We start from the raw sequence: 137,340 nt of genomic DNA, 5'->3' as shown, positions 1-137,340 counted from the left end.
GTAATTTATTAATCCGATCGGTAATTACTATTGGAAAGACCGTCCTCCACCCTCGTTCCGGGTTTATTAATCCCTAAAAATAATATCCGAAGAATAATTCTAAAGGGGATTTTCCGATAGTAATATAAAAATAATTATTATATATCTACTATATTAACATAATTTTTTTAATTTAATTAACTTACTCTATATTATAAAAGATTCGAAAGTATAATTCTAAATTCTAATTTTACTTTTCTATTTATCCGTCTATTTAGGGGTATTAAATTATACTAAAGCGTCTACGGATATTTAAGAATTCGTAATAAATTTTTTAAAATTAATTTATAAAAAGGTTACTTTTATTTAATATAATAAAATCCGGAAGGCTAAATTATTAGAAGACGTTTCGCTAGAAGAGGAATATAAATTACCAAACGTCGATTATTTTCTATGTAAGGATATATAAAGTGTATTTAATAAAGTAGTTAATAATAATAAAAATTATATTATAAATCTAATTAAATATAGAATCGAATAATTTTAGTACTCCGGTAATAAAATCGTACGAAATATCTTACTAAGGGATAATAAGGATAAATAACAACCCTAATAATTTATATAATTAGTAATTATAAAATTTACCCTTCTAATACACTAAATATTCACAGACGTATAATTTAATATTAATTATAATAGTAGGTTAATAATAGAATGAATTAATATACTTCAATATCTTCTTTTAATTTAAGTATCCGATTATTATTATATTATAGTAGGTATAAAATAGTTCAGTCCGTATCCGTTCTAAAATATAAACCTAATATTAATATTATAGAATTCTATTTTCCCTTATCTTTTAATTCTTCGCCCGTCTCCTCCTTTTACTATTCTTTTATATTTTTTCGATAATAAATAAATCTTCCTTCTACATTTCTAATAATTATTATCCTAATAATAGTAATTATTTTTTATTCTTCTATACCTTCGCTACTACTATATATTTATTTATATTTCTTATAATAATACTTTCGTCCTCCCTCCCCAATTTAATAGCGGCCTCACTTGCAAACTTTATCCTCTTTTTTACTATTCTATCCTCTCTACTATTACTTTCAATTTCTTTTTATTTCCTTTCTTCCCTATTTAATTTACCCTCCCCTTACAAATTCTACCTTCCTTCCCATAATTTAACCCCTTCGTCCTCCGACGCCCAACCTTCTTCTATTTTATTTATATCCTATTATTATTTCCTCTTTTTTATTACCGTCCTTCAAACCTCTTTTCCAATTAAAATTACCTATTTTATTAATATTTTCACTATTCGATTTTCCTTTATTATCCAACCCTTTTCTTTACCCCTTTTAATAATTTTTACTAATAAGTAATCGCCCTCTATTTCCTATTTTTCTCTTTATAATTATAGTTTTTTTAATAACTTATCTATTAGATTCAATTCTTCTAGACGATATTTAATCCTAAAATTATATACTGCTAATTCTAATACCTACCAGTTCTATTTCGTACTAACCCGCTCCTTTTTTCGAAAATACTATAAATTTAAATAATTTATAATTATTAAGAACGGTTTATTTATATATAATAAATATTATTTCTATATTTTCAATAGTCCTACGATTATTAATAATTCTCTATCCCCAACCCTATACTTAATCTTTTCTAGCAATTTCTTTTTCGAAAAGAAAATTATTAAGTACTATTTATTATTATATAATTATATAAAAACCGTCCTAATTGTAAAGTCTAATGTGTTTATCTCTATTCGGATCTATAATACTGGGTTGAAGTAGCGTAATTATTAGGAACGTAGGCGAAAGGTAGGCTGAGGTGACTACGGTCGTGGCCACACGTAGGGGACGGCAAGTTAGGGGTCAATCTAAAAATGTATTAATAGCTACCAACTATAATAAACTACGCTCCGTTAAGCCTTTTTTATACCTATACAAACTCTATTTATCCGCTAACGAGTATTATAGAACCCTATACTAATTTAGCGCTTCAGCATAGTACCGGATTATCCTTCCTATAAGCCCGACCTAATATAGGCATTATCGTTAGTAATCCCCCGTATTAGTTAACGAAGGGGAGTAGCAGCCGTTGAGGTACTTTTATATACGAATTCTAAATTTTCTAATATAACCCTCCCCCTTATAAATTCCGTCTTCGGAACCTTTATAATTTATAGTAAATTCCGGTTAAATAGTAAAGGGCATTAGTATTATATTATTGTAGCGTTGTTGGATTATATTACTAGTAAGGGTATAATGTCCTTGCCCCTTGGTTTAGACGAGCCGTTATTTATAATAACCGCCGACGCTATATTCCGGATATTGTAGCCGCTTTACTACCAGCGAGCCGCCTACTAGAATATTAACTTTATAATATCCCTTCTCCTAAATTCTAAATACAAATACGAAGCCGCCCGCTAGAATATCGGTATTGTAATATCTATTCTCCCGAACTCCAAATACGGATACGAAACTGGCCGCTAAAATATTAATATTGTAATATCCATTCTTATAAGCCCCTAATATAGTAAACCGCCCGCTAGAATATCGGCATTATAGTATCTATTCTTACGAATTCTAAATATAGATACGAAGCCGGCCGCTAGAATATTAGCATTATAATATCCATTCTTATAAACTCTAAATATAGTAAACCGCTTATTAAAATATTAGTATTATAATATCTATTTTTATAAATTTTAAATGCGGATACGAAGCTACCCGCTAGAATATTAATATTATAATACCTATTTTTATAAATTCTAATACGGATATAAAACTAGTATTAGATTTAAAGTGCTAGTATACCGCCCGCCAGAATATCGGCATTGTAATGTCCATTCTTATAAACTCTAATATGGATACGAAACCGGCATTAGATTCAAAGCGCTAGCGTGCTATCCGCTAGAATATCGGTATTGTAATGTCTATTCTTATAAACTCTAACGTAAATATAAAACCGGTATTAAATTTAAAAAATTAGCCGGGTTCCCGATTATTATTAAGATTGTTATTTTGTAAGCGTATAAGGTAGTAAACTTCGTTTTACTTACTAAGGAGTATTACGCCGAATTTAAAAGTATTAATAAGTAGTTACAACCTACTACGATGTTTGAATGCGATCCCCCTCCCTATAGGTTCTATCCTTAGGACCTTCGTTTCCTTCCTCCGCCTTCTAACTCTATATATTACTTCCTCTACGAACCTCCTTTACTTGCGTTATTCCTTCCTAATTACCCTTTTATTACCCTCGCCTTATTTTTTATATTATTCCCTCTATTCTAATAGTACGATTCCTAACCACTTTCCCCTACTTTCCCTACTATTATCCAAATTACATACTTTTCTATTTTCTACCTTTCTTTCTTACCTTTTTATAACCGCCCTACTACCTATTTATCCTATCCTTCCCCTTCTAATTATTACTTTTATTTTATCCTTCTATTTACCCCCTCTTACTATTTATATAATTATTTAATATTCTATTTACTCTATATCACTTTATATTCGCCTACTTTAAATTATATTTGCCTATTTTAATTTATATTTATATAAGGACCTCCTCCCTCGTTTATATAACGTCCTTTTTACCTACCCTTTTTACCTCTCCTCTCTTCTTCCTCCTATCTTTACCTTTATAATTATATCTATTACCCCCTCCTTTAATTCTATAATCGCTTTATTTACCCCTTTATTTAAGCTACCCTCTATTATAGATATACGTATTTCTATTATATATTTATATACTAATCCCTATTTCCTTTATAAATTTAATTAATATATTCGCTTATTTTCCCTATTTTTTTCCTTTTTACTCCGTCCTCTCCTTCCTCTTATTTTACGCTTATAACTAACCTTTAATTAATTATTCCTTTCCTATCCTCTAATAATATCCGCCCCCTCGTTTATTTAGGATATAGTATTGCTTTAGCCTAAGCGTTCGTTAACACCCTAATCTTAAATTTATATAAAATACTCTATCTAATTAATATATATATTTGCTAAATTAAAGGTACGTTATCTTCCCCTTATTACCTCTCTTATTTTTTTTTTTTTTTTTTTTTTTTTTTTTTTTTTTACTAACGTCTCCTCCTTCCAGAATTCAACGAAAGATCGTAGTATTCGCTATCGCTGCGCCGCTATATATTTGAGGTCCCCCGTAGTATTTATAACCTCCGGAATAATATATAGGATATAGCAGTTAAAATTGTACGTTTTATTAATATTAGTAGCCCCCTACTTACCCCCCTCTTATAGCGGTTATAATAATCCGCGGCGGCGTTTTAGGCCGTAATATAAGTACGCCTTATTAATAATAATCTCCTTATAACGTTACTTAATATATTCCGAATTAAGAACTTTAATTATAAGGGCTATTTAAGATTTAACTACCGCAATATCGGCGATACTAATATTAATATTAATCTAATAGCCCCTACTAATAGTCTTATTACTAGTAATAGCGGTTCTCTTATAAATATTTCTATATTAAATTCTTTTATTTACATTACCCCCTCCCTTAATTATAGTTAAGGTCCCTAGTATTAAACGGTTAATAGGAGGTTAGTATTTATAAATAGGAAATTAAATAAATTATTAGAATTCGTAAGGGAAGATTATAAATAAATAATATAAAGTAGTATCTATAAATATTATCGATAGGCGCAGTAATACATAGGAGTATCCCTTTTAAAATTGTAAATTTTAATCCTATATCGACAATAACGGACGCCGCTAAGGATTTTTTTATTTAGAGCGATAATGGAAAATACAGGCTATACTCTATTTAATACCTTATTAATATCCTACGTTAAATTAAATTACTTTCCCTTCCTATCTCTCGTCCTATTTAACGTTTCTACTTTATATTTTTATATTTACATCTTACATTTACATTTTACATCTACGTTTTACGTCTACATTTTACGTCTACGTCTTACGTCTTACGTCTATATCTTACGTCTACGTTTTATGTCTACGTCTTATATCTACGTTTTATATTTATATTTTGCGTTTTACGTCTATATTTTGCATTTACATTTTACGTTTTATATTTATATTTTACGTTTTATATCTTGTGTTTTACATTTTACATTTACATTTTACATCTATATTTTACGTTTTACGTCTTACATCTATATTTTACATCTACGTTTTACATTTTACATCTACGTTTTACATTTCTATTCTAGATTTTCTAATAATTACTATTCTCCTCCCGCTACTTAATTAACCTTTATCAATTTAGTAGTTAGCCCGCTGCTAATACGCCGCTATTGTATTTCTTTAACTTTATATTCTTTAAAAAGGTTTAAATAATTTATATCCTTTTATAAAACCTATAAATTCTTATCGTCCGGATACCCCTTCTATTTAACTTAAAATTAACGTTAATAGCTAAATTTATAATATTTTATAATCGTTTCAATTTCGTATTAAATATTACCCTCCTCGATATTTACAATTTCCCCTTACGGCGCCGTTATAGCAGGATTCCTATAGTATAGTTCTAGTAAAATAATAGGGAATATTAGGTAGATCTAATAATACGTAGGGAATACGAATTGGTATACTATTTTTTTTTCTCCGACGACTTTAGTAATTTAGAAGGGTTTTAAAAATTTATTTATTAATTTAGCATTTGGACGGTATTATTTAATATACTTCGTATTAAATAAAACCTAATTTTTAATATCGAACTCCTTTAACTTCCGAATTTTATTATACTATTTCGTATACCCTTAATTAATAACTTCTAAGGCTACTACAACTTCTAACCGTTTACAAAATAATTTATCGATCTAATTAGTAGTTATTATTGGAAGGACTATCCTCTACCCTCGCTCTAGGTCCGTTAATCCCTAAAAATAATATCCGAAGAGTAGTTCCGAGGGGGACTTTCTAATAATAGTATAGAAATAATTATTATACATTTATTATATTAGTATAATTTTTTCGGTCTAATCGACCTACTCTATATTATAGAAGATTTAAAAGTATAATTCTAAGTTTTAATTTTGCCTTTCTATTTATCCGTCCGTTTAAGGGTATTAAATTATATTAAGGTATTTGTAAATATCTAGGAGTTCGTAGTAAATCTTCTAAAATTAATTTGTAAAAAGATTGCCTCAATCTAATATAATAGAATCCGGGAGGTTAAATTATTAGAAAACGTTTCGTTAAAAGAGGAATATAAATTGCCGAACGTTAATTATCTTTTATATAAGGATATATAAAGTATATTTAGTAAAATAATTAATAATAATAAGGATTATATTATAAGTCCGATTAAATACAGAGTCGAATAATTTTAATATTCCGGTAATAAAATTGTATAAAATATTTTACTAAGGGATAATAGGGATAGGTAATAACCCTAATAGCCTATATAGTTAGTAATTACAAAGTTTAACCTTTTAGTACGCTAAATATTCGTAGATGTATAATTTAATATTAATTATAATAATAAGCTAGTAATAGAATTAATTAATATATTTTAATATTTTCCTCTAGCCCGGGTATCTAATTATTATTATATTATAGTAAGTATAGAATAGTTCGGCCCGTATCCGTTCTAGGATATAGACTTAGTATTAATACTATAGAATTCCATCTTTCCCTATCTTTTAATTCTTTATCCGTTTCCTCCCTTCGCCGTTTTTCTATATTTCTTTAATAATAAATAAGTCTTCCTTCTATACCTCTAATAATTACTATCCTAATAATAATAATTATTCTTTATCTTTTTATACCCTTACTACTATTATATACCTATTTATATTTCCTATAGCAATACTTTCGTCTTCTTTCCCTAATTTAGTAGTAATTTCGCTTATAAATTTTACCCTCTTCCTCGCTATTCTATCCCCTCTACTATTGCTCTTAATTTCCTTTTACTTTTTCTTTTCCCTATTTAATTCGCCTTCCCCCTACAAATTCTACCTTTCCTCCCGTAATTCAACCCCTTTATCCTCCAATGCCCAACCCTCTTCTATTTCGCCTATATCCTATTACTATTCCTTTTCTTCTACTACCGTCTTTTAAATCTCCTTTTTAATTAAAATTATTTATTATACTAACACCCTTATTATTTAATTTTCCTTTATTACCCAACCCTTTTTTTTATTCCCTTTAATAATTTTTATTAATAAGTAATTACCCCTTACTTCCTATTCTTCTCCTTACAATTACAGCTTCCTTAATAACCTATCCGCCGGATTTAATTTTTTCGAATAATATTTAATTCTAAAATTATATACTATTAATTCTAATATTTACTAATTTTATTTCGCGTTAGCCTATTCCTTTTTTTAAAAATATTATAAGTTTAAATAATTTATAATTATTAGGAATAGTTCATTTATATATAATAAATATTACCTCTATACCTTTAATACTTTTATAATTATTAATAACTCTCTATCCCTAACCCTATACCTAATTTCTTTTAGCGATTTCTTTTTTAAAAAGAAAATTACTGGGTATTATTTATTATTATATAATTATATAAAAACCGCCCCGATTATAAAGTCCGACGCGTCCGTCTCTATTTGGATTTATAATACCGGGTTAAAATAATATAATATAGGAACCTCCTAGAATAGCTTTTTAAATTCTGCGAATGCTTCTTCTACTTCCTTTATAAATTCGAATAGCCTCCGTTTATCCCCCTTCAATAACTCTATTAGGGGCGTAATTATTTTGGAATATAACATTACGAAGCATTAATAGAATTTTATAAACTTTAGGAAGATTTAAATATTATAAATATTCGCCGGAGCCTCCTATTCTACGATTACTGCTACTTTCTTTAGATCTATCGCTACGCCTTCTAGGGAAATAATATATTTTAAGAATAATATTTACTTTATATAAAATTTATATTTACTTAAATTTATATAGAGGTTATAATTTTATAATTATTGAAGGACTTCCTTAATATAATTAATGTAGTTTTTTTCGTTTTTACTATAAATTAAGATATTATTAAGGTAAGTAATATATATAGTATTTATTAATCCTACTAATATATTATTAATATACATTTAAAATATTACCGGCGTATTCGCTAATTCTATTAATATAATTAAAAATTTATAGTGTTTATACTTTGTACGAAACGCTATCTTTTTTTTATTTCCCTCTTAAATCCGAATCCTATAGTATATATCCTTTAAATCTAATTTTATAAAGACTTTAACCGACGATAACCGATTTAAAATTTCCTAAATAAGGGGTAACGCTATCCAATTCTTCTTTATAACTTTATTTAACGCTTTAAAATTAATATAGAATTTTAATTTTCTACCCTTTTTTAATATAAAAATAATAAAAATACCCATTAAATTAATAGAGGGATGAATCTACCCCTTTTAGAGTGTTTCTATTAGTTATTCGTGTAATACTTTTAGTTCCTTAATGTTTAATATATAAATTAGTCTCTAAAGTGCCGATTCCCCTTCGATTAAATTAATATAATACTTTAACCAATTATATTAGAGTAAGGGTATAATTAAGGTTTTAAATATTAATTAAAATTCTTTATATTTTAATAAAATAATTAGTTTAGGGATGGCGGGTTCGTTTTCTATTTCTTTTAGTAATTCTAAGGGTTATAATAATACTAATTCCGTAAAGGGTATTAAAATAGGATAAATACTATTAAATACTATTTGAAAAATTTTAATCGGAGGAGTAGGGGCCGGAAATAATTCGGTCGATTTTATTACAATAAGTAAGATTATAAATTTTAACACTAAGGAAAGGGGGATTTCGAATAGGATATTCGTATATATAGGAGGGCGGAAACCCTCCTTTACTTTTACTATTTCTTAAAGGTCTAATAGTAGAATTAAATCCTACTATAGTCCCGCTAGGACGGTTATAGTATTATATATTTCCTTTATTAATATTATACTCAATACGAAATCGCCAGCCTCAATACGAAACTAAAACGACTATTATTACTAATTAATATCGGGGTTCTATTTATAAAACTAGGGGTAATTAAAGATAATTTCTACGGCTAGGGATTTAACTATAATAAAAGTAATTCACTTTATTTATTTAATATTATAGGAATTATATATTCTAATAAAATAGGTAATTATACTATATATAGGAATAAATTGAAGGGAGAAATTAATAAAATAATAGAATATTAAATTAATTTTCGTATTTGACGGGAATAAATACCTATTAATTAAATTTAATTCTATATTCGAATTTATTAACCTTTATATATTTTATTAATTTTTATAAATCCTTACTAATAACTTCATTTCTAAATATATTTATAATTTACTTATATTATTTTAAATAATTATAACTACTATTTTAATTACAATTAATTTAGCGTTCGTTCTATATAAAGGGGTACCTATAGGGATAGGGCAATTCTATATTAAATAGCCGACCTAATTATAATTATAATAGGTTCGGTTTGGGTATATTACTACGAAATAGCCCGTTATACTATATTTGTAGTAAATATTCGGTAATTTCGGTTAGGTATATTAATTATACGTATAGCCTTTCTAACGATAAAGGGAATAAATAAGATTAGAATTTATTTAAAAAGTAGTAGGGGGGCAACGGGGAAAATTGGAAGGGTTATTACTATAAAACGATTGAGAAGGGATATTCGAAGAGGAGGTAGGAGGGTGCGAAAATAAAGAAAATAATAGATTATACCCTAAAGATACTTAATATTAGTAATGCGATACGGACAGTTCAATACTCTTTAAACCTTTTAACCGTTCTATATACGCTATTACTTTATTTATTATATTAATATTGGCCGTTAAGAGGATACTTTATTTAAAAAGGGGGTATAACCGGTTAATCTAAGTAACGACCCGAGTATATTCCGGTTAATCGTACAATAGATTGAATTCTTTAGTATAATAGCGGTTATAGAAGGTACAAACGGTCTTTAAAGTATTTTATTATATATATTCGAATTTATTAAAAGTAGATTATTTAATAACTTAAATATTACTATTATATTCAGTCTTTAAGAAGGTACGGAGGTCGCTCTACGTAGGTATATTATAAATAGTATTATATTTAGATTTATTATAGAGAATTAATATATATTTAATTTATATATTTTTAGAATTACCTTTAATATAATTAATAGCGAATAAGAGGGAAGTATAGGGGTATTTCTAAAAATATATATTGATATTATAGAAGTAATTCTATAGTTATAAGAAACTTTCGCCGGTAAATTTAATAATATTATATTTGGAATAGTACTCAATATAGGCCGGCGTAGCTACAGTTAGTAAAGGGGTAGTTATAGTAACGGCCGCTAATGAAGGGGTAGTAAGGGGGAATATAGTAGAAATATAAATTTAATTATAAAAGAAGTAATTTTAATAATAAAACCCGGTAAGGATAGGGGGGTAATTTCCTACTAAATTTTATTCGATAAGGCCTACGAATATAAACTATTCCTACTAGGATATATACGAAGGGAGGTAATTGAGGAGGAGTTTAATTATAGCGAATTGAAATTCGAATAATTATTATTTATGTACGAATTTATTAGCTTCCGAAATTTAAGAATATAAATAGGGAGTCTAAGGTAGCGTAGGGGGGTAATTTTTATTATTATCTTCTTTAATAAACTTTATAGTAGGTTAGCGTTATTGTAATAAAAGTAGAGGAGGTTGGGTTATTTTAATTATAATAATTATAAGGGTAGTAATACGAAAGGGATAAGGGGTAGCTTCGGCGGTATAAGAGATAGACCGGCCGCTACGTATGTGTATTTTAATAGTGTTAGTTTAATTCCCGGAGGAAGAACTATTAATTTATTAGGAACGTAGGCGAAAGGTAGGCTGAGGTGACTATAGTCGTAGCTATACGTAGGGGACGGCAAATTAGGGGTTAATCTAAAAATATATTAATAACTACCGATTATAATAAATTATATTCCGTTAAACTTCTTTTATATTTATATAAACTCTATTTATCCGTTAACGAATATTATAGAGCCCCGTACTAGTCTAATGCTTTAGCGCAGTACTAGATTATCCTTCCCGTGAGTCCGACCTGATATAGGCGTTATCGTTAGTAATCCCCCGTATCGGTTAACGAAGGGGAGTAGCAGCCGCTAAGGTGCTTCTGTGCACGAGCTTTGAGCCTCCTGATAGTAATATAGGAATTTCCTAGAATAACTTTTTAAATTCCGTAGATACTTTTTCCGCTTCCTCTATAAATTCGAACAGCCTCTATTTATCCCTCTTTAATAATTCTATTAAGAATATAATTATTTTAAAGTATAATATTATAAAGTATTAATAGAATTTTATAAACCCTAGGAAGACTTGGATATTGTAAATATTCGTTGGAACTTCCTATTTTACAATTATTATTACCCTCTCTAAATCTATCGTTATACCTTCCGGGGAAATAATATATTTTAAGAATAATACTTACTTTATATAAAATTCGTATTTACTTAAATTTATATAAAGGTTATAATTTTATAATTGTTAAAGGACTTCTTTAATATAATTAATATAATTTTCTTCGTTCTTATTATAAATTAGGATATTATTAAAGTAAGTAATATATATTGTATTTATTAGCCCCGCTATTATATTATTAATATATATTTGAAATATTACCAGCGTATTCGCCAATCCTATTAGTATAATTAAAATTTTATAGTACTTGTACTTTATACGAAACGCCGTCTTCTCATTATTTCCCTCTCAAATCCGAATTCATAATATACGTCCTTTAAATTTAATTTTATAAAGACTTTAACCGATAATAACCGATTCAAAATCTCTTAAATAAGGGGTAATACTATTCGATTCTTTTTTATAATTTTATTTAACGTTCCAAGATTAATATAGAATTTTAATTTTCTACCCTTCTTTAGAATAAAAATAATAAGAGTACTTATTAAATTAATAGAGGGATAAATTTATCCTTTTTAAAGTATTTCTATTAATTATTCGCATAATATTTTTAATTTTTTAATATTTAATGTATAAATTAATCCCTAAAGCGTTGATTCCCCTTTGATTAAATTAATATAATATTTTAATTGATTGTATTAGAGTAGAGGTATAATTGAAGTTTCGAATATTAATTGGAATTTTTTATATTCTAGTAGAATAGTCGGTTTAAAAACGGTAAGTTCGCCTTCTATTTCTTTTAATAATTTGAAGGGTTATAATAGTACTAGTTCTATAAAGGGTATTAGAATAAAGTAAATATTATTAAATATTATTCGAAAAACCTTTATTGGGGGGGTAGGGATTAAAAGTAATTCGGCCGATTTTATTATAACGAGTAGGGTTATAAATTCTAATATTAAGGAAGAAGGGATTTTAAATAGGATATTCGTATATATGGGAGGGTAGAAACCCTCTTTTATCCTTATTATTTCCCGAGGGTCTAATAATAGAATTAAATCCTATTATAGTTCTATTAGGACGGTTATAGCGTTGTATATTTCCTTCGCCGGTATTATATTTAATATAAAATTGCTGGCTTTAATACGAAATTGAAACGACTATTACTATTAATCAATATTAGGGTTTTATTTATAAAGTTAGGGGTAACCGAGGATAATTTTTATAATTGGGGATTTAATTATAATAAAAATAATTCGCTTTGTCTATTTAGTATTATAGGAATTATATATTCTAATAAAATAGGTAATTGTATTGTATATAGGAATAAATTGAAAGGAGAAATTAATAAAATAATAGGGTATTGGATTAATTTTCGTATTTAATGGGAATAAATACCTACTAATTAAATTTAATTCCGCGCCCGCATTTATTAACCTTCGCGTACTCTGCTAATTTCTATAAATTCTTACTAATAACTTTATTTCTAAGTATATTTACAATTTGTTTATATTATTTTAAATAATTATAATTACTGTTTTAATTGTAATTGATTTAATATTCGTTCTGTATAAAGGAGTACTTATAGGAATAGGGCAATTCCATACTGAATAATAGATTTAATTATAATTATAATAAGTTTAATTCGGATATATTGCTACAAAATAGCCTATTATACTATATTCGTAGTAAGTATTTAATAATTTTAGCCAAGTATACTAGTTATATATATAATTTTTTTAACAATAAAGGGAATAAATAAAATTAGGGTTTTTTCAAAAGGTAGTAGGGGGGCGACGGGGAAAATCGGAGGAATTATTACTATAAGACGATTAAGAAGGAATATTCGAAAAGGAAATAGGAAGGTGTAAAAATAAAAAAGACGACGGATTATACCTTAAAGATATTTAGTTTTAGTAATATAATACAGATAGTTCGATATTCTTTAAACCTTCCAATTGTTTTATATACGCTACTATTTTATTTATTGTATTAATATTAGCCGTCGAAAAGATATTTTATTTGAAAAAAAAGCGCAATCGGTTGGTTTAAATAATAATCCGAATATATTTTGGTTAATTGTATAATAGATTGAATTCTTTAATATAATAACGGTTATGAAAGTTACGAATAGTTTCCAAGGCGTTTTATTATATACGTTTGAGTTTATTGAGAATAAATTGTTTAATAGCCTAAGTATTATTATTATATTCGGTTTTTAAGAAAGTATAGAGGTTGCTCTATATAAGTATATTATAAATAGTATTGTATTTGGGTTTACTACGGAGAATTAATATATATTTAATTTATATATTCTTAGGATTACTTTTAATATAATTAATAGCGAACGAAAAGGAAATACGGGGGTATTCTTAAAAATATATATCGATATTGTAGAAGTAATTTTGTAATTATAAGAAATTTTTATTAATAAATTTAGTAATATTATATTTAGGATAGTATTTAATACGGACTAATATAGCCGTAGTTAGTAAAGGGGTAATTATAGCGATAGCCGCCGATAAAGGGGTAATAAGGGGAAATATAGTAGAAATACGAATTTAATTGAAACGCCCATTCCTTCATAGATTCGTTGTCGGGCCCAAAACTCGTAGTAGAAATCCACACCAGAGGTCGTAGTGCTATAGGCCTACTTCGAAGCGAGGAAGAAGCGGCGGTTCTATCTATAGCGGTTTAAATACTATTAATTGCGGAGCCCTCTGTCTTAAAGAGGAAATTCGGATATTGAATTAAATTCGAGGCCCGTACTTTCAATTACAAAAAGCTACTTTTTCCTTTACAATTGAAATTGCTCATCAACCGTCGCGTACATCAAAGTATAGGGGGTATCAAAATAACGAGAAAAATAAGGCGGTCATTTTGGTACCGGTTGTATTATAGTATACGCTCTAATTGTCGAAAAAAGGTAAAAGAAGATAAAAAGAAGGATTTTGGTTATAATAATACCTTTAACTCTGATTTCTAGAGAGAGGGTTAGGGTTAGGGTTGAAAATGAAATATTGAAAATTCTATAAAAGAAAAAAAAATTTTCCAATTTTTTTATTTAAAGTTTCTTTTTTCTTTTAACCTTTTAATAATATAAACAAAGAAAAAAATATCCCTTTTCAATAATCTAAGTTAGTCACCCAATAAACTTAGTAGCTTAATAGTTATTATATTACTCCAACATTATAGAGGTCGTCTATTCAATCCAACTTAGAATTAAATTTTTATTTTATAAAAGAATAAAAAAGTTATTTAAAAATGAAAAGTCAATATAAATATAAAAAAAAAATTTATATAAATATATAAGTATTAGAATAATAATAGTATCGAATTCTTTTTATTACTTTACTATTTATTAAATTAAGATAATAGGCGTTTCACTATCTTCGTTGGCCACATCTAGCTCCGGCTAAGGAATAACTATTTTTATAGAAGAGGTAATTTTAATAATAAAACCCAGTAGGAATAGAGGAGTAATTTCCTACTAAATTTTATTCGGCGAGGCCTACGAAAGTGAACTATTCCTACTAAGATATATACGAAGGGAGGTAATTAAGGAAAAATTTAATTATAGCGAATTGAAATTCGAATAATTATTATTTATACGCGAATTTATTAGTTTTTGAAATTTAAAGGTATAAATAGGGAGTCCGGGGCGGTGTAGGGGCGTAATCTTCGTTACTATTTTCTTTAACAAATTCTATAGTAGGTTAGTATTATTATAATAAAGGCGGAGGAGGTTGGGTTGTTTTAATTATAATAATTATAAGGGTAGTAATATAAGAGGGACAAGGAGTAGCTTCGGCGGTATAAGAAATAGACCGGCCGCTACGTATATATATTTTAATAATATTAGTTTAATTTTTGGAGGAAAAGCTATTAATTTGTTAGGAACGTAGGCGAAAGGTAGGTTGAAGTAACTATAATTGTAGCTATACGTAGGGGATAGTAAATTAGGGGTTAATTTAAAAATATAGTAATAATTACCGACTATAATAAAGTATACTCCGTTAAACCTCTTTTATACTTATATAAATTCTATTTATCTGCTAACGAGCATTATAGAGCCTTATATTAGTCTAGCGCCTCGGCGTAGTGTTGGATTATCCTTCCCGCGAGCCCGACCCGATATAGGCGTTGTTGTAAATAATCCTACGCTTTAGTTGACGAAGGGGAGTAGTAGCCGCTGAGGTGCTTCTGTGCACGAGCTCTTAGCCTCCTGACAGGTATACTATAAATCCGGGGACCGCAACATGCGTATACATAACTACTGTACTAATATATATACGTAACTACTATACTATACTTAAGTAATTATATAATTAATTATACTAATATAATATAATACCCTCTATCTATATATAGGAATATAATAGTAATACTTATAATACTACCCCCTTCTCAAACTAATACTCCCGCTCGAAAATCTAATATTTTATTTATTATTAATAAAGTAGGGCTCCTCCGGTCTCCCCGTAATTATAGCTAATTAAATATTGGTAAAAATTTTATTAAAGCGGGAAACTATTTAATATTCGTCGGTACCTCAATTCTTATTCAAAAGTAGAATTCTAACTAAAATATCGCCAAATCTAACCCTTCTACTGTAAAAACTATTATTACCCTCAATAATCCATCTACACACTGCAAACCAGCCCGATTATTGTATATAAAGAACTTTAACGACCCTTACTATTATTAGCCCCCCGGGGGTACTATAGGGACGCCTATAGTATAGTAATTTATATAGGACGTTTATAACTATTATTAATATAAATAGTATAGAAATTCCTAATTTGAATTTCGTTAATAATTATTTATAGCTGTTTTTACTAACTTTCCCCCCTCTAACTGCCCTAATTATTATTTCTACTAACTCTAATTTATCTAATTTTTATTTATAGTAAGAATAGACTATTTAAGGGTATAATAGATGTAAAACCGTTGTAAAACGTACTATCCTTTAATACCGTTGACGGTTACCCTATAAAAGAGTATATTATAAGGTACTCGATTAGGGTGTACGGAATACGTCGAATTGAACTCCTCTTTTTTATTAATCTCGTTATCCGATTATTACTTATTATTCAATCTTATACTCCTTCTTACTTACTAGTAATCTATTATTAATACCACTATAAAGGATTACTTATTATTCAATCTTATACTTCTTTTTACTTATTGGTTATCTACTACTAGGGCTACCGTAGTAGGGACAATATTAGGGTTCTTATCTTTTGTAAATTTTATTATTTTTTACTATATTTTCTATCCTTTTCTAAAATTTAGGTATAGAGGGCCGAATTCTAAATATTAGTCGTAAAATTCCTAAATTAACTCTTAATAACTATCGAAATTCTTACCGGGCTACTAATCTAGTAAGTAATATAATTATTTTATTAAATACTTCTAAAAACTATTAATTTTTTAATAGTCTAATAACCCTTCGAATTCCTATCGTTTATCTTCCTCGAAATTATTTATTTTTGTAACAACTATACCCTTATTTACCTTAATATTTATTATTAATTCACTTTAACCGGTGAATCCCTTAATATAGGGTTTAATATAAAATATATTAACTATGTAAGTAATTTTTATATTTTAAGGTAGAATTGATTCTACTATATACAAATTAGCCTTTATAATACAAAAAAACCCTTTAAACTAGGGCGCCAATTTATTATATAATTATTCAATAACGTAATTACTTATATTAAATATTATTTTATTACTAATCTTATACTTAGGGGCATCCGTACGTTTTTTATTTACTGCGGCTTCGTAGTATTTTTAAATTTATAAAAAGGATATTTTAATAAAATTCCAAATTTCTTTAAAATGTACTACTAACTAATTAGTATTAAATATTTATTTCCTCTATATATTTATAATATTTAAGGGTAATAATAAAGTCGGCTCTATACCTATCCGGGAATAAAACCTATAGTTAATAAAGAATTAAATAATACCGATAAATATAAATTTAAAGTTATTCCTTTAAAACTCAATTAAAAGTAGTTAATTTACCCAATTATCCTGTACCTAATTAATAAATATTAATAAATATTATTCCATCTTTACATTAATCCTTTTAGTTTAATTATTTATTTCTTTATAGTAAGGGGTAGAAAACTTTAGTTTAATACCTAACTTTTATAATAATTATTTCCAAAAAACGGATATAAATTAAATACCTCTATTAAATATAATAGTATTTAATAGGCTGTAAAGCGTATAAATACGGTTAATAAACTTTTCAACTAACTCTTCTATTAATAGTCCTTCTATAGGGATAAAATATTGTATTTTTATAAGTTTATTTACTACGACTAATATATATTCGTATTCGACGCTTCTACCCTCCCTCTTTAATTTGGGGAATAAAATTACGTAATCGATTAAAATATTCCTTTAAAGGGTATATAATATTAGTAGGGGCTTTAAAAATCCTACTAGTAATATTTTAATAGCCTTAATTTTACTATAAGGAATATATAACCTATAATAAATATTTATTATAACAATTATTCCTAACTAGAAACATCGATATATTAGTACCACTATCTTATCCCTACCTAGGTAGCCTCCTTATATTAATAAATAAATACGGTAGATTAATTCTAATTAAACCTTCTCGTTATTAAGAGGAATTACCAATCTATCCTAGAATATAACTCTATTATTAACTATATAATATTCAATAAAGGGGATTTTTAACTTTTTTCTAAAGTATTTTAACTAACAAATCCCAAACTAAATAACTTCGCAAATATTACCTATTATTAGGGAATTAATATAAGCCCAATTTACTAAATTATTTATATAAATACCTAACCCGTCGTTATCTTCCTCAAAGCTATCTTCTAACGTACAAATTACTAGGGGTACTCCTTTATCTAACGTTATATTTATTATAAAACCCTCGCCGTTAATATTTATTAGATAGTCGTCTCCAAATAATTCTCTATTAAAGTAATTAAAATCTATAAATAGTTTCTACCTAACTTTCAATCTATTATCTATCTCGTCCCTAAAGATATACTTAAATTTATAATTAAGGGCATCCGGCCTTATATTCATTAATCCCAGGCGGTACTTAATTGTAAAATCAAATTTTAATAGAAATTCTAATTATTTTATATACCTAAGGGTAAGCTTTTTTATAGTATTAGACGTTTTTAAATTCTTATAGTTTATAATAATTTCAAATAATTAAATAGTTTCCTCTAATTTAAATCTCTATTCCTCCAGCGCTTTAATAATTAGCAGCAATTCTTTATTATATATATTATGATTATATTCGGCCGCCGAATACTTCGTAAAAAATAAACTACTAAATAAAGTTCACTATCGTATATTTAGGAAAAAATACCCCCTAACAACCAATTTAAAACTTTAATTTCTATAATCGTAGGTTTCTCCCAATCGTAAATTTTCAAAACTAGTACTATTATAAACACTATCTTTAAAGCTTTAAAAGTATTATTATATTCTCTATCCTACCTCCATTCACTTATTCTCTTCATAAATTCGTATAGTAATTTACCCATATAAGAAAAACCAATAATAAACCATCTATGGAAATTCGCAAATCCCAAGAACCATTGCAATTAATATCTACTTATTAATACTTCCCATTTCGTAACTACAACCACCTTCTCGGGGTCCATCTTAATACCGCCTAAAATAATAATTAAACCCAAATATTTAATTCTTTATATATAGAATTCGCATTTATTAATATTAATTTACAAACCCGCATCAATCAAATATTAGAGCACCTCTTATATATACTTAATATAATCTTTATAAATTTCCGAAAATATAAATACATTATTAAAACAGGCCATTATATAAATATTAAAAATATTATATAGTATATTATAAATAAAATTCTAAAAGGATACCAATACTCCCAATAATCCGAATAAGCACACCAATAACTCGTAAAACCCAAAACGTATAATAAATACTATTAACCACTCATATCCTTCCGCTATACATAATTAATTAAAAACTATAATTATATTAACCTTTATAAACTATTTTACTCTACAAATAGCGTCCAACGTTTCTTTAATTAATAGTAACAGATATTTATTCTGAAAAAAATATTATTAATACCCTAATAATTAATACAAATTCTTACACCGCCGCCTAACTTTCTTACTAACAATACCGGAGAAACTATATCCGAAATTATTAATCAAATAAATCATTTTACTAAATTATCGTCCAACTATTATTTAAAAATTTTTAATTCCTAAAGTAACATTAGTCTTACCTTAAAATAAAATAATAATTCTACCCTAAACTTCAATTCTATTTTATAATTATATAACTAATACTTCGGAATTACCTTAACATCCATTAAATTTATAATATAAAATAAATCCTTATATTTATTAGAAAAACGTACTTTCACTTATTCCGGTATATATTTTAATTTTATAGATTTTTCCATAAATTTCTACACATCCTCCTTTATAATACTATAAATTCTATCAATTTTAATTAATAATATAAATTATCTAACTTTTCTTTCTTTCTACCCCTCCTCCTTTAACCCTATTTTATAAATATAATTAATAAAATCTTAGGCCGCCTTGCCAGATTAGAGGGATTATTCGCCTATACTTTCACCTATAAATTTTTTTTTTATATAAGTTAATAAATTCGTAAATTCTAATATCCTCAAAATAATACTTATAAAATTTGCCCTTACCTTATATAATATCCTTCCAAATATTTTCTAATAGAATTAATATCAAAATAATTATTTTCTTCTCCTTTTATACTTTTTAAAATTCTACCCAAATAATTAAACTTACTTAAACCCCCCTCAACCTTATATTAAATATAAATATTCTCGTATTAATAATTTTAAAATCTAAAAAGTCTAATATTACTATATTAATTATAAATTAAAAAAGGTAAAATATCGTACGTTTTATTCTTTCTAATTATAATATCATCCAAATCCTCTGTCTGCTAATAATTCTAACTTACATCCTTATTTTCTTCAATACAAACTTCCTTTCTAAACCCAATAATTCTTCAAATTTATCTATATATACTAACAGGAATAAAAACTCCATTATTATAACTTAATTTCCTTTAAGGGCCTTTATAATATTAGCTATCTAATTAGGGAGATCCTCCGTATTAAATCCTTCTATAAACCCATTTTTATCTTCAAACTCGTCTCTAAAACTATAGAATTCATCTTCGGATTCTTCAAATTCTTCCATCTTTTAAATCTCTTAGAGCACCGCCACTTCCGAAAATTAACTTATACATATCCCCATACATCCAACATTCCAAACAACTCTATTAACTACCCAATTGATATTTAAATTATAAAACTACAACTATAACCATCCTAGAATAACCGGGTAATCTACTACCAAATTAACTACAAAAAATTAAATAACCTCTTTATAATTATTAATACGTATTATAATTTCAATATACTAATTTACCTATTCTTTAAAAATACTATCTACTAAATATAATAATTGTAATTTCTCTAAAGGTTTAAATTCTAAATATACTTTTTTAATAAATAACTAATCAATAAAAGCCTTACCCAAACATCCTAAATCTACTAATAATACGCATTCTACTTTATTATTATATTTGGGATATTAAAAGTATATAGAAAAAAGGGTTGTATTCTATTTATAGAATTCTAAATTACTTAATTTAAATAATTCTATTCTTTAATAATTAAAAATGTAAATATTAAATTTATTTATTCCTATCTTTCTTCTTTATATCCTTAAATACCCTAAAGTACAATTTAACTTTAAAGTTCGCTATTTCCCTATTAAATAGGGGCTACAACCGCAATAATTACTAAAACTTAAATTAGGGCTACTAGGGCTACTAGGGCCGGATTAGCCGTATTTACTATCATACAATTAGTAACGGGGGCGCCGTCCGCGCTAAACCTTTAATATATAGTAATACCCAAACTTAAATAATTAGATTATTTACCTTAATTACTATAATTAAAATTACTTTTACAATCCTTAACTATATATTTTCCTCTACCGCAATTTATATAATTACCCTTATTATTATACTCTTAAAGGACGTCCTTATAAATTTCTATAAACTTCGCATAATCAATATATATGAAATCAAAATCCTTCTACTTATTACTATTACTATAGCCGCCCCTATTATTATTACTATTATTACTACTACTATTTATAGTAATTTAAATAGTATTATTATAAAATAACGCTCTAGTATAAATTTTTACAATACTAAAAAATAGAATAGACTATCCCTTCCAATTATTATATTTAAATTAAATAAAATAATAAGAAATTAAATTCGTTAAAGGTTTAAATACCGTCTAATATAAAAAATAAACTTTAGTAACTATATTATAATTATAATAAGGGGGATAGCTCAGTTGGGAAGATCTGAGCTTGGCCCCCTTTCGGTTTCATCCGAAAGGTCGTGGGTTCGAATCCCGCTCCCCCCCCTTTCATCCGGTTTTTCGCCGCCGGATCGGATGAAAGATCTTCCCCGCTGTCGCTCCACTAAGCGCTCTTAGAAGAAGAAGAGTATTTACAGCGAAATCAAATGTGGGGGCCCACCCTGGTCCAAAACCCTGGGTGCACGTGACTGGGCACGTGTTAAAAATCTCATCCCAATCGAAGACGCGCCGGCCTCCCCGTTCCGCCAATAGGGTTTTAGGAATTGGAACCCTACCTCCGAAATCCATTCCAGAGCCACGGTTCCGCTCGGATAGAACCCGTCTAGTCCTACGACATTGGACTAACCAACGTCATCTCACCAAAATCCCGGCCAATTAAAAATAAGACGAAGATTTCGATTAAAGAAAGTAAGACCCTACTTCCCTACCCCTACCCTGAAGATAGGATGAAAGAAGAATACCCGCTTCCGGAATGAAGAAAAACGCTACCGAAGCGTTGGGTAGGGAAGTAGGGCTTTAAGGAACCGACCAATTAGAAGCCGCGAAGTCTACCGGGACTAAAGAGATAACGTACCGAGAGAAGAGACGAAAGAAGCGACCAAGGCTCCCCGGGCCCCCTACGGTGAGGTGGGATGAAGGGTTCGGGTTAGGGTTAGGGTTGGATATAGAGAAGCTGAGGGTTTTCATCCGGATTTCAACAACACGGTTTTTCCCTTAGACTACGAACGAAGCAGCACCGCATACCCCCCTGGGTAGACTAGTATAGCTAGTTAGCGTGTATAAGACCAATATATATAATTATAATAATTCATTAACGAAACGAACCAAACTTTAAAATTCTTATAATTTAACTACTTTCTAATTTATTTAAAATTTAGTAATTCCTTTTCTATAATAGTTACTAAATTTCCTTACTTATAACATTCGTTTAAATATATTAAAAACTCCTCGCCTATTTTCTACTTCTAATAAATAGAATAATCAAAGTTATCCAAAATAAATTAATAATAATCGTTAATATTAATTTTAACTTCGCTACTAAGGTAACCCATAGTATAAAAGAATTTAGACAGTTCGTCGGGGAATTCGTATCTATCTATCAACTAATAATTATAAATAATTAAATTCTAAATGTTATAAGCATTATGGTATTTAATTATATCTATCTCTTCGCTATTAAAATATTTAAAGTTCTTATAAAATACTTTATAATAATAATTACCCGAGGGATTAAATTAGAAAAGGGCGCTGTTAAGATTTCTAAGTCCGCTGGGGCCTTTATTACCGGGGCCTTTAAAATTACTAAAGAATCTTCCGCCTCCGCTACTAAAACCACCGCCTACCACTCTAAAATTAAAGTTAATTCTCTTACTTAATCCTCTAAGGCCGCTATTGCTAAGACTATTACCTACACTATTAAAACTAAAGCCGGTTCCCTTACTTAATCCTTTAAGGTTACTATTACTAAAGATACCGCCTACCTTACGAATAACTTCTTTAATTTTATCTTCGATTATAATTTAAAATTTAGCTTTACCTCTAGCCTTAACCTTCTTTAAATCACTTTTAATAATAAAAATTATTTCTTCTATAAAGCGAAAGTCTTTACGGAAGGTTTTATTTTCCTTTTATACCTTAATTAATTCCTCCTATATAATTTTAATTATAATATGGACGTTATTATATTCCTTTCTAACTTTATTAAATATAGCGTTAACTGTATCGAATAAATTAAAAATATTTGAATAATCTATCTCCTTACCCTTAATAACTTACTATATTATTTTTATAAGCAACCTTTTCCTTCTCGGCAATTACTAATTTATATTCTAAAGAAGTATTATCTTTAAGAATTTAATTATACTAGCCCTAAAGGACCTTCAATTAATCTACGAACTATTTTTTAATATTCTCGAATTTATTAATATAATTAATAATTACTTCTATATTTTAATTAGTCCTCTTAATATATACCTTAGCATCGCACTCGTAGTCTCTAAACTTCTCCTACTCAACTATAATATTCTTATTAAATAGCTTAATCTTTTTATTAAAATAGTATAAGAATTTTATAACTTCCTCGTACCCCCTAACTTATTCTACAAATTTAAATAAAACCCGAAGGCTAATATTAAAATCATTACCGTATACTATAAATAATGTATCGAAGCCTTTAAATAATGAAAGAAATACTATAGCAAAGTCAATTTAATTATCGCTATTATAGTCTAGGTTATTAAACATTTTATTAATATAACAATTAAATTAATAGTTTATTAATAATTAGAATAGAAAAAGAGATATTCTTTATTATGTTATATAATATAATAAATATACCTTTATTATTCTAAATATTTACTTATTATTCTAAGCCGATAATATTAATATTACTAAAATCTCTAATTTACTATTAATAATTATATAATTCGCTAAAGGATAAATTTCGCAAAAACTATTTTACTATATTAGCCTCTACTAAGCTTAATTTAACCGAAATTACTTATTACACTTTAACGCAAAGGTTAGGTATAATAAAGTATTATAGGGCGTAAACAAATATTAAAGTAAGATTTTAATTATTGTACGAGGAATAAGAAGAGAATCCTATATGTGTATAAGAACTATATAGGGTATATTATAGGTCCAGGGACCGCAGCATACGTATATGTAACTACTACACTAATACATACACGTAATTACTATACTACACTTAAGTAGCTACACAGCTGACTGTACTAATATAGTATAGCACCCTCTATCTATATATAGAAATATAGCAGCAATGCTTGTAACAAAAGGATTATTTAATAATATTTTTGGCGTTGTTTATATATTTTATTACCCTTTTTTAATTAGCCCGGACGTTCTATATATTATTTTATTTTAATATATTTACTACTATCTATAGCCTTACTATATTAATATAGAAAGTACGTTTATATTTTATATTTAATAGTAGGTTGAATATAATTCAATAGTTATTGGTTATAATTACTTCAAAAAGCCCTTCCTATAAGGGCAATAATTTTATTTAGGGGCGGCTAGTAGCGAGGTTTATAATATTAAGAAGTATTTTATTTCCAGGATAGTACTATAGGGCGTTAGAGCGGTAATTATTAACGCTCTCCTTGTAATATATTTATATATATTTCGCCATTATTGTAATTTTATTGAAGATTCCTTTAAATTGTTTAGTAATTTTGCCGGTTTTGAAATATTTTGTATATTATAAATCCGAGAGGTTAGGGGGGTAGGGTTATATTAATTCGACGCTTATTTGTAAATAAAAATTATAATTAGTAAAGAAAAGGAATATACCTATTAAATCTAATTTCGTATTATTATTTACGAATTTAATAAGAGGTAGTTAATCGATTTAATTATTCTAAGTTTAATTTACGTAAGTACGAAGGTAGCGTTCTATTTTTATATTAATATATTCCGTTTATCCGTTAGTTTACTACTAAAAAATCAAGGAGGGTTGTAATATGATACTTAATTTTACGAATAATATTCTCTAAAATTATAATACGAATTAGGAACCTTTATTTAATATAATAATATCAGGTAGGCTGTAGAGAATAAGGACTTTATTTATGAAGTATTCGATAAATTCGTCGGTTATTAGTAGTTTTACTAGGATATAGTACTATATTTTAATTAATTTATCGAAAACGATAGTAATGTATTTAAATTCCTAGCCCCCTCTTTTATATAGGGTTATAAGTGTAATATAGCCTATAGCAATATTCTTTTATAGCGCGAATAATATTAATAACGGTTTTAGGAAACCTACTGGGGAAAAATAAGAATATTTCGTCTTTGTATACTATAAATATACTTTGTAATATAATTGTACTGCCTTATTTATATTTAATTAGTAAAACAATTTATTTAATATTATATATATTTTATTTTATTTTTAGTAGCCTACTAATATAGATTTGTAATAGTATCGGATTAATTGTAATTGAAGGGCGGCGTCGGAGGGGTTTAGGATTACCGTTAAGTATTTATACGCCTACGTATTAATAATATAGTATTCGGCGAATATCATTTTTTTCATTTTATACCGGATAGTTTTAAGTTACTTATAGTAATTTAGATTATTAATAGTAGTAATAACGTCCTAATAGAATATAAAACTATAGTAGTTAATTTTGATTAAATTGTCGGAGGACATTTCTTTAATATTAAGTTTATAAGAGGCAATATAATTTATAAATATAGATAGATCGAAGAGCGTTTTACTCTTAATTAATAATTGGTTATTATTTATATTGTTAAATATATCCTCCGGCTTCCGGCTAAATGTATTGGGTTGTATTTAAAAGGTATTTAATTAATATTTAATAATAAAATTAAATTAGGAAGGAAAATACAATTAATATATATATTGGCGCGTAAACTTTTTATTTATTATAAAAATTTATAAACCTTGATAATTTATCAAAATTTTAAAATTATTTTAAACGCTTTAGAGTTCCAGGGATTACTCTTCGAATATTTTAATAATAGTTAGTAATTCTTTATTGTAAATATTATAGTTATATTCGGCTATAAAATATCTTTAAGAGAAATAGGCTACTAGATAGAGGACCCCCTCGTTATTGTACTATAATAGTATATTGCTTAATATTCAATTCGAAGTATTTATTTCTACGATTGTTGGCCTTGACCAATCGAAAATCTTAAGAACCGGCCCTATAGTAAACACCTTCTTTATTTCTTCGAAGGCCGTCTATTAAGCGTCGCCCTAAAATTACGCAGTTAATCTCTTAATTAAATCGTATAAGGGGGCTATAATAATAAAGAAATAATTAATAAAATGCCTATAGGAATTTATGAAGCCTAAAAAACGCTAGAGTTACTACTTCGATTACGGTGCTTCCTATTTAGCAACGGCCTTTACTTTCTCTAGGTCTATTTCGATACTACTTAGCGTAATAATTAGCCCGAGGTATTTAGTATATTTTACATCGAATTTGTATTTATCAATATTTAATTCAAGGCCTATATTGATTATATACCTAAATATCTCCTTTATATATATCATATATTCAATTTCGTCCTTAGAATATATTAAAATATCATTAAAGCAGACAGTAGCGTAGACGTCCAAGATATTGTATAATATATTGTTAATATAATTCTAAAAAATACTTGGGGCGTCCTAAAGACCGAAAGGTAAAATAAAGAATTTGTAAAGGCCAAACTTCGTAATGAAAGCAGTAAGCTATTCGTAGCCCTCCTAAATATAAATATAATTGAATATTATAATATCATTGAGCTTTAAAAAGACCTTTGTGTAATAAATTGTATTTAATATTTCTTTAATCAGTAGGAGAGGGTAGTAAATTTAGAAAATTATATTATTAATACCGTAATAATTAATATAAATATAGATTCCGCTTTCTAACTTCTTAATTAATAATAATAGTAAAGCTACTATGGATTTGGAGGGTTGGATAAACTCTTTTTAGAGTTAATTAACGACTTATCTTTTAATAATAGAGGTTTTTATTAGGAATATTATTCGGTAATAGATATTAAGGGGCCGTTCCCTTAAAATAAATTTAATTTTATAGTTATAAATATATAAAGAAGGAAATTCTCCGGCGTCCTAATTATAGAAAGTCTTAATCCTATTCCAATATTTCTATAGGAATTTAGCTTTAATCTCCTCGTTAGTTTTAGCCGGATAATCCGCCTTTTTGTAGAATTTCTATACATCCTCCTCCGTAATTTTAATTAGGATAGCTTTGTAAATTGTTATATCTTTATCTAAATACCCTAAAAGAATTATAATAGTAGTTATAACTACGGGTCGTAATTCGTCAAACTCTATATTTCCCGTATAAATATTAATAAACCTATAAAAGTATTCGGGGAATTTAATTTTATATTATTATCCCTACCTAATATAGATGTTTTTTATTATACGTTTTATAGAATTATTGGCTGGCTTGTTTTTATAGAAGGTTAAAAGCTTTTTAAATTCTATATAAATTATAAAGTATAATTATAAATTCTTTTACTTATATAATTAATTGAATATTACGGTATTAATACTTACAATATCCGTAGGGTCGATTTACTTCATATTTACTAATAGGCGGACCTTTGTAAGTATTTTTATAGATAGAGAACCGCCCTCGTACTATAATTTCAATTTAGGTAATAAGGGGTTAATAGGGTTATTATTTTTAAATAGTAAGGTAACTATCCTTAAAAAACTAGTTACTAATTATCGTACTAATAGGAAAATAGTGTCCGGAGGGCCGGTAAAGGGTTTTTCGTTCTTCCTAAGCAATTGGAAAATACTATTATTATTTTTTTAATATTAGTAGCCGGTCGAATTATATAATTCTTAATTCTAATTAGGGGCGAGAGGCCTATTATATTCTTCTAATTTGGCTTCCTAGGCTCGGTAGCCTTATTAGGCCTATAATAAAGTACAGTAGTAATAATTATATACTTTTTATCTGGCTCCCCCGGCCTAGTAACTTTACCTGACTTGTAATAGGGTATCTTATTCGGCTCCTCTAATTTATTAGCTTTATTAAATTTGTAATAGGGTATTTTATATATCGTAGCCTCGGCTTCGTTGTTCTAAATTCCTCCTAATCGGCTTTTTATACTTTTTATAGCCTTGTTGGATTTATAATTGAATCTCTAATATTATCCGAATTTCCCGGCCCCGTCGGTAAAATTAATAGGAATTTTATATATCTTCTCAATATAATTTACTATCCCCATTTAAAGTCTTAGAGGATTTATAGGGGGAATAGCCTATTAGAATTAAATTTAAATAGTAAATTGTGATAGGTTATTTAAGGGGGTCAAAATTAAATTAAATAATATAGTATATGAAATACCCTTAAATAATAATTATTTTCGGAAATTAAAGGCTAAAGGGGAGGTCTTTATCCCTATAATATAACTATCCGTCTTTATTTAAAATTTTAAAGAGGTAGGATTCTTATTATTTATTATATTATTTCGTGTATTATTAGTCTAATAATATTAGGGAAAGAAGGAGTAGTAGTTAATATTTAGTATTATTTTTAAAATAGCCGGTAGGTTAGTAAGGAGGTATTTAGTATTATATTTACTAAAGAACATAACTTTTCTATTAGTTTATAAAATAAATAATTCGTAGCGCTTTAACTAAAGTAAGCCCAAAATTACCAAATAGGTTAGAGAAAGGTTATATACTAGGAAGGTAACGTTTTCTATATAATACTTAATAAGGAAGTTCATAGTTAGCCCTTCGATAATAAGGCCCTTTATAATATTGTCGGCTAATATAAATTTTTGAGGCCGAACGAACTTAAAAGTAGCAAAGCAGTTTTATTTTATAAAAATATAATTTTGAAAAGTAAGGGCTAAATAGCTATTATCTATAAATATAATATATAATATTTTATATGATTTAAGTAAGAGATAAAAAAAGGAATATTAATTCTAAATAAAATTATTCAATAAATCAATAATTGTTATTTTTAGTCGTTTAGTATTACCCTAGGGTTTCTCCTATATGGGATTTTATTACCTCTATAGGCGATTATCTATAAAGTTTAACAATTTCCCTAACTATTAGCGTTTAGTATATTATACTTATCTTTATTACCTTCGCCTCCCTTAGCGCTAGTAATACGGAGGTTAGTATTATTATAACTTCGCTAGCCGGAGGAGGGTCGGCTAGCCTTAAAATAGGAATTATACCCTCTATAGCCGCCGCGGCCTCTATAGCTTCAGTAATTATAGTTATTATAAGAATTGGTAAATTATGGGGATTTACCGCTATAATCAATATTATTCTTATAATCGCGTATAATATAATTATCCTAGCTATACTTTCTATAAAAACCTTCCTTTATCCGTTAGTTAATAATATTAGAATGAATAGCCTAGAATATATAAATCGTATTAAAATTTATAGTATCGCCGCTTTAATTAATAATATAATCCTTAGAATTATTTCCTCCTTCAACGGAATCATTATTATTATTATTCCTACTCAACTTATTAATTTATAATTAGTTTATTTTAGTATAATATTTATTGTTTTCTAAATAATGTATTAAATCCCTATAAAGAGATAGCTACCCTTCGAAATTATTATTTCCCGGATACTAGTATTAATTAAAAATTATAATATAAAGTTTAATTGAAATCTTATTCCGGAAGTAATAAATCTTTATGGCTTTATTAAATTAATAACAATTAACTATTTTAATAAATTCCGTTTCGAAATCGGAGAAATATCTATTACTTTACTTAAATTTATTAAAGCACTACGTAATATCGAATTTCAAGTCGATATTATCGTAATAAGAATTTAGGAATTTAATGAATTTCCTATTAATTTACTATTTTTATTTATTAAATATATTGAATCTAAATAAAATAATTATTAAATCCTTCTTAAGGGTAACGGTTACTTTAGAGCCTAGTAGATAATTAGTGTAAAGAATCTTAGTACGCTCGTTAGAGAAATAGAAATAGTCTAGCTTCTATATTATAAAAATCCTACTTTCCTAAATAATATACGCCTTATTATATAGAATAGGGTTCTTTTAATTAACTGAAATAGGTTTAAATTGGAGAATGACGCCTTCCTAAAAATAATTATAATTTCGAAAGGAACCTTAATAGTATTAACCGTATAAATAACCTCCGGGTTATTTTTCTAACGAATTTCTACCTTCCGCGTTTAATCTTCCGCTAGTACAATTATTTTCGTTTCTATTTATACCCTAATTAATTATAGTAATATTTAATTTTATTAAAATATTATTGAAATTCGTCTTAAACTCTTTACTTTTAGTTCTTTCAATATAGAATAAATTTTCGAATTCTGTAAATTAATTTGTAAAACTATTATTAAAGAAATTGAATATTTAGATTGTTTGAATAATTAGGGAAATAACGGAACGGAAAGTATTATTGTTCGTTAAAATAATAGTATCGATAAGGGATCCTCCAAGAGTTTAAAGAGGTTTAGATTTATTCTTTATAATAATATTAATAAAGTATTTAATAATATAATTACATAATATACTTTCTAATATAATTAAATAAATATCTTAATTTATTAGTAGGTTAGAATTCCCGGGCTTGCTATTTTAAAGAGTATTTAGAATATTAGTATCTTTGTTTAATACTTCTAAGAGGGTACCTTCGTTAGTAATAATAATATTATTATTAAGAATTATAGGCTCTATTAAATTCGGTGGGTTATAAGATTTTTTAGCAATTAATAGTATTGTAGGATAGTACTAAAATATATATTTCCTCCTTGTAGTGAAGTACGCTTATAGTATAATAATAAGGTATAATTAATTATTATAGAGTAAGGCGTTATTGAATATATAGCGTAGAATATAATTTGTGTAATTGTATAAGGAAGAAGGGAAATTATAGAATTTGTATATAGCGGCTTATCCTATATAGGCGAGGATGAGCCGTATTTTTAGCATACGTGACCGGAGCCTCCGGGAGCGTATAGCCAATTAGGGGGCCCGCGTAGGCCCAATAGCCACTATAGCGGTAGTAAGGCTGAATGGATTAGCTAATTAGAGAGCGTGTATTAACTAGCAATTATAATTATAGTAATGCCGTGACCAAATGACAGTCACAGGCTAGCCTTGTAATACAATATAATAATATCCCCTACTTATTATTATAACATAATTTCTATATAATTTTTATTATAATAAGTAGAGTATTTGCAAAATAGGAGGCTAATGTGTAGACTAGTAGCAGACATTTAAGATACTAGAAGATACTGAGGGGCTAGAAAAGTAAGTTGCCGAGTCCTGATATGGAGGTATAAGTGTTCACTCCTCCAAAATTTAACACTTGTTAATGTAAAAACTTAACTATTATTATTGCAATTAGCAGTTAGCAGTCCTAGTATAGATTGGTAAGTCTTGCACTCAACTAGTTGTGCAATAAGTAGGGTGCTAGTATTGAAAAAAAGGGAAGAGTTACAAAAGGAGGGACAATACCTTGAAGATGGTTGTAAGGCAGGACACGACTATTTACACGATCTAATAGGCTGAAACTGCCTACTTTCAAGGAGAGAAGAGCTAGCAGAAGAGATCTAAACACCCGCACACATCAAAAACCTCTTATAAAAGCTCAAAACCACCAGAATCACTTAAAGCCTCCCCTACCTTCCCCACTGTCTAATACCCTCGTTTGAGTACCACGCTAACGAACTTACCAGGACTGATGTGTACGGTAGGTAGATGCAAGAGTCGTCCTTGTGCGTGATCTGTGTAGACACCGAGTCCAATGCCGCCGTTCAAAGCTCCGGATCCCGACTGGCGTTCACACTCGCATTAAACAAGCTTTTGCGGGATATCCTGATGAGGAGAAACAGGGCGTATCTACCTGGCTCGTCTAGGACAAATAACCGTGGACTCCAGAGCATAATGTCATCGGCAACTTGACAAGACACCAACGAGAATGTATGGCTTTAATGACTATTGGGGACCATGACCAATGACCCAAGAGGACGAATGAAAGGAATAAGAGTAATTGGAGGAATCATGCAACTCGTCTTAGTGTTCAAGGCAATGACATGGTCTTGGTAGTCTGGCCCGGCTGCAGTCTATGTTAATTTGTCCTGGACGAATTCAGTCTCACTTCTGACTCCAGAGGCTGCGCAAAATTCCACCGAGCTTATCGTGGTGTGTCAAGGATCTGCTGTCCTGGACTCCCGGTAGGGCTCATAATCGCGAGACGGCCCGCAGCCCTACCTACCTAGTGTGCATGTCTACTTCCATGTGTAGCGGCGCCCAGCCGAGCTTCTAAGATCGGGGTTGAGAGAGCAGAATGATACGTAGATCTTCCGGTTCGCATAGCTTGCATGTAAAAGTGCAGTACGCCGCCCATGTAAGCCGCCCTTCCCTTCTGCTTCTGTGGTCGGTCCCGGGTCTCACGAAGCCGAAGCTTGACACTTTGCAGCCGTCTCAGCGGTGCTTATTACGGGCCGTGTTTCTTGGAAGGCCGTACGCAGAAGTAGCGTACAAATAGGTAGCGCTCCCTGACCCTATGATGTTAAATGGTCCCTTGCGATGCCGATTGATGGCGGCTGGACCAGGGTGCTTCTCCAGAAACAACCCCGACGTCGGCCGAGGAGTACCTACCTTAGGTAAGGTAGGTACCTTACCTACCTATCCTAATCCCCGCCATATCCAGGCAGAGCAATTGGGAAGGCGCGCTGTGCGCTTAGTAGAGAAGCTATAAGAACTTGGAATTTTGGGGCTTCTGGTAGCTACCTACTACCTACATAGTAGATAGTAGCTTTTTTCCTAATCAACCGCCACCTGATTCCCAAAAGAACCCCTTATCCTGCATGAAGCAATTCACAAACGTCGGGCCTTCCCCTGCGTACCCGTGCCTCGCCTCCACTTTTCCTGGATCTCGCCAGCTCTCCGCCAGCACGCTCCATTGGGCGTTTGCTGCACAATGGCCGGGCTTGTCGGCGATTGGCTGGCGTGTTGCAGAGAGACAAGATGCCAAAACACGATCCATAAATCCCCACGGATGAATGATATAGTTCAAGATTGTGCAGTCCATTTGAAAGAATCATTAGCCCGTAAGTTTCCATGTTACTTCAGTAGGTACTGCGTGATATATGCGTAGTATGGAAATCAACCTAGAAGAGCCACAGGCATAGTCGGACACAAGGCATTGGGTAAGGCGTGAGAGGTGTGTTGTTCTGTGCAATATGTGCAATTATCTTGTCCCTTCGCGTTACTGGTGGTTGCGAACGTGGGCGCAGGATATTGAAACGACCATCTGTCTGGAACCCTGAAGTGCAACGCCTTACTCGGATTCCTGGGGGGTCACCGCCGACCATCAGGGGCGGATAAACCGACTGTAACTCTATTCCAACCCGCCTGTGTGGGGCCAAGGTCTCCACGTATAAATCATCTGCCAGCAACCCAGATCATGCAAACGGTGATTTTGAGCTCTCGTTGTCGTTGTTCCAAACGATGCTTTCTCGTGAGGACTGATGGTTGCCGGCGCGCGATATTAATGCCAAGCTTGGGGTAGGGGCTGACTGCTCTCAGTTCGTATGGCCCCACACAGTCGGTTTATACAGGTCGTGTTATCGGGCTTCGTGAACATATAAAAGGGCACGTGCGCCCGCGCACCCGCGCTCTGGGCTCTCGTCTCGTTCTTCCTTCAACTTTTCCGCTTCAATCTTGCCATCAAGGGTCCATTTGGTTTTCCATCGTTGTCTTTGCTCCGTGCTCCCCTGCCACCATGTCGTCCGGATCATCTTCCCCAGAACACCCCCGTGCTGGCAAGCGGCCTCGTAAGTACCCTCCTCGACCTCTTCATCTCTTCTATGTCAGATAATCACATTGGTTTGGGCCCTGAATGCGAGGGGTTGCGACGCTCGAGGTATAAGTTTTTCGGAGGTTTGAAAGGCGGGCTTGAGTGTTCCCAAGCTGTATTGCTGCGTTGCGTCCCGGTTCCGTTGTTGCCAAGCATCATAGCGCATGCGCAGCGCAGAGGACCAAAAAAATCAAACGAAAAAAAATCGACGGGAACACCATGACGGGAAATACGCTGCAAAGACGTACTACTGTACACGGAAAGAGGGGCCCGGGAAGCCTGGAACTTTGGTACCCCACTCTCTTTTGACTGATCGCCAATGGTGGCCAATGCCATTTCGTTTTTTTCGCTCGAAAACTCGAAAGGCCGTCCCGTCCCTAGCACCATCACGACGACCATATCAGCAACTATCATCAAACCTACTGTTTCTACCAGCGCCGTCGCCCTACCATTCCTCCTCTACCTGCCGTTGCCCCCGGACATTTGGTTATCCGATTATTGAGTGAGCTTCAGGTTTTCAACATGTCTAACCACGACGTGACCATGGCAGGCACCCAGTCGCTCCCTCCTCCGGCACTGCCCCAACTCGTCGCTGAGCAGCACATGCCCATCCCACCTACCGACAAGGATACTAAGAGGCTCATTGTGGTACTCTCCAACGCCAGCCTCGAGACCTACAAGGCGTCCCACGGCGGCTCTGGCCGCATGGGCATGCAGCGAGAGGAAAAATACTCGCTCCTCAATAGCGATGAGCACATTGGTGTCATGCGCAAGATGAACAGAGATATCAGTGACGCTCGCCCCGACATTACTCACCAGGTTGGAAAAACTCCCAGTCTGCATTCAACATGCGGATACTGCTACTGACACTCGCCATTTTTGTTCCCTAGTGCCTCCTCACGCTTCTCGATTCGCCCGTCAACAAGGCCGGAAGGCTGCAGATCTATATCCAGACCGCCAAAGGGGTCTTGATCGAGGTCTCGCCTGCTGTCCGTATACCCCGCACTTTCAAGCGCTTCGCTGGTCTCATGGTCCAGCTTCTCCATCGTCTGTCCATCAAGGGAACCAACTCACAGGAAAAGCTCTTGAAGGTGATTCAGAACCCTATTACGGACCACCTGCCTCCCAACTGCCGCAAGATTACGCTCAGCTTCGACGCCCCCGTTGTGCGCGTCCGCGAGTACATCGACACATTGGGCGAGAATGAGAGCATTTGCGTCTTTGTAGGCGCCATGGCGAAGGGTGCCGATAACTTTGCGGATGAGTATGTCGATGAGAAGATTTCCATCAGCAATTATAGCTTGTCAGCCAGCGTAGCGTGCAGCAAGTTCTGTCACGCCGCTGAGGATGCGTGGGACATCATCTAATCGACAACCAAACCGTGGTGGGAAATATGGAGGGATGGGTGAAAGGTCTGTTTGCCTTTCTCACGCGTGAGAGAGGCTGCGGGGGCTTTGGCCAGCTTCGTGATACAACATCGCGATTTTGCGGGCTAGAGCTTCCGGAACTTGGGTCGCCTGTGATTGCGCTGTCGCTGTTTTTGCAACCAAAACATGGGGCGTTCAACAACGGACTCAAGACGCTTTCATCGTCTACGCAAGACCATTCAACCTGGCTTGCCTTCCCTCCTCTCCTTTCGTCATATACTCTTCTTCACCTCTTCCTGGCTCTTTCATACGTCCATTCTTAGGCTAGTCAATAATATCTTCTTGCGGATACTAAGTTCTCGGGTCAAGTGAAACGCAATTTTTTGTCGAGCGAACGCTTGTCATGTGCCATATCAACTCAGACATTGCCATGACGGAAAGCAGGGCAAGTAGCGACTTGCCCAGTTAGTATCAGTGGTGGAGAATGGGAAGTGACGCACGGGAACCATGTTTTGTCATCCTTCTTTTTTCCTTACACGACATCAGCACTACTACCTAGTAGCCATCTACTATCAGGTCAGTGTTTTCGTGGGTCGCTCGTTTTTCGGACTGCGACGCCTCACTACCCTCCTCTCCTTCCCAACGCCTTTCTTCTCCCAAATTCAGCATTTGCAAAACAATGTGTCTCCCTTGCTGCGTAAGCTCGTTTGATTTCATTTTCACGTGCCTGTATCTCTTTCCATGGCCATTTGAAAGCCTGACGAATAGTGCCGTGTACTCGCAATGTACAAGAAGCGTACAGGCCTTGATGTATCTCACATAGCAGTCTACATTCGGCCAATAAACCGCGGAAAGTAACACCCTGGGCATTGGCATTTGGCCACTGGGTCTTCAGACCGATTGGATCATGGGCTGCAGGACCATGTACCTGTGGATATGAAATGATTATCCCAGTTGCCGTCAGCCTGGTATTTACTCCCGAGACTGTTCATATGAACGCGCACTGGAGCATTCCTCGCCTTTGCTGTGTCTTGCAAATTTGTGAATTGGATCTTTTGGTTTTGAATGATCTACAATGCTTGTGCGCCAGGAACACACAACCCAGTGGTAACAAGAAAGTTGTGTAAAATGTAGTGTTGCTATCACTTTCTGCAAAAAAAAAAAAAAAAAAAAAAATCTTAATATTTTGATATTCTTCATTCAAGAAAACCCAAAAACTTTTTGTAAGACTTAAGACCGAGCACGTCGTTCAGTTTCCGGTGTAGTTGGGTTTGGGTGTTGGGACATTTTTTTTTGCATCGTTTGACATGCTAATCTTACACTCACCACGGTACGCTCACCACAAAACGGCCAGGCTGATTCGGGTACGAGAAGCCTTACATTACACTACATACAAGCCTTCGACTTGGGCACCCCGGCACCCAGGCACCGAAGCGTTTACCGCAACCGTGGCGATGCATACCAGACCATAAGGATGGCTTGTCAGGCGGCGGCACAGTCGTGACCGTCAGTGAGCGGCAACGGCCAGCAGTTGTCCACGGACAATCCTGCAGTGCGAGTGCAAATCAGTTCCCATCAGATCATCAAAGGGGAGAAGCTGGAAAAAGTAGGAATGTTCTTGCAAGGTTGCATTTGCCTAAAAGGGCGGAGATGGGTTTTCGCCAATGGAGATTCTCCCGCCCTCGATCGCCAGTCAGCCAAGTCAGGCCGGATGGCCGGGTCGCGTTAGGTTCGCTGTCTTGCCTCCCATCACCACCAACCACAGGACTGCATACTTTGGCAGTTCGGGATGCTCTTTTCCACTATACGCTGCAGTGACTTGATATCTCCACGGATGAGCCCGAAAATAGGCGCCTGGGACCCACAATTACCATGAAACTGCCATTACCGCCTCATGAGAGGGGAGTTGAAGCGCATCAGCCCCAAAGGGGATATGCCTTTCCACTTACCTACATTTGCGACCTGCTCTGCCACTCTTCCTCCAACTTGCTACCAACATGACTAACTGCTGAACATACGTGGACGAATCCAACCGCTATCCGACCGTCAAGTCATTTCGCCAAGCAGCAATTGCTATCTGGCCGCCCTTCTGCCCACCACTGGACGTCGCTTATCCCGCCCTACACCATCTGTTTATGACAAAACCCGGACCGGTGAGAAGGGTCTCTGCTTCACAAGTCACCTCCTCCAACACGTCTTCGATCTCCTCGCTTTTTCCATAACGTACCCTTGCGGCGGTACTTGAGAGTACAACTAGACCTAACCACCACGGATACGCCTCACAGCCCCTGGCCTAAAGTGCTTGGATTCGTGAGCCGTGAGCGGCAGCACATCCCTCCCTGTCTTGATCGCCTACTCGCGCCGCGGTACTCCAGCGGTGCCTCAACGGTGCTTTGAGGGTTCCTGTTAGCTCAGCGACCTTCGATACCTCGGACCCTCAAAAGATTGCCACATATTGACTTCATCTTCAACACCGGGGCTGTACATCAAATTGAGGGGTGGGCATCGATCAGCAGTTTTCAAACGTTAGGGAGCTGCACGCCTTCGCTCATTCCGTGGGTGGCCAAATCTTCAAAAACACATCAGTCAAGATGCTTCCCTTCCTCGAAGTCTCTCATCTCTCATCCTCCGCACCCTTTTACGCGGCCATCATAAAGAATATTGGCCTGAGATATCTGAGTGAGGAGGACGGACCCCTACCATCCATCACCTACGGCCATCCGTCACGCGACAAACCTGTATTTCAGATTCGTGAAGTTGACCCGCATCGGGCCTTGAGACTCTCACATATTTCCCTTTCTGCCCCTTCTGCGGTCGCAGCCGACGAAGCTTTTAGTTGCGCGCGCCGAGCTTCACCAGACGCCAGTGAAAAACCACTGCGGCACCCTGCTGATTCCCGATCAGCTGCTACAACCCCCAAGGCCCATAGGAGTGTAACTCGAGCCGGCGACCTCAAAATCAACGTCACTGACCCTGACGGCAACACCATGGAGATCGTATATCAGCCTTTCGAAAGCTACCCGTCCCATCACGGTGGCACAGCCACACGGTACCAGCAGTCAGCCGATGAAGAACCAAGTCGAGTCCTCCTGTGGAAATACGATACAAGAGGTTTAGAGCAGCGCCCAGGTGCAGCGTCGAATCCATCATACCCGGGATCAAACCTTCCTTCGTGTCACCGGCGTTCGGCTGAGGTTGAAGACGATGATCGACATGCTTCCAGGTGGGGTCACGTGACGAGGACGGCCTCTTATGCTCCCACTCTCCCAACCAGGCACAACTCCGGAGGCATTAGTCCAAGTACGGTTGTGAGTACCATTTTGGGCGCCGCAGCCGCCGGTGTGGTGGGAGGTGCTTTGTACAGCATATCCAAGGCTGAACGCTCACGCTCGTCGCGTGATGATCATGAGCCGCCATCGTTTTCACGCCGCTGTAGCCATCAGGAGGGGCATGTAGAAAAGTACTCTGGAAAACTTTTGGAGCCTAGGACACGTTATGTGGAAGTGGACCGGGCAGTGGACAAGGTTCGCTTACCTGATGAGCATCTGCATACCTCTGGCAGTGCTTCCCGGGCAGGACCGCGGCCGGAGTACATTACTAGATACAGCAGTTATGCGGGCACTTCGCGAAGCAGAGATGTGGACGACGGCTTTGGAGATGGCTTGGAGGACGTTCGAGGCCGTCATATGACCCCGCGGTCTCGCGGCTCTCCTCGGGACCGCAGCGAGGCGGAATACGGACGACCTCCCGTGGGTATCTCATCGGATCACCACCACCTTCAAAGCTCAAGAGGCGCAAAACACCCGCCAATGGTGCAGCGAAGCTACACTTACGACACGAGTACGCCAGAACGGGATGGCTATGCGTCAACAAAGAGTCATCGATCATCAAGTATCATCCGCGGTTCTCCGGTTGAAGAGGCCTACACAGTCAGACGCTCCAAGTCAGGCACCCGCGTGAAGACGACCACTGTCAAAGCCGGTGGCAGTCCATTGGGAAGGTCTGGCGCTTATGGTTCGAGCCGTGATGGGGGTTTGCCTAGAAATGCTTCGGGTAGCTTGAGCGAGCTCGTCACACCTCATGAGATTCTGCTACCGCCCGACACCCCCGGTGTTCAGTCCACAAAGTGGGACAATGAGGTAGAGGACCAAGAAGATGCCGATAGTATCGTACCCAGCGACAGCATCAGCTGCGTGGGGACTCGCAGGAGCGGTCGAGCATACTACAATTAAGCCGCGCGCCGGCAGGTGGGTTCACAATGGACAACCTAAGCATAGAAGAATGTCATAAGAGTCGACTTGCGCCGCATAGGGAGCATATCCTGAAAATAAGTAAAAAAAAAAAAAGTTTCTGTGTTCAACTTGCATCGGTCATCTTCTGCGGCCTTACGTCTATGGATGCCCAAGATGTAGGGCATGTGAGATAATGGTATGGCGATAGGCAGACCATGGCCAGTCATGCTCGTAATGGACAAAAGGGCGGGCGAACCAGCACTGCGACAAATCGTAGGGAACTAGTGCTATCCGTGATATGTAAAACATAGAAAGGCTATTACCGTTGTCCAGAAACGAGTTGGCTAGAATATTATATTTATATCCAGTCCTGCTCGATGTACCTTTGTTTCATCATGGGAGCGCCTCGCGTTTGACGGGCGGTTGGAAGTCGGCTGGTCGGCAGGCAACGGCCGGCAGGGGCAGAACAGAAAGATACTCCCTCATCTTCTTTGCACCTTCCGTCACCGATCTACGGCGTCAATGTGTAGGTCACAGTAGGCGTTCGGGCGGGGCGTGGACCCATCTTCTATGGGGTGGAGACTGTGGAGATTCCGTCATGTCGGTTTCGCGCCGCGGCCCGGGTACCTAAGTACCTACATTGACCTTGTAGGCGGAGGGTATGAACGTATGCTGCATGATATAACAATGCAGCGTTATGGATAATAAGAATCTCCTGCAGAGCAAGGTGTATCCGGTAGAGAAGGGGAGACTTGCGAAATGTAGTTTAGGCTGTGAGAAGGACCAGTCTATCAAGGAAATGTCAATTGCGACCGTCTCTGCCAGAAACATTCTTCACATGATTTACACAGTACTGGCAGTAGAGAGAGTACATACTAAGAACGATCGTCACCGCTAGCTTAGATCTAACTCCGTGATTGATTGGATACGACAACAAGTACAGATACTTGAAAGCCTCCGATACTCGGCATCGACGAGTCACTCCTTAGCGACCAAATTCCATCTCAGATCTCGCTCACTTGGCTCACTTGGTTGCTCACTCGACATCTCCCTTTACTCATTCCCTTGCTCAGAACTAATAGGGAGGTAGAGATAAGTTAGGTCAAATTATCAAGGACACACCTAGTTTTATGTTAGCCATGTTCTTGGGGCTTGCCCTTGCCTCACTATCTTTAAGCGGTAATTGTGACCCAGCTAACGGAAAGACAGCATCTATTAGGCCAGGAACCAATAGGGAAGGTCCTCACACCAGCGCGAAGCAAAAGTATAACATTCACGCAGCATCACCACTCATCTAACTACTTATCCGCACTCATCTGGCACTCAGTTACGTACACCATGCCTCCCTTCGAGCTTGGGGACTCTATACCCTCGGAGACCGCTCATGTATGCACCCATTCCCCAGCACATACAGTTACCACCATTACAATACCTCGTTCTGACCTCAAGTTGCTGTCTCTAGGCCGTGAGCGTCTCACTCCCAACCTGGAGTGCCAATGTTGGCTATGAGGAGGGCCAGGATTGGGTGGTGAAACGCATGGCAACGGGGTATCCTCGGTATGTGGGCACCTGTCCTCCAGACATCATGATCACTACAGTCGGAGTATCTCGATCAGCACTACAGTTGTACTGACCGACCTGTGTCAGCTTCTTCATCCATCGGACCATTCAGGCCTTTGCTGCTGACATTGTGGCCACGCATGTCAGTACCAAGGCCAAGCGAACTAGTGATATCACAGCCATGCTTTTCCCGACGCCGACCATTGCCTCTCGCTGCGTTGATTTCATCCGCTCGCGGGCACCTGTTGATGTCTGCAGCAACATTGAGGTCGTCAACCTCGTTCTTGATATGTCAGATCCCGAGGCGCGTGCCCTGGAGCCCCTTTGTCCATCCATCTCTGCTGTCATCATGCCACAGGACGGCTTTCCATTCGCAAAGCAGTACTGGCAGCATAGTGGAGATGGCGTTTCTAGCCGTCGGGCTGAGTTCTGCCACGGTTTGTTCAAAGACGGCTTGCTGCGTCCTGATATCGAACTCCGTAATGCGGCTGTCTCTGCAGCAAAGCCGTGTCGCGGTCCCAAGCGCTATCAGCGGCAGGCTTCGCTTGACGCTGGAGGAAACCAACAAACGATAATGCACGGCCATGTCCACAGGGCTACCGGAGAGACTGCGATGATCCAAGAGACTTCCCGTTTTCTAGAAGAGCGTTTCGGCAGAAACCTCGACCTCTCCTTTGTCCATCCCGCCAAGTCTGCCATCAAGAGACGAATTGCCGGAGCACTGCGGAGTGCCGACCATGACCTTGGCGGTTCCCCTTCGCTATCAGAAAAGCAGATGAGTTCCAACACCCGCGGCATCGCCAATCTTCGCGAGGAAGACATCTATCTCTTCCCATGCGGAATGAACGCCATTTTTCATGCCCACAGAGCGCTGTATTCCATTCGAACCCCGCCGGGCAGCACGCCGCTAAAGAGCGTCAACTTTGGCTTCCCTTACGTCGATACGCTCAAGATTCTGGAGAAGTTCAACCCTTCTGGTGCGTTATTCTACGGCCACGGGTCCAAGTCCGACCTCGACGACTTGGAGACTCGACTCGAGTCCGGAGAGCGGTATCTCGCTCTTTTCTGTGAATTTCCGGGCAACCCCTTACTCACTTGTCCCGACCTGGTCCGTATTCGGGAGCTGGCGGACAAGTACGAGTTTGCCGTTGTTGTAGACGAGACTATTGGCACTTTTGCGAATGTGAATGTCCTCCAGTTCGCGGACATTGTTGTCAGCAGTCTCACAAAGATTTTTAGCGGCGACTGCAACGTCATGGGTGGCGGTGCTATATTTAACCCTAATTCACGATACTATTCAGCCCTGAAATCCTTCGTCCAGCAACAATTGGAGGACACATACTGGCCCGAGGATGTCATCTTCATGGAGCGCAACAGCAGAGACTTCGTCGCGCGCATAGACCGAGTCAATGCAAATGCCGAAGCCATTTGCCGCGTCCTCAAAGATCATCCGCTCGTCAAGACTCTCTACTACCCCAAGTACAACGATTCACGGGCCAACTATGAAGCGGTCAAGCTGCCACAAGGAGGCTACGGTGGCCTTATCTCAGTGGTCCTCAAAGGGAAGAAGCAGGCTGTGGCCTTTTACGATGCGATCGAAACGGCCAAGGGTCCGAGCTTGGGAACCAACTTCACATTGACTTCGCCCTATGTGCTCCTGGCGCATTATCAGGAGCTTGACTGGGCTGAGCAGTATGGTGTTGACAGGAATTTGATACGGATCAGTGTCGGGCTGGAGGGAACAGATGAGCTTATCAATGTGTTTACCAGAGCACTGAAAGTTGCCGAGGAACAATCTCAATATCCTTGAAAGTAAGGATAGGTAGCGAATGCTTACAGATGTAAACATGTCCAGCTGGGTCTCTGGTAGGAAGAGGAGTGAAATGATACAACCATTGTGTTCTCTTCGCATGTCACACATTTGTCCTTTGCCGCTAACACATACCTACACTTTGGCAACTATATACTACTCGACTGGGTCCCATCTGCCTAGGGAATCGGATCTTAACCTGCTGAACATCAGCCGAGAATTTCCCACATCCATGTAAGGCTGAGTCGGGCTTCACACAATTGAAATCAGATACAATCAAAGCAAGCCACCCTGTAACCCAGTAAAGCAAACCGAGCACTACAACAACGCAATCTTGAGGTCAGATTTGATTTATTTAATTTGCGTGTCTGTTTTGTTAGAGGCATAAGGTTTCTGCAGTGATATAACTCTTCGATATATACACGATGATTTTGGCTGTAGGCTGTCGGGTGTAAATATTATAAAACTAATCATAGAAATTTCCTATATCGGTAGAGAAACCGTGATACTCTGGAGTATGGTGAGGAATCGTGGTTTTATTTTACCCTGTTTATGTGGCAGGAAAAGATCATGATCCGAAGCTAATCTACGTAACAATTCAATTACACCCCCAACAACGTAAATCTGACTTCAAGATAGCCCAAAATAATTCAAATCAGACCCAGATTTGGATTGATTTGCTTTGTGTGAAGCGCTGACTGGCCGACCAAGTTCCCACGTGTATCACGTCCAAATCATCATCAATAGTAAAGTAGAAACACAGAATGGCCCAACTCGAAGGAATTTCAACATGATTGAGATTCAATGATAAGGGGTATCCCGTAAAGGCAAGATAGCCAGCCAGGCAGATAAGGTACACCGTCTACATCACGATGCATGGCCCATCGTTTGTATCAACGTAGGCCTCGCCCAACAATTCCCTGCGTCTCTCTAGTTCGTTGTAACGCTGTTTTTCTTTTGTTTCCTTAGGAAACCACTTCTCCATATAGGACATCAATTTCCAGTCGATGTGGGCTGTAGTTGGCAAAGGCGACGCATGTTAGCTATACGTGCTCAATACTGCTTATCGAGCCATGTTGGAATTCATCATTACCTTCAGTCGCAGATAGCACGGTTTTGGCCCGACAGAGGGGGCACAGCTCTTTTTCCCGGGTTTGCATCTTGATCATGCACCGGATGCAAAACATGTGGTCACAGTCCAGTCGCACGGGGAGCCAGCAGATCGAGTAACCTACAACATCCATCATTATCAGCTTGGATATACCACCACGCAAGGCTGTGGGGGTGGGCGGGGTCTAAATTTTGACGTAGACCTGCCGGCATGCGTACAGATTGTGCATGTGTAATCCACAATTTGGGGAACACGGCTGAGCACTTCGCAAGCCATCTGTGAGCAGATGTCTTTGGCAATACTCCCAACGATGAAGGGGGCAGAGCTCATGGCTTTTGGGAACTCTGCCTTCACACCCAATGACGTCTGTTTATCGAATTCTGCTGAACAGTTAGCATATGGTCATGTCATAATCCTGTACGCTTACAATGACCTCCTCTTGATCATAACACGCAAGCTATTTTCTCGCTGATACCCTTCCTCACGCTCGCTCTTCTCTATTTCTTCTTTCTGCCCCGCATCTTCGTCTTGCCCTTTTGTCTTGTCATCCACTACTCCGTTCTGGGCTGGACTCACTCTTGATGATTTTGGTAACCGCTGTTCGGTTAAGCTCTTGGAACTTGAAATTTTTCAGGAGGGTTGCGTTGAGTTCGAGGAAATGTGTGTAAGCTTCCGCGCTAGCCTTGAGTTTGAATTTTTGTAAAAGCTGTCGTTTGTTGACCTCATCCTGGAACCAAACAAGCTGCTTCCGCGCCTTCTCACTATCACGCGGACCCGTGGCTGTCTCGGCAGTCGAGAAGAATACCTGGGCGGCCAGGTAGAGTTCAAAAATCTCACGCCAACGGTAGAGGTCAGATTTTGCTATATGAATGACTCCCTTGCGGGGCCGAGCCAGACGTGCAATCTCATCGCCAAGCAGCTGTATACCGTCATTCATAGATTGACGCTCTTGGGTTTGCAGCGAGTCTAGCTCGACCACATCTGTTTGTAGGATGTTGAAGAACTTTGCGTCTGAGTCCAGAGGAATATCAACCCATCCAGCATCCTGGGCTTGCGCCAGACTCGGGGGTGACAAGGTGGGATTTCCCAGCAGTACAGACGACGACTTGGGAGGTGCGCTGGCGGGCGTGCTGAGCTCTCCTCCCGTGAGGAGCTTCGGAACCGTATCGGATCGTAGACAAATGGTACTGGCCGAGGGGCGGACTACCAGTTTGGGGCGGAGGATGTGGGAATTCTCTACCCTTAGCCTGTACTCTGCGTTGTGATCGGCCAAGAGCCTGTGAAGAGTATCGGGGTCATAGCCGTTGCGAGTAAGTTCTTCTCGCACCTTGCCCAGGAGCTTCTTGAGCTGACCGTACGGAATGGCTTTGTCTACCCAATGCTGAGGGTAGCTCTCCCCTTGCAGGGCCTCCTTGAACGAGTGACCGAATTTCATTGTAGCGACATGGCCATGCAAAAGTCCTGGTATTCGTTCGGAGGCGTGGTCATGGCGAGTAACTGTAGGATTGGGGAAGAACGAGGGGCAATTTGGCGAGTCGCGCGGTGCGACAGCGATGACTACTAGGTTTGGGTCTAGGTCGGGTCGTGAATCGGCAATAGCTGAAGAGAGGAAACTCGGAATCTCGTTGGAATCGAGTCGGGACGTTGACACGCGCGGACGGTTTGGTGTCGTTGAAATCACTCAACTAAATGTGCACCAGTAATGTTAGACATGAGTGTGTGTCTGTTTGCTCTTTTGAAGGCAATGGCAATGAATGGCCTGTTTGTTGGTCGCACATGGCCACCCATCCTCAGCCAATGTGGCACTTAGTATAAAGGTGGAGGAAGAGCTGCACTGCACTAGACTTACGTACTCGAATGGACGGTCGCTTCTTGGTACAGGTACACCTCCAAGCAACGAAGTGACCGGCGATGGCGACGACGATTGAGGCGCGCAGGTACTAGGTGATTATATCCCTGGTGCTGCTGTGTGCGCGCCGAGGCCAGTCGATATATTCAAATCTGCGAAAGCACACCGTCTTCTCTTACCATGCCATCTACCTCTTGTTCCGTCGACACGGTTCTACTACCTATGTTCCTCCGCCTCCCCCGAACCCTCTACACGACGAAGGTGGTGGCCATGTGATGGTTCATGTAAGTGGAGAAGGCGAGGGCTGCTTCCAATTGGAAGGGCCGATTCTGTTAAGTATTCTAGGCAACTCGAGTGGAAGGTCTGGGCCAGCAGAGTAGGTATTTAGTTACCTACCTACCGCCTAGTCCCGCGTTGACAGACAGAAACTAGGGGTGGACTGTACACTATATACCTACTCGTCAGGGCTCGAATCGCCTACCTTGAGGTTCCCAACGGCGAGTATGCTGCAGCCCGCCCCACCTCAACTTGGTTGCACCCACCGCCCGACCCGCCTCAGCATCATTTTTTCTTAGTAGCGCCGCCATCACAAAAGCACAGATGTGCTGTGTACTTATACTAGCAATGCTTTTTCTGCCGATTCTTTCTCTCTCCATCATCCTCATAGAACGCCATCTGCTCACAACCGTACCCACGTGACTCATTGCGCCAGCAAGCTAAGATTCCCATATGGGTGCCGAGCAATCAGCCCCGCGGTCCGGCGGACAGACCTCTGCTGCCGTACTAGAGCGCAAGACATGCTATTATGAGGTTCTGGGGGTAGATCGCCAGGCTGCCGATACCGAGTGAGCTCATTTCCATCTCAGACGTTGCAAGTTCGCATACGGTACTGACGAGTTCAGGTAGGATTCGAAAGGCATACAAAAAGAAGGCCCTCGAGCTGCATCCTGACCGCAACTTCAATGATGAAGAGAATGCGACCAGGAAGTTCGCCGAAGTACAGACGGCCTACGAGATCCTGTCGGATCCTCAGGAGCGCGCCTGGTACGATTCCCATCGTGAGGCCATCCTCACAGGCCAGACAGATGTCTCTGGCGCTGAGCCATCTGGCCATGATGGAACTAGCTACACCTCCGCAACAGCCATCTTTACGCTGATGGGCCGCTTCAACTCGAGTGTGCACATGGACGACAGCCCTAATGGTTTTTTTGGTATTCTTAACTCGTTTTTTGACCAACTCGCGGCCGAAGAAACCGCAGCGGCAGATTGGGAAGGCATCGTGCCCGTAGAATATCCAGCTTTTGGCCGGGCCGGCGACGACTACGATTCCGTCGCGAAGCCATTCTACAAGATCTGGTCAGGCTTCTCTACCAAAAAGACGTTCAGCTGGAAGGACAAATATCGCCTTAGCGATGCCCCTGACCGTAGAGTCCGTAGACTCATGGAAAAGGAAAACCGCAAATTTCGTGAAGAGGGCATCCGCGAATTCAATGATGCCGTCTTGTCCCTCGTGTCGTTTGTCAGGAAACGTGACCCTCGTTATATTCCAAACACGCAATCCGAGTCTGAACGGCAACAGATCCTACGGACTTCCGCCGCTGCTCAGGCGGCCCGATCACGAGCCGCCAATCAGGAGAAGCTGGCCGAGTACGTGGTGCCTGACTGGGCTCAGGCGCGGGATGATGAAGAGCAGCCGCTTAGCGAGTTCTCTCTCACTTCTGAGGAGGAGTCCGAAGTTGAGGTCCTCGAATGCGTTGTCTGCAACAAGACATTCAAGAGTGAAAAGCAATTGGAGGCGCACGAGAAAAGCAAGAAACACGTCAAAGCCGTTCAGCAACTGCAAAGGCAGATGAAAAAGGAAAACGCCGATTTCCACCTGGGTGTAGAGAGTCTTGCTATTTCGACGCCCTCACCTCAGCCGCAAATTCCCCGAAAGACCAATCTGGACGGTAGTGATGATACCGCAAAATCCCCCTTGAGCGTTTTAGGTGGCAATTCACAAAGTCACGAGGACATCTACCAAAGCGCAGAAACGCGAGAGGAGCAGGGCCGAAGTGCAGCGGATGACTCGAGTACGGAAGATGACGAGTATGCACCTCGATCAACAGTCGAAAATCGATTCACTGCTGGAACTGCCTTTAGAGAACCACGGCCCGACAGTCTGGCCACTAATGAAGGCGTCGACTCTCTGACTAACAACATTCTCGGCCTGGAAGTTGGTGGGACGGAGTCTGGCGTTGCTGGTAAGAAGTTGGGTAAAGCGAAACTAAAACGCGAGAAGAAGGCTGCGCGGCAAGCCGCTGAAGCAGGTGAACAAGGCACTGTAAGTTGTAACTCACCTACACTTTGAAGAAATCGCGCGTATATTATATTGCGTATATCGCATAACACTCGACTAATAGGAAGTAATAGCACCTTTGCGCCTTCTGCAAAGAAACCTTCTCATCTCGGACTAAGTTATTCGCGCACATCAAGGAACAAAATCATGCGGCCCCTGCACCTAAATCCACAAAGGGTGATAGAAAAGCGAGACGGTAGATCGTCTTGTGTACTTCCGTCACACCAGACGATCATAACACGCGCCCAAGACTTTGTACAATATAGCGTCGGTACCGCCACCTACCGTGTGTGCCTCAACGTCTCTTTTCGTCGGTCTCGTACTGGCTTGAAGTTGAGTAGTAGAAGCGAGGCTCCGAATACATCATGCCCCGTTTCTTGAGTCATTATGCTCCCAAAGCGGGTTCTCCATCATCATCACTCTCTAGAGTTTCTACTTCATCAATGGCTTCGGCACGCCCTCCACCCTGCCCCCTGGCAGGGTCGTACGGGGAAACACTGATGATGGACTTGCCCTGAACATGCTTCACGGAGCTTTTCCACGTGTCCCAATCGTCCTCATCCTTGATGAGAAACCCGATAAGCATACTAGGATCCATGTCGCCAATATGAAGCTGTCGCAGCCGTCGAGTATGACACGTATCCAGTTCTTCTACCGTATATCCTCTCGGATCTTCGCGATAAGGAAGTGCAGGCCGTGGGTGATGAGGATCCAAGTAGAAGAGCCGTTGGCCTTGGACGCCGACAAAATAAAGGGACGAGGAAGGACGACCGCTAATGTTCACGTTAGGATGAGTAAATGCATAGTGCCAGGTCACATATTTGGGTTCAAAGACTTACCCGGCTATACCTATTGACTGGGGTAACTGCAGAGTTGAGATGAGGGCCTCTTCGTATACTTGGTTGATTTTGTCAATGCCAAGTCTTGTGCATACGAGAATCAGTGTTGGCTGGAAGCCGCGCCCATCCGGATTCGCAACCGCCATAAAGCTGTCTTCGTAAACATCCGGTAGGTCACCGGTTGAGTATACCCGCAAGCCCGACTGCTTCTCGTCCGCCAATGCCCTGCACATTGTAAGCCATACTGTCACACTACTCACTCTCTTTGTCTTCACGAGTCAAGGAGGCTTCTTTTGTTTGCCCGGAGGACCATAACCTACTGTATGCATCGTGCAGTGGCCGACGGACCAAACCATTCACCCGGGTATTTGCCACACGCCGTGGCACCGTATTTGACAAAGTTGTGTAGGGAATATGGGGCGCGAGGGTCGTCTGCAAAAAGGGCAATGATGTCCTTTTCCGCATCTAAGTCTGTACCTCGCCTCCATTCTATACCAGTGCTATTAGTTGTCACGCTTGTTGTTTATTTTTGTTGTTGCGAGCAAGCATGTCGAAAAGAGCAACTTACCACGGCCAAGGCGAGCAATAAGTATAGCGTTTGCTAGGAGGCTCTGACCTGACCTTATCATGCACCCCCAGCCCGTATCGGACGAGAAGCCCGTCAAGTCCGAAAAGGTAGTCTTTATCCGCATCGCGAAGGACAGGGCAGAAGACGCTTGGGGGTCGCTCGATCTCGGAATGAATGCAAAGTCAGTGCGGTACGTCATCCATATACGAGACTCGAAGTCGTCGAGAAAGGCAGGCGGCCATCCACCATCTTGCCCAGGCTCTTCGTATGCTAAAGCCGAATCATAACCACTCGTTACAGAACCTGGGGCCGTGTCGAAGGATCCCAGCTGGGAACCTGCCGGTGCTGCAGACATTGAGGTGTCCGATAGACAAGTTGCCGTGGCAATGGTCCGGACGCCATTAAAGTCTTGGTGCTGATGCGTGGCGGCAAGCTGTGACTTATCCAAGGGTGGTGTGTCTGCTGTAAGCTGGGATAGCGACGACGATGACAAGGGCGAGCCGTACTGCTTGATGTCAAGCGTGTACGAACAGCCGAGACACCACACGGGCTCATTGATAGTGCGATTGTTGACAGGCTCCCAGTCCCATATCCGGTAGAGGAAGCGGCGGCCTACACGTCCAACTTCGGCAGCGCCGGCTCTGGCAGCCTCCATTGCGTTAACCAGCTTCGGAGATGTATTGGACACTGTCTCTTGCCAGCCAGTGCTGCCGGTGCCGCTCGGTCGCGAGGAAGTCATGAATGCGTCCCCTGGGTGCCCAGAGGCGAGGTGGGCTTGACGGATAGAAGTGGATGCCGGCAAAATTCCAACTTAAGCCAGACACGCAACGCGTCCTGATGAACAGAATAGCTGAGGATCGCTAGACGACGAGATCAAACTAAAGATGCGGGTATCGGCTTCGGATATGGCGATGGTGGGGATGAGAAGGTGGCGGGGGTGATGACTGCTGTTAAGTTCTCGTATGTGCGGATGGCATCCAAGTTTGGAGGCCGGGAGAGAAGACGGAAGCCGCGTTGTGATGCTAAATGGAAGGTTTGTATGTCGTCTGTAAACTGCCCCAGCCTGCCAATGAAAGAGTGCACTGGCGCAAAGAGTTGGAGGATTCAGGCATATGAGCCTTAGGTAGAGGGAGGGCGGCAAGGTAGGTAGGTAGGTAGGTAATTAGGTACTACTACGTCTAGGTAGGTAGATACAAGTGTAAATCAACCTCCCTCCCATAACAATTTATGTAGGCAAACAGGTGGTTCCCATTGTTTGAGTGTTCAGCTGCGATGAGCGGCGCGGGGGGAGGGGGGGGTGCGAGGTGAGATAACGATGTCATCTGAGTCCTCCCGTTGATAGAACTATGGACCCGAAGCCTATAAGTTTCCTACCCGTATGGTTGCTTTCTCCCCTTCACCAAAAGCAGGTTCACCCACGTAGGTACTACCTTTACAAACAAACGCCGTGCTTGCTGCCCACTTGACTGCCCCTGGTTATAGGGCGTTACATACTGTAAGACCCCTTTTGCGCGCACGACGACGTCCATCTGATTAGCCTACCTAGAGGTACCTACATACCTACTTCGCTACCTACCTACGCCCAGTGGCCCAGGAGCACTGTTTCCGGAAACGGAAAGCAGTTTTGGCTACGTCGACACGGCAAACGAGATTTTCCTCCACCGCGCCGGAAAATCATGACAGGTACCAGTCTTTCTCCAGGCTACTGCTTAATATCCAATTTGCCACAGCCACAGGTTCGAGTATAGACCTCCCTTTATGCTGCTCCTTATTCGTCTCCGCCAGCCTCCATTTCCAAAGGTGAACGTCTTGGACCGGCATTGACCCAGACACAGCATCATCATCTACGCCCGCTATGGCGCCTAAGAAGGGTAAACGGCCACATGCGGGACCCAAAACTGCCCGTATGCGAGCTACAACAGCACAGAAAACCATACGAAGCGCTGCAACCGCAGAAACTTTGAACACCGGGACAGCCGCGAGCACCCATGGTAGAATTCCCTTCTTCCACTTTCATGCAGTCGCCCATCTGACACCTACCGTAGGGTTCACCATGCGAGATGAGGCTAGAAACACGACATCCCATCAACTACTTTTGGGTACGAGTCTCAGGACGAAGCCTGTCCAGTTTGTGAGTGCCGGCTACATCGAGCCGCTCAAGCAGCCTGAGTTGTTACCTCCTGCATTCCCAACCTTGGTTGGGGTGGATACCGCAGAGGAGATTCAGCTTCAGCTCAATGAGATTCAGGAAGCTACGGTTGAAGCCGTTGGAGAAAACTCAAAGCCGCTGGGCATCGATGTACAACAGTCCGAGCCCAGCCGCAACGATAGCACTCACGACGAAACCGACCCGGTTGCGAAGACGGACGGGAATGTTGAAGCTACCGAGCAGCTCTTCTTTTTCGACGTAGCTCGGGACGAAACTGTGGTTGGCACAGATCAACCGCCCGTGCCGATTCCAAATCGCCAGTCGCTTGCTGATCATTCCGACTCGAGTGAGGAGATTATTCTCTTCAGAGGCAGAACCACGCATGTCCAACCTACAGTCCAGCCGGTATGCGAGCCAAGAAACCATGCTACCAACATGACTCGTCAACCCATGGTTGGCAGTACCGGAACTGCTGCAGCCTCCACGAGTACGAAGGTGGTCATTGCAGCCAGGCCTACTTCTGCGCAAGGAGGCAGGCCCACGTCCGCATTTAAACGAAAGAGCCCCAGGCGGGACTCGAAGCGAGATTCGAAGCGGGAGCAGAAATACATGGAGGATGATGACGAGGATGAAATCCTGGCTGACTATATCGCCAATCTTGCGGACGACTCCGATGGAGATGACATACTCACTAGCCACCTCAGGACTTTCGCCAACCGCAGGGACCTAGGTGGAAATGAGAACTCTGTCAACTTTGGGGACGAATCGGATGACATGGATGCCATGTCTGAGACAGGCGGTAGCAACGCCAGCGACGACAGTGATGAAAACGAGCAACTGGATATTGATGAAGAAGACATCGACGACGAGACACTTGCTCGTCTCTTCGCTAAACAAGAGGAACTGGGCATGGGAAGCAACGAACTGGTCTTGTTCTCAGAGGAGGCGGCTTTCAACGTCCAAAAGGCCAAGAATAAAAAGCGTGCAGGCCGAACCGAAGGGTTTCCCAGTGCCACTGCAGTGGCGGATGCATTTGACGGTCTCGAGTTGACTGATGGATGGGTCAACCCCGGGTTTATCCCACCAGGACGGAATCGGCGCAATAAACAACCTCCCAACTTCAATGTGTCAGACTCTGAGATTGAACTGGTTTTGAAGACTGCATGGCAGAAAGACAGAGAGAGGAAAAAGCAGCGCAAGCTCGAGCGGGAGGAATTGCGTGCCCAAGGCCTTTTGGGTAAACGTGCGAACCCAGACGACTTGCGCGTCAAGTATCTCACTGGGATGACACTTGACGACATCAAAACTGAGCTTGTGGCATTTCTCCTCACCACAGAAGAAAGGTATGCAGTTCGGAACGGTTCATCTATCATCTTCATTCCGCCCTCCCTTATAAGCCTCGCGTGCAGTTCAACTAACATGACTCCTGCTTTTCCAGTCTCCAGTTTCCCCCAATGGATAAACAGGCTCGCAAGGTTCTTCACGAATTGGCCAACAAGTTCAAAATCAAATCTCAGTCAACGGGAAAGGGAGACCAGCGCCGTCCAATTCTATACCGCACGAAAGCCACCCTGAGATACAAAGGACACCGAAGTGAAGAAGTGGTCACTCATGTTGACCAGGAAGCGGTACGAATTAAGCGGAAGTACTTCCACCGACTTGATGCGAAGGGCAAACCCTCGTACAAAACCCCGTCTGGTGGCGGCGGTGGACGTTCCGGTCACCAAGCCGTCACAGTACGTGAAGGTGAAATTGTGGGAGCCTCAGCCCCGGAATTAGGCCAGGAGAATAAGGGCCGCGCCATGCTGGAAAAGATGGGATGGAGTAAGGGGATGGGTCTCGGTAGCTTGGATAACAAGGGAATTCTGGAACCTGTGAAGCAGGTTGTCAAGCGATCCAAGGCAGGTCTTGGATAAGATGCTGGGTACCAACTTGTGAGCAGGAATGCCTGGGCTGAACGACCTCGAGGTGTACCGCGGCAAAGATGTGTAAGTATCAATATTCAACGGGATCCAGATCCTCCACTGTGCATACATATCACCTGGCATGGTCTACGCTTGTACACAGGAAGGGCGAAAATGTGAAAAAAGGGAACCAAAAATGCCAAAGAACAGGAAATCAAAGGGGGGTTCTTTTCTGGTGCAAGCAGTGACTGGTTATAACTAGCTCTCCCATCACGACGTCGAGATGCATATGCCGGAAACAGACTGTCGACGTTAGGTCTTTACCTCCTGCATCACACCTCTCTCCTGCGTAGCCCGTTACATAACATAGAGCATAAACGCTCGGTCCGGTGCTCCAACCGCACCCCCCCTCTCTTTTTGCCTCAACGATCACCATAGGCAACAGTGACTCGTCCACGAGAAACGACTATTCCTTCGCTAAATCGGCCCAGCTCCGAACCCTCTCTTTGTGAGGCCAAACCATGAGCTTGACTAGTTCAGACGAACGTACTCCAGTCACTAACCATGCCCAGTGACATCGGGCCAAACTCCATTTCAGAGTTTCAAAGCCGCGATGGTGCCCTTAGGGTCATGGCAGTTATGGTTGGTTTCGTCGGTCAAAACAGAGCCATGCCGTTGAGGGCACTTGCTGGATGTTCATTTTTTTTTTTTTTTTGTTTCCCCGTGTCGTTGGAGCGAAGGCGCCGTCACTAATCAAACTGAACACGCTACGTTCTTTGATCATGTGCACGATTTCATTTCGTCCGAAACCCTGATGTCAAGGTATGTTATTGTACAATCGCAAGAACCCCATAAGCCGTGAGAAGACATTGCCCCCAAAGATAATAAAAAAAAGCAGACCATCCGTAACGCATTGCAATTAGAAGAGACGCCAAGCGGATTGTGTTGGAACCTCTGGCCAAAAGTCTCCTCGTAAGTGACACCCAAATGCCAACAAATCCTAATGCCCTAGACAGAAAATGAGAGGAAAGACACGAAACACCCCGTCACAGAACACTTATTTCGTGCTGGAAGAGTACTTGGTAACGGCCTTGGTGCCTTCCGATACAGCGTGCTTGGCAAGCTCGCCGGGGAGGATGAGGCGAACACTAGGTGTTATGTTAGAAGATGCGCAGCCCCCCCTTTTTTTTGGATAAGAACGGAAGACATACGAGGTCTGGATCTCACGAGAGGAGATGGTGGACTTCTTGTTGTAGGCAGCGAGCTTGGAAGCCTCGGTGGCAACGCGCTCGAAAATATCTGGTCATGTCAGAGACCTGTACTGGATCGTTGATACGTGGAGGTTTGGTCTTACCGTTGACAAACGAATTCAGGATAGACATGGCGCGGTTGGAAATACCGGTATCAGGGTGGACCTGCTTGAGGACTAAATTTGAGTGTTAGCCGAGAACGCTACAAACTCTGAAGGGCCTTGACACGTCACAGATTGCATTTCGCAATGCGATCCCATGCTTCGCGCTGGATATAATAAGGGAAAAAGTGTATATGGCAACTCACCCTTGTAGATGTAGGAGGAGTAGGTCTCCTTGCGGGCCTTGGTGCGCTTCTTCTTGTCGCCAGAGGCGGCAGTCTTCTTTCCGGCATCCTTCTTCTCGGGGGCCTTGGAGGCAGTAGCGGGGGCCTTGGAGGCAGGCTTCTTGTCGGCGGGCTTGGGAGGCATTTTGGTGATTTCGATAGTTCGAGAATTAAAATTCAACAGATGGAGATGCGTAAACGGGCGTTTTTGCTTCGGTCGTGAATGGTCGCGGACAAAAGTCGAGAGAAGTGGTTGTTGGAAGGAGAAAATTGAGGTCGGCGAGGGGGGATGTGCCTTTTTGTAGCTGGACGCGCCGGGCGCTGGCACGGACTGATTGACTGATTGAGCTGGGCAGTGCGCGAAAAGTGGAGTAAGATACCTACCTGATTTGGTAGAAAAAAAAAGTCCCCAACCTACACTAAGTACCTATGTACAAAGCCAGGTGCACAACCACTGAAGCACTTGGTGCTTGGCATTTCCAGGCCCATGCCACGTTGGCTCGTGCGCTACGACAGCCCACCTGGAAGGGGCCATCATAGGGAATTTGAGAATCGATACAGGAACTCGCAACGGTACATGCATGCATGTCGCTGTCCAAAAACCCGCAAGGTCCCCCGGGCTCTGCCGCCGCGTTTTGGAGTCCGTGGCCCTACACTACCAAAGAACCCGGCTTGAACCGCGACCCCCGACCCACTGGCCCGCCCCTTTCAACAACAACAAGCTCCAGGAAACGAATGGGAGTCGCTGCTCAATTTTCCTGTGGTTGGTAATGATATATGAGCAGTTTAGAATCTGCACATGGTAAGGACACGAACAGGCTTGTTCCTCACGTTATCGGGGAACATTGGCTGGGCGCGCGATCCCAATCTGTCCGTGATTATCACGTTCCGCTGGCTGTTGATAACGACGGGACTGCCCTGGTCGGATGTCTCTTGTGGGGGGGAACAGGAGTGAGGAGACACCACTTTAAGAATCCTGTCCAGTCCCGGGCAGAGTACCCATCTCGGTACCCATGGAGCTGGCGTACGTAATCAGAGGCTATAGGGCAGAATGCACGCCAAAATCTCTAGCAACACCATCCCCATTCAATTTCTCAATACTACGCCACGGGCGCACGACATGATTGGTTCCAGTAATCCCAACTCCATGTTGTCCAAAGTCCGCGACAGGGCGAGGAGGCAGACTGAACCCCAGTGGCACATGACAAGTGCGGAGGAAGCTGGATTCGAACATCCGGGGAAAGTGCCGATTCTTCGGGTAGGGCTTAGATGGGGACACAGGATCCGCCTGATCGCTGATGGGATCTGGGTGTGCATTGCCAAGTGCATGTCACTCACCACTGGTGAGCAAGGTTTGGGGTTTTAATGATATGTCACGAAGGTTTTGAAGCACATTGCACACGTGGGGAAGACTACACAGCTCGAAACCACAGGTTTGTAAAGATGGGTAAGAGCGAACTTGATCCACATATTTGCGAACTGGAATGTCTCATGAGCGAAAGAACACGATAAAGATCCTGGTAGATGAGCTGCATTCCGTTATCAATCACACTTACTTACCTCCCCTAGACAACAGAAATGCAGCAGATTTGGCATGGCCCAAGGTTCACTACAAATTTCGAATCTGAGCCTCAGATTTTTTTTTCTCCTTCAGAAATGAGGCGACTTCCGAGTCGGATCGTGGTCTCTGATGTCCGTAAAAGAAGGGAAGGGCGAGTTCCGCTCGATACATCAACCAGTCAATCAATGCGGTCATTGCACGAGAGTCAGCTTCGCTGGCTGCACTTCAGATGAAATTTCGACGAAGAAGGGCAAAGCCGCTACCAGGTGTCCAAGATCAGCCAATTGACAGGTAAGGTCAGTAATAGTGAGAACCTTCCAGGATCGTAATTGGTGTTAAAGGTGTAGCAGAGGACCTGACTCGTTTGTGGCTAGGAGATCGCGATAGGGAAAATTCTGTGTTGCCGCCCCCCACAGAATATACCAAGACCAAGACACAAATGGCCACGAATGGCATATAGACTTGCGATGCCAATCAGCCAACATGTCTTGTTGCCCCTTCTATGCGCCTCGGTGGGGGTAAGGAAAGGACCGTAGTGGAGGGGAAAATAGAGAGAAAAAAGAATTGCAAGATGAAACTCGAATAAAATAAATAATTGATAAAAAGGGCCTCGGCGGAAATAGCTCGTACTGGGCATAGGAATATTGCAGTTGGCTGATTTGGATTTGACGATTTGGTGGCCACGGCAATTCGTCAGTCGCATGTTTGGTGAGTGTTAAGATGGTTGGCGAATGTCGCGTGCAAGGGCATAGAAAGGGAAACTGATGAAAGCCCTGACTTGTTGGGCGGGCTTCCCTTAATATTTGTAAAATCAGGGTAGCTCCATTAGTGCTGTAATTTGGAGCTTTTGATTGTCGTCAGCAAGACTCCACTTCTGTGTCTGACCAATGGACGGTCCAAGCCAATTTTTGCTTACTACCCACAATCGCGTCGTGCAGCCCCATTTTGGGATTAGCCCCAACGCCTCGATCAACAACCTCCGGAAGGCGTGGCTGATCCGTGTTTGCAGCGCCCTGACGCGAAAACTACTTAATATGCACATCCCCCGCCAGCCCTCGTTCTCTTCCACCCCAACTACACTTCCCAACAACCAACTTCTGCTTTCTACGTCAACCGAAACGACGCGACTTCCGAGTCTTACCGCTCCAACGAACACCCATTTTTTCAACCACACCCAATCAAACTATCAAAATGACTGGAGGCGGCAAGTCCGGCGGCAAGGCTAGCGGTTCCAAGAACGCGCAATCGTGAGTCAGCCCCTGTTTGCGCGTCGCTTCCTGCATCGCCAACCTTTAGAGCTGCGTTTTGAGCTCCGAGACGGAGCCAGCGCCGTTGTGCCGTTCATCACGCTAACCTGTGTTCCACACAGCCGTTCTTCCAAGGCTGGTCTCGCTTTCCCCGTCGGTCGTGTCCATCGTCTCCTCCGCAAGGGCAACTACGCCCAGCGTGTTGGTGCCGGCGCTCCCGTCTACCTCGCTGCTGTTCTCGAGTACCTCGCTGCCGAAATTCTTGAGCTTGCCGGCAACGCTGCTCGCGACAACAAGAAGACTCGTATCATTCCCCGTCACCTTCAGCTCGCCATCCGCAACGATGAGGAGTTGAACAAGCTTCTTGGCCACGTCACCATCGCCCAGGGTGGTGTTCTCCCCAACATTCACCAAAGTACGTGCATATGGTTACTCGTTTCAATGTCTACATGTGTTCTAACATTGTTTTCCCCATTGCAGATCTCCTTCCTAAGAAGACCGGCAAGACTGGCAAGAACGCGAGTCAAGAACTTTAAAGCCGGAGCTTAGTTTAATTTCTGTTTTCTCTTCCCTTTTTTCTGGTTGGCACGTTGGGTTCATGAAATTGGGGTTCACGGTCTAGGGTCAACGGTTGCTTTTCATGTTTGGGCTGTACATTATCCCCGTCAACGGTGATGGGTCATGAATGCGAATATCTTTTGAGCATCAGTCAAAAGTGCCGTTAATATCTCCATTATTTCAATCTCCCTTTCATTCACTCGTTGTGATGAATATGCTCAATAGCTGTCGCTACGCCATGCTGAACCAGCTGTAAGTGATAGGCTGTAGTCTGCGCTCATGTTCCACAGCTACCCCGCCATTTTGTCTGCCTGGTTCAGATCCCCGCTTCAGAAAGTCATGTACGGGGCATGTTAGACCCATGAATTCTTTGATGAAACCCAGCTTGAACGTGTCTATTCGTGACCATCTGTATAAAGTAATGATAGACGGTTGGCAACATGCAGGCCGATTTCTCAGAACTTGAGCGGCGGAGGAGCTGTGATCGAGGCCAGAGATATTAGCGGCTGGCAGCGTGATGGATCAGATGGATTACATGGACGCAAACTTACGGTCCAGAACGTGAGCAGGCAGGTTCCTCTCGTATTTTGAACCTAATTGACATTAGCAAGACTTCTATATGTACTCGATCGCAAGTGAAAGACTGCTTGCCTCCGGGAGAAAGTGGAGGAACAAAGGGGTCGGGATGTTTCCAATGCTCCAGGAGCTTCTCCGTCTCTTTCAAGAGCACCTAAGGCGATTGGTCAGCTTGGGCAGACTATCATATCCTGTGAACAGCGCTGCGCACCCGTAGTTGCCTAGGATCGTGGACGTCGCGGTTCTTTTCGAACAGGGAGCGAATGTAGAGGGCCTGGCCGCGCCATAGTTGGCGATTGACAGCCCAGTCGAGCGAGAGCTTCAGTGAGCGTCGGTAAAGGGACCTGTCAACAAAAGGTATAAGATCCTTGTTCTTGTCGCCATGATGGAGGACATGGATATACTGACAAGACAGCCGGTCGCGTCGACATGGTGGATTAAACTGACTCGTTCACCGTGGGTCCCGTTCGTGGAGCTCGACGAAACGTACGTTGTAGGCGTATATCCTATTTTGTCCAACAGCTTAGCACCCACCTCTTTGGCTGCGGTAGAGACAAGTGATAATCGGCTGTCGTGCGATTTCGGGCTGAGGCGGTGAATGGTAGGATAAGATAGAGATGATGAGGGAATCCGCAATTGCGCAATTGGGAAGAGGTACGTTAACACCGGGGGCTCTGCACAGGCGATTTGGATGGGCTTGCAGGACGCGCTTCCGTACTGGAGGGTGGCTGCCTAAGGCACAAATTATCACTTCAGCACCTGGCCATATACGGGGTTCACACTTCGTCTACTTGTGTACGCAGTTCACTACACTAGGTACATACCAAGAAGAGAAGTGATCTTTGCTCTGCCCAGTCTTACAAGCCTTGCGTCTTGCTTGGCTACCCAAAACTAGTCAAATCCGTGCTTTGGAGACTGCCATTCGAGGCACATGTAGCTATTACCTATCTTTATAGATTACAAGGACGTCCCTAATTATTCGCTATCATATTCATATAGTAGGCAAGAGTAACTTAGACCTGATCGATTGAGATTGCTTAGGCAAATCGCTAGTTGCCTATGAAAGACGCGATGTATACCAATGCGGTCTAAAAGCCTCGAGACCTGGGTAATCCGACACCCATGGCATATTTAAGATCCGTTACTCCGACGGTGTAAACGGTAACCCGGACGGATGGGCGAACCAGAGGTCCAAGCGTCTACGACATGCTAGCCTCGAGCTAGCGCACATACTCTCTCTACTACACGTGTACACTGTGTACACTATCTGCTGGGGAGGTGGTCCAGGGTAGTCTGAGTACGGACAATAGGATAGAAAATGGATGAGCACTTGACCGCTAAGAAAATGGTGCCCAGTATGGAATGATGGAAATTGAACGTCTATACATAGATTGTTAGATTCGCTGTCTTTCGGGAACCTTTCACACTCAAGTGTTATGCTTGACGATAAGCCGGTTGCCTGAGGGGGGCAACGATCCACGATCCGACTATAGGGTAAAGCCTAGGGAGGCTTGTTAGGAATGATAATTTAAGTGCTATGGAGGTGTTCGGTGCAGGTTGATCCCTGGACCGTGCAGGCTACCGGGTCGCACCCCGGAATGATTCTTGCGATAGCTCCTTGGGTTTCCAGAAGATGTTCCCCGTCCCAGCAAACTGCGAGGCTGACCCCGTGACGCTGTGAAGGACGGCCAGACAGGCTTACCTACTCTAGGTAGGCTGGTAGGGGACTCTAAGGGGACTCTAGTGTAGTTTCTTCTTACTTAGTTTACAGGTGTAACATGGACACTACACTACCTAGAGGTAACGGGTACGGTGAGGCTGGTGTGCTGCGCTGCCGTGCGGTGCGGAGAAAGCGCAAAAAAAAAAAAAAAAGTCGCGTAGAGTTACTGTACTGTGTGTGTGCAAACCATATGCTGGTGCAACAACTTGTTGGAAATGCGCGGGAGTCGCTTATTATGCGGGAGTGAATTTGACAGCTTGTACGATATCTAAAATGCAATTGAGTTAATGGACCCTTCCTTTGGGTCGCAGACGATCTGACCGTTAGTTTTCCGGTTGTCCCGGCAGATTTCTGTGCTGGGTGCTGCGTCATTGTCGCCGAGTCAGAACGGGACCTGTAGCCTCACGACAAATCTCATCTCAACCGCCAATTTCGCGTTCTTCATCCGACGCTGTTCCCCCCAACCTTGGTCCTACAAAACCTCTCAAAAGGCACATATTTGTCTCGCTTCCCTACCAACTCCTGCTCCTTTGCCCGGCATCCCGCTACTATGCTGTATAAAGGTCTTCGTCTTGCGGCTCGCGCCGCTCCCAAACTCGCGTTCTGCAATGCGACGCCCGCACTCCGGCAGCTTCCCCTGCAGTTCCAGCATGTCCGCACCTACGCCGATCAGGTCATCAAAGTCCCCCAAATGGCCGAGTCCATCAGTGAGGGTACCTTGAAGCAGTGGAACAAGAAGGTTGGCGACTATGTCGAGCAGGACGAGGAGATCGCGACCATCGAGACCGACAAGGTGTGTACGACGCTTCCTTAGTCCCGTGCCGGTGTCGGAGCCTAGACCGCTTGGAGCACATGCTGTCTGACCCCCTGTCCTGCCTCTTGCTACCGTCATAGCTCGCCAGCGGCACATGTATTTGCTTTCTAACTGCTTCTGCCACTGGGTTCTAGATCGATGTTGCCGTCAACGCTCCCGAGGCCGGTACCATTAAGGAGTTCCTCGTCAATGAGGAGGACACTGTCACAGTCGGCCAGGACATCGTCCGGTTAGAGCTTGGTGGTGCGCCCAAAGAGGGCGGTGCCGAAAAGCCGGCCGCGTCCGAGAGCAAGGAGGCTGCTCCCAAGGACAGCGCTCCTACTCCTGAGAAGGCTCCGGAGCCTAAGAAGGAGACCAAGCCCGCCGCTGCTCCTGCTCCCACGCCCGCCAAGAAGGAAACTCCTGCCCCCAAGCAGGAGACTACTCCTGCGAAGGAGGCCCCGGCTGCATTGGGCAATCGCGAGGAGCGCAGAGTAAGTAAACGGCTCCTGAGCAAACGGAGTGGTGAATCGGGCAAACTAACACCCTCCAGGTCAAGATGAACCGCATGCGCCTCCGCATCGCCGAGCGTCTTAAGCAGTCCCAGAACACAGCTGCCTCGCTTACCACATTCAACGAAGTTGACATGTCGGCCCTGATGGATTTCCGCAAGCAGTACAAGGACGAGATCCTCAAGAAGACCGGTGTCAAGCTCGGCTTCATGAGTGCCTTTTCCCGCGCGTGTGTCTTGGCCATGCGCGACATCCCGGCCGTAAATGCCTCGATTGAGGGTCCCAATGGCGGTGACACCATTGTCTATCGGGACTATGTTGACATCAGTGTCGCTGTGGCCACCGAGAAGGGTCTTGTCACTCCCGTAGTCCGCAATGTTGAAGCCATGGACCTCGTTGGCATTGAGAAGTCCATCGCTGATATGGGCAAAAAGGTACGGCTTCCCGCGCCTATGGAGTGCTTATATTACCTTACTAACGGTTACTGCAGGCTCGTGATGGTAAGCTTACCATTGAGGACATGGCCGGTGGCACTTTCACCATTAGCAACGGAGGCGTTTTTGGCTCCTTGATGGGTACCCCGATCATCAATCTTCCTCAGAGCGCAGTTTTGGGTCTCCATGCTATCAAGGAGCGACCTGTTGCTGTTAATGGAAAGGTTGAAATTCGCCCCATGATGTACTTGGCTCTCACCTACGACCACAGGCTGCTTGATGGCAGGGAGGCTGTCCAGTTTCTGGTTAAGGTGAAGGAGTACATTGAGGACCCCAGGAAGATGCTTCTTTAGGTTGTTGTAGTGGCAAAAATCAAAGATTGTGTGTATTGCACCGGGCTTCTAGTGCTCTCATATCATATGGGTTGAACAATAATAAGAACAACAGAGTATTGAGAGTCAAGTCATTAGGATGTGAGTGTAATGGGTCTGGCGCTTAGGGATATAATGCCCGGCCGCAGAGCCGAAGCATGCTCCCTAGTTGGCCGATACCTTAGGCCACCTGTTCTCTTCTAGTACTTAGCTTCCGGGCTGCAAGCTTTTCCCAGCCTATAGACCTTTTTCTCTTTGTTGATAATCTCAAGCTCTGTTCTACCCCTACTAGACATATTGTATTATACTTAGTAGACTTGAAATATATTATGGGAATTCCTCCCCGCACCCACTCTAGTCCTTAGAGTTACCCTGTCCTACCAGATGACAACTGTTATACAACACTGGCTGTTTTTGCTAGTAATCTCGAATTTTCCAATAAAGGTAGTCACTTAATATAGCACTAAACAGCTATATCCTTCCCTATCAGCAATTTAACACTCGTTAGGTCTACAAAATCGACTGTTAGACTAGCGGGCGAGCTACTAGTTAGGGATATTGGTTTATATATAGATATTAATTCGTACCGCGCGAGTAATTTATACTAGCTAGTAGAAGCTCTTAGCGCTAAGGTCCTTTATACTAAGCCGATTAACTAGTCTTGTTACATATATATATAGTTTAACTACATTTTATCCATCCTAAATAAGTACCCAATATATATATATTATATACCGTTTTAACGTCGGACTGACCTTCCGACCGAAACCCCTAGCTTAATAGGGCTTAATGGACTTATACTACCCGCGCTCCTAGAGCGTAGGGGGTCGACCGCGTGGCGGCAATAGCGCTTATATGGTTACAATCCTCCAAAGGGAAGTAATACTTCTATCCTCCACCGTAGGATTAGTAGAAACCCTATTCTAAGGTAATTAATAGTTTAATTGAAAATACTCTATTAGAACAAAGGAAAATTATATAAGAGAGAGAAGTGTTACGCGAAGATGTACTTTACAAGTAATAACAATAGAGAAAGATAAAGTAAGCAATTGGTTGCTAGACAAAGCAATAGTATATAATAATTAACGACAGTCTTATTAAAGAAAACTAAAGATAAAAACTATTGCGAGCCTCAACCTGGGACCTTGTATACGACTTTACTAAGTATAAGTAAAATAACTATAAGGTTAATATAATATAAATTAATAATCTATTAACTATAATAAAAATTAATAGGATAAACAATCTTGTATAGCAAATTATATATTTTAATAAGTAGTTACTATAATAAAACAAAACATCTAGGTATCTACTTAAAATACCCTATAATATTTCCCCCTCAACGAAAAGAAAAGAATATTCGCTATCAATATAATACTATTAAAACTAATTATATATATTAAAAATTCAATTATCCATGAGAACCTCTATCTATTACAGTATACCCAAGTTAATTATCAGAATATAAAAATATATAATTATCTAAATATAATATACAATTTAATAACTTAGTATCAATTTTTTAGTAACTATATTCGTAATATAATTAGCGATTGTTAAAATTATCCTCTTCTATCTCCTTAGTTTTTATTCATATAATATACATTTCAATAAGAATATTTACATCCTAATAGAGAATCCTTTTATTCCTAATCGGTAGGAAGGTAATTATGATAAAGAAAGTAGGTAGTAAATAAAGTATTAAAGCCAAAGTCCGAATGAACTAAAATTATATACAATTTATTGGATAATCTAATTAAATTTAGTATATATAAAAGCGAAAGGTTACCGCAATAAATATTATAGGGAATAGTAATATTAGGAATAAATTTGAGTATACGGGTTTTATTAGTAGATAAGGTAGCTGAGTAGTATTTAATTTGAAATTTTTATAACTCTCTAAGTTTTATACGGAAAATTATTAATTCGGTCTACAATTTCTATACAATTTAACCCCAATACTCATTAAAAACCGCCAACACTACAATTTATTTCTAGGAAATGTTTGTTAATATACCTTTAATTTCTTTATGAAAGATAAAATTAATGAATATAGTACGTTTTTTATTAATTTCGATAATATAGTTAACTATCTTCTTAATTAGAGGGAGCTTATTTCATACCAATTTGACTAATGCTACCTAAGTATAATAAAAATAACTAAATCTACCTAATAAACCGCCGATCTATTCGGGAACGCTAGTATTATATTTAGAATATTAAATAACTAGTAAAATTACTTTTAAAAGAATATAGTCCGTAGAATTAGCGTGTCCTTTGCGTTTCTTATTAAAAGTAAAGTTGAAAGTTATTTTAATATTATAATTAAAATTATATTTTAAAAAAAGAGGTGGTCTACTCGTACTGTTTAAAAGGTCTTGTCGGACTGTACTCCACCCACCCCCGACCAGCAAAAGTATTCTTTCGAAAATTTCGCTAAGATTCCCCGCAAAATCTGGGTATTATATTCTTTCGTGACCTGACATACGACGGCCCAGACTTATACTCATTTACAGGGCATTTTACAACGCACTTTACAAGGCATTTAACGGCACGGTCGCACATTACACTCAATTAAGCAATTAGTTAATCTATATTAATCCATACATTTATAATCTATGTGATTTTTATTGTATAATCGAATACTTTGATTACTAGCGAGTCTCCCTTACTAAGTTTAAATCCTAGCTTAAATACTAGTTAGTATACCTCCTCCTTTTACTATATTAGCAATATAACTTCCTTTACCCTATATAGAGCTACCTCCTCTCCCTCCCCTCTATATACTATTATAAATACGATTTCGTCCTTTACTCTATATATTAGTTTAGGATTGGCGGCGGTCGGCCTTATCCTCTACCTCTAAATTAACCCCCTCCTAGTTAAATGCTATTCGCTATATATTTGGCCGTATTCGTATTGATACTGTAGAATTATAATTGCGGGATAGTTTTAATACTAGATGTTGGCTGCGAGTATAAAGGGGTTATAATACTTGTATATATATTGGCGCTGTTAATAAAGGAGGTTGTATAGTAATAGGTATAATAAATTGGGAAATTCGAAGATCGGGCGTAAATGGCGTATTAATACGAGGGCGGCCTCTCTAGTATTTAACATAATTAAAGTCGTAGTATTATAAATATTAATTATCCTTAAGAAGGCTCCTTTTTAATTATTAATATAAGTGAAAGTCTTCCTTGCTTAGAGTTAAAGGGTTAGTACGGTTAAGAAATCGCTTTAGAAGTATATAAAAATAGGGTATATTGTATTGCTAAATAAAAGAGTATATATAAGGCGGTAGATTGTCGGGGTGGGGGTTGCGGTTGGTTGGTATTATTCCTGGAACGATACGATATTGGTTGAGGATTATATTTAGAATTTGTTAATAGATATTATAAAGTGCTATATTTATTTAGCGTTTATTTATAAATTTATATTTAAAGCGGGCTCTTTAGTTTTGTAGTAATTTTGTAATTGAGGTTTCTATAGCCTTAATTATTTCGAAAGATTGGGTAATAATGTAATTAATAAAGCTATTATTTATATTGGAAGGATAATTAGTATATAGGGTTTAGTATAGGGGGTAATATAGTATATATATTTAGGGACTATTACTTACCTATAACGATGAATCCCTTTAGGTAGCGGTTGATTGACTTAATTGGCGATATAGTCCTAATATTAAAATTAAATTGCTTATTAGTATAATATATTAATTAATCCTCCTTAATTAGTATTAGAATATTTTTAATATAATAGAGGATTTTATTTTATTGTGTAAAGAAGTTCGTAAGTTTCTTGTAAGTAGTATAAAAATTATTAACCGTAGTAGTATAAATAATATATATTTAAAGATTATATAATTCCTACTTTAAATATTCTTCGAGAGGTAGAATGGGACTAATATAATTATTATTATTAATAATTCGATTTAGGTATTTAATAATAATATAACTTAGAGGATTAACTTTATTTTTATTAATATTGATATTATTATTCTAGAGAATATCTATTTATACGGACCAAAAAGTCTATTTGTACGGACCCCCACTTCTTTTTTCTATACACAACCCTAACCCTAGCGAATCTCAACCTATTAGATGTATTCTTTTAAAAATTTCGCCTAGAAAGCTGGGCATTACATTCTTACAGGCTATGCCAAGCCTAGACTCTAGACTACAGCCAGTGCTCGCACTAGACCAGTTTTATAGGGTATTTTATAGCGTACTTTATAAGGTATTTAGTAGTATAATCGTACGTCGTATTTAATTGAGTCGCTCAATTAAGCGATTAATTAATTGTATTCAATCTATATTAATCTATATATTTATAATCTATTTAATTTCTACCGTATAATCGAGTACTTTAATTACTAGCGAATCTCCCTTACTAGGTTTGAGTATTAATTAGAATATTAGCTAGCGTACCCCCCCTCCTTATACCTCCTCCACCCTATATAAAATTGCCTCTTCCCTTTATATTTCTTCCTTTTTAAAAGCTTTACAATTAGCTTCGTCCTCTCTATAATGGAATAGGAGGGTATTCGTCTACTATATCCTCTACCTCTAAATTAACCCCCTCCTATATAAATGTATTTTTCTAAATAGATAGCGTTATTTATATTAATACCGTAGGGTTACGGCTTATTTTAAGTTATTAACCGCGGTTAGGCTAGATATAAGACCGACTTCGGGGTTGTAATACTATTTAGAATTGAATTAGTACGGTCGATAAAGGAGGCGTTTAAGTACTAATTAGTATAATTAATTGGGGGGTATAAGGATTATTTACGAAGGGTATTAAATTATAAGGGTAATTACGTAAATAATCTATACGGTATATATATAATATTTAAAATATTTATCCTTATTAATAAAACCTTTAGTAAGTTATTAGTAGGGGTAGAAGTTTAATTTCGTAAATTTTAATAATTTAGGTCGGGTAACGAAGTTAAGAAGTAAATAATACGAATATAGTAAATTGAATTACTTAATAAATTTACTTGTATATAGCTCTAATTCGTCGGAGTCTAGATTATTGGCTATTAGTATAGTACCTAGAGTAATATAGTACTACTTTATAACTAATTCGAGATTTTACTAATATACCTAGTGCGGGGTATTTTCTAACTAGTCTATATTGAGGTGGTGATATTAGGTAAGTTGCGTCTCTTTCTTAGCGTATTTATTAATTTAGTATTTTATTATATTAAAGAGGCGGAAGTTTTGAGTAATAGTGTTAATAATTGGATTATTGCCTATATATTATATGATAATTAGTATACTATAGAATATATAGGGGGTAATATAGTTAGGAGTATTACTATTAATAATAAAACTCTTTAAATTTTAATTAGCCGATTCAATTAGGAATATAGTACGATAGCTAAAATTAAGTCTCTTATTAATATAATAAGTAGCCCACTCCTACTTAACCACTATATACGTTTCTCTTAAATACATAATAATCTCAATCTATTACTTAAAGAAGCTCTCGAGCCTCTTCTAAATAATATTGAATATTTTAATAATATAAATATAATATATATACTTCTATAAATTGTAAAGTTTAGTACGAGAATATTTTATAATATTAGGGAGAGCGTTTAATTAAACCGTACTATTTACTAATTTATTTATACGGGTAACGATATTACGATCCTTATTATTAAATTTATTTAGAATTGTTATATTATTAAGTAAATATATTAATTAGATTAGCTAGGTCGATTAGGCTATTCGCTAGGTCAATGCTGATATTTCTTATTATATCTATATAGTGATTGCATTAGTATAAGCGTAGTTTACTTAAGCGGCGACCTTCTTATCCTATTTATACTTAATATTTAATACTATATTTTTATTAATATAAAAAATATATAATTAGGAGCGTACTTCTAGATAGATTTATTTAATAGCTACCCTTATTACCGGATTGTAATTGGTTATAGTAATTTTCGGTTTATTAGTATTAATAGTTTTACGATAGGTATTAATTTAATTTATTAACTAATTGAATCCCTCTTATCTCTCGTTATTAATAAACCTAAATCTATAATTAAAAACATGCCTAGTACTAATTATACTAATAATTTGAAAGAAGGCGAATCCCTTATTATTAGTCTTATACGTATTATTATATATTTAAACGGTAGGGTTCTAACGCTAAAGTTCCTCTCCCTAGGGATTATTCTAATAGAGGGTAGTCGGTTTATTTTTATTATTTTAAGTACCGTTTATTTAATTAACTTTAAAGTAGACCCCCTTCTTTGTAAGAAACTTTATTGTAAGTTAAAAGGAATTATAATTTATATTAGACTCCCTCTTAAGACGGTACCGAAGATTTATTAATTGCTTATTAGTAAAATAAAACTTTAGAAATTGGTTATACAATTATTTAATAATATAGCGATTCCTAACGTTGGGTCGGTTAAAATACTAAAAAACGAAGGTTCTATATTCGGTTTGAAAGACCCCCTAGATCTGTGCATTTTTATTAGAAGGATGGGTATGATATTTATAGCCATCTTTAATTTCGAAGGTCTACTTTATATTATTGGTTGATAATGCCCTAGTAATCCTTCTTTAAGGGTATTCTATTTTTAATATTAAAGTAGTACGATTATATACTGTACTCTTATATATCTTGCTACGGTTATATTTAAAGTCGGCTCTAGTTGGTCCAAATTCTCGATTACGGGTATTATTAATTTTCATTTTAATAAATTAATAATTGTATTCTTTACCCTAGTCCTTCACCGCTTTAGTAACTTTATTGAAATAATTATATTAAATTGTAAATACTTTATAGAGTAGAGGGTTTTTGTTAAATTCGTTATTACTATTATAATTGGGTAATTAGGTAGATATAAGGTTAGTCGGGTCGGGAGCGCTATGGTCGTATATATCCGTCAGCTAGGGAGTCGTTGTATTAATTATTTATATTACGGTTAATTAGGGAAATGCATTGAAAAGTAATATATTAATCCGTACTATCGACTAAATGTAAGCGCTTTGTTTACTTTAGTAGTACTTAGTAATATATAGGGTAGTAGATTAATTATAGGTAATAAGGGTAATAATATATAGTTTGGTAGAGGAAGTAATACGATAAAGTATATATTAGAATAATTATTAAATTAAATTGGTTAGGTAGCTAGTATAGTACGAGGGTGGCTAGTGTAACCCTTAGATGGGTGTAATGGGTTGAAATCTGGGAGCTTGGCGGGTTCGGTACGTGCTAGATGGGTGCGGGTCGGTTGAAATTCGCCAGGGTTAGGGTTGTATATGGGAAAAAGAAGTGGGGGTCCGTATAAATAGAGATTCTAGTCCGTATAAATAGATATTCTCTTATTCTAAGAGGGCCGGTTCTACCCGGCCTCTTATACTTATTAATTAATAGCAATTATTTAAGTAATAACGGCGGTAATTATTCTACTCTATTTCTCTTTAAACTTTTTAATAAAATTTTTATTAGTATAAAAAATATAAAATTAGGACTTTATTTAGGGATAAACCTTTTTAATAGAAATTCGTATTGTAATATTAAAATTAGTAATAGTAATAAGAGGGGGGGTAGCGCTAATATATTAACAACGAATATTAATTTATACTATTAACCAATCAAACCCCTCTTATATTTCGGTATTAATAAGGCTAAAAATACAATTAAATATATAATTGAGGCTATTCTTACTAACAATTTAAAATAAGAAGAGTTCCTTATTATTAGTTTTATATATATTATTATATATCTATACTTAGGGGTTGAACTTCCATTACTCCTCACACTATAGATAAGTCCAAAAAAGACTATATGGTTTAGTGTGTTCATTGTTAACCCATTTGACGGTATATTAGATACCCTACTTATTAAGTTCTTTAAAAATTGCTTAAAAGGGATTATAATTAATAGTTACCTCCCTTTTTAAAATATAACAAAGGTTTTTAAATTGCCTTTTAGTAAAAACAAGGGTAGGGAACTTTATACGTACATTTTTAGCGATCTTACGATTTATAATAGTGGTTTAATAAAGTATATATATACGAAAGCTTTATACTTATTTTTAAAGATACTACAAATTTAAAGGATAATATTAGGGGGGTAATTATAATAATCCTCTTTTAATATAAATATCCATTTGCAACTATATACTACTAATAATTTAATATACCCCTTCTGAAGGTAATCCTTTTTATTAATTAAAATTAACCGAAAATATTTTTTACTATAGCGGATAAGGCTAAGTGAATATTGAAAATTAATTCTAATCGGACTAAAGCCGTTAGTAATATAATTGGAAGAGTATATTTTAATATAATTATAACTTTAAGACGAATTTTATTAATATAGTAATATCTTAAAACTTTTAAAAGTATTATATTAAATTATAAGTATAAAGATTATAATAGGTTAGAGATTAATAATTTTATTACTATTTTTATTATTATTATTAGATTTGTTATTGCTAGAGTTGCTAAATTAGTTAGAATTGCTAGAATCGCTATTTGAAGGAGTCTTATACAACTCGATTTTAATTTAAATAAAAGTAGGTTCAATTAGGGTAATATTCGTTAGTTAATTAGAGTCGCCCGTACTATAATCGTATACGGGTTAGGTTGCTATATCGGCTATTTGTATTATAGTTAGCTGGGGAAATGTATTGAAAAGTAATATACTAATCCATACCATTGATTAGATGAGAGCGCTTTATTAATTTAGCGATAATTGGCGATACGTAATATAGTAGATTAATGAGGGTAATGAGGGTAATAATAGGTGGTTTGGTAGAGGAAGTAATACAATAAAGTATATGTTAGAATAATCGCTAAGTTAGATTGGTTGGGTGGCTAGTGTAGTACGAGGGTGGCTAGTATAACCCCTAAATAAGTGTAATAGGTTGAAATCTGGGAGCTTGGCGGGCGAGGTACGAGCGGGATTGGTGCGGGTCGGTGGTGGGCGTGTAGGGTTAGGGTTAGACGTGGGAAAAAATGTGGAGTATAGTCCGATAAGACGTTTCTAATAGTACGAGTAGACTACCTCTAAAAAAATAGTTACTAATAAATTACCTTTTATATTCCTCCTTATTCTTTATATATTTCTTAATAACCTTTTTAATTTCCGTACGCAATTTTTAATCAACTTTAACGCTAAAACTAGTACAATTTTAATTATAATTAGCGAAGGTAATAGTAAAGGTCAGATACATTTTTCCTTTATCACTACTCTTCTTAGTAGTAGCCAAATACAATTGTACAATTCGGATCAGAATTTTACGTACTTTTCTTAGAGTTATTTTAACGATCGGGGTTTTAGTACGAAATAAAATAAGAACCGGTCTAACTAACTGTTATAAGGTTTTATAAGTTTTATTAATTAACTATATAATCTTCCGGTACTCTTAAATTATAGAAAAATTAATATTATTATTTCTAATAATATAACCGTTAGCATATACAATATAGAAAGTAGCTGGGAAATAGGCTATAAAACGCTTACTAATAATAATTAACTCCTTTATATATTTTCTTTCAAAAATAATATTGCTAAACTTAATAGTAATTATATGAACTATTTCGAAATTTCTTCTAAAATACAACTCCTGGATTTTGGTATTGTTAAACCTAATAAGAGTATTAAATTCCTACTTTTACTAGGATCTATTGTAACTACCCGGGATTAAATCATTTAGGAGACTATTCGAGAAAAGGGCAAGCGTAAAGTAGGTACAATTATTAATAATAGAATATGGAATAACCGAATTTATATTAATTAATTTATCCGTACGATCGATAGTACTATGAAGAATAGAGTATAGTTCATTATTATATAATATAAAAAAATAGTTGGCAGTTATAATCGGTACTAAGCGTCTACCGTTTTCCACTTTCTTAAGGTTATAAATAAAAACGCCTTAAATAAAGTAGAAAGATTTAGCGAGGAAATAGTTCAATAATTATAGGAATAATGATTTTAATTAAAATTATTATTCTTATTAATAGTATACTTATAACGAATATAATTAAAGAATTATCCGAATAGGACGGAGTCTATTTAGTCAATAAGATCGGCTATAAAATTAAGTAATACAACGCATATATTATCTATTCCCAAATTAACAATCCTACTAGGAATACTATTAATAGTATAACGACTAAGGTATTTTACCGTATTAACGAGTACGCTAAACCGGGGGTCGTACTCGAGCGATTGCGGGGCGAACTACTAGTTTGCAATAAGACTATATAAATTACCGTCGCAATTAGAACCGTTAATCCAATTACTGAAAATTACAATTCTATTATTAATAAGCGGCGGGGATTTTATATTAATATCGTCTATTTTATCATACCGAAATTGTAACTAGCGAATATAAAATAAAGAAAATTATTAAATAATAATTAATCTAACAAAATTAACATATAAAAAGGGGATTAAAAACGACGCCGAAACCGGAAACGCCGATTTCTAATCGAGGAGTGCTCTAAAACGAAAATTAATAACGGCAATCGATTTAGAAGGGTCGTTTATATCCCTTATAATATCCTACATTAAACGTAGCAACGGCGTTGTATTGTCGTTACTAATAATTATTGATAATGGCGTTTGTAGGTTCGAAAATAGCGTCTACAACCCGCTTGCGGAAATCTTAGTATGTAACGACCCTAAAGCCGTACTTATTGTAAAGACTTCGGAAAAAACGGGAGAAAATAATAAAATATTCAAGATGTTAATTATTAGAATAAATAAATTTACGGACTATGATACTATTTTGACTAAGGATTAACGTTAGGCTTAAGAATTATTTCTCGAATTCATAAAGGTATATATTAAAAAAATTAAATCCTTATAACCCGAGGCTAATAAACTTAGGACCGACCAATTTATTATTAAAAGGGATTTTAATAATTTAAAAAAGGATCTTCTAAAAAAGATTAAAAAAGGTACTTAAGAATTATTAAAATACTAGGCTAATATTATAACGAAAGCTATCCCGAGTAAGATTAGTACTACCCTTTTATAATTATTTACTATTATTATTAAAAAGTTTACCTCTCTTAATTTCAAATGGTAGTTTATAATTAAAGGAGCGACGATTACCACCGAGTTTATAAATTATTCGAATAAAAGTATAAAAACAACCCTAACGATAAATTTAAATAAAGAGAAACCTAACCTAATAATTTATATAATTATTAAAATATTAATAATTAGAAATCATATAATGATATTCAATAAATTTATATATTATTAATATTAGTAGAATCAAATATAGGCTAAAGAAATCTTCGGTCCGAATACCTTTATTACTATAAATACTATAGGAATACTAATTCGAAGTGTACCCTAAATTAATATTAATAACTATACTATAGTAGAAATTTTGATAAAAATGATATAAAAATAACTATTATTAAAATTCGGCCGTAGAAGAGAAGGGACGGAGAGAATAGAAGCCTACTTCTAATAGAAATCGCTACTATATTAGTAACGTACTTCCTTTAGGATAACCTCTTCCTCCAGGACGGTAGTATATATCCGTACAAACCGTTCTAAACTTCGAATAATATCCAATAAAACTATAAATATTAGAAAATTAGATATATAATAAAATTCTATCGTTAGGAAGATATTTACGCCCAATATAACGAAGTTAAATATAAAAGAAACTACTTTAATAAAGTAAATTACCCTTCTAATAAAGATAGATTATTTATTTATTATAAACCGTATAGGAAGAAGGGTTACTTTAGTTTTAATATAAAGAATATTCTATTTTTTAGAAAATTATTATAAAAATATTCATTGCGTATACCGAAAGGCTATAAGTATTCGCCCCCTATAAAACCCTATTAAAAAGGTATTAGAACTAATGATAAAGATTATAAACGAAAATATCCTACCGAATACACTTCCTAATTCCCGTACTATTATTACCTTAGCGAAATAATTAATAAGAAGCGTGAAGCAAGGATAGTTAAGGAAAATTACTAGTTAAACTTCCTTATTAAAACCTTTAGCCCTATAGGGCCCGATCGATACTTATTACCTATATTTATAAAATATAGGAGAGATTTAAATATATAACGGTAATAGCGCCTATATAACTATAGCCCCCCCTAAAAAATAATACTTTTATCCTCTACTATAAAACTAAAAAGAACCCTATTTTAGGGTAATTAATAGTCCAATTAAAAATACTTTATTAAAATACAAAGAAATTATATAAAAAAGGGAAATTTCTATTCGAATAAGAGGAGAGCTACAATATTATAATAATTTAAAAGCTAAGTAAAAACCTAAATGAAAATATTTACTATCTAAAAGGCGGAAGGTAATTCAGGGTGACTTATTTAAAAGGGGGAAAGGTAGTAATATATATAAATAAAAAATAGAATTTAAAAGACTTAAATTTGTAATTTAAGAAAGATTAAATCATAATAATATTTAAAAACCAAAGAAATTGAACAATTGTCCATTCTATCTACTCTCCTATTCTAATATAAGGAATATTAGAATATTAATAGAGGTCGCCGCTTTTCGAATTCCTCGAAACCGGGCCCCTAATAGAAAACTAAATTATAATCAAGAATTTCAACTTTTACTATTCCGATTAAAATCTAAAAAATAGGACTAGCCTAGGAACTATTCGCTTCCTTACGTAGGGATAATATTAAAAATTCAATTTATTTACCCCCCGTAGCGAACTAATGAAATTTAAGAATATAATACGAGGAGAAAGGGATAGGATAATTAATTATACATAATTATTACCCGGGGTCGAAACCGAATATTAGGGGATATGATAGTATAAATAAACCGGTTCGGACTATTACCCTTAGGAAGTCTAAATCCAATTAGAAAAGAGGAATAGAAAAGTAGAAAAAGAAGAAGAATATAAGTAAAGTTTTATAAATATAGTAAAAGTAAAGGAGGTAGTGGAAAAACGGATTTCGGTCCCGGAAAGGATTAATATAATAGAAAACATTAAGTTCGCCTTTTGTAAATTTGATAGAGAATTTACAAGTATTATAAAGGAATTCGTCCTATACTAAAAGAAAAGTAGAAGGAAAAAAGTATATTAATAAATATTAAAATATAAAATAATTATAAAAAAGGTATAGCGGATATATTAAATATAATTTAAATACCGGATAATATTAAATTAAAAGGATTCTATCGAAGTTATAATAAAGAAGAAGAGAATAATAGTAAAAATATGATAAACTATATAGCGCAAAGGTATTATAAGAGTCTTAAAGAACCCGAATAGATTTTAATTACTCGAGAGGTAAACTTAAATTGAAAATTACTGATTAATAGATTTACTCAAATTACCAGCCCTTTAAATTTACGAAGGGGTAATAGAAATCGGAAATTATAATAGTAAAGCCGAAATTCTTACCGACCGCTTTTTCCCGAAAGTAAATATTCTTATAAATTATATACCGAATTAAATTAAATTACTAAATAATATTAACCTATTAACTATTAGTAAATTAACTATTAGAAAGGATATTTAAAATGTATTCTCCCGGATAGCGCCTAATACGGCCCCCGGGGTTAATCAGTATTTAAATAGGTCTTTAAAGTTATATAAATAATTATTCTAATAAATTATAGTATATTTAATATCCGTTAACCTCCAATTTAAATATTTGCTATAGCTATTTAAAGATTCAAAAATAATTATCGTTAAAAAACCCAGAAGGAATACTACTTAACAAAAACTAGCGGGCGTATAAAGGTTTATATCGCTATTTAATAATATTCAAAAAATCTTTAAAGTACTAATGGTTAAGAGATTTATATAAGTAGCCGAAGAATTCAATCTTCTACCGGAGGCCTAAATAGATAACCGAATAAACTATTTAATAGAATTTATAATCCGGGTAATTATTAATATAATATATATAATTTAAAAGTTTAGGGCTATAATATCCCTTATACTCTTCAATTTAAAAAGGGCGTTTAATAGAATTAACTATAGGTAATTACTATATACCCTGTAGGAAATACGGTTCCCGATATAAATTATTAAATAAGTAATTAATTTCATTACTAATAGAAAAGGTTCATTCTTCTGTAATAACGAAATATCCCGCCCCTATACTATTACTATAAATATAGCCCAAAATTCCCTCCTCTCCTCTATTCTATTTATTCTCTTTATTACCTTACTATACCGAAAGTTAATTATAATTCTAAATCTAATTATAATGAGCTTTATAAATAATACCAATATTATTATAATAATACGTACTATAGAAGAAAATCATTAGACCCTATAAGTAATATAGGAAATATATTTAAAATAAGTAAGGATAAAAAATATATAATAATAATAATAATCTTGTTCCCTATACTATATAACTATAGTGCCTTTTTGGCATAGAGTCCTTCTCTAATTCCCTAGAGGGGAAAACCGTACGGCGTTAAGCGCCGCCGGATGAAACCCCCTAATTATATTTCGGTCGTAGGTTTTACGCCGCTCGTACTTTATTTACAATTATAATAGTTCTTACTTACTATTATAGCAAATTAATTTCGTCTCTCCTACCGCTACGTTATTCTAATAAGAATAATAGGAATAGGATTTAGATTTAGAGCGCTGCTTCCTTTTACTATCCCTCTATCCTAATATCTACCGCCCTTTCTTCTACTTTTTCCCTACTACCCTATCCTATCTTCCTATTTATTATTATACTTTCCTATTTTTTTATTCTATCTATAATTACTTCTACCCCAGACTTTTACTTCCTACCTTATAATTCTACCTTTAGTTATAATAGTATAATAGCTTTCTCCTTCCTTTATATAATCCCCCCTATAGTACCCCTTCTTAGTTTCTATCCTCCTTCTTCCCTATTGTAATTTTCGTCTAAAATAGTTTTTTTTAACTATTATTACCCTAACCCAATCGATTTAATTTCTAATATAGAAGTTTCTTCCCTTAAATTATCCCTAGGCCCTACGTCTCTAGTATATTTGGAGTCCGCAGCCTTCGCCCGCTTCCTTTATAATTTTCTTAATTTTATAATTCTTTAAAATTAATATAATTTCTCCCTTATCCTTCTAATCTATATACTAACCCGGTTAATATTATTTATAAAATTCCTTATTTATACTATATTTTAGATATAATTATTTATTTAAAGACTGGCAATAAATTTACCTCTATCGATACCTTTTATATAATTATTATTAGTAAGATTTATTATATTTTGGTGTCAGGTAGGTTTTTTATTTTCTTATTCCTTTCTTCATTATCATTTGATTTTTATATCATCATTTCCGGCATTTAGAATACAATTTATATTTATATTACTAATAAATATATATTAGACGTCCCTATTAATCTTTACGATATCTATAATACTATTTAAATAGTAGTTATTATTGTATTATTAGGTAGCTAAATTAGTTTTAATTAGAGATTCGAATCCTTTGTTCGTATTGTTAATAGTTTTACTAATTATATATATATACATTTAAAATATAACGACCTCCCTATTGATATTTTTACCTTTTTCCGCCCCCTACATTCTAATATTATCGACCTCCTATTAAAGGGTTACTATGAATTAATTATAAGGGATATTTATTATAGCCGTACCCCCTCCCTTCCTAGCGGCGGCGTTATAAACCCGGTCTAAATTATCTCCAATTTTAACGGTAGTACTATTACTCCTATATATATTATATCCAATAGTAGCGTTATTACTACTCCTACTTATATAATTTTTAATACTAATAGTAATAATTTTACTCTTAGTAATCTAATAGCCGTCGATACCCCCGGTCGCTACGCCCTAAATAAGGATTAGGTTTAATAGCGTTGTAAGGTTACTATAAATTAAATTTATATAATAGCGCTATTCGAATAATACCTCAAATATAATTAAATATTTTATTAAATAATGTTTTAATTTTTATTATAATTATAATATAAGTAATACTTATAGTTAATATAATTATCCCTTCCTTATTTTTATATTTTATTATTAGTCTCATACACGCTAACTATTTACATAGTTCGCCCTATAGGCATGCGGTGCTACTTCGCTCGTAGTCGGTAGGAAAAACCGTACTATAATAGCCAAATGAAAACCCTCCGCTTCGCTATCGCTACAGTGCTGTATCGGCTCCGTGCCGTCCTGTTTTCCTTCCTCTTAGTATAACCTTACTGTTATAACCGAGGCTATGAACTTTTGTTGTGTGCGCGGCCGACCCTACCCCGACCAGTCGCCGCCCTCCTTCCGTCTTCCCGCCGTTACTTCCTTACAGTCGGTGGCCTTTCATCCTATCTTTCCTTAATTATATTTTATTATCTTAGTATTATTAATATTTTGTTCCCTTCTTAGGAGTGTTTTACGAGTTCTTTATATTACTTTTTTTTTAATTTAATTATTAAACAGTATTCCTTTAATTTTCTTAATTTTAATATCTAAAAAGGAATCTTTTCGGTTTTAATTCCGTTGTTTAAATATTCTTAAAATTTTTCTTTTATTAGTAATTAATTTTTAGGGTTTAATTAAAAGAGAGTATCTATATTAAAGTAATTTGAAATTATATAGGTAAAGATCTCCTTCCTAAACCTATACGTATAGATAAGTATTAGGATATTTAATACTTTTTTCTAATAGAAGAAAGCCCGAAGATTAATAGTCTCTATCCTAATTTAGATTAGGAGCGAATTCTTTATTTTAATTAATAAGTATAATTTATTATTTTTATTCTCTAGCATTTATTACTTCCCCTTTTTTTATATATTAATTATATATTATTAGGTAACCTCTCTACTAAATTTGAAGGTAAGGTTAATAATAATAAATTTATACCGCCGACCTAATTTAATTACTACTATTATTAAGTAGTAGTTATAGTGCAATACCTATTTTCGATTTATTACGTCCTTTAACTACTTTTTTTAGTCGGCGGTTATTAGTTCTAAAATTTACAATAGTAGTAATTAAGTCCTTAGCTCCAAAGGAGGACCGGCTACTATTGCTAATAATTTCTCCGTTAATACCTATACTTCGGCCTACTAAGTTTTAATTATATTATTTCCTAATTTATTAGTAAGTAGCCAACCCTTAGTCCGTTAGGTTTAAATATAATTAATAATTTAAATTATAGTCCCCCGGACGAACCTAATTTAGTCCGTCCTAGCGAGCCTCTCTTCGAAGGTTCGGACCCTTTTATTAAAATAGAAATCGAACGGCGGATAAAAAGTTTCTATTTCTAAATTCTATACTAGCGTAGCCTTATATACCCCGGCGATAACTTTTAAATATTTAATTTGGTATTTTATTAGTTTAATTATTATTCTTCGTAATTTCTTATAAATTTTAGTCGGTTAGTAGAATATTAAAGTTCCATACGTAATAGTATTACGAATATATTTAGTATATATTTCCCTTATCCGAATAAAGGAGTAACCCTATATCTTCGCTACTAATCTTATAAATATATTTATTTAGGTTTTTATTTTTTATTTTACTACTTCTATATCAATTTCATAATTGAATTTACAATTTAATTAAACCTTTAGAAATGTTATAAATTTTATTAATTAAAATACTATATCCCCGATTTAGAAAATTTCTATCTTTAATACCTTTATTCGTATAAAATACATTAGCTCCGTCTTATTCACTTTAAATTCTATACCTTTCGCTACTACCTATTCTAAATATATCCCCTATATTGCCTATAAGGTCCGGTAATTCTCTTCTATAGTATACGTTATTATAATAATATTAATATTATTTATAAAGCCGATTATAATTATATTCGGGATTATAATTAATTTTTTATATAGTAGGGTAATAAAGAGAATAAATAAAATAGGGGAGAGGGGGGAGCCTTGGGGTATATTTATAATAATAGTATAGGGGTAGAATATTTTATTATTAAAGAAAAGGGAACCTCTTCTACCGGTGATAAAATTAATTATCTATTTTATAATTTATATTGGGAATTATATTTCCTATAGAGTATATAGTAGCTACTTATAATTAATTCTATTGAACGCTCCTTTTAAATCAAAGAGTATAAGGGACGTTACAACCCCAAGCTTTTAAGCCGTATGTATTGTATTAGTAATTACCCGGATTATAAATTTTATTAAATAGCCTACCCGGTTATTTATTTAACCCTCCGGTAGGAAATTAAACTCTTGGGCTACTTACATTAATCTTATAATTATAAGTATTTCGAAGATTTTTGTAATATTATTAAGTAACGATATAGGCCTCTATACATCCGCTAGCCTTTATTAAGTAGCGCTTTTTTTAAATTTTTTTAAGGATAGTTATTTTTGTATCCTTGAATTATTATAAGAAATATTCGAATTAGAGGTTAGCGGATGCAAAATATATTATAATTTACTAAAATAATTATTTATATAATTTTAGGAATTTATTTAAATATTAATTAACTCCGGGGGCTTTATTAAATACTATTCGGGAGAATACATTTTAAATATCCTTTTTAATAATTAATTTATTAATAATTATTAGGTTAACGCCCTATAATAGTTTAATTTAATTTAGTAAATAATCTATAGGGACGTTTACCTTTAGGAAAAAGTAGTCGGTAAAAATCTTAGCCTTACTACTATAATCTCTAATTCCTATTACCCTTTTGTAAGTTTAAAAGGTTAATAATTTAAGCGGATCTATTATTTAATAACTTTAAATCCGGGCCTACTTCTTTAATAATTAAAATTAATTTAAGTTCTTTAAAATTTCTATAACGTCTTTATACTACATAGTCTATTGTACTTTCGCTATTATTTTCTTCTTCTTTATTATAGTTTTAATAAAATTCTTTTAATTTAATACTATCCAACATTTAAACTATATTCAATATATCTACTACACTTCCTTTATTCTTATTTTATATCCTATTATCTACTAATTTACTTTTTTCCCTTAACTTTTCTTTTAATATAGGACGAATTCCTTTATAATACTTATAAATTCCCTATCGAACTTATAAAGGGCGAATTCGATATTTTCTACTATATTAATCCTTTCTAGGACTGATATCTATTTTTCCGTTATTTCTTTTACTTTTATTATATTCATAAAATTCTAATTATATTCTTCTTCTTCTTCTACTTTTCTATTCCTTCTTCCTAATTAGACTTAGACTTTTTAAGGGTAATAGTCCGAACTAATTTACTTGTACCGCTACATTCCCTAATATTTAATTTCAACCCCGGATAATAATTATATATAATTAATCATCCTATCCCTTTCTCCTTATATTACATTCTTAAATTTTATCAATTTATTATAAGGGGTAAATAAATTAAATTTCTAACATTATACCTACATAAAGAAATAAGTAGCCCTTAAATTAATTTTATTCTCTAGATTCTAATTAAGATAATAGAAGTTAAAATCCCCAATTATAATTTAATTTCCCGCCGGAGGGCCGGTTTTAAAGAATTCGAAAAGTAGCGACCCTTATTAATATTTTAACATTCCTTATATTAGGATAGGAGAGTAAATAAAATAAATGATTATTAAATCCCTCCGGTTTTTAAATATTACTATAGCCTAATCTTTCCCGGACTAAAAATTTAAATCTTTTAAATTCTATTTTTTATTTATATATATTACTACCTTTCCCCCCTCTAAATAATTAACCCTAAAATACTTTCCGCTTTTTAGATAGTAAATATTCCTATTTAAATTTCTACCTAACTTTTAGATTATTATAATATTATAAGTCTTCTTTTATTTAAATAGAAGTTTCCCTTTCTTATACGATTTCTTTATATTTTAATAGAATATTTTTAATTAGACTATTAATTACCTTAGGATAGGGTTCCTTTTAGTTTTATAGCGGAGGATAAGGGTATTACTTTTTTAAGGGGGGTTATAATTATATAGGAGTTATTACCGCTATATATCCGGTTCCCTCCTACGTTTTATAAATGTAGGTAGTAAGTATTAATCGGGCTCTATAGGGTTAAAGGTTTCGGTTGGGAAATTTAACCGACGATTTTCTTCGGCCGTTCTTTCTTTATACTTCCTACAAATTGTCTCTCTAAGGTAGTAATAATACGGGAATTAAAAAGAGCGTCCGGTAGGACGCCCTTATCTATAAATTCTATTATTAATTTTAATACTTTTTTAATAGGGTTTTCATAGGGGGCGAACGCTTATAGCCTCTTAATATATATAATAAACGCCTTTATAATAGCCTTCCGAAGAATAAAGTATTCTTTACAATTATAAATAAAATATTCCTTCTTTTTATATAATTTATAATAAATAAATAATTAATCCTTATTAAATAGGTAATTTACTTCGCTAAAGTAATTTCCTTTATATTTAGCCTTACTATATTAAGTATAGATATTTTCCTAATAATAGAACCTTATCATATATTTAATTCTTTAATATTTATAATATTATTAAATATTATTCGAAGTTTAGAATAATTTGTATAAATATACGCCGCCGTCCTAAAGCAAGAGGTTATCCTAAAGGAAGTATATTATTAATATAATAGCGATTTCTATAAAGAGTAGACCCCTATTCTCTCCGTCCCTTTTCTTCTATAGCCGAATTCTAATAATAGCTACTTCTATATTTCCTTCCCTCGCCGCTCTTATTAGGGGTTTTATTATAATATAATTATTAATATTAACTTAAAGTATACTTCAGATTAGTATACCTACGGTACTTATAGTAATAAAAGTATTTAGACCGAAGACTTCTTTAGTTTATATTTAGTTCTATTAGTACTAATTATATATAGATTTATTACATATAATTATATAATCTCTAATTATTAGTATTTTAATAGTTATATAAATTATTAAACTAGGTTTCTTCTTACCCAAGTTTGTAGTTAGGATCGTTTTCGTATCTTTATTCGAATAATTTATAGATTTAGTAGTAATCGTCGCTCCCTTAATTATAAATTGCCGTTTAAAGTTAGAAGGGGTGAATTTTTTAATAGTAATAATAGGTAATTATTAGAAGATAGTACTAATTTTATTTAGAATGGCTTTTATTATAATATTAGTCTAGTACTTCGGTATTTCTTAAACGCCTTTCTTAATCTCCTTTAAAATATCCTTCTTTAGGTTATTAAAATCTTTTTTAGTAATAAATTAATCGGTTCTAACTTTATTAGCCTCGGGTCGCGGGGACCCGCTTTTTTTAATACGTACCTTTGCGAATTCGAAAAGTAATTCTCGAATTTAGCGTCGGTCTTCGGTTAAAACAGTATTGTAATTTATAGACTTATTTTCTTTAATAATAAATATTTTTAGTATTTTATTATCTTCTCCCATTTTTTCCAAAATTTTTATAGTAAGTACGGTTTTAGGGTTATTATATATTAAGATTTCCGCGAGTAGGTTATAAATACTATTTTCGAACCTATAAGTACCATTATCGATAGTTATCGGTAACGACGATATAACGCTATCGCTACACTCGTCGTAGGATATTGTAAGGGACGTAAACAACCTTCTTAAGTCGATTGCCGTTGTTAGTTTTCGTTTTAGAACACTCCTCGACTAGAAATCGGCGTTTCCGGTTTCGGCGTCGTTTTATTATTTGAACGTAGTCTTTAATAAAAAAATTTATAATAAAGCGGAATTCTATTTATATTACTAATAGAGGGTCTTTAATAGATTTAAACAATTATTTTTATATAATATATTAGAGGGTAGATATATAGAAAGTCGACCGGTTTAGGTATAAGGTCCGTTTTATAGTAGTATATTCGATATATTCGAATGTATATAAATAATTCGACTATATATACCCGACTTAGCGGTCTACGTAATAGAAATAGGTAGTCCTCTAATCTATCGTCTAATCTCTTTTACTATTATAATTTATTTAATAAATACCCTTTACGTAACTACCTGCTTACCCGCTAACCTACTCGTACCCTTATTAATGCTAGGTTTTATATATTATTTAGAATTATTTTACTCCCCTCCTCTCTCTTCTTTTCTTCTCTGTAGTATACTATATATAATTACGTAAGTAATTACTAATATTATAATTATTTATTCCTTTCATTTTCTTAATTTTATTAATAATCCTTTTATAAATATAATATTTCTAATATATCTTTCCCTACTAATTCTTCTAAGTCTATACCTGATTTAACCCAACTGCCCGCCCCCGAAACCCCCACCCGCCCTCCTAAATTCGCTGCGCCCGCTAACCGCCGCCGCTATTGTAAGGATACTTCCTCCGCTACCCCCAATCGCCTATCTTAATTATTTTAGTATCCTATTAGTAAATTCCTCCCCTATTATATTAGGCTATTAGAAAAAGAGAAGGTCGAAGAGTCCGTAGTTATTCTCCCTTCTATAAAAAAGAGGAAGATTGTAAGTTCTTTTTTTTTTCTTTTTTCCTTTCCTATCCAATTATAATACTTATTATTATATTTATTAGAATAATGATAATAAGGACGAGGATAATAGTAATGATAGTAGCCTTCCGTATAATTATTTATATAATACTCCGTATTAATATTATATATAGAATAGGTACTATTATATTAAACTTAAAACGAGTAAAGGAAAGAAGTACTATATTTATATTTAAAAGAGGGTTAATTATAATTTTAAACGTCCTAGGATATATATAATATACTAATTACTATAAGAAATTAGAAATATCAATAATAATAATACTATACGCAAATACTACAATAATATCTTTAATACTATCGGCCCTATGGTTCGTTTAGAGAAGACTAGAATCATTCCCCCGTAAATTTTCGTCTATTTTTTTTTAGGTTTTTTATTTTTATTAATAATAATAATTAATATAATACTATAGTAATTCTATCGATTCTACTTTCGGCCGTAAAATTCCTATTATCTTTTATATTTATAATAGTAAGGTTCGTCGTTCTGCTTCTCCTATCCCCAGCCTTGTTCCTCCGGCTTTTGAGATTTTTATTATCCCTCCGGCCCTTACCTACTAGGAAAACCTCCTTCTTAACTATTCTCTCCCTACCCTCCCTCCCCCCTTTACCAATTATATTATCCTCCCGCCACTCCCTATTTCCGCCCTAATTAATTACCTTAATTAATTTATTATTAAAGATCGGTTTGTTATACTAGAGAAGGATATAAAATACTATTTTAAAGTATTAAAATAGTTCTAGAAATAGGAGAAAAAGAAGAAGAAAATAAATAATACTATTACTAGCAAATTAAAAATTCTTCAATCTTTCGGCCCTTATTCGTTTAAGCGGCCTAACCGACCTTTCTAAGGAGGATAAGGAGGATAATAATATTAAAGACGTTTATTTAATCATTAATATATTAATAATACTCTATCTTTACTTTTCTTTTTTCTCTTTACCTTCGGATATAAATACTAATATTTACTATCTTACTTACAACCTATTTATATATTTTACTTTATACTATTAATAAACCCTAATACTATATATAAATATATACTTCTTAACTTCTATACCTTTATTTATAAGTAACCGCCTAGATATTTAACTACCGGTTATCTATACTAACCCTAAATAATTTAAAGATCTCGACGGACGTATTACTAGCGGGAATCGGGTAAAAGTAAATTATTTATCCCTAAAGCTCTATTAATTAGTATATTTATAGAAATATATAATTTAGTATATTAATATTACTTCGAACAAATAGGGAAATTAGAGAGATTCGTAGCATTTCTCTTCTTATTATATATAAATTTATTTTTACTTAGTAAAATTATTTTAATATTAATCCAACTACTTATAGTTTATTGGCGCTTAATAGCGACCAAATTACAATACTCTTCTTCTTCCTTCAATATATCCTTAATATATTTATCAAGTTCTATATTATTATTTTCGAATATAATGAATATACTTACGTTAATAATAGATCGTCGATAATAAAGATAGGCAAGGGTTTTAAATATAATAGATATATTATAAATAGATTAATAGGAAATATAGGTAATATATAGGAATAATAGAAATTAATAGAAAGTATAAATATTTAGTAAATAGGATAGATATTATATATAAAATAGGATGGAACGAATATTTTAATACTACCTTCTAACGTCACTACTTTTATTCACGTCTCAATACCACCTTCCAACGTGACTACTTTTATTTATATCTTAATACTACTTTTAATATTACTACTTTTATTCATATCTTAATACTACTTCCAATATTACCACTTTTATTCACATCTCAATACTACTTGTGGGATCACCAACGAGATCAAGCGGTTGGATACGATTGATTGAGTGCTCTGGAGGAGAAAGAGGGAGATTGGCAAAGTCTGGAAGGCTAGATATGGTGCGGTCTGGGCAGGGCATAGAGTGGGGTCTCGGCCCAGTGAATGCTGTGCTCAGTGAATGCCAGAGACCCACCAACACTACTTCTAGTATTACTACTTTTATTTATATCTTAACACCACTTCTAGCATTACTACTTTTATTTATATTTTAATACTACTTCTAATATTACTACTTTTATTTATTTCTTAATACCACCCGCAATACTACCTTACTATAATTATAACTATAAATTCTATTATATAAACTATATTCCCGTAAACTCTATTACCGGTCCTAGGTAATAACCAACTATAATAATTCTATAGCTTAAACAGGGGTGAACTATACCTCTACCTATAAAACTAATCTAGATCGGCCTCCCTTCCTAGAAACCCTCGATTCCCTAGACTCGATGCTCGACTCTCTAGACCGCTCTTCGACCCTCTAGACTCGTATTTAGATAAGTAGAAAAAAAAAACTATTAATTTGAATATTACTTCTAAATTTAATAACCTTACTAATCTAATTATAAAGTAAGAATAACCCGACTAACTAATTAATTCACCGACTAATCGTACCCTAAAATGAAATAACTATATAATTAAAAATAAAGTATTGTACTGTACTATAAAACCAAACCGTACTATAAAATCTAAAATAAATTTTTAAGGAAGTAAGCGGAAAATAACCATCTAATTAGACTGTACTAAGGGTAAATTACTTATAAAAGTCCAAGTAGTATTAGTATATAGCTGAACTCCAAATAGAATCGTTAGTAATATTCGTATTAGCGTAAGATTAAAGCGTATATAAATTTCAGACTATCCCTTGGGTACTATAGACGGAAAACCTCAAATTCGGCTTCTATAAAGCATCAGGGTGGGGCCTACTCTATAAGTCCTGACCTCCAATTTTTTTTTTTTCCTTTTTTTTTTTTTTATTTAGAGTAATCCAGCATTGCACTTATACTAGACCGCCAAAATTTAGGCTTTTACTTAGAATAATCCAGCATTGCACTTATACTAGACCGCCAAATTTCAAAATTTACTTAGAGTAATCCAGCTCTAGACCTCTAACAGCTGCGCTTCAGTAAATTCTGCCGGGCTACCCGGAAGACGATGTTATAGAGTAGGCTTTTGAATTTTATACATTGATTTGTAAAATTATTTTTAAAGAGGTTAAATATTTAAACTATTTAAATAAATAGGAAGATAATAGAACGGAAGGTACTATTGTTCATTAGGATAGTAGCGTCGATAAAGGATCCTATAAAGGTTTGGAGGGGTTTAGACTTATCTTCTATAATAATATTAATAAAGTATTCTACAATATAATTATACAGTACATTTTCTAGTACGATTAAATAAACATCTTTATTTATCGGCGTGTTAGAATTTTCGGGCTTATTGTCCTAAGGAATATTTAGGATATCAATATCTTTATTTAATACTTCTAAACGGGTATCTTCGTCGGTAATAATAATATTACCATTAAGAGTTATAGGTTCTACTAAATTCGGCGGATTGTAAAATTTTCGGTAATTAATAATATTGCGGAATAGTATTAAAATATATACTTCCTCCTTATAGTAAAGTATATTCGTAGTATAATAGTGAGGTGTAATTAATTATTACGGGATAAAGCAATATTAAATATATAGGGTAGAATATAATTTATATAATTGTATAAGGAAGAAGGGAAATTATAGAATCTATACGTAGCGGCTTATCCTATATAGGTAAAGATAAGTCGTATCCTTAATATACGTAACCGGAGCCTCCGGGAACGTATAGCCAATTAGGGGGGCCTACGTAGGCCCAGCAGCCGCTGTAGCGGTAGTGAGGCTAAACGGATCAACCAACTAGAAAGCGTGCATCAACCAACAACCATAGCCGTAGTAATGCCGCGACCAGATGACAGTCACAGGCTAGCCCTGTGACACCGCCGTTGGAGGAGCCTTAAGCCCCGGAGGCCCTTCCCCCACCGACCCCGGCCCTACTACCTTAAACCCTATTACCCTCTGCCCCGGTTAAAACGCTGGCCAACGTTAGATTAAATGCTATAGGTATTATTTAAACTGAAAATTCGAAACGCTATTTTATAATATTTGAAATTAATAAGAAAAACCTATGACTAAAAAAACAAATACTAAACTCCTTCACCTTCTAATAGCCCCACGGCCAATTATAATTAATAAACTACAAAAAAAATAAAAGACCTGCTAACGTCTAGAGTAAAATACTAAAAGGGTATTTCCCTATAATATCTAATACTTTCTCCACCGTCCTAAAAATATTTAATATATACTCCCTACCCCCCCCTCCTCTATCCGAGGAAGGATAAGGAAATAACAATATAAACCCTAACCCCCTATTGTAATAATGGAGGAATTTAAAGTTATATTTATTAATATCCAAAAATCCCTAATAAATACTAATAATATCTTCGAATAAATATTTATAAGCCGAACCCCGGTAATTTATATATAAGAACAAATTATAACCTAAGGAAGGATTTGTAAATACCCCGACTATTATACAATTGGTCTCAATAACCGAAGGATAAGAATAGCGACATATATTGCTAAAATATACGAATTTTTAATCCCGTTCAACCCTTAAACTTATACAACTATAGCGAAGGTTAATAGTACGAATATTACATATACCTACTAATACTTATAAAATAAATAAGCGGAAATTGCTAAGGAATATTCATTAACTATTTAAATACGATATACCTTAATAGTAAACGATTTCAATATATACCACTCTTCCTAGGATCCCCAATTTTATAATTAAATAAAAGAAGCAAATTGAAAGAATTAATAGTAATATAAAGCTTTATATTCTTACACTCCCCGGATACTCTAATGTATAAATATATAAGTGATTAATTTACCTCCAATTTTATATTCGGTGTAAATAGGTTGTACTTTAAAGTAGGCTTGTAAATTTTAGATTATTATGAATTTATTATAATTATCTTAACTAGGAGAAATAACCCTCTCTAAAGCAAATCTATCCTCTCCTCGGAATATAATGAGAAAATATAATAAACTCTAATAAAATACTTCCTAAGGATAATCCGAATCCTGATAATATAAAACGAATTTGAAAACCTCGTATAATCCTTTATAAATATTTTTAAAAGAGTGATTAAAGAGTATTCTATTATATTTAGCGGGAGATTAAAAAGTATTTTATAGTAGAATAACCTATTTATAAAAATAAGAAACGAATACCCGGTCGTATGCTAAGAAATCTATAAAGGAACCCGTACAAATTTTTACCGCAATAAAATAAATATAATAAAAACGCCGAAAGAACTTGGTAATATATTTCGCTAAAAGAAAAACGTACTAAGTAATAAACTTACTCTAATTAATATTTATAATAAAAAATCAACGGACCCGGAAGATATTGCAATATACTTAACTAATACAATTTTCCGCCCCGTAGAAAAAGAACCCCCACTTCCCTATTAATACTAAGGGCCAATACTCCTATAAGATACTGTGCAATAAATCCTAAACGAACTATTAAATAAGGAGATCCGCGAAGCCTTCCTCTAATATAATTCTAGAGGCGGTCTACTCGTACTATTAGAAACGTCTTGTCGGACTGTACTCCACATTTTTTCCCACATCTAACCCTAACCCTATACGCCCTCTACCGACCCGCACTAGTCCCGCTCGTACCTCGCCCCCCAAGCTCCCAGATTTTAATCCATTATACCTATCTAGGGGTTATACTAGCTACCTTCGTATTGTATTAGCTACCCAATTAGTCTAATTTAGCAATTATTTTAGTATATGCCTCATTATATTACCTCCTCCACCAAACTACCTATTATTACCCTTATTACCCTTGTTAATCTATTATATTATATGTTACTAATTATCGTTAAATTGATAAAGCGCTCTCGTTTAATCGATAGTACAAATTAGTATATTACGTTTTAGTATATTTCCCTAACTAATTGTAATATAGATAGCCGATGTAGCGATCTAACCCGTGTGCGACTGTGCTACTAAATGCCCTGTAAAGTGTATTGTAAAATGCCCTGTAAATGAGTGTGAGTTTGGGCCGTCCTATGTTAGGTTACGAAAGAATGTAATGTTTAGATTCTGCGGGGAATCTTGGCGAAATTTTCGAAAGAATACTTTTACTAGTTGGGGGTGGGTGGAGTACAGTCCGATAAGACCTTTTAGACAGTACGAGTAGACCACCTCTAATTCTAATACCCCGGGGCTGGATAAAATCTTACTACAAACCCTTAAGGACTTATAGGAGCCGATCTTCCCAATTATCCGGATAATTATACTTACTATATTTAAATTAGGCAAATTCCTAATAACGTTCAAAAGGGCTTAAGTGATTATACTGTGGAAACCGGGTGAGGACCCTTATGATTATAAAGGATAGAAATTAATTACTCTTCTATTAAAAATTAATGAAGGTATTAAACGCCTAATAACTAAAAGGATAACCGGAATTGCCCTAAATATAAACCTAATCCTAAAGGATATAGTAAGAATGATCCTAACCCACTCCGCTACAAACCTAATTATAATACTAATATATAATATAAAAAGAACTAATAAATTTAAGTTATACAATATTATTACTACATATAATATGGATTCTGCCTTCCCCTCCATACGGGTAAATCAACTTAGAGGAATTCTTATAAACTAGAAGTAATTACTACTCCTAATCTTCCTAACTATAAACCTCTTTATAAATAGAAACCTCGCCTTTAAATAAGCTAAAACACGCTTCTATTTAAGTAATAGCCTACCCTAAAAGTTTTTATAATTCCCTATTCTATTCCTCTTCTTTACAACCTTACTACTTAAGAGGCTATAAAGATTAGCACTCTCGTATATAAATAATATTACTTACTTTATAATAAGCCGAAATATTTCGGAAATTATATATACTGTAATAAAGAAGACCTTAAACCTCTATAAGCAGGCCCCGGACCTAAGCCTTAAAATGAATTACAAGAAAATGGAAATTTTGTACCTCCTACTACAGAGGAAAAATATGAAAAAGATTGAGCGCAATCTATTAGGGATTACTATTTAATACCCCCATCGGCTAAATACAATTATAGAAAGAAATACGTTAATTAGGAGTATACTTAAATGCTAAACTAATACTTAATACCTAAATAAAATACCGAACGCCTAAAACTAGTATAATGATAAGTCCAATGGCGAAATTTAATTAAATCTCCAAGGGTCTTACCCCGCAATCAATAAAACAATTCTTTACGTCCTACCTTATATTTATACTAATATATAATATAGTAATACTATTCCCTAGGTACTATAAACTTAGGAAAAAATGGCCGCCTAATATTTACAAATATTAAGACCGCCCTATATAGACTAAAAACCATAGCTTTTTAAGTACTAAGGAAGATTATACTAATTTAATAATAATAATAATAATCTTGTTCCCTGTATTATATAACTATAGTGCCTTATTAGCATAGGGTCCTTTTCTAGTTCCCTGGAAGAGAAAACTATACAGCGTTAAACGCCGCCGGATGAAAACCCTTAACTACGTCTCGGTCGTAGATTCTACGCCGCTCCTATTTAATTTATAACTATAACGGTTCTTACCTACTATTATAGCGAATTAAGTTCATTTCTCCTATTATTACGTTATTCTAATATTAAAATAGTAAAAATAATAAGAATATGATCCTAATTTACAGCGCTACTTCCCTTTACTATTCCTCCGTTTTAATATTTAATACTCTTTCCTCTATCCTCTCCCTATTTCTGTATCCTATTTTTCTATTTATTTTTCCATTTCTCCGCTTCTTTACCCCGTTTATAATTACCTCCGCCCCGGCCCTTTATTTCCTACCCTATAGTTTTATCTCTATTTATAATAATATAAGGACCTTTTCTGTCTTTTATATAATCTTCCCCGCAGTGCTCTTTCCTAATTCCTTTCTTCCTTTTTCCATATTATGATTTTATTTAAAATAATTTCCTTTAACTATTATTACCCTAGCCTAATTGACCTAATTTCCAATGTAGAGGTTTCTTCCCCTAAATTATCCCCCAAGTATATATTCCTAATATATTTAGAATTTGCGGCCTTTGCCCGTATCCTCTATAATCTTTTTAATTTTATAATTCTCTAGAACTAATATAATTTCCTCCCACGTTTTTTTCAATCCGTATACTAACCTAATTAGTACTATTCGTAAAACTCCTTACCTTTACTATACCTTAAATTTAATTACCTTTGTAACGGGTCTGCCAGAGTATTGCACAGCGAGTAGTCGTATAAGGTTGAAATGCTATATTTGACGAAGAGAGCAAAAGGGAAGACTGTACTAGAAGGGTGCAGTTTTGAGAAGGTTTTGTGTAGGGCGCCAAGACCGCACGGGCCAGGCAAATAGGTGGATCCGACCAACCAGGAGGCGCGCATCCTTATCGATACGGCCGGTCTCGGCTTGGTAGACTTGGCAAAGCCGAGTCTTTAATCCTGGGCGCTAGCCCTAACATCGTCTTCCGGGTAGCCCGGCAGAATTTACTGAAGCGCAGCTGTTAGAGGTCTAGAGCTGGATTATTCTAAGTAAATTTCAACAATTTGGCAGCCTACAATAAATACAAAGCTAGATTATTCCAAGCAAAAACTTAATAATTTGGCTTCCTACTATAAATATAAGGCTGGATTATTCTATATTATAAATGTATAGCTAAATTACTCTAAGTAAAAGCTTAATAATTTAGCAGCCTACTATAAATCCAAGGCTGGATTACTCTAAGTAAAAACTTAATAATTTAGTAGCTTACTATGAATGTAAAGTTAGACTATTCTATATTATGAATGTAAAGCTGGAAAACTCTAAGTAAAAACTCTATATTTTAGCTACTTATTTGAGTATAATATTAACTATTTGTTAATTGAGCTTTATTATCATTATTATTATTATTATTCTTATTATTATCATTATTCTTATTATTATTATTATTATTATTAGAATAGGTTTTTTTAACGATTTTACTCTCTATGTTTTTTTAAATCTTTTTTTTCATTTTTTTTTTCATTTATTCTATTTATTCCAACCAGGGGGCTTCGCCCCCCGGGACCCCCCATTGAAAGAGTTAGAGTTAAGAGAAAGAAACCCGGGGGACACCCCCGGGGACCCCTATTGGAAGGGTTAGGGTTAAATAAGACCCGGGGGATACCCCCGGGGACCCCCGGGGACCCCCGTCGAGTGTATGGGCTGTAATAATTCTAACCAATCCAAGGACCGGATAGCTCAAATAACTAACCAATCCAAGGAAAGGATTATAGGATTAATGGACTACTTATAGGACGAAGAATTTATAGGGGTCTTGTACTATTAGAAAGAAGCTCCGCTATGTTCGCTCACTTCGTGTAAATACTTTATTCTCTGATTATAATAGTTGTGCTTCAATGACAACCTTCCTAAGGACCGGCGATAGGCCTACCTCCACCGACGCCTTCCGTACGGTTATTGTTGGTAAGGTTTGTTATATTTTGGTGTCCGGTAGGTTCCTTATCCTCCTATTCCTCCTTTCCTCGCTATTATCTAACTCCCGCGTTATAGTTGCCGGTTCTTAGAATGCGACCTATGTTTACACCGCCGGCAAATATATATTAGACGTCCCCGCCGGCCTTTACGACGCCCGCAATACTAATTTAATAAATAATACCTAAATACATCCCCTCCTAATTAGTAAAAATCGTACTACCGGAAATCCTTAAAAAAAAATAACGAAAACCGTAACCTAACTATATACCCTCCCCGGCAATTACCTACTTATATAAAGGCTTAAGAGACCTCTGCCCAAAGGTTGATCCAAATTATATACCCTTATACAATTATAAACTCCGCCCGAAGAACTGTTGAACGAAATGTAATTATTTAAACTACTAATGATCTAGAAATAATTCTTACTAAAAGCGGAAAAATGGAACCGCCGCCTAAAAGAAATACTACTACTAAAAGCGGACCTGAAATTTTAATAGGCTGATACTAAACTATAAAACTTAGTCGAATAACCCTAATATAAGAATAATGATTTATACTTCGGACTACTACAGAAATACCTAATACAATAAATCGGGGAAAGAATAGGATATTAGGACTTCTATTCCTACTATAAATACTTTAATTACTTACCGGAAATATTCTAATATTATATATATAGAATACCCTGAAAGAATAGACACTTCTTCGTTTACCTAATAATTACCTACTGTAACCTATATATAATGGAAAATACGCCGAAATCATTCGGAACAAACTATACAACCTACCTCACAAAGGTTGAAAACCTTAGGAACGAAGGATTCACACACATCCAGATACTACGAGGAGGAGGATATTAAGGGATAAGATTTATTAGAGTAGAAATACCGGACCCGGATAATAAACTACTACCGTATATAGAAGTTTTTAATTTCCTAAAGTTAGGAGGCTTAGAATAAAATAGGTAAAGAATACAATTAAAAGAATAGGGTTTTTCAACCCACAGCCACGCTAATGCCTAATCTATAAGGCTTTTTTCCCCGTACTTATATACCTATACCCAACCACCGTCGCGGGCACCGCCCATTATCTAGTATAGGTAGAACTTAACCGAAAAATACATTCATTTATTCATTTATTCATTCACACGGCCAATGATACGCAGTTATACCAATACTCTATACCAATACTCTATAACAACTAGTATTCTATATTACTATAGTAATCACAAATTGTCTCTCAAAGTACGTAAAGTGGCTAGATCCAATTAATTTCTTAATTAATCGATAGTACTAAATACCATCCACTTTAACCGCTGTACCCTCGAAGTACGCTCGTTGCAATTCGACCTCTACCCTTAAATCTAACGCCTCCTTTAACCCTAATACTATATTAGTTATACTAGTAAACGACCCCTTCTTTTCGGTCCAACCTATTAATAATTCTAATAAACTATTCGCCCACCTTATTAACTTCTATCGTCGCCATTGTTTTAATATTTTAACCTAGCGCAACCATACGTTTAAAAAGCCGTGATATGAAGACGATAGTTCTGTTATTAAGGTTATATTTCATCATGATTACGAAGAGCATCGCCCTTAGCCGGTTTATAATAAAAATTTAAAGAGGCGATTTATATTGCGAAAGAAAGCGCGCTATGATCCCTTTGAAATTATACTCTAAATTAAAAAAAAATAGGATAGAAGTAGACTACCCGGGCTATAAATTAAATATACTAAGGTTACCCCCCGTTATATATATAAGAAGGCTACTTTATATTTTGTACTAAAACCTTCGACTATAAAGTTAATAATAAAACTAACGAATTTTTGAATAACCTTCTTCTACAATATAACCTTACAATATAGATTATCCTCGCTATAATAAAGGAAAAATATCTTGAAATCCCTTGGAAAAAAAGTAATCTCGATACTATACGCCAAACCGTACGCTATAATATACGGGAGGGTTCTAATAATATCCAAATATTTTTTAAAAAACTTTATAATAAGTACCGTAATAACACCCCTATATTTAAGAACAAATTCTTCAAGGGGAAAAATAATAATATACTATATTACGTATTTTAAATAACTACCTACTAATACTAAATATAATTAAAGTTTCCATATATATTATTGAAGCGTAGCTATTATAGTCTAGAGAATAAAGTATTTACACAAAGTAAGCGAGCATAGCGGAACTTCTTTCTAATAGGGCAACAACCCTATTATTAATCCCTATAAGTTCTCCATCCTATAAGTAGCCTAATTATCGGGCAATCCGTTCCTTAGATTGGTTAGAATCCTTCCCGTTGTAATCCGTTCTTATAATTGATTAAAGTCTATTGAGTCCGTTCCTTTGATTAATTAAAATCTATTAGACCCGTATCCATTATTATTTAATTAGAATATCAATTATTCAAAGTCTATCTTTCTAAATAATACAAAATAAAATTCTATATTTAATTTCGTAAATTGACTATATATCGTAAAACCTCATAAATGCTAGAATCGGCTCTTTAATAATAGTATATAGGTAATTAGTATTTATATTAATATATAAATATTTAAAATTCGTATTAATTCGTACTAGTAAATGTAATAGAAATCCCTAAAGGTATCCCCCAAATATTTTTCCCTTAACCCTGACCCTTTTACTAGCGGTCCCCGAAGGTATTCTCTAAATTTATCTCTCTCTTAATATAATATTCTTAAAGAGGGTCCCTGTCACGGGGCAAGGCGATACTAAAAAGTTAACTTGCCGACACGCACCAAAAACTTACAGGCACGCACCCCTACCAGAAAACTGGGGCGGTTCAGCTAATAACACCTAACATCGTAAATCCCGTTTTTACCCGCAGAATTTCGTCTTTTCAATACACACATCATCCCTTTTCTTTCGCTCTTTTTCACACGGCCAATTATACTAATACTTTATATATAGTTATACTACCAGTTAACGCTAATATTCCAATACTCTAATAATTTATATATAATTATATTAATACTCTATATTTATTAACAATACCTTTAACGTATGTAAAGTTATTGTATTTAATTAATTTTTATATTAATCAATTACTCTAAATACCGTCTTCTTATAAGCGCCTTCGTACGTCGGCTACGCAACGCCCCTATTATATATTATACTCTTTAATCGAAACCTTCGCCTCTAACGATACCTTCGACCCTTCTATTACTTAATCCATCCTAACAAATAATCCCTTCTTCTCTCTCGACTCCGTTAATAATTATAACGAATTATTTACCTACTTTATTAACCTTTACTATCGTTACTAATTTAATGTAATTACCTAACGTATTCAAAAGCTTAAGAAGTTAAGTTATAAAGAAAATAAGTCTATTATTAAATAGGTATACTACTACGATTATACAAATCACCGCCTACTAATCATTACTAACAAAAATTTAAAGTAATAATCTATATTACAAAAGAAGGCGCGCTACTATCCCTTCAAATTAGTACTCTAAATTAAAAAGCGTATAAAATAGAACTGGACTACCCGGGCTATAGGTTTAATATACGAAGGCCACCCTCTATCGCGTACATTAGATGGCCACATTATATTTCGTACTAAAATATAAAATTCTAAAGTTAAACCGGAAGTAAATTACTTCCTTAGTAACCTTTTAATATAGTAGGACTTAATAATATAAACAATCTCCGCTATAATTAAAAAAAATACCCTAAAATTCCTTAAACTTATAATAACCTCGTTAATATACGTTAGAGGGTATAGTGTAATATAAAGTAAAGGTATAATAATATATAATTATTTATTAAATGATTAAATAATAATTTCGAAAATAAAACTTTCTATGATATCTACTTTAATTTTTAAAGAGAGGATAAGGATGAGGATATATTGTACTATATATTTTAATTAATTAACCCCCAGCGCCGGATATAAATAAAATTCCTATATACTATCCTAATCAATATTACGTACAAAACTAACTATTACTATCTCCCCTATATTCAAATAATAATTCTTACCCCCGAAAGAACTTCTATACTAGTTTTTTAAGTAATACTTAATGATAAAAGGGAGGAGGGGTTCAACTTCTTAACTTAATATATTAAAAAAGTAGTTAATAGGTTCAAAATCCCTTACCCTATAATAATTATAACCGACGGCAACCCCCAGCTTACTAAAATAATTAATAAGACCTTCCCTAATATATCATAACTGTCATAGGGCTAGCCTGTAACTGTCATCTGGTCGCGGCATCACTACGGCTATAGTTGCCGGTTAATGCACGCTCTCTAATTGGCTAACCCGTTCAGCCTTACTACCGCTACAGCGGCTACTAGGCCTACACGGGCCCTCTTAATTGGCTATACGCTCCCGGAGGCTCCGGTTATATATACTAAGGATGTAGCTTATCTTCGCCTATATAGGATAAGCCGCTACGTATAGATTCTATAGTTTTCCTTCTTCCTTATATAATTATATAAATTATATTCTACCCTATACGTTTAGTATTTACCTTACCTTATAATAGTTAATTATACTTTATTATTATATTGCGAGTATACTTTACTATAAAGAGGAAGTATATATTTTAATACTATCCTGCGACGCTATTAATCGCCAAAATCCTGCAACCCGCCGAATTTAATAAAGTTTATAATTTTTGATAATAATATTATTATTACCGATGAAGGTACTTTCCTAGAAGTATTAAATAAGGATATTAATGTTTTAAATACTCCTTAAAATAGCGAACCCAAAAGCTCCGACCCACCGATGAATAAAGACGTCTATTTAATTATATTAGAAAGCGTATTATATAACCGTACTATTGAATATTTTATTAATGCTCTTATAAACGATAAATCCAAACCCCTCCAAGCCCTTAGAGGATTCTTTATTAATATTATTATCCTAATAGATAATAGTACTTTCCGTTCTATTATTTTTCTAATTATTCGAACGGTCTAAATATTCAACCTCTTTAATAATAGTTTTACGAGTTAATTTATAGAATTTGAGAGTTTATTCTATATAGAAAGAATTAAGAGTAAAGAGTTTAAGACGAATTTTAATAACGCTTTAGTAAAATTGAATATTACTATAGTTAATTAGGGTATAGGTAGAAATAAGAATAGCCGTACCGATAGAGGATTAGGTGTAGGAGGTAGAAGTTTATTAGAAAATAACCTAGGGGTTACTTATACGATTAGTACTACCGGAATTCCTCTCGAAATTACAATTACTTTTAGGAAGGCGCTATTCTCCAATTTAAATTTATTTATAATTAATTAGAAGAACCCTATTCTACGTAATAAAGTATATATTATTTAGAAAAGTAAAATCTTTATAGTATAAGAGCTAAATTATTTCCACTTTTTTAACAAACATACTAAAATCTTTTACGCTAATTATCTATTAAGCTCCGAAGTAGCTATTACTTTTGAAAAGGATTTAATAATTATTTTACTCGAATTTAATATATTTGGCAAGTGGAAATAGTAAATTAGTAGGGAGTTTATTAAATTTCTAAACTTTTATTATAATAATATTAATTTAAAATTCGATATTACAGAATACTTTAACGGTTTTAAGTAAAGTAATAAATATTTCGCCAATTTCGAAACGGAATTTATTAAAACGGCCGACCGTTATTAATTTAACAAAATTATAAAGATTTACTACTTCTAGAATAAGATTTCTACTAAAATCTTCATAATAGTTTTTAATTAGCGTTAATATTCGGGAGATAATAATTTCGAGGGATGGTTATCCTTCTATAGGGATTTAAAATATTATTTGGAAGATAACGAATATTATATTAAAGTTAATTAATTGTAGATTAATAAATTTAGCGGGAATAGTAATAATAATAATTCTATTAGAAGAGGAAACGGTTTTAAAGATTGTACTATTAATTAAGGCGGTAATATTATAAATTTTAATATAATTTATATATTCCGGGCTATTTATTTTAATATTATTGATTAACGAATAAGGGAAGGCCTCTATAGAAAGTACGGTTAGGATAATTATATTATTTACAATTATAAGAATAGTATTAATTACGGCGCTAAACCCCCGCAATTCACTGGTTTTTATAGTAATTATAATTATTAAAGCTATAAAGGCTACGGCGGCCGCGGAGGGCGTAATTCCTATTTTAAAGTTAATTAACCCTCCTCCGGTTAGTAAGGATATAATAATATTAACCTCTATACTATAAGCGCCAAAGGAGGCGAAGGTAATAAGGACGAATATAATATACTAAATATTAATAGTTAGGGAAATAGTTAAATTCTATAAATAATCGCCTATAAAGGTAATGAAATTCTAAATAGGAGAAACCCTAGGGTAATATTAAGATATTAAAGATAATAATTATTAATTTACTAAATAGTTTTACCTAGAACTTAATACTCTTTTCTTTTTATTTCCTACTTAAATTATATAAAATATTATATATTATATTCGTAGATAGTAATTATTCAACCTTTACTTTCCTAAATTATATTTTTGTAAAACGAAACGGCCTTATTACTTTCAAATTTACTCGGCCTAAAAAGTTTATATTAGTTAATAGTAATATAAAGGGCTTTATTACCGAAGGGTTAATTACGAACTTCCTTATCGGGCATTATATAAAAAACGTTACCTTCTTAATATATAACCTTTCCCTAATTTATTCGGTAATTTTAGACCTACTTTAATTAAAACGCTATAAATTGTTTATTTCGTAGACCGGTAGAAAAGTTACGTTTTTTAATAAATATAATACTAAATACCTCCCTACTAACCTATTGGCTGCTTTAAAAGTCGTATTGAATGCTAATTATTACCCTTTCCTTCCCTAATATTATTATACTGATAATCCGTAAAATAATATAGTAAATAATAATAGCTTTATTTCTTTAGAACTTTAAACGAAAATAGACAATTATATTATAAAGACAAAGACCTCTCCCTTAATGTTTAACTTCCGAAAACAACTACTATTTAAGGGTATTTTAAACGCTTTATTATTTAATCCAATTTCGACCCTTCTAAGTAACCTATTATAATTTACTATCTAAATTTAATTCTAATAGGCTATTCCCCCCGTAAGTCCCCTAGAACTTTAAATAGAGATAGTAAATTATATTAAAAAGACGTATCAAATTTTTATTAATTTTATTATTATAGCTAGGAAGTTCGGACGATATTAGGAGTCCGATTGCGAATTCAATAGGGTTATAAAAGGTATAGAAGGCCGATCGAAAGGAACCTAAAATAATAAAGTTAAGGCTGCGATATATAGGACGTTCTATTATAAATTTAGTAAAATTAACGAATTTAAAAAGCTAGATAGGATACCCTATTATAAATTTAGTAAAACTACCGGGCCTGGGAAATCTAATTAGGAGAATATAATAAACCTTTTACCCCTAATTAGAATTAGGAATTATATAACCCAATTAACTACCGGTATTAAGAAAGTAATAATAGTATTTTCCGGCCGCCTAGGAAGGACGAAAAGCCCCTTACCAGCCCTCTAAGCGCAATTCTCTTATAGAGTATAATAATTAGTAACTGGTTTTTTAAAGATAGCTACTTTATTATCCGAAAATAACGATTCCGTTAACTTCCTACTACCTAGGTTGAAATTATAGCGCAAAAGTAGTTCTCTAACTATAAGAATAGTTACTAGGGTCTATCTATTAGTTAATATAGGGTAGGTCGATCCTACGGATATTACGAATATTAATACTACGGTATTTAATTACAAATATAAGCGAGAGAATTTGTAATTATATTTTATAAACTATATAGAATTTAAAAAGCTCGCAACCCTCTATGAAGGCAGGCCGGCTAATAACTTTATAGAACGTATAGTAGAAGACATTTATACCGGGTAGGGATAATAGTATAAAATTAAATTCCCCGAATACTTTTACAGATTTATCGATATTTATATAGGAGATATAGAGCTTAATAAATTACAAATTATAATTATAGTTACTATTATAATTCTTTTAAAATATTTAAATAAAAATACTATAATTTATAAAGCTATCCTAATTAAAATTATTAAAGAAGACGTATAGAAATTCTATAAAAAAATAGACTGTCCGGCTAAAACCGATAAGGAAATTAAGGTTAAACTTTTATAAAAGTATTAAAATAAGATTAAAATTTTCTATAACCGGAACGTTAGAAAACTCCCCCCTTTATACGTTTATAATTATAAAATCGAATTTATTCTAAGAGAATAGCCCCTTAATATCCGTTATTAAATAATATCCCTAATAGAAACCTCTATTATTAAAAAATAGATTAATAACCAATTCTAAAAAGGGTTTATCCGGCCCTCCTAATTAATAGTAGCCTTACTACTATTACTAATTAAAAAACTAAGAGGCGGAATCCGTATTTATATTAACTATTACAGTATTAATAATATAATTTTAAAAATTTGCTACCTCCTTCTATTTATTAAAGAGATATTAGATATAATTTACTATATTAAAGTCTTTATAAAATTCGATATTATTATAACGTTTAATTATATTTATATTTAGAAGGGTTATAAATAACTTACTATTTTTATTATAAGGTTCGGCCTTTATAAATCCTTTATTTTACCTTTTACTCTCTAGGGCGCCCCGGGTACTTTTTAAAATTATATTAATAATATATCATATAATATTTTAGATATTTATACTACCGCCTACCTTAATAATATTTTAATATACTCCGAAGACAAAATTGAGTATATAGTATATATAGACGAAGTGCTTAGGCGTATAATTAATGTAAGCTTCTAGTTAGATATCAATAAGTGCGAATTCGATATAAAATGTACTAAGTACCTTAGGTTAATTATTACGCCGGGCGGTATCGAAATAGACCTAAAGAAGGTAAAGGCCGTTACTAAGTAGGAGACGCTATAGTCGAGGCGGTAGTTCTAGTGTTTTTTGGGCTTTGTAAATTTCTATAGGCGTTTTATTAATTATTTCTCTATTATTATAACCCCCTTATACGATTTAATGAAAAAATTAGTTATATAGTTTTGAAACAACGCTTAATAGACGGCTTTTAAGGAAATAAAGAAGGCGTTTACTATAGGACCGGTTCTTAAAATTTTCAACTAATTAAGGCCAACGGCCGTAGAAATAAACGCTTTAAATTGAGTATTAGGCGGTATGTTATTATCATATAACAATAAGGGGGTCCTCTACCTAATAGCCTATTTCTCCTAAAAATATTCTATAATTAAATATAATTACAATATCTATAATAAGGAATTGCTAACTATTATCAAAATATTTAAGGAGTAGTCCCTAGAATTCTAAGGTACCTAAAACGGTTTCAAAATTCTAATAGATTATTAGGGCCTATAGACTTTCATAATAAATAAAAAACTTATACCCTAATATATACACTAATCGTACTTCTTCTCCTAATTTAATTTTACTATTAAATATCGGCCGGGTACCCTCTAAATACGGCCTTATACGCTTAGCCGTAAGCCGGAAGATATACTTAGCAATATAAATAATAATTAATTATTAATTAAGAATAAAACCCTCTTCGACCCGTTTATATTTATAAATTATATCGCTTCTTATAAATTTAACGCCGAAGAAATATCTTTTAATAAATTAGTCGAAACTAACTATTACGGTTCCGTATTTTATTAGAATATTATCATTGCTATTAACGATTTAGACTATTATAAATAGCCTAAAACTATCCGGTATAAAATAAGAAAAATAGTATTCGCCGAATATTGTATTATTAATAAGCGGGTATATCAACGTTTAATAATTATCCTAGACCCCTTTAATACCGTCCTTTAATTATAATTAATCTAATATTATTATAAGTGTATATTAGTAAGCTATTAAGGACGAAATAAAACGTATATAATATTAAGTAAATCCTTTTACTAACCGGGTATAAATAAAGTAATATAATTATATTATAAAGTATACTTATAATATACAAAGATAAAGTATTTTTATTTTTCCTTAGTAGGCTTTTCAAAACTGTTATTAGTACTATTCGCACTATAGAAGGATATTACTATAAACTACATTACCCTTATAACTCTATATAAAAAAAGGGGCCGGGAATGTAAAAATATATTACTATTATTATTAATAACTTTATTAAAATACAGTACTATATCCCGGTAGAAACGTTAACGATCAACGAATTTATTAAACGCTTCATAAATAAGGTCTTTACTCTCTACAACCTACTTAGTACTATTATATTAAATAGAGGTTCCTATTTTATACTATAATTCTAGAGAGTATTATCTACGAGGCTAAGTATTATATTACGACCCTCCTTAATTTTCTATTAATAAACCCACGGGTAAACGGAATATATTAATATAGAGATAGAACATTACCTTTATACTTATATAAATTGGGCTTAGGATAATTAGGTCGATTAGCTACCTCTTATTAAATTTGTAAATAATAATATAAAATCGGATTTAACGGGCGTATTTCCTTTCTTCGCTAATTATAATTTTTATTTACAAATAAACATTGAACTAATATAGCCCTACTCCCTTAACCTTTCGGATTTATAATATATAAAATATTTCAAGGCCGGCGAAATTACCGAACAATTTAGGAAAATTTTTAATAAAATTATAATAATAATAAAACGTATATAAATATACTATAAGGAAAACGCTAATAGCTATCGCTCTAACGTACTATAATACCGCCCTAGAAATAAAGTACTTCTTAATACTATAAACCTCGCTACCGGCCATCCCTAAACGAAATTATCGCCCTTATAAGAAGGGCCTTTCGAAGTAATTATAACCGATAATTATTAAATTATATTCAACCTACTATTAAATATAAAATACAAATATACTTTCTATATTAATATAGTAAAGTTATAAATAAAGGTAAGTATATTAGGATAGGATAATATATAGAATATCCGGGCTAACTAAGGGAGGGTAATAAAATATATAAATAATACTAAAAATATTATTAAATAATTTTTTGAGGGAATTAATACCTATTATTTCGAAAATAGTAAATAGGAATATTATATTATTTAAGATAAGCCTTATATACTAATTTAGGAGTTGGTTAATAATATAAAATATTATATTAATATCCTCCGCGAATTTTATACTAATAACCTGGAATTGCTAGTCCTCCTATAATAATCCGCCGCAAAGAAAAGACACAAGCGCGCTACCCGTAATTTAAATAAAGCCTATAATAATATAAAACCGGGACTATTAATAACGGCACTAACCGTAAAATAATCGCTCCAACATACAATACCGGCCGTAAATACCTTCGAAAAGGTTATAAACTTAGTAATAGAAAGCCTCGAATCCCTAGAGGAGGAGGATTAGTAATTTTTCTTCTAAATATTTTAGCGTCCGAAGGTATTTTGAACCCGGGGTAATATTGTAGGGTTAACCTATAACTATTATCTAATTATAATATTACTACAGCTATAATTGCCGGTTAATATACACTCTCTAAATAATTAACCCATTTAGCCTTACTACTACTATAACAGCTATTAGGCCTACGCGGGCCCTCCTAATTGGCTATACGCTCCTAGAGGCTCCGGTTACATATACCAAAGATGCGGCTCATCCTCGCCTATATGGGATGAGCCGCCACGCACGGATTCCATAGTTTCCCTTCTTCCTTATACAATTACACAAGTCATATTCTACCCTATACGTTCAATATCGCCTTGCCCCGTAACAATAACAATATTATATATAATATATTAATTACAATATTATTAACTACTTCAAAAAGGATTAGGTAGTATACAAATAATCCACATCTTCTCCCAACTTTAACTACAATATTAAATAATATAATAAAAAGAATCTTAAAGATTTTAAGTAACGCAATACCCGGGTTATAACAATTACTAAAACCAAAGCAGAACTCAATCCCTTACTGAATAAAGTCGCTAATATAAAGTCCGTACTATTCTTTATATAACAATATATAATCTACTCCTCTGATATCGTAGAATTTATCTATACTTAATCTATTCTACACCGCTAATTTAGAAACACACAGGAAAACGTAGTCTCATAAGTTAAAGAGAAGCTTTTACCTTACAAAGAGGAGTAAGTAGGCTACCTTACTAAAAATTACTTTAATTAAAAGTAAAGAATAATATTACTAAATAAAACTAATAATAGCTCCCTCAAAAATCATAGTCTATTGATTTATAGTAAGTTAATTAAACTCTATAAAATTTATTTCTAATATATAAATCACCGTTATAAAATATATATTAATCTATTAACGAAATCTAACAATTATATACGTATAAAGTAGGTTAACCGCAAATAGATAGGTAGTTACCCGCATAAATTATATACGTTGGCACTTAATTTTATAGATCGTTAATACTATAAACTCAACACAATACTACCCTTTATATAGTTAAAACTCTTTAGCACCCCTTTTAAACCTTATATAGGGAATTTTAGAACTTAATATGGATTCTTTTATACTTATAAAATGGAAATATTATTAAAGGAGGGTAAAACGGCTTTAATAACTAAAGAAACTTACCATCCATTCTAATACTTGTATTAACAATATATAAATTATTATTTATACCCGGAATAACTCCTCTACTAAATACTATACTAGAATACAATAAATAAATACTTTGAATTTAAGCCGGCCGCTAGAATAATACCTAAAGGCTACCCGTACAAGCAAAGCGGTCTATTTAATAAACCTATATTTATTATAGCACTATCTAGTTTAACCTTTACCTATATTCGTACCCGTATTCGTACGCTAACCGCGCTAAAAGGTAAATTATATAATCCGGGTACTATACGAACTTCAACGCGCCGTAACTACTCTCAATATAAGATAGAGCCTAATATCAAAGATCTAAATACCCGAAATAAGGTACGTAATTATATCGAAGTAGTTAACGACGATAAAGAGGAGGAGGAGGAGGATAATAAATTGGGGAGATACTAGGAGGCGAGGGTAAGGGAGTAAATAGCGAGAGAGAGAGAGAAAGGTGGGGAGAGGGAGAGAAATAATACTATAGAATTATCGTTAGATTCTTCCTTCCTCTCTAAATTCTCTAACAACCTCTCTAAACTTTCTAATCTACTAGATATGAGCTCTAAACTGTTAAATATAAATATTTGGAGTAGAATATACTATAATAAGAATTGTTTTAAACCCCTCAACTCTATAAAAAGCATCGCCAGATTTACTTACTTACCCGCTGGAAATCAACATTTACAAGGCATTTATAAGGGATTTACTAGCATGATCTACCTTAAGATATTGAAAATCACGATTTTTATGCCCAAAACGATATATTTTATATATTAGCTGTCAGACCCTAAAAGTACGTGCCTGTAAATTTTTAGTGCGTGTCGGCAAGTTAACTCATACTAAACGTATGGGGTAGAATATAACTTGTAGAATTATACAAGGAAGAAGGGAAACTATAGAATCTGTACGTAGCGGCTCATTCTATATAGGCGAGGATGAGCCGCATCCTTGGCATACGTGACCGGAGCCTCCGGGAGTATATAGCTAATTAAAGGGGCCTACGTAGGCCTAATAGCTATTATAGCGGTAGTAAGGCTAAACGGATTAGTCAATTAAAGAGTATATATTAACCGGCAATTATAGCCGTAGTAATACCGCAACTAAATAACAATTACAAACTAGCCCTATAATATTACCCTAAGGTAAAATACCGTCGGGCGCTAGAATATATAGAAGAAAAATTACTAATCCTCCTCCTTTAGGAATTCGAAGTTCTCTATTACTAAATTTATAACCTTTTCGAAGGTATCCGCGGCTAGTATTACGTATCGAGGCGACTATTTTATAATTAGTATCGTTATTGACAGTCCCAATCCCGTATTATTATAGATTTTATTTAGGTTATAGGTAATATATTCGTACTTTTTTTCTATAATAGATTATTATAGAAGGATTAGGGACTCTTAGTTATTAATATAAAATTTGCGAAAGATATCGATATAATATTCTATATTATTAACCGGCTCCTAAATTAATATATAAAACTTACCTTGAATAATATAATACTCATATTTACCATTTTTAAAATAATAAGTATTAATCCCCTCAAAAGATTATTTAATAATATTTTTAATATTATTTATATACTTTATTACCCTCTTTTAATTAGTCTGAACGTCCTATATACTATCTTACCTTAATATACTTACCTTTATTTATAGCCTTACTATATTAATATAGAATTTACATTTATATTTTATATTTAACGGTAGATTAAATATAATTCGGTACTTATCGGTTATAACTATTTCGAAAGACCCTTCCTATAGGGGCGATAGCTTTATTTAGGGGCAGCTAATAGCGAGGTTTATAATATTAAAAAGTATTTTATTTCTAAGATAGTACTACGGGACGTTAGAGTAATAATTATTAGTATTTTCTTTATAGTATATTTATATACGTTTTACTATTACTATAATTTTATTAAGGATTTTCTTAAAACGTTCGGCGATTTTGCCGGATTTAAAATACTTTATATATTATAAGTCCGAAAGATTGGGGGGGTAGAATTATATTAATTTAACGCCCATTCGTAAATAAAAATTATAATTAATAAAGAAAGGGAATATACCTATTAAATCCAATTTTGTATTATTACCCGTAAACTCGGTAAGAGGTAGCTAATTAAATTAATTGTCCTAAGCCCAATTTATATAAGTATAAAAGTAGCGTTCCATTTCTATATTAATATATTTTATTTGATTATTAATTTATTAATAGAAAGTTAAAGAGGGTTGTAATACGATACATAGCCTTACGGATAATACCCTTTAAAGTCATAATATGAATTAGGAGCCTTTATTTAATATAATAGTATTAGGTAGGCTGTAGAGAGTAAAGACCTTATTTATAAAATGTTTAATAAATTCGTTAATTGTTAATATCTTTATAAGGATATAATATTATAGTTTAATTAATTTATTAATAATAATAGCGATGTATTTAAACTTTCGGCCTCCTTTCTTATACGGGGTTATAAGTGTAATATAATTTATAGTAATATTCTTCTATAGTACGAATAGTATTAATAGTAGTTTTAAAAGGCCTATTAGGAAAAAATGAGAATATTTCGTCTTTATATATTATAAGTATACTTTATAATATAATTGTACCGCCCTATCTATTTTTAACTAATAAAAAGACTTATTTAATATTGCGTATATTTTATTTTGTCCTTAGTGACTTACTAATATAAATTTGTAATAGTATTGGATTAATTGTAATTAAAGGGCGGTATTAAAAGGGTTTAAAATAACCGCTAAGTATTTATACGCCCGCCTATTAAAAATATAGGACTTAGCGAACGCTATTTTTCTTATTTTGTACCAAATAATCTTAAATTACTTATAATAGCTTAGGTTATTAATAATAGCGATAATATCCTAATAAAATATAAAACTATAATAACTAATTTCGATTGAATCGTTAGAAAATATCTCTTCAGTACTAAATTTGTAAAAAGTAAAATAAATTATAAATACGGACGGATTAAAGAAAAAATTTTTTATTAATAAATAATTATTATTTATATTACTAAGTATATCTTCCGGCTTCCAATTAAATACGTCGGACTATAATTAGAAGGTACCCGGCTAGTATTTAATAGTGAAATTAAATTAGGAAAGGAAGTACGATTAATATATATATTAGGGTATAAACTTCTTATTCGTTATAAAAATTTATAGACCCTAATAATCCGTTAAAATTTCGAAACCATTCGAAGCGACTTAGAATTCTGGGGACTACTTTTTAAATACTTTGATAATAACTAACAATTCCTTATTATAAATATTATAATTATATTCAGTTACGGAATGTTTTATAAAGAAGTAAGCTATTAGGTAGAGGACCCCCTCGTTATCATACTATAATAGCGTACTACCTAACGCCTAATTCGAAGCGTCCGTTTTTATAACCGTTAACTTTAATTAGTCGAAGATTTTGAGAATCGGCCTTATAGTAAACGCCTTTTTCATTCCTTCGGAGGCCGTCTACTAAATATCGCTCTAAAACTATATAGCTAATTTCTTAATTAAATCATACGAAGGGGCTACGATAATAGAGAAATAGTCGATAAAACGCTTATAGAAATTTATAAAGCTTAAGAAATATTAGAACTACCGCCTCGACTACGGTGTTTCCCACTTAGTAACAGCCTTTACTTTCTCCGGGTCTATTTTAATACTACTTAGTATAATAATTAGCTTGAAGTATTTAATACATTTTATATCGAATTTATATTTCTTAATATTTAATTAGAGGCCTATATTAATTATACGTTTAAATACCTTATTTATATACATTATATATTTAACCTCTTCTTCGGAGTATATTAAAATATTATTAAAATACGCGGTAGCGTAAATATCTAAGATATTGTAGGTTATATTATTAATATAATTCTAGAAAATGCCCGGGGTGTTTTAAAGACCAAAAGGCAAAACGAAGGATTTGTAAAGGCCGAACTTTGTAATAAAAGCGGTAAGCTATTTGGAGTGAATTAATAATAATAGTAAGGTTATTAATAATTGGGAAGGCCGGATAAACCCCTTCTAGAATTGATTATCGACCGATTTCTTAATAATAAAAGCTTCTATTAGGGACATTATTCGGTAATAAATATTAAGGGGCCATTCTTTTAGAGTAAATTCAATTTTATAATTATAGGTATATAAAGGGGGAAATTCTCCGGCGTTCTAGTTATAGAAAGCCTTAATCCTATTCTAATACTCCTATAGGAACTTAGTTTTAATTTCCTCGTCGGTTTTAATCAGACGGTCCGCCTTTTCGTAGAACTTCTATACGTCCTCCTCCGTAATTTTAGCTAGGATAGTTTTATAAACTATTGTATCTTCGTTTAAACGCCCTAAAAGAATTATAATAGTAATTACAATTATAGCTTGTAATTCGTCGGGTTTTATATTTCTCGTATAAATATCAATAAATTTCTAAGAGCGCTCGGGGAATTTAGTTTTATACCATTATCCCTATCTAGCGTAGATATCCTTTATTATATATTTTATAAAATTATCGGCCAGCCCGTTTTCGTAGAGGGTCGCGAGTTTCTCGAACTTTATATAAATTGTAAAGTACGGTTATAAATTTTCTCGCTTATGGATTTTAATTAAATGCTGCGGTATTAATATTTATAATATTTATAGGGTCGACTTGCCCTATATTCGCCGACGGACGGACCTTAGTAATTATTTTCGTAAATAGGGAACTATTTTCGTACTATAGTTTTAATTACGGTAGTAGGGGGTTAACGGGGTTATTATTTTTAAATAATAAAGTAGCTATCATTAAAAAACTAATTACTAATTATTGTATTCTATAACATCGTCTTCCGGGTAGCCCGGCAGAATTTACTGAAGCGCAGCTATTAGAGGTCTAGAGCTGGATTACTCCAAGTAAACTTTAAAATTTGGCGGTCTGGTATAAGTGCAATGCTGGATTACTCTAAGTAAAAGCCCAAATTTTAGCAGTCTAGCACAAGTACAATACTGGATTACTCTAAGTAAATTTTAAAATTTGGTAGTTTAATATAAGTACAATGCTGGATTACTCTAAGTTAAAAAAAAAAAAAATTAAAGGTTAGGACTTATAGAACAAACCCTACCCTAATACCTTATAGAAGCCGAACCTAAAGTTTTCCGTCTATAGTACCCGAAGGATAGCCCGAAATTCATATACGCTTTAATGTTACGCCAATACGAATATTACTAATAATTCTATTTAAAGTTCGGCTATATATTAATACTACTTGGACTTTTGCAAGTAATTTACCCCTAATATAATTTAATTAGATAGTCATCCTCTACTTACTTCCTTATTAATTTATTTTAAATCTTATAATACAATTTAGTCTTATAATACAACTTAATTTTATAATACAATACAACACTTTATTTTAAATTACGCAATTATCTTATTTTAGGGTACAATTAATTGGTCGGTTAGTTGGTCGGTCGGGTTACTCTTATTCTATAATTAGATTAATGAAATTATTAAATCTAGAAGTAGTATTCGAATTAATAGTTTTTTTTTTTCTATTTATCTAAATGCGAGTCTAGAAGGTTGAAGAACGGTCCAGAGAATCGAACATCAAATCTAAGGAATTAAGGATTTCTAAAAAAGGAGGCTAATCCGGACTAGTCCTACAAGTAAAAGTATAGTTCACCCCCACCTAAGCTATAGAACCATTATAATTAATCGTTACTTAAGATTAATAATAGAATTTATAAGAATATAGCTTATATAATAGAATTTATAATTACAGTTATAGCGAGGTAGTATTATAGGTAGTATTGAGAAATAAATGAAAATAGTAATGTTGGAAGTAGTATTGAGATATAAATAAAAGCGGTAATATCAAAAGTAGTATTGAGATATAAATAAAAGTAATAATATTAGAAGTAGTATTAAAATATAAATAAAAGTGGTAATATTAGAAGTGGTATTGAGATGTAAATGAAAGTAATAATATTAAAAATAGTATTGAAATATAAATAAAAGTAGCAACGTTGGAAGGTAGTATTGAAATATAAATAAAAGTAATAACGTTAGAAGGTAGTATTAAAATATTCGTTCTATTTTATTCTATATATAATATTTATCCTACTTACTAAATATCTATACTTTCTATTAATCTCCATTATTTCTATATACTACCTATACTTCCCATTAATCTACTTATTGTACATCTATTATATTTAAAACCCTCGCCTATTTTTATTATCGACGATCTACCACTAATGCGAACATATTAATTATATTCGAGAATGATAATATAGAATTCAATAAGCGTATTAAAGATATATTAAAAGAAAAAGAAGAATATTATAATTTAATTGCTATTAAACGCTAATAAATTATAAGTAATTAGGTTGATATTAAAATAGCTTTACCAAATAAAGATGAATTTTTATACAATAAGAAGAAAAATACCACGAATCTCTCTAATCTCCTTATTCGCTCGAAGTAATATTAATATATTAAATTACGTACTTCTATAAATATATTGATTAATAGAATTTTAGGGATAAATAATTTACTTTTATTTAATTCCTATTAATGATACGTCCGTCGAAATTTTTTAAATTATTTAAGGTTAATATAAATAACTAGTAATTAAATATTTAAGTAATTGCTTATAGGTAAAGGTATAGAAATTAAAAAATATATAATCATATATAGTACTAGGGTTTATTGATAGTATAAAATAAAATATATAAATAAATTACAAATAAAATAATAAATATTAGTATTTAAACCTAAAGGTAAAGAAAAAAAGAAAAATAAAGACAGGGTATTATTAATATACTAGTAATAAAATAAACGTCTTTAATATTATTATTCTCCTTATCCTCCTTAGAAAGGTTAGTTAGGCCGTTTAAATAAATAAGGGCCGAAAAACCGAGGAACCTTTAATTTACCAATAATAGTATTATTTAGTTTCTTCTTCTTTTTCTCCTACTCCTAGAACTACTTTAATATTTTAAAATAGTATTTTATATCCCTTTCTAATGTAGTAAACCGATCTTCAATAACGGAATAATTAGGGTAGTTAACTAGGGTGGAAATAGGGAGGGTTAGGGGGATAGTATAACCGGCGAAAGGGGGAGGGGGGGTAGGGAGAAAATAATTAGGAAGGAAGTTTTTTTAATAGGTAAAGGCCGGGAGGGTAATAAAAATTTTAAAAACGGGAGGGATAGGGCTGGAAATAGGAGAAGTAAAACGACGAATCTTATTATTACAGATACGAAGGATAATAGGAATTTCGCGCCCGAAGGTAAAATTAATAGAACTATTATAGTATTATATTAATTATTATTATTAGTAAAAATAAAAAATTCAAGAAAAAAAATAAATAAAAATTTATAGGAGAATAACTCTAGCCTTCTCTAAACGAACTATAGGGCTAATAGTATTGAAGATATTATTATAGTATTTATATATAGTACTATTATTGCTGATATCTCTAATTTCCTATAGTAGTTAATAAATTATATATATCCTAAGACGTCTAAAGTTGTAATTAACCCTCTTTTAAATACAAATATAGTACTTCTTTCCTCTATCCGTCTTAAATTTAATATAATAGTACTTATTCCGTATATAATATTAATATGGAATATTATATGGATAACCGTACGGAAGGCCACTACTATTACTATTATCCTTGTCTTTATTATTGTCGTCCTAGTAAATATAATAATAAGTATTATAATTAGATAGGAAAGGAAAAAATAAAAAAAAAAGAATTTATAATCTTCCTTTTTTTTATAAAGGGGGGAGTAATTATAAATTCTTTAACCTTCTCCTTCTCTAATAATTTAGTATAGCGGGGGAAGAATTTGTTCATAAAATACTAAGGTAATTAAAATAGGTAATTAAGAATAATAGGAGAAGTATCCTTATAATAGCGGCGGTAGTTAGCGGACGTAGTGAATTTAGGAGGGCGGGTAGGGGTTTCGGAGGCGGGCGGCTAAATTAAATTAAATGTAAATTTAAAAGAACTAATAAGGAGAAATATATTAAAAAATATTATATTTGTAGAAGGATTATTAATGAAATTAACAAAGCGAAGGGAATAAATAACTATAATATTAGTAATGATTTATATAGTTGTATATAGTATAGTTTAGAAAAGAAAAGAAGAGAAAGGAGGGGAATAAAATAATTCTAAGCAATATATAAAATTTAATGTTAGCGAAGGTACGAGTAGGCTAGCGGATAGGTAGGTAATTATATAAATAATATTTACTAAATAAATTATAATGGTGAAAGAAATTAAATAATAAACTAAAGGACTATCTATCTCTATTACATGGACCGCCAGATTAGGTACATACAATCGAATTATCTTATATACACTCGAATATATTAAATATATTATTGTAAAATGAACCTTGTACTTAAGCCGGTCGACCTTCTATATATTTACCTTCCGGTATATTATATAAAAATAACCGTTTAAATCTATTAAAGACCTTCTACTAGCAATATAAATAGAATTCCGCTTTATTATAATTTTTCGCTATGATTGATGATGAAGAAGATTTTAATTGAAATTTCCTCTTATTTTTTTCCTAATATAGGAGCTCCCTCTTATTATAATTTCTTGCTGTAATTAATAATGAAGAGGACTCTAGTTGAAACCTCTTCTTATTCTTTTCCCGATATAGGACCTCCCTTTTGAAGGGGGAGAGAGGATATTAAATTAAATTTATTTAATCCTAATAAATTTCTAGATAATCTAAACTGAATAAATATATTTCTAATAATTTAATTAAATAAATAGAGATTAATAACGAAGCGTAGAAGGTTAATTCCCCCTGAGGAACAGAGTATGTATTTTCTATAATAAGGAATTTTTATTCGGAATCGCCGACTTACTTTCGGTAGATTTATAAGTAATTACCGTTTTATATTAGAGAGGTCTAGGAACGGTTAGTTCGTATTATAATTAAGACGAAGCCTACCTCCGCCTATATAATAAAGGTATATATACTAGGAAATCGAGGTTATAATTATATACTAATTATATAATGCGCCTACGTCTCCTATTTAAATGAATTAGCGATTTTAGCCTTTATTTAAGTTATACTTATTAAAATTACTTTATTAGGAGTGAATTATCCTAAACGGGTGGTCTTAGCCTTTCTAAATTATATTTGTAACTACTACCTTATGAAGTATAAAGTATTCGGCGATTTTAGCCTTCCTCTAAGCTATATTTATAATTATTATTTTATTAAATATAAGGTACTTTTAATAGATAATTTTAACCTTTATTTAGGCTATACTTATAGTTATTACCTTTTTAGGCGTAAAGTATTCGGTAGTCTTAACCTTCCTCTAAGCTGTTAGTACTAATTTAATAGGTTAATAATTAATTCGTACTATAATAATAATAGGGATTAGTTAATAGTAGGACTATTAAATATTCTTATAAAGGTACTATTAGCGATTAATTCGTATTATAGTAGTAATAGGAACCGGCTAGCGGTGGGATTATTGGATATTCTTGTAAAGGCGCTATTGGTAATTGATTCGCATTATATTAATAGTAAAGAGAAGGTTGGTAAGGACGGTATTAATATAATAGTACTATTACTAATAGCGAATAATATTACTATTTAATAAGGCGATATATAAAATAAAAAGGCGGTCGTCTTACGAATATAAAAAAACGGGAAATAGAAAAGGGGTAATGTCCGTACGGGAAAGCGTATTGATTATATACTATTGAAGTCGATTAAATATAATCGAAATACCTAAAATCCGTAGTAGAATTATATTACTAGTATTAGTATAAAAGGTAATATTTACTAAGGCCGTCTACGAATAATATCGGTATAGTATTTAAATTAGGCTTTACTATTCTTCGCCCGTATATTATTAATACTAAAAAAGTAATCGAATATTATACTTTATAGCGTTTTAACCTTCGAAATAATAACGTAGGTTAAGCCGGACGTAAAATCCTTTTTTAATATATCTAAAATAGTAGTATTAACGGTTATACCTTAGGATTTATATACTATAATAGTATAAACGATTATAATAGGGAACTACTTCTTCGTATAGAAAGTAGCCCCTTTTATAAACTTTTGAATAAATTGAAAGATAGGTATAATATCGGCATTAAGGCTTTCCTATTTAAAATAGGGAAGGTTAATATAATTAAGGAAATATAGTAATAAAATATAAGACGGGACTTCCCGAGGCTAGTTACTATAATGCTAAGCGATATTGTAAATAGTGTTAATAGTACTATTAACCAAACCCTTTTCAATCTAGACATTTTTAGTTAATATGATTTTAATACTAATAATTAAAAGTAGTTACTTATAAAGGTTGTTAGTATAAATAAATTCCACTTCGATAGTTCTAGTACTGGTATAATCGGTAGATACTTAAATAACCGGGGCCCCGAATCGTTTAAAATAATTTTAATTATATTCCCTAACTTAATTGTTAATCGGGTATATACGTAATACATCTTTAAAAATACTAAAATCGTACCCTTCCTATTATAATTTAGTATTTACCTATATAAATAAGAACTCCTACTATTCGCGGGTAGGCTACGAATATTGTAAACCTTTAAATACGTTTCGAAATACCGCTTATTTATTACTACCTTATTAAATAATCTATCTAAATTTAATAGTCCAATCGAACGAATAGTATATTAATTTTCCTACTATATTTTCGGGTAATTATTACCCGTATAACTATATATTAATTAGGGACTTTTCTATTACAAGAGGTCATTAATAGAAATCCCCTATTAAAACAATACTCTTACTATTAAAGAAAATATTATTATAGTTTGGAAATACCTACTTCAATTATTAATTTAAGTAATATATTATTTTAAAACCGATTATCGACTTCTCGTCCATCATCAAATACTACAAATAATAAAGCCTAAACTATAAAGACGCTAGGTCGTTAGGGCTCAGATTTGGTAGTATAATACTAGTTTTTGAAATAAGTAGCCGAAGTAGCGAATATAGCGTAGAGCTATTAATATTATTAGCCGCCATACTAGTAGGAGCAATTCGTATAACAATAGGAAGCCTCTATTTATTGGTATACTGGCGGTTATTAGGTGCTAATTCCTCTAAACGAATAAAGAGTAATCGAATAATATACGACTTATTAATACTACCCTTACTATTCAATTATATTCTTAAGGGTATAAGATTGTTACTACGAAGAAATAATTTATAATATCCGACGAATATATTATAAATAAAGTATTAGTCGGGGTTAAAATTATCTACCGCAATACTAATAACCGCCTCAACCTCGAATATATTAGAATAATTAAACTTTATACCTTTTTAATAATTTAAGATATTAGCTATAATACTATTATACAATCTATAATAGGTCTACTAATTATATTCGAAATCAATAGAACGTTAGTTAAAAAGATTAATATCTTTGTTAATGCTTATAGGCCAATCCGGGGCTTCCTAAGTTATACGTATCCAATCGTCCTATTATATTTCTTTATCGGGCGGTACAATTTCTATATCATCCTTAGGCAGTAGTTTGAATAATTTACTATAGTAATTATATTTATACTAATTATAGATCTTTCAATAGTAGTTATATACTTTGGACTAAATAGTATACTCTACCCCGTCGACTACCTTTAAATTAGTATCGAAATAATAAAGGTAATAGAATATCATCTTAATATAGTAGAAGTTTTAATATATATCAAATATAATATCCCCCTTATATCTAGATATATATTTCAATATACGAGCCTCCTTATAGAAATACTATAGTCGAGAATTCTAATTAATATATATACAGAACTATAAATAGGTTAATTCGTCAAATATTAAATTTTACTAAAAATATTTATTATATTAAATAATATAATTTTATACTTTATTATCAATACTAATAATAAAACGGATTTAGGCGTCCTTTAGTCGATAGTCTATAAACTGGATTATACGTATACCCTCGTATAGAAGTAAATAGAGAAGATAATAATAGACCTCCCAAATAAATTAGTCTCTTTCTAATAATAACTTATTTATTAATTTAGTAATAAATAAAAGTAATAATTTATGGTTAGAAATACGAAGGAGGACCTAGGCTGCGAATTACTAGTAAAATAACGACTTTATGTCAGCCTTCGAATAGTATTCAGTAATATAATAAAGAATAATTTAAATACTAGTATATAGTGAGATATTAGTATTGGCTAGCTAATCTAATAATAAAATAGGGTTCTAAGTATTAATATTAGTATTATTACGTACAATATTAAATATATTGTATAATAAGTTAAGTTTACAAATAATATATAGATGGTTGTATATCAGTTAAGGGAAATTAAAGCGGTATATGGACTTTATAATTATTGAATTATTTAGTAATTTATAACGCCGTAGATAATACGTTGTATTATATTAATACCGGTCAATGCAATTAATGATACGGAATAACGTACTAAAAATCAATTATTTGTATTCCCCTATACGGATAGTTAATACATTACCTTCAACCGCAATAAAAGCTTTATAGGGTTCTAAATTAATTGCTATAATATAGATACCTTAAAAAATAATAAACGTATCTTTACTATCGAGTATTTGAAATTATATTTTAAATATACCTTTATACTAATAGAAGCTGTAATTATAAGGACTACTACGGGTTTACTATTTATATTAATCCTAATAGTTGGTAATACGGAATTTAAATATAAGGATATACTACCGAAAGGCCTTATACCTCTTTTGGAAGTCCTATATACCAATCGCTAGGTTATTGCGAAGATTCTCCTATATGATTCTACTGCGTTTGCGTTTATTAATTTCTAATTATTTATTATACCGAAATATAAATTTGATTAAAGACTTCCAATATATATTGGTGGGTGTAAAGGTTATAAAGAACGTAAGTATACTAAATCCGTAAATAAATATTTTTAGTGCCTACTTTTTAGCCCCCTAGTATAGTCGGGTACCCTGTAATATATTTGTATATTTTACAATAAATCGGAGGATTTATTCGCTCTAGTTAATACGGCCTTTAAAAGCCGCCCTGAAATCTTCTACCTATAGATTGCCCTAGTCGGGGTTATAACGAATATAGAAAGAGTTTTTTGAATTAATCTAATTGCGTATTAAAATATTAAAGGTAATGAAATGGAACCGGGGATAGCGAGTAAAGCGGCTATTCTTCTACTTTATAGTATATTTAATATAGTTACGATATAGTACTTTATAAAGATATTAAATTATAAAGTCGGCCTAGTTTTAAGGGTAGAGGGTTAGGAATACCTATAATAATAATAACTATAACCGGTTAAATTTGCTAATTAGAGTAGGCTTAATAAACCCTAGTATTTATATAAAATTACGGATTCTTCCCTATTTATCCGGTCTTGATAATTATAGCTTTAGGTTTAGCTTTAATTCTAATAATGAGGGGGTAGATAGGAAATTAGGATTAGAAGTACGGGTAGGCTAAATAGCCGGAATAATAGAAGGATTTAGAGTAGCTGGGGCTGGGTCTAGGTTTAATACCGGAGTAAGATGTAAAGGAAGCTTGGGCCTATATACGGGATTGATATTAATATATCAAAGAGGTAAATACTCTAATTGCTATCCCTATCCATACCCTTAATTATTTAATTAGTTGATAAATTAATTAAATTAAGTTTGGTTAATTATTAAGTTTGATATAATAGTTATTTCCTTGTTATCGATATTAACATTGTCTTCCTTATTAATATTAATATCCTTGTTGAAAATATAGGGGGTGAAGCGGTTAAAAATATTGCTTTATTCTAGTAATTTAAAAAGATGGGTCTCGTTAATAACGATATTATAATATCTAGGGTGGTTATCCTTTAAATAATCTAATTATATCTGAACGTTACATTTATTAATATAATAATTTCGACGAAATTATCGGTTAATCTACTCCTAATTATTTATATTCTGTAGATAGAGTATAATAATATCAAATTCTTTTAATAGAAAGGGTAATCGATTATATACTAAGCTAAAATTTTAAAGAAAATTAATAATATAGCTGTGGTAATAATATTAAATTCCCTAGATAAAATAGACGTTGATATATACGTAGATATGGGCAATTAGTTAAAACGACGCCGAAACCGGAAACGCCGATTTCTAATCGAGGAGTGCTCTAAAACGAAAATTAATAACGGCAATCGATTTAGGAGGGTCGTTTACGTCCCTTACAATATCCTACGACGAACGTAGCAATAGTATTATATTATCGTTACCGATAGCTATCGATAGCGGTACTCGTAAACTCGAAAATAGTATTTACAACCCGCTCGCAGAAATCTCAATATACAACGACCCTAAAACCGTACTTACTACGAAGACTTCGGAAAAAATAAAAGAAGATAATAAAATATTAAAGATATTTATTATTAGAGTAAATAAATCTATAGACTACAATACTATTTTAACCGAGGATTAATATTAAGTTCGAGAATTACTTTTCGAATTTGCGAAAGTATATATTAAAAAAAACAGGTCTTTACAATCCGAAGTTAATAAAGTTAGAACTAATTAATTTATTACTAAAAAGATTTCGATAATTTAAAGAAGGATATTTTAAAGGAAATTAAGAAAGGCGCTTAGGAGGTACCGAAATATTAGGCCAATATTGTAACGAAAGTTGTTCCGATTAAAATTAGTACTACCTTTTAATAATTATTTACTATTATTATTAAAAAATTTACCCCTTCTAATTTGAAATAGTAATTTATAATTAAGGGAGCGATAATTACTATTAAATTTATAAACTACTTAAACGAAAATACGAAAACGACCCTAATTATAAATTTAAGTAAGAAAAAATCCAGTTTAATAGTCCGTATAGTTACTAGAATACTAATAATCAGAAATTATATAATTATATTCGATAAATTTACGCGTAATTAATATTAATAGAATTAAATATAAGTTAAAGAAATCTTTAGTCCGAATACTTTTATTATTATAAATACTATAAGTATATTAATTTAAAGCGTATTTTAAATTAATATTAATAATTATATTATAGTAGAAACCCTAACAAGAGTAGTAAGGGAAGGAAATACGGAAGTAGCTATTATTAGGATTCAATTATGAAAAAGAAGGGATGGAGAAAGTAAGGGTTTATTCCTTATAAGAATTGTTACTATATTAGTAATATACTTCCTTTAGAACAACCTCTTTTTCTAGGACGGTAGCGTATATCCGTACGAACTATTCTAAATTTTAAGTAACGTCTAATAAGATTATAAATATTAGAGAATTGGATATATAACGAAGTTTTATTGTTAGAAAGATTCTTACGCTTAATATAGCGAGGCTAAATATAAAAGAGATTGTTTTAGTAAAGTAAATTATTTATTTAATAAAGATTAATTATTTATTTATTATAAATTATATAGGAAGAAGGGATATTTCGCTTATAATTATAAGAAGTACCCTATTTTTCGGAAGGTTATTGCGAAGGCGTCTATCGTATACATTAAAAGGCCACGGGCGTTCGCCTTTTATAAGAACCCTATTAGGAAGGTATTAGAACCGATAATAGAATTTATAGACGAGGGTATCCTATTAAACGCCCCCCCTAATTCCTATAGTATTACTACTTTAAAGAGACAATTCGTAGGAAGTATAAAGAGACGACGGTTAAAAAAGATTATTAGTTAAATTTCCTAATTAAAATCCTTAACCCTATAAGGCCTAATTAATATATATAACCTATATTTATAAAACGTAGGGGAGAATTGGACGTATAATAATAATAATTCCTATACGGCCGTAACCCCCCCTATGGAAGTAATACCTCTATCCTCCGCTATAAAATCAAAAAGAACCCAATTTTAAAGTAAGTAATAATTTAATTAAAAATACTCTATTAGAATATAAGAAAATTGTATAAAAGAGGTAAACTTTTATTCGAATAAGAGGAGACTTATAATATTATAATAATTTAGAGATTAAATAGGAATTTAAATAGGGATATCTATTATTCGAAAAGCGGGAAGTATTCCGGGGTTAATTATTTAAAGGGGAGAAAAGCAGTAATATATATAAATAAAAAATAGGATTTAAAAAACCTAAATTTTTAATTTAGAAAAGATTAGATTGTAGTAATATTTAAAAACCGGAGGGACTTAACAATCGTCTATTCTATTTACTCCCTTATCTTAATATAAAGAATATTAAAACATTTGTAAAGGTTGCTACTTTTCGAATTCTTCGAAATTAGCCCCCCGGCAGGAAATTAAATTATAATTAGGGATTTTAACTTCTACTATCCTAATTGGAATTTAAAGAATAAAATTAGTCCGGAAGTTATTTATTTCCTTATGTAGGTATAATATTAAAAATTTAATTTATTTACCCGCTATAGCGAATAAATAAAATTTAAAAATATAATATAAGGAGAAAGGGATAGGATAATTAATTATATATAATTATTATCTAAAATCGAAATTAAATTATAGTCAATGTAGTAGTACGAGTGAATTAATTTAAATTATTACCCTTAAAAAATTTAAATCTAATTAAAAAAAAGGAATACAAAAATAGAAAAAGAAGAAAAATATAATTAGAGTTTTATAAATATAATAAAAGTAAAGGAGGCGGCGGAAAAATGGATCTTAATCCCGGAAAAGATTAATATAATAGAAAATATCGAATTTACCTTTTATAGGCTAAATAGGGAATTTATAAATATTATAAAAGAATTCGTCCTATATTAGAAGAAAAGTCGAAGGAAAAAAGTAAATTAATAGATATTAGGATATAAAATAGTAATAGAGAAAGTATAGCGGATATATTAAATATAGTTCGGATACTAAATAATATTAAATTAAAGGGATTTTATTGAAATCATAATAAGGAAGAAGAAGATAATAGTGAAAATATAGCGGGTTATATAGTATAAGGGTATTATAGAAGTTTTAAAACACTTAAATTAGTTTTAATTCTTAGAGAGGTAAGCCTGGATCTAAAATTATTAATTAATAAATCCGCCTAAATTATTAGCCTTTTAAATTCATAAAAGGGTAATAAAAACTGGAAATTATATTAATAAGGCCGAGATTTTTATTAACTATTTTTTCCCGAAAGTAAATATTTTTATGGATTATTTACTAGACTAAATTAAATTATTAAAGGGTGTTAGCCTAATAATTATTAGTAAATTAATTACTGAGGAGGATATTTAGAATATATTTTCCCGGATAGCGTTTAATAAAGCCCCCGGGGTTAATTAATATTTAAATAGGTTTTTAAAATTATGTAAATGATTATTCTAATAGGCTATAATATATTTCGTATCTACTAGCCTCCGATTCGGGTATTTCCTATAGTAATTTAAAAATATAAAAATAATTATCCTTAAAAAACCCGGAAAAAACGCTGCCTAATAAAGGCTAGCGGGCGTATAGAGGCCTATATCGCTATTTAATAATATTAAAAAAATCATTAAAATATTTATAGTTAAAAGATTAATATAGGTAGTCGAAAAGTTCAATTTTTTGCCGGAGGGCTAAATAAGTAACCGGATAGGCCGTTTCATAGCGTTTACAATCTAGGTAATTACTAATATAATACATACAGTTTAAAAGTTCGGGGCTATAATATCCTTTATATTCTTCAATTTAAAGGGAGCGTTCAATAGAATTAATTATAAGTAACTATTATATACCCTATAAGAAATGCGGCTCCCAACGTAAATTATAAAATAAATAACTATTTTATTATTACTAGAAGAGGTTCCTTCTTTTTTAATAATAAAATATCCCGCCCCTATATTATTATTATAAGTATATTTTAAAATTCCCCCCTCTCCTCTATCCTATTTATTCTTTTCATTACCCCGCTATATAGAAAATTAATTATAATCCTAAATATAATTATAGTCAATTTCGTAAATAATATTAATTTTATTATAGTAGTACGTACTAAAGAAGAGAATTATTAGACTTTATAGGTAATATAAGGAATATATTTAAAATAAATAAGAATAAAAAGTATAGAATTCGAAGTAAGTAAAACGGAATTAATATATTTTATATAAATAAGGGTATTAAGGACGGAAATCTTCTAATTTAGGGACGTAGTACTTTAATTAATAGAATTTACGAGATTCCTAAGGGTTTAGCTAAATTATAAACTTAATTATAGAATTTAAATAGAAGCGGTAAAATAAAAAATAAAAATTTCAATGAATATACTTATAAAATTAATAGTGAAAATATAGGGGTACTCCTTTATTCGGGCGAGGGAAATATATATTAAATATATCTATAGTACTATTATATACAGAGCTTTAGTATTCTATTAACCGACTAAAATCTATAGGAAATTACGAAGGATAGTAATTAAATTAGTAAAGTATTAAATTAAATACTTAAGAATTATTATTAAAGCGTATAAAACTACGCTAGTACGGAATTTAGAAATAGAAACCTTTTATCCGCCGTTCGATTTTTATTTTAATAAAAAGGTCCGAGCCTTTAATGAGAGGTTTATTAAGACGGATTAAATTAGGTTCGTTTAAGGGATTATAACTTGAATTACTAATTATATTTAAATTTAATAGGTTAAGGGTCGGCTACCTATTAATAAATTAGAAAGTAATATAATTAAAATTCGGTAGGCCGAAGTATAGGTATTAATAGAAAAATTATTAAAAAATAGTAGCCGGTCCCCCTTCGGAATTAGGGACTTAACTACTACTATTATAAATTTTAGAACCGATAACGATTAATTAAGAAGAGTAATTAGAGGATATAATAAATCGAAAATAAATATTGCACTATAACTACTATTTAGTAATAATAGTAATTAAATTAGGTCGGCGGTATAAATTTACTATTATTAATTTTACTTTTAAATTTAATAGAGAGGTTAATTAACAATATATAGTTAATATAAAGAAAAAAAAGGGGAAGTAATAAATATCGAAGGATAAAGATAATAAATTATATTTACTAATTAAAGTAAAGAGTTCCTTCCTAATTTAAATTAGGATAGAGGTTATTAACCTTTAAGTTTTCCTCTATTAGGGGAAAATACTAAACATTCTAATACCTATTTATACGTATAGGTTCGAAAAGGAAACTTTTATTTATATAATTTTAAATTGCGGTAATATAGATATTTTCTTTTAATCGGACCCCGAAAATTAAATACTAATAAAGGAAGAATTCTAAGAATATTTAGACAATAGAATTAAAGTCGAGAGGATTCTTTTTTAAACGTTAAGGTTAGGAAGGTTAAAGGAATATTATTCAATAATCGAATTAAAAGAGGAATAGTACAAGGAATTCGTAAAATACTCCTAAGAAAGGAATAAAATATTAGTAATACTAAAATAATAAAATATAGGGATAAGGAGGGGATAATTATATTAATTATAGGTACTACCTAAATTATAGTTATAGTAAAAATTAAAATACTATTTAACGAAGTGTTTAATTACGCTCAAGGAGCTATTCGAATAGTATTATTATATAAGTTTAATTCGTAATAATTTTATAACGCTATTAAACCTAATTTTCGTTTAGGGCGTGGCGACCGGGGGTATCGACGGCTATTGGACTACTAAGAATAGAATTATTACTATTAGTATTAGAAATTATATAAATAGGAATAGTAATAACACTATTATTAGATATAATATATATAGGAATAATAATATTATTATTAAAGCTGGAGATAATCCGGATTAGATTTATAATATCGCTACTAGGGAGGGAAGGGGTATAGCTATAACGGATATCCCTTATAATTAATTTATAATAACCCTTTAATAGGAAATTAGTAATATGAGAATATAAAGGGCGGAAAAAAGTACGAATATTAGTAGGGAGGTTATTATATTTTAAGCGTATATATATATAATTAATAAAATAGCCTCGTACGCGCACGAGAAGTTTACACTAAAGCAATCCGAGCAGCGGTGGCCTATGGCGCATTAGCCTACCATACCCCAACGGAGCCGATGGGAGAACTATACGGACTAGTACGCGATTTAGCCGCAACCTAGAATAAATGTCTGCGGGTGGTATCCGGTACGTACAAGGCGGCGTTAACCTTTAGCCTCGAAACGGAAACCTTCTACCCCCCTTCGACCTTTACTTGAATAAGAGAATCCGGGCATTCAAAGAACGTCTAGCACGCTCCCTAACAGTAGCCTTCGTACGAGGCACACCAATATAGGTAGTGGCCGAGATCCGGAACTAAAGAGTATAATAATTACTGTACCTAGCGCTAATTAATAATAAAGTAAAGGCCAAATAGACTATGTAATAAGCCCCAATTGAAGATATACCAGTACTATAAGGGGAGGTAAGAAAGCTTATACTAGAGGAGAGGAAGAAATAGTTAGAAGAGGCGATAAAAAAAGAATAAGTAGCGAAATAATATATAAAAGTTGTTAAAATAATAAAGAAGAGGAAATATTTAAATATTATAGAAATGCGCGTATAATTTGACGGAATTATACTATAGTTCTATATATAATTTAATATGGATAAGAATCTTGTACTATATTATTTATTAAAGGTTATAAATTCCCTACTAGTATAAGTAAGAACCGGGAAAATAGGCCTATAGGCATTTCTTTTCGAGAGAAAAGTTTTAGAAATAATAATGTTATATTATTAGTATAGCGTGGGGAAGGAGACGTTCGAATATTTTATATTAGAATATTAGGAGATAGAATAAATTTGGTTATAAAGTAAAAATATTTTTATATAATTAATTAATAAGAAAGAATTCTATAATAAATTTGAAATGAATATTAAATAGATTCTATAATAGGCCCTACGGCTAGGGAGGCTATAAGAGTACGAATTGGCAATTAGAATTGAAAGAGCAAGGGAAATAGAAGAAGCGTTAGGAGGTATAGACTAGAGTAGTTTGATTATATATATAAAAAACCTAGCCGAAACTAGGAGTTACCTAACTAGAATAGGATTATATTAGAACTAATGAGAAGCCGACCAGACGTATATTAGATGTATAGACGATAATCCCGGAAGGAAATTAAATTATATTTAAACTAGAAGGATAATGGGGTATTAACTATTCTATATCGCCGACGACCGATACTGCGTCGGTATCTCTTTGCGGTGCTGGGAGGTTTCTTGCGCGGTATAATATAATAGTAGTAATGCTAGGTTGGGTTGGATATAGATACGGGACGGCGGCGGATTCGGTTGGAATACGGATATAATATAGCAGAGGCGGTAATATAATATAAGGAAGGAAAGAGGGAAGGAAAAAGAGAGCCGGGTTGAGGTTTCCTTTATAAATAAATTGGGCGACCTAGAATAATGTAATTAAAGAAAAATAGGATAAAAAGCTACTAATTATAAGGAAATAATAATAGGAAGACGGAAGGAGGGTGGCGACTAATTGGGGTAGGGTCGGCTACGTATATAATAAAAATTTATAGCCTTAGTTATAATAGTGAGGTTATACTGAGAGGAAGGAAAACGGGACGGTATAGAACCGATATAGCGTTGTAGCGATAGCGAAACGGAGGGTTTTCATCCGGTTATTACAGTACGGTTTTTCCTACTAACTACGAGCGAAGCAGCACCGCATGCCCATAGGGCGAATTATATAAATAGTTAGCGTATATAAGACTAATAATAATAATAATTAATAAAACTATTGATAATATAAACGAAGGATTTGAATCTTTAGTTAAAATTAATTTGATTACCTAATAGTATAATAATAATTACTATTTAAATAGTATTATAAAGATTATAAAAATTAGTAGGGATATTTAATATATATTTATTAGCAATATAAATATAAGTTACATTTTAAACGCCGGAAATTATAATACGGCAGTTAGATAATAATAAGGAAAGGAATAGGAGGATAAAGAATTTATTAAACGCCGAAATATAGTAGATTTTATTAATAATAATTGTATAGAAGGCGTCGACGGAAGTAGATTTATTAGTAATTTTTAAGTAAGTAATTAAATTTAAAATATAATATAGGTAAAGAATTTTACGAATAATATTAATTAGGTTAATATATAGATTGGAAGGACGAGGAGGAAATTATACCGGTTCTGAGAAATTATAAAATTAAGAAAATTATAAGGAAAGTAAGCGAGGACTGCGGATTTTAAATATATTAGGAATATAAGGCCGGAGGATAATTTAAGGGAGGAGACTTCTATATTAGAGATTAAATTAATTGGGTTGGGGTAATAATAATTAGAGGAAGTTATTTTAAATAAGAATTATAATAGGGAAGAAAGAGGATAGGAATTAAGAAGGGGCACTATAGGGAAGATTATATAGAGGAAGGAGAAGGCTCTTATACTATTATAAATAAAGGTAGAATTATAGGGTAGGAAATAAAGGGCCGGGGTAAAAATAATTATAAATAGAATAAGGAGGTAGGGAAGTAGAGTAACGGACGGGAAGATGGGATAGGGTAGCGGGGAGAAGGTAGAGGAAGGGGTAGTAAATATTGGAATAGAAGGATAGTAAAGGGAAGCGGCGCTCTAAATTTAAATTTTATTCCTATTATTCTTATTATTTTAATATTAGAATAATATAGCAATAGGAGAGACGAGATTAGTTCGTTATAGCGGTGGGTAAGAACTATTATAGCTATAAGTAAAGTAGGAGCGGCGTAAAACCTACGATTGAAATATAGTTGGGGGTTTTTATCCGGCGGCGTTCAACGCTATACGGTTATCCCCTCTAGGGACCTAGAGAAGGACCCTATGCTAAAAAGGTACTATAGTTATATAGTATAGGGAATAAGATTATTATTATAGGCAATTAGTTATTTTTTAATTGGAGAAAGGGAGGGTAAAGCCGGATCGACGTTGTTAAAGTCTATAAGATTATTAGTAGAGTAGAACGGCATATCCCCGGGTCTCTCCTTCTTCTACTTATTAATATAATACTTATATATACTATATTTAAAGTATAAATTAAACTATTTCTTATAGTATAAAGTATATTCCTTATATTCGATATTAAATATAATATTATTTACTATATCTAAATAACCCTTATTACGATTAGGAAGTACTTTATTTTGAAAATAATAGCTAAGAAGAAAAAGGGATACTATTATCGAAGGGGGGGTTGGAATAAAGTATATATTCTCAATTAACTAGATCCTCTAATTGGGGTTAAGGAATTATAAGGTCCGACTATATAATATTAGGGTTGGATGTAGCGGGCGTTAATAGTATTTTGATAGCCCCTATAATAGGATTTCGAAGATGTAATAGTATTAATACTTATAACGATAAAAATAGGAATAACGATAGAATATTATGAGGCGAAAAGTTACTATTAATATTAATAAGGATATTTTCGCCGTTCTAATAGTAATTATTGTTTTTATTAATATATTCATCGTTCTAAATATTATTAAACAACGCCGAAACCGGAAACGCCGATTTCTAGTCGAGGAATGCTCCAAAACGAAAACTAATAACGGCAATCGATTTAGGAGGGTCGTTTACGTCCCTCACAATATCCTACGACGAGCGTAGCGATAGTATTACATTATTATTACTAATAATTATCGATAGCGGTATTCGTAAGTTTGAAAATAGTATTTATAACCCGCTCGTAGAAATCTCAATATATAACGACCCTAAAACTGTATTTATTACGAAGACTTCGGAAAAAATAGAAGAAAATAATAAAATATTAAAAATATTTATTATTAGAGTAAATAAATTTGCGGATTATAATATTGTTTCGACCGAAGATTAATATTAGGTTCGAAAGTTACTTTTCGAATTCGCGAAGGTATATATTAAAAAAGCGGGTCCTTACGATTTAAAGTTTGTAAAGTTAGAACCGACTAATTTATTACTAAGAAGGATTTTAATAATTTGAAGAAGGATATTTTAAAGGAGATTAAGAAAGGTATTTAGGAGGTACTAAAATATTAGGCTAATATTATAGCGAAAGCCGTCTTAAATAAAATTGGTATTACCCTTTAATAATTATTTATTATTATTATCAAGAAATTTACCCTTTTTAATTTTGAATAGTAGTTTATAATTAAGGGAGTAATAATTACTATTAAATTTATAAACTGTTTAAATAAAAATATAAAAACGATCCTAATTATGAATTTGGGTAAGAAGAAACCTAGTTTAATAATTTATATAGTTACTAGAATATTGATAATTAGAGATTATATAATTGTATTTAATGAATTTATATATAATTAGTACTAATAGAATTAGATATAGGTCAAAAAAATTTTCGGTCCGGATACTTTTGTTACTATAAGTATTATAGGTGTACTAGTCTAAAGTATATTTTGGGCTAATATTAATAATTATATTATAGTGGAAACTTTAATGAAAGTAGTAAGGGAGGGAAATACGGAGGTAATTATTATTAAAATTTAATTATAGAAAAGAAGGGATAGAGAGAATAAAGGTTTATTCCTTATAGAAACTGTTATTATATTAGCAGCGTACTTTTTTTAGGATAACTTCTTCCTTTAGGACGGCGGTATATATCCGTACGAACTATTCTAAATTTCGAATAACGTTTAATAATATTATAAATATTAGGGAATTAAATATATAGTAAAATTCTATTACTAGGAAGATATTTATACTTAGTATAGTAAAGTTAAATATAAAAGAAATCGCTTCGGCGAAGTAAATTACTTATTTAATAAAGATTAGTTATTTATTTATTATAAACCGTCTAAAAAGAAGGGATACTTTACTTATAACTATAAAGAATACCTTATTTTTTAGAAGGTTATTACGAAGGCGTCCGTTATATACGTCGAAAGGCTGCGGATATTCACTCTTTATAAAAACCCTATTAGGAAGGTATTAGAGCCGACGATAGAGTTTATAAATAAAAGTATTTTACTAAATACCCCCCCTAATTCCTATATTATTACTACCCTAGAGAGATAATTTATAGAAGGTGCGAAAAGAAAATGGCCGAAGAAAATTATTGGTTAGACTTTTTAACCGAAACCTTTAACACTATAGGGTTTAATTAATATTTATTATTTATATTTATAGAATATAGGGGGGAATTAGACGTATAATAATAATAGTTCCTTTATAACTATAGTCCCCCCTAGGGAAATAATACCCTTATTTTCTATTACGAAATTAGAAGGAACTTTATCCTAAAGTAATTAATAATCTAATTAAAAATATTCTGTTAAAATATAAGGAAATTGTATAAGAAAGGGAAATTTTTATTCGAATAAGAAGAAACTTATAATATTATAATAATTTAGGAGCCGGATAGGAATTTAAGTGGGAATATTTACCGTCCGAAAAGGAAGAGGTATTTCGGAGTTAATTATTTAAAGGGGGAAGGGTAATAATATATATAAATAAAAAATAGGATTTAAAAGATTTGAATTTCTAATTTAGGAAAAATTAAACTATAGTAATATTTAAAAATTAAAGAGATCTAACGATTATTTATTCTATTTACTCCCCTATCTTAACGTAAGGAACGCTAAAATACTAATAAGGATCGCCATTTTTCGAATTCTTGGAGACCAGCCCCCCGGCGGGAAATTAAATTACAATTAGGGATTTTAACTTCTATTATTCTAATTAGGATTCAGAAAATAGGATTAATTTAAAAGTTATTCGCTTTTTTATATAAGTATGATATTAGAAATTTAATTTACTTACCCTCCGTAGCGAATTAATAAAATTTGAGAATGTAATACGAAGAGAAAGGGATAAAATAATCGATTATATATAATTGTTATTTAAAATTGAAATTAGATATTAGGGAATATAGTAGTACGAATAAACTAGTTCGGATTATTACCCTTAGGAAATTTAAATTTAATTAAGAAAAAAGAATAGAAAAGTAAAAAAAAGAAGAAAAATATAGTTAGAATCTTATAAATACGGTAGAAATGAAGGAGGCGACGGAGAAACGGATCTTAATTTCAAAAAAAATTAATATAATAGAAAATATCGAATTCGCCTTTTATAGGCTCAATAGGGAATTTATAAGTATTATAGAGGAATTCGTCCTATATTAAAAGAAAAATCGAAGGAACAAAATAAATTAATAAATATTATAATATGAAAGAGTAATAAAGGAAGCGCGGCGGCTATATTAAATATAATTCGGATACTAAATAATATTAAATTAAAACGATTTTATCGAAGTTATAATAAGGAAAAAGAAAATAATAGTAAAAATGTAGCGGACTATATAATATAAAGGTATTACAAAAGTTTTAAAAAATTTAAATTAATTTTAATTATTAGAGAAGTAAACCCGGACCTAAAGTTATTAATTAGTAAATCTATTTAAATTATTAACCCTTTAAATTCACGAAGGGGCAATAAGAATTAGAAATTATAATAGTAAGGTCGAAATTCTTACTAACCGTTTTTTCCTAAAAATAAAAATTTCATAGATTATTTATTAAATTGGATTAAGCTACTAAAAGGCGTTAATTTAATAATTATTAATAAATTAATTACTAAGGAAGATATCTAGAATATATTCTCTTAAATAGTACCTAATAAAACCCCTAAGGTTAATTAATATTTAAATAGGTTTTTACAATTATATAGGTAATTATTCCGGTAGGTTATAGCGTATTTTGTATCCGTTAGCCTCCGATTTAGGTATTTCCTATAATAATCTAAGGATACGAAAATAATTATCCTTAAGAAACCCAGAAGAAGTATTACTTAATAAAGGCTAGTAGGTATATAAAAATTTATATTACTATTTAGTAACATTAGAAAAATCTTCGAAATATTTATAATTAAAAGATTAATATAAGTAATTAAAGAATTTAATCTCTTGCTAGAGGGTTAAATAAGTAATTAGGTAAACTATTTAATAGAATTTATAATCCGGATAATTACTAATATAATATATATAATTTAAAAACTTAAGGTTGTAATATCCCTTATATTTTTCAATTTAAAGGGAATATTCGATAGAATTAATTATAGTCAGCTACTATATACCTTATAGGAAATACGGGTCCTAATGTAAATTATTAAATAGGTAGTTAATTCTATTATTAATAAAAGAGTGTCACGAGCGACGTGGTTACGAGAGACAAGTTAAACACATTGATTCCAGGTCTATTGTAGAATTACAAAATGGGGAAAAAAGGAAGGAAACGTACAAAGGCGCGCCTAGCGTCTAGGGTTTTAACCTTAGGCTCGGCACGGCTAGTGCGTGTAGTTACGTGCCTACGGTCGGGCCGCACCCTTAATACTAGGCTAGTAGGGAGACCGGAGTGTACTAGAGTGTACTTGCCAGTACTGTGATATTACCCCCCCTGTACAAAAAAATTCGTCCCGAATCGTATAAAAAACGTTCAAATCTATTATACATACAAAGTGGGTCCCTGCCCAGTTCTATAGCTAATTAAAATAAAAAGAGGGTCGCCGTTATTTTAGTTCGAATATAATCGCTTTTTAAATAGAGGGGGGGTATCCTCGGGCTTTTAATTAATTAATTAATTCTAGGCCCCTACGCTATTACTAATTATACTAATTATTTATTATAATATATTGGATTAATTCTCTTAATATTGCATTTAAATAAGCCTTTTTACTATTATACTCCTTCTTTTAAAATTAGTTATTTCCTTATATTAATATTCTATTTCGTAGTCCGAATACCCTTCCTTACGGAAATATTATCATTTTAGTAATTGTTATTAAATTCTTTTATATCCGCTGTTTTTAATTAAATATCTAACTATTTTAAAAAATTTGGTTATTTGGGGTACTCCTTATAAAAGGCCTATAGTAGCCCTATAATATTTTTGAAATTCTATATATTATAATATTCCGGGTCTAGGTCGCAACCTCTCCAATTTATTTAATATTATAGTCTTCTATAATAAATTTTCGATATTAATACTTTCTCTATTTCCTATTTAATATTATTCCTAATATATTTACTTTCTAATAGCTCTGTTTATTAATTGGGTAGTAGATTGTCGGGGTATTTACGAAGGCGGTCGGTATAGAATATATTAATACCCTTCTATCTTTTAAGGATATTAAATTAGAATAAATAATTGTATTTTTCTTTAATTATAAACTATCTATTTATTATAAAGAAGTTTAACTTCTAGTTTGGACGGTTAAATAATTTATTTTATTTAATAATAAATATTTTATCGCCTATATCGAAATTGGAAATTTAATAATATTAGTTCGCCTATTTCGCTATTTTCTCCTATACTCTTATTATTAATTCTCTTACTTTAGTGATATAACTTTATATTCTCCGGATTATATTTTAGGTATTTCCATAATTAAGCTTCTCCTTTAATATTAAGCGTACTTTATTTAGATTGGTTTGCACTTCCTAATCGAATATTCCTAATATAGGGAATCCCCTTAAAACTTTATATAGTTATAAACTACCTAAATTATTATAAGGTATTCCTATTTATACTATATTTATAATTAGGATAGTTTTAAACTAATTATTTTAGAAGTAGTTAATAAATAGTTTTAATTATTAATTCAAATATTCGTTTATAATTTCGGTTTATCCTACGGTTTAGCTATACCTAAAAGAGGCGAATTTCTATTTAATATTTAGGATTTTTAATAATTCATTCGTAAAGTCAGAGATAAATTAAGGACCCCGGTCCGAAATAATTTCCTAAGGTAGACTATATACCCGGTAAAATTTATTATAGTATATCCTCGCCGCTTCTTAAGTAATAATTGTCGTATAATATAGTATAGTCCAGGTTACTTTGCTTAATCGGTCGACTATTATTAATATATTATCGAAACCCTATTTATCCTTTAATATAGATTTAAAATCTATTACTAGACTATATTAAATCTTTTATAGCGGTAGGATTGGGTATAATTCCCTAGGGGTCTTATCGTATAATACCTTCGAAGTATAGTATATTAGGTAATTAGTAATAAACTAATTAACATCTCCTATTATTCCTAATTACTAATACTAAGCGGCTACGAACCTTCTAATTTTATTACACTTAAGGTAAGCTGTAATAATTCCGGAATATAATTTGTAAATTACCCGGGTTTATAATATACTTGGAAGTATTACTAATTTCTTATAGCGAGTTAGTAATTTATTTTAAGCGATTAATTGGTAGCTATTTTCCCCCCGACGAACTATATTTTAATAAATTTTAAAATTAAAGTAAATTTTATTCTCTAATAATAACCGGTTTATTAAAATGTAGCCCTCTAATATTATATCCTCTAATGTACTTATCCGGACTGTAAGATCCACCTTTATAATTTTAGTATCGACTAATGCGATAATTGATGATATATAGTGTGTAATAGTCGATATCGATAGGAGGTCGTCCGAATACGTTATAATCCTATTATTAAGCGTTTTAAAGATGCGGATTGTACGGTAGGCTTCCTGCCTAGCTTTCTACGTCTTTAAGTCCTCCGACTTCTTAGAAAGCATATTAGCGGCCCCGTTATCCTTCCCTAGCCGGTAAATTATTATAAAATAGTATTAAATTAAAAATTCGGCCTAATTAGCTTATTATAAATTTAGTAAACGTTTTGTATTAAAGTA

The 137,340-nt window shown here is 33.6% G+C and overlaps 15 protein-coding genes and 1 pseudogene across 16 annotated transcripts; 9 read left to right on the top strand and 7 right to left on the bottom strand.

Annotated features, from left to right (window-relative positions):
• Positions 1-21,806: 21,806 nt before the first annotated feature.
• B0T23DRAFT_t350 lies at positions 21,807-21,893 on the top strand (annotated as a pseudogene). The gene has a single exon. The product of its transcript is annotated as a tRNA-OTHER (tRNA).
• A 12,861-nt stretch (positions 21,894-34,754) lies between these two features.
• B0T23DRAFT_324719 (nucleolar essential protein 1) lies at positions 34,755-35,578 on the top strand (the record flags this gene model as incomplete). The annotated part of the gene is made up of 2 exons (XM_062835451.1): positions 34,755-35,030; positions 35,102-35,578. 2 exons carry the CDS (start codon positions 34,755-34,757, stop codon positions 35,576-35,578), a joined length of 753 nt encoding a protein of 250 aa, XP_062689016.1.
• A 2,207-nt stretch (positions 35,579-37,785) lies between these two features.
• B0T23DRAFT_225674 (uncharacterized protein) lies at positions 37,786-39,828 on the top strand. Its single transcript, XM_062833805.1, has one exon. The coding sequence runs from the start codon at positions 38,170-38,172 to the stop codon at positions 39,808-39,810; it is 1,641 nt and encodes a 546-aa protein (XP_062689015.1). The 5' UTR covers positions 37,786-38,169; the 3' UTR covers positions 39,811-39,828.
• Positions 39,829-41,019: 1,191 nt separating this feature from the next.
• On the top strand, positions 41,020-43,630 carry B0T23DRAFT_387642 (pyridoxal phosphate-dependent transferase). The gene is made up of 2 exons (XM_062837696.1): positions 41,020-41,367; positions 41,458-43,630. The coding sequence occupies exons 1-2, from the start codon at positions 41,348-41,350 to the stop codon at positions 43,178-43,180; spliced, it is 1,743 nt and encodes a 580-aa protein (XP_062689014.1). The 5' UTR covers positions 41,020-41,347; the 3' UTR covers positions 43,181-43,630.
• Positions 43,631-44,173: 543 nt separating this feature from the next.
• Positions 44,174-46,101, bottom strand: B0T23DRAFT_387639 (SPX domain-containing protein). The gene is made up of 2 exons (XM_062837695.1): positions 44,868-46,101; positions 44,174-44,671 (listed from the first exon to the last, which is right to left on the bottom strand). Exons 1-2 carry the CDS (start codon positions 45,724-45,726, stop codon positions 44,430-44,432), a joined length of 1,101 nt encoding a protein of 366 aa, XP_062689013.1. The 5' UTR covers positions 45,727-46,101; the 3' UTR covers positions 44,174-44,429.
• A 768-nt stretch (positions 46,102-46,869) lies between these two features.
• B0T23DRAFT_324456 (uncharacterized protein) lies at positions 46,870-48,678 on the top strand (the record flags this gene model as incomplete). Its single annotated transcript, XM_062835428.1, has 3 exons — positions 46,870-46,985; positions 47,047-48,463; positions 48,553-48,678. 3 exons carry the CDS (start codon positions 46,870-46,872, stop codon positions 48,676-48,678), a joined length of 1,659 nt encoding a protein of 552 aa, XP_062689012.1.
• B0T23DRAFT_225516 (uncharacterized protein) lies at positions 48,677-50,724 on the bottom strand. The gene is made up of 4 exons (XM_062833804.1): positions 49,886-50,724; positions 49,638-49,806; positions 49,318-49,542; positions 48,677-49,251 (listed from the first exon to the last, which is right to left on the bottom strand). The coding sequence occupies exons 1-4, from the start codon at positions 50,622-50,624 to the stop codon at positions 48,864-48,866; spliced, it is 1,521 nt and encodes a 506-aa protein (XP_062689011.1). The 5' UTR covers positions 50,625-50,724; the 3' UTR covers positions 48,677-48,863.
• An 853-nt stretch (positions 50,725-51,577) lies between these two features.
• On the top strand, positions 51,578-53,950 carry B0T23DRAFT_447416 (uncharacterized protein; the record flags this gene model as incomplete). The annotated part of the gene is made up of 2 exons (XM_062841004.1): positions 51,578-53,377; positions 53,473-53,950. The coding sequence occupies exons 1-2, from the start codon at positions 51,741-51,743 to the stop codon at positions 53,948-53,950; spliced, it is 2,115 nt and encodes a 704-aa protein (XP_062689010.1). The 5' UTR covers positions 51,578-51,740.
• Positions 53,951-54,718: 768 nt separating this feature from the next.
• B0T23DRAFT_387627 (histone-fold-containing protein) lies at positions 54,719-56,134 on the bottom strand. The gene is made up of 4 exons (XM_062837694.1): positions 55,496-56,134; positions 55,293-55,364; positions 55,150-55,237; positions 54,719-55,086 (listed from the first exon to the last, which is right to left on the bottom strand). Exons 1-4 carry the CDS (start codon positions 55,656-55,658, stop codon positions 54,996-54,998), a joined length of 414 nt encoding a protein of 137 aa, XP_062689009.1. The 5' UTR covers positions 55,659-56,134; the 3' UTR covers positions 54,719-54,995.
• B0T23DRAFT_407402 (uncharacterized protein) lies at positions 55,943-56,964 on the top strand (the record flags this gene model as incomplete). Its single annotated transcript, XM_062839185.1, has 4 exons — positions 55,943-55,956; positions 55,997-56,086; positions 56,585-56,822; positions 56,947-56,964. 4 exons carry the CDS (start codon positions 55,943-55,945, stop codon positions 56,962-56,964), a joined length of 360 nt encoding a protein of 119 aa, XP_062689008.1.
• Positions 56,965-57,375: 411 nt separating this feature from the next.
• B0T23DRAFT_225447 (uncharacterized protein) lies at positions 57,376-57,861 on the bottom strand. Its single transcript, XM_062833803.1, has one exon. The coding sequence runs from the start codon at positions 57,775-57,777 to the stop codon at positions 57,445-57,447; it is 333 nt and encodes a 110-aa protein (XP_062689007.1). The 5' UTR covers positions 57,778-57,861; the 3' UTR covers positions 57,376-57,444.
• A 404-nt stretch (positions 57,862-58,265) lies between these two features.
• On the top strand, positions 58,266-58,857 carry B0T23DRAFT_324304 (histone-fold-containing protein; the record flags this gene model as incomplete). Its single annotated transcript, XM_062835416.1, has 3 exons — positions 58,266-58,321; positions 58,444-58,736; positions 58,802-58,857. The coding sequence occupies 3 exons, from the start codon at positions 58,266-58,268 to the stop codon at positions 58,855-58,857; spliced, it is 405 nt and encodes a 134-aa protein (XP_062689006.1).
• Positions 58,858-59,216: 359 nt separating this feature from the next.
• On the bottom strand, positions 59,217-59,886 carry B0T23DRAFT_324882 (uncharacterized protein; the record flags this gene model as incomplete). Its single annotated transcript, XM_062835466.1, has 4 exons — positions 59,217-59,357; positions 59,431-59,472; positions 59,667-59,799; positions 59,864-59,886. 4 exons carry the CDS (start codon positions 59,884-59,886, stop codon positions 59,217-59,219), a joined length of 339 nt encoding a protein of 112 aa, XP_062689005.1.
• Positions 59,887-61,330: 1,444 nt separating this feature from the next.
• On the top strand, positions 61,331-63,634 carry B0T23DRAFT_387612 (dihydrolipoamide succinyltransferase). Its single transcript, XM_062837693.1, has 4 exons — positions 61,331-61,968; positions 62,124-62,462; positions 62,522-62,914; positions 62,971-63,634. The coding sequence occupies exons 1-4, from the start codon at positions 61,726-61,728 to the stop codon at positions 63,265-63,267; spliced, it is 1,272 nt and encodes a 423-aa protein (XP_062689004.1). The 5' UTR covers positions 61,331-61,725; the 3' UTR covers positions 63,268-63,634.
• Positions 63,635-73,341: 9,707 nt separating this feature from the next.
• B0T23DRAFT_324217 (uncharacterized protein) lies at positions 73,342-73,506 on the bottom strand (the record flags this gene model as incomplete). The annotated part of the gene is made up of 1 exon (XM_062835406.1): positions 73,342-73,506. A coding segment is annotated over one exon (165 nt), but the record flags the coding sequence as incomplete, so codon positions are not given.
• A 45,157-nt stretch (positions 73,507-118,663) lies between these two features.
• Positions 118,664-118,915, bottom strand: B0T23DRAFT_324162 (uncharacterized protein; the record flags this gene model as incomplete). The annotated part of the gene is given in 2 exon segments (XM_062835398.1): positions 118,664-118,811; positions 118,830-118,915. Coding segments are annotated over 2 exon segments (234 nt in total), but the record flags the coding sequence as incomplete, so codon positions are not given.
• Between the last annotated feature and the right edge of the window lie 18,425 nt (positions 118,916-137,340).

This window comes from Neurospora hispaniola (genome assembly GCF_033458365.1).
Source record: "Neurospora hispaniola strain FGSC 10403 chromosome Unknown B0T23scaffold_8, whole genome shotgun sequence".
Taxonomy (NCBI): Eukaryota; Fungi; Ascomycota; class Sordariomycetes; order Sordariales; family Sordariaceae; genus Neurospora; species Neurospora hispaniola.
The sequence above is the reverse complement of the archived record's forward strand: the minus strand, read 5'-3'. Positions and strand labels throughout refer to the sequence as shown.

Coding starts and splice junctions, on each gene's coding strand:
- B0T23DRAFT_225674 (XM_062833805.1), top strand. CDS start 38,170: ATGCTTCCCTTCCTCGAAGTCTCTCATCTCTCATCCTCCGCACCCTTT.
- B0T23DRAFT_387642 (XM_062837696.1), top strand. CDS start 41,348: ATGGCAACGGGGTATCCTCG. Junction 41,368..41,457: donor ATGGCAACGGGGTATCCTCG/GTATGTGGGCAC, acceptor GACCTGTGTCAG/CTTCTTCATCCATCGGACCA.
- B0T23DRAFT_387639 (XM_062837695.1), bottom strand. CDS start 45,726: ATGAAATTCGGTCACTCGTTCAAGGAGGCCCTGCAAGGGGAGAGCTAC. Junction 44,672..44,867: donor GGTTACCAAAATCATCAAGA/GTGAGTCCAGCC, acceptor ACTGTTCAGCAG/AATTCGATAAACAGACGTCA.
- B0T23DRAFT_225516 (XM_062833804.1), bottom strand. CDS start 50,624: ATGACTTCCTCGCGACCGAGCGGCACCGGCAGCACTGGCTGGCAAGAG. Junction 49,807..49,885: donor TATTGCTCGCCTTGGCCGTG/GTAAGTTGCTCT, acceptor GCACTGGTATAG/AATGGAGGCGAGGTACAGAC. Junction 49,252..49,317: donor CAGTCAATAGGTATAGCCGG/GTAAGTCTTTGA, acceptor CGTGAACATTAG/CGGTCGTCCTTCCTCGTCCC.
- B0T23DRAFT_387627 (XM_062837694.1), bottom strand. CDS start 55,658: ATGCCTCCCAAGCCCGCCGACAAGAAGCCTGCCTCCAAGGCCCCCGCT. Junction 55,365..55,495: donor CTCCTCCTACATCTACAAGG/GTGAGTTGCCAT, acceptor ACTCAAATTTAG/TCCTCAAGCAGGTCCACCCT. Junction 55,238..55,292: donor CCTGAATTCGTTTGTCAACG/GTAAGACCAAAC, acceptor TGACATGACCAG/ATATTTTCGAGCGCGTTGCC.
- B0T23DRAFT_225447 (XM_062833803.1), bottom strand. CDS start 57,777: ATGCGACTGACGAATTGCCGTGGCCACCAAATCGTCAAATCCAAATCA.
- B0T23DRAFT_387612 (XM_062837693.1), top strand. CDS start 61,726: ATGCTGTATAAAGGTCTTCGTCTTGCGGCTCGCGCCGCTCCCAAACTC. Junction 61,969..62,123: donor CGACCATCGAGACCGACAAG/GTGTGTACGACG, acceptor ACTGGGTTCTAG/ATCGATGTTGCCGTCAACGC. Junction 62,915..62,970: donor TCGCTGATATGGGCAAAAAG/GTACGGCTTCCC, acceptor CGGTTACTGCAG/GCTCGTGATGGTAAGCTTAC.